Source organism: Lithobates pipiens, unplaced genomic scaffold, assembly GCF_037356315.1.
Source record: "Lithobates pipiens isolate NorthernLeopardFrog02 unplaced genomic scaffold, aLitPip1_a1.2 Scaffold_25, whole genome shotgun sequence".
In the NCBI taxonomy this organism is placed as follows: domain Eukaryota; kingdom Metazoa; phylum Chordata; class Amphibia; order Anura; family Ranidae; genus Lithobates; species Lithobates pipiens.
Window position 1 is genome coordinate 2,765,592 of NW_027507787.1, and position 144,179 is coordinate 2,909,770.

Sequence of the window (144,179 nt, forward strand, 5' to 3'; positions counted from 1 at the left end):
CACTTTTGGGCTAAAAGGGCTGGGGTGCAATTTTGGACCATTTTTTGGCTAAAAGGGCCAGAGATGCAATTTTGGTAATTTTGACCCACTTTTGGGCTAAAAGGTCCGGGGGTGCAATTCTGTACCATTTTTTGACTAAAATGCCGGGAGTGCAATTTTGGACCATTTTTTGGCTAAAAGGGCCGGAGATGCAATTTTGGTAATTTTGACCCACTTTTGGGCTAAAAGGGCAAGGAGTGCAATTTTGGACCATTTTTCGGCTAAAAGGGCTGGGGTGCAATTTTGGTCATTTTGACCCTTTTTTGGGCTGAAAGGGCCAGGGATGCAATTTTGGACCATTTTTTGGCTAAAAGGGCCCGGGTGCAATTTTGGACCGTTTTGGGGATAAAAGGGCCGGGGTGCAATTTTGGTCATTTTGACCCACTTTTGGGCTAAAAGGGCCGGGGGTGCAATTTTGACCCACTTTTGGGCTAAAAGGGCCGGGGTGCAATTTAGGACATTTTGACCCACTTTTGGGCTAAAAGGGCCGGGGGTGCAATTTTGTACCATTTTTTGGCTAAAATGGCCCGGGGGGTGCAATTTTGGTCATTTTGACCCATTCGTGTTCTAAAAGGGCTGGGGTGCAATTTTGGTCATTTTAATCCACTTTTGGGCTAAAAGGGCCGGGGTGCAATTTTGGACCATTTTTTGGCTAAAATGCCGGGGGTGCAATTATGGTAATTTTGACCCACTTTGGGCTAAAAGCACTGGGGGTGCAATTTTGTTAAATTTTTGGGCTAAATGGGCCGGGGGTGCAATTTTGGACCATTTTGGGGATAAAAGGGCCTGGGGGGCAATTTTGGTCATTTTGACCCACTTTTGGGCTAAAAGGGCTGGGGTGCAATTTTGGACCATTTTATGGCTAAATGGCCCGGGGGTGCAATTTTGGTCATTTTGACCCATTCGTGTTCTAAAAGGGCTGGGGTGCAATTTTGGTCATTTTGATCCACTTTTGGGCTAAAAGGGCCGGGGTGCAATTTTGGACCATTTTTTGGCTAAAAGGGCCGGGGGTGCAATTTTGGACCATTTTTTGGCTAAAAGAGCCGGGGTGCAATTTTGGACCTTTTTTTGGCTAGAAGGGCCGGGGGTGCAATTTTGGACCATTTTGGGGATAAAAGGGCCACGGGTGCAATTTTGGTCATTTTGACCCACTTTTGGGCTAAAAGGGCTGGGGTGCAATTTTGGACCATTTTTTGGCTAAAAGGGCCGGGGTTGCAATTATGGACTGTTTTGGGGATAAAAGGGCCGGGGTGCTATTTTGGTCATTTTGACCCACTTTTGGGCTAAAAGGGCCGGGGTGCAATTTTGGACCATTTTTTGGCTAAAAGGGCCGGAGATGCAATTTTTGTCATTTTGACCCACTTTTGGGCTAAAAGGGCCGGGGTGCAATTTTGCACATTTTGACCCACTTTTGGGCTAAAAGGGCCGGGGGTGCAATTTTGTACCATTTTGTGGCTAAAATGCCGGGGGTGCAATTTTGGTCATTTTGACCCATTTCTGGGGTAAAAGGGCCGGGGATGCAATTTTGGTCCATTTTGAGGATGAAAGGGCCGGGGAGCAATTTTGGTCCATTTTTGGGCTAAAAGGGCTGGGGTGCAATTTTGGACCATTTTTTGGCTAAAAGGGCTGGGGTGCAATTTTGGTCATTTTGACCCTTTTTTGGGCTAAAAGGGCCGGGATGCAATTTTGGTCCATTTTGAGGATGAAAGGGCCGGGGAGCAATTTTGGTCCATTTTGGGGATAAAAGGGCTACGTGTGCAATTTTGGTCATTTTGACCCACTTTTGGGCTACAAGGGCTGGGGGTGCAATTTTGGACCATTTTTTGGCTAAAATGCCAGGGGTGCAATTTTGGTCATTTTGACCCATTTCTGGGGTAAAAGGGCTGGGGATGCAATTTTGGACCATTTTTTGGCTAAAAGAGTCGGGGGTGCAATTTTGGACCATTTTTTGGCTAGAAGGGCTGGGGGTGCAATTTTGGACCATTTTGGGGATAAAAGGGCCCGGGGGGTGCAATTTTGGTCATTTTGACTCACTTTTGGGCTAAAAGGGCCAGGTGTGCAATTTTGGACCATTTTTTGGCTAAAAGGGCTGGGGTGCAATTTTGGTCATTTTGACCTTTTTTGGGCTAAAAGGGCTGGGGGTGCAATTTTGGACCATTTTTTGGCTAAAATGCCGGGGGTGCAATTTTGGTAATTTTGACCCATTTCTGGGGTAAAAGGGCCGGGGATGTGATTTTGGCCCATTTTTGGGATAAAAGGGCCGGGAAGCAGTTTTGGTCCATTTATGGGCTAAAAGGTCTGGGGTGCAATTTTGGACCATTTTTTAGCTAAAAAGGCTGAGGGTGCAATTTTGGTCATTTTGACCCATTTTTTGGTAAAAGGGCCGGGGTGCAATTTTGGACCATTTTTTGGCTAAAAGGGCCGGGGTGCAATTTTGGACCGTTTTGGGGATAAAAGGGCCGGGGGTGCAATTTTGGTCATTTTGACCCATTTTTGGGCTAAAAGGGCCGGGGGTGCAATTTTGGACCATTTTGGGGATAAAAGGGCCACGGGTGCAATTTTGGTCATTTTGACCCACTTTTGGGCTAAAAGGGCTGGGGTGCAATTTTGGACCATTTTTTGGCTAAAAGGGCCAGAGATGCAATTTTGGTAATTTTGACCCACTTTTGGGCTAAAAGGTCCTGGGGTGCAATTCTGTACCATTTTTTGACTAAAATGCCGGGAGTGCAATTTTGGACCATTTTTTGGCTAAAAGGGCCGGAGATGCAATTTTGGTAATTTTGACCCACTTTTGGGCTAAAAGGGCAAGGAGTGCAATTTTGGACCATTTTTCGGCTAAAAGGGCTGGGGTGCAATTTTGGTCATTTTGACCCTTTTTTGGGCTAAAAGGGCCGGGGGTGCAATTTTGGACCATTTTGGGGATAAAAGGGCTACGTGTGCAATTTTGGTCATTTTGACCCACTTTTGGGCTACAAGGGCTGGGGGTGCAATTTTGGACCATTTTTTGGCTAAAATGCCAGGGGTACAATTTTGGTCATTTTGACCCATTTCTGGGGTAAAAGGGCTGGGGATGTGATTTTAGCCCATTTTGAGGATATAAGGGCCGGGGAGCAATTTTGGTCCATTTTTGGGCTGAAAGGGCCAGGGATGCAATTTTGGACCATTTTTTGGCTAAAAGGGCCCGGGTGCAATTTTGGACCGTTTTGGGGATAAAAGGGCCGGGGTGCAATTTTGGTCATTTTGACCCACTTTTGGGCTAAAAGGGCCGGGGGTGCAATTTTGACCCACTTTTGGGCTAAAAGGGCCGGGGTGCAATTTAGGACATTTTGACCCACTTTTGGGCTAAAAGGGCCGGGGGTGCAATTTTGTACCATTTTTTGGCTAAAATGGCCCGGGGGGTGCAATTTTGGTCATTTTGACCCATTCGTGTTCTAAAAGGGCTGGGGTGCAATTTTGGTCATTTTAATCCACTTTTGGGCTAAAAGGGCCGGGGTGCAATTTTGGACCATTTTTTGGCTAAAATGCCGGGGGTGCAATTATGGTAATTTTGACCCACTTTGGGCTAAAAGCACTGGGGGTGCAATTTTGTTAAATTTTTGGGCTAAATGGGCCGGGGGTGCAATTTTGGACCATTTTGGGGATAAAAGGGCCTGGGGGGCAATTTTGGTCATTTTGACCCACTTTTGGGCTAAAAGGGCTGGGGTGCAATTTTGGACCATTTTATGGCTAAATGGCCCGGGGGTGCAATTTTGGTCATTTTGACCCATTCGTGTTCTAAAAGGGCTGGGGTGCAATTTTGGTCATTTTGATCCACTTTTGGGCTAAAAGGGCCGGGGTGCAATTTTGGACCATTTTTTGGCTAAAAGGGCCGGAGATGCAATTTTGGTAATTTTGACCCACTTTTGGGCTAAAAGGGCCGGCGTGCAATTTAGGACATTTTGATCCACTTTTGGGCTAAACGGGCCGGGGTGCAATTTTGTACCATTTTGTGGCTAAAATGCCGGGGTGCAATTTTGGTCATTTTGACCCATTTCTGGGTTAAAAGGGCCAGGGATGCAATTTTGACCCATTTTGGGGATAAAAGGGCCGGGGAGTAATTTGGTCAATTTTTTGGGCTAAAAGGGCTGGGGTGCAATTTTGGACCATTTTTTGGCTAAAAGGGCTGGGGGTGCAATTTTGGTCATTTTGACCCATTTTTTGGCTAAAAGGGCCAGGGGTGTAATTTTGGACCAATTTTTGGCTAAAAGGGCCGGGGTGCAATTTTGGACCGTTTTGGGGATAAAAGGGCCGGGGGTGCAATTTTGGTCATTTTGACAAATTTTTTGGCTAAAAGGGCTGGGGGTGCAATTTTGGACCATTTTTTGGCTAAAAGGGCCGGGGTTGCAATTTTGGACTGTTTTGGGGATAAAAGGGCCGGGGTGCTATTTTGGTCATTTTGACCCACTTTTGGGCTAAAAGGGCCGGGGGTGCAATTTTGGACCATTTTTTGGCTAAAAGAGCCGGGGGTGCAATTTTGGACCTTTTTTTGGCTAGAAGGGCCGGGGGTGCAATTTTGGACCATTTTGGGGATAAAAGGGCCACGGGTGCAATTTTGGTCATTTTGACCCACTTTTGGGCTAAAAGGGCTGGGGTGAAATTTTGGACCATTTTTTGGCTAAAAGGGCCGGGGTTGCAATTATGGACTGTTTTGGGGATAAAAGGGCCCGGGGTGCTATTTTGGTCATTTTGACCCACTTTTGGGCTAAAAGGGCCGGGGTGCAATTTTGGACCATTTTTTGGCTAAAAGGGCCGGAGATGCAATTTTGGTCATTTTGACCCACTTTTGGGCTAAAAGGGCCGGGGGTGCAATTTTGCACATTTTGACCCACTTTTGGGCTAAAAGGGCCGGGGGTGCAATTTTGTACCATTTTGTGGCTAAAATGCCGGGGGGTGCAATTTTGGTCATTTTGACCCATTTCTGGGGTAAAAGGGCCGGGGATGCAATTTTGGTCCATTTTTGGGCTAAAAGGGCTGGGGTGCAATTTTGGACCATTTTTTGGCTAAAAGGGCTGGGGTGCAATTTTGGTCATTTTGACCCATTTTTTGGCTAAAAGGGCCAGGGGTGCAATTTTGGAACATTTTTTGGCTAAAAGGACCGGGGTGCGGGGGTGCGTGGCTTGCCTTGAGAGGAGATGGCCGCCTAAATCTTTCACTCCGTCAGACCGTCGCCTCATTTTACCTTATAGGGGGTTTTAACCGAACGCAAAGTATCTTCGATTATGGGGACTGCCTCCCGGAATACTTCGGCATCACGTTCCAGATCACCGAGGGGTAGCAGAGGTCAAAATATTCGTCAATTACCGGAATTATCGAGGTCTCTCAGGCCTAATACGACCGCTTCCACCGCGGCCTCCTCACATTCTCCTCACGACATCGTTCTCGCGCCCACTGAAGTCAATATGGCAACTAGTCAGTCAGCGACACAACAACCAACTATACAGGATCTCCGAGCGGTTGCAACGGACATTAAGGATACACTTACCGCGGCCATAACGGATCTCAGACAAGAATTACAGGCAATTACGAACAGAGTGCTGAAGATAGAACAGCAATCCCACAGACAGCACGACTCGATCGTTCGGATATCCCGCACGGTTGATACTCATACTGCTCAGCTGAGGGAGACTCAAAGACACGTTGAAGATTTAGATAACCGTGGCAGAAGACATAATCTTCGGGTGAGAGGAATTCCAGAGAGTGTAGAAAATGCACAGCTTACTGTTACAGTGTCCTCTTTATTTAACAAATTACTAGACAGGCCTGAAACTGAACTTATTACAATGGACAGAATTCATAGGGCACTTAAACCTAAAGGAAGGGATTCTGAACTACCCAGAGATATCATTTGCTATGTCAATGATTACCAAATAAAGGAGTCCATTCTTAAGCAAGCCAGACTTAAAGGTAAAGTAGATTTTGAAGGAAAGACAATTTCAATATATCAAGATTTATCGGCAATTACACTTAAGAACAGAAGAGACCTGCGCCCTTTATTAGGGATATTACAAGCCAGAAATATACCTTATCGCTGGAAGTTTCCATTTGCACTTTCAGCAACTAACCATGGACACACTACGTTGCTACGGGTACCAGAAGATTTAGATTCATTTTGTAGAATCCTTGATATCCCATATACTGAAGTTCCTAACTGGTATGCTGAATTTAATAGACAATACATACAGGGACAACCATATATGGAAGATCATATGGAGACCCAACCGACGCACTTTAGATGCCAAAGATCACCATCCATAGTTCGAATGGGAACAAATCCGACTCAACAACATAATTCCTATAGTCCAACATCTGCCCCTCTGCCACGGAGAGCACGCAGAGATCGCCAGTGAAACTATAATGGATAACTACTATAGATCATCAGATTTCGTTGTTATACCTTTACCTAATATTCTGAAATGACAAATAGAGGTTTACCCGGAACTCAATTGATATATTTAAATACCCGAAGTATTGTTTGATTTAAAGGAAAAACCATATAAGTTATCTTCTCTTATATCTAGCTATCCCAGTATATATACCCGAATAATATTTCACAAACCTCAACTACTCTTCATATTCCCCAAGTATTTTTTGCTTTTACATCCTTCTCAAAATGACTAACTATCTAAATTGCCATTAGGAAAATCAACTATGAGTATCTGCTAGAACAGCCGATTTACTGTAATGTGCAAATACAGGATCTTGCAGATGAAAAAATCCTATGGATTACAGGTCTTCAACAGAATATGGGAACTTATTATTGAAGATTTTTGACTTTCACAATACACATTACATATAAATTTTATTAAACACGGCCTTCTGGTGACAAGATACTTCAGCAAACTGTAGAAGGTTTCTAGCAACAAAGTCCCCCATAAGATACTTTTGTTCTCAAGACCTTACCCCCAATGCTATACCACACACCTGAGTAGTTGAGAATATATTACCTTACTTATTTATGATGCCCTGATATTTATTTATTTATTTTATTTTTTTATTTTTTATTTTTCAGGTGTATTGTTAGGCATGTTGCCTTTAAGTGATTTTCTCTTAATGATAGATAACATATATAGTTGTATTAACCATTGTTTAATTAATTAACTCTTTATTAGTTATTGAACAGATTTTCTTTGAACATACTCCGATGAATACAATCGGAAATGAATACAGTAGATATTATTTTAGGGTATTTTTGCTCTCTTATATATAGGTAAACTCTAAACCTATAGAGACTCCTAATTAATCTATATGATTTACATAGTCTTATTTTAGCTGATAATATTTTTCTTTTCTTTTTTCTTTTATTTTTTTCTTCTCAGACTCTCATTTATTGACAACTTACGTAGATATTCATTTTTATCTATTGTCATAGACAGTCATTTTTTCATGGTTAACCAATATGCGTCTTTATTATATAATGGTAGACAGATATATAATGGTTATGGTCTTACACCTCTCTCTTTTCATGATTAATTTAGATATATATCCCCTAATACGGATTATATACCCCCAATACACAATATAATTTGCCATTTTGAGGCTCATGGTTTGATGGTACCCCCTGATTCATTAATCTCGAAAGGTAATCACGTACCCCACAAAGTGGATTAGTTTTACATACTTTATTATTTCAATTCCAACTGTGAATATCCACTACCTTTCCCCGGCAAATAGCTATCCCTCTTGTAAATAGGTGAGCGGGATCTCACCTATAGCCGGATTTCCATACAATCCCCTATACTCTAAGCTAATCTCAATATAACTTGTAACAATAGTTGTATAATAATAGATTTCTGTCACTCAAACTCAAGATCGACTCAGGTCTATATACTCATTCATTGTCATAATTAACATATCACCTTCAGTAGAATTTTTCTCGTTCAATACTACAATTTTCTAAACTGTGTCTGATTTTTCTCTGCTATACTTTATTACAAACGAAGCAGAAATGATACCTACCTATTCTTCGTCTACCCCCACTTGCCTTAAATTAATTTCTTTAAATGCAAAAGGTTTAAATTTACTGGAAAAAAGAAGCCAATTACTCTACACTATGAAACATGACAAAGCGAATATCATCCTATTACAAGAAACTCACTTCCGTACAGGATCGGTACCTAAACTTGAAAACCTAAATTATCCAGAGGTTTATCATTCCACGACACCTGAATCTAAAACCAAAGGTGTATTGATCTTATTGGCCAAAAATTGTCCTCTACAAATAATAGATAAACTGATTGATGAAAATGGTAGATTTATTTTTCTGAAAGGAACATGCAATGGGCGAAAAATAACGATAGCAAATATTTATGCACCAAATAATAAGCAAGTACCCTTCTTTAAGACTCTCATTCAAGATCTCACTTCCTTCCAAGAGGGAACCCTAATTCTGGGTGGTGATTTTAATGTTCCCCTACACCCCCTTTTGGATACCTCAAATGGGACTTCGTCCCTCACATATTCTGCTCTGAAAAGCATTAAAAGTGAAATTCAATCCCTATTATTACATGATACCTGGAGATCCTTATACCCTGATTGTAAAGATTATACGTTTTATTCTAAACCACATGATAAATATTCCAGGATAGATTACTTTTTCCTATCTCAGAATGATCTAACTTTCCTTCAAAAAGCATCTATTGGTCCCATGTATCTTTCAGATCACCATCCAATAATTATTGAATTATCCTTCCCTGAAATCTATCCGCGCTCTCCCATTTGGAGACTTGATCAATCGCTTTTGACTGACACCGATACTATCAAACATGTAAAACTTAGATTGCAACAATACTTCAAGGAAAATGAGGTAGAAGATACCTCACCCCCTATAATATGGGAGGCACATAAATGTGTCATAAGGGGTATATTCATTGCAGCAGCGGCTAAACGGAAAAAATAAAAATTAAAACATTTCCAAGAGTTAACTAGCCGGATTCATCAACTAGAGAAAGCCCATAAACATTCGCAAGCTGTAACAGTAATGAATTCATTAATTGAGACTAGAAAGCAACTTCTTACCTTACTAGATAAACAAACTAAGCGAAAATTTATATTGACACAAAAAACATACTACGAATTTGGTAATAAAGCTAGCAAAACTCTGGCAAGGGCTTTACAATCAAAAACAGCCAAAACGACAGTTCATGCCCTTTCAGATACCCAAGGTCGTAAATTACTTAATACTAATGATATAGCTGATCAGTTCAAAAATTACTATTCTCAACTGTACAATCTTTCTACCCCGAATTCGCCTTCGAAAGCTATGCCGAGATCACAAATGATTGCGGATTTTCTTTCAAAATTTGGACCCACTCCCATCACAGCTACCCAAAACCAAGAATTAGATAGACCACTAGATATGGAAGAAGCAAAATATGCACTATCCATGATGAAACCTGGAAAAAGCCCAGGTCCAGATGGATTGAATGTTGGTTATTATAGAGCCTTTAGTGACCTTCTCACACCTATCTTTCTCAAAACTTTTAATACTTATGACACACCCATCACTCCTCCCAGAGACTTAACATCTGCCCATATAACGGTTATCCCGAAACCTGGGAAAGATACTCTGCTCACTTCTAGCTACAGACCCATATCTCTATTGAATGTAGACCTCAAATGGTATGCAAAAATTCTAGCTAATAGACTTCTCCCATTAATTCCCCAACTAATACACCTAGATCAGGTGGGTTTTGTACCTGGTAGGGAGGCCAGGGATAATACCCTTAAGGCTCTTAACATTCAACACTATTTATCCACTTCTAAGGAGAGGGGATTCCTCTTATCATTGGACGCGGAGAAGGCGTTCGATAGAGTGGCCTGGGATTATATGACGCAAGCTTTACAAGCAATCGATCTCCCGCAGCGAATGCTTAACTTTATACACATGCTTTATTCTAATCCCACTGCAGCGGTAAGGATAAATGGCCACCTATCGAGCGCCTTCTCTATTTCAAATGGAACGAGGCAAGGTTGCCCTCTATCCCCCTTGATTTATATTCTTACATTAGAACCTATGTTGAGATGTATTAGGGAAAACCCGGACATTAAAGGAATAAATATAAAAGGTCGTTCATACAAATTAGCAGCTTTTGCCGATGACATCCTTTTATTCCTTTCTGCACCTCGTATAACACTACCAAATCTCCTTAAATCACTTACACACTTCCAACAACTATCCAACCTCCAAATCAACTTTGCAAAGTCTACTGCTCTGAATATTTCTCTTACATCAACACAATGCAAACACTGCCAAAAAAATTTCCCTTTAAATGGAATACACACTCTATTACATATCTGGGTATCAACTTAACCTCCAAAATCTCAGATTTATATATAGCAAATTATATACCCATACTTCACTCCATAATTTCTGACTTCAAAAAATGGTCAAATAATTTATTCTCCTGGTTTGGTAGAGCGGCCATAGTCAAAATGAATATTTTACCTAGATTGCTATATCTCTTTCAAACGGCTCCGATTCAAATCCCCAACACATTTTTCACATCATTTCGCACAGCATGTACAAAATTTATTTGGGGGTCTATACGCCCACGAATAAACTTTATGAAACTCACTTGTCCGAAATTAAAAGGAGGTATAGGTTTACCTGATATTAAAAAATATCAACAAGCATGTCAGTTGACAAGAATTATTGACTGGAATTTACACTCTCCCAATAAAGAATGGGTCCAGTTGGAAAATTCTTTAGATTCCATTCCAATTGCTCAAACTCCATGGTTACCAGATAAGCATATTCCTAAAGTATATAAGCTCCATCCTTTAATTGGTCCGTCACTTACCGCTTTCAAACAAACATGTTCCAAATACCGTCTCTCATCAAATACGGGGCTTATGACACCAATAAAAATGAATCCAGCATTTTTACCTGGAATGTGTTCTACATTTTTAAACGATATCTGGCCACAGTCAACGGTCAGATCCATGCTTTTCTTTGAAGGAGATAAAATTATCACCTATTCCAAATTACAAGCTTCTATACATCCTCAGTCTTTTCCTCAGGAGACATATTTACAAGTTAAACAATTCCTAGATATAGCATCTAAACGTCCCGATTGGGCCCGAGTTCTTACACCTTTCGAAAAGATGTGTCTTAAAAAAGAACCACAAAAACATCGAATCTCTTTTTCATATACGTTACTTTTCTCCGACTTGGAGTCCACGATAGATGGTAGAGCTGCCCAATGGTGTAGAGATTTATCCCAAAATATCACAAGCAAAGATTGGGAAACGATTCATAAAATCGCACACAAGGGCTCTCTGAATGTATCGGCACAGGAAAATGCTTATAAAATTATATCGAGATGGTATAATACACCAGTAAAATTAAATCGTATATTCCCAACAGTTTCCCCATTATGCTGGAGATGTGGTACAGAACCTGGTTCTCTCCTTCATATTTGGTGGTCTTGTCACAAAATACAACCTTTCTGGAATGATGTACATAAATTTATCTATCGTATTACTACATTCAAACTGGAGTACACACCTGCTCAATTTATGCTACATCACTCCACTAAGCATTCCAGCAATTATATGAGATCTCTGCCCATGTACTTAATTTCAGCAGCAAACATGTGCATACCATGTAAATGGCGCTCTCCTGACCCACCTACCATAAAAGATTGGTTTCTTCGAATCCAAAAAATCGCAGAAATGGAGAATCTCATTCACCAATTCAAAGATACTCCTTCCAAATACACTAAAACATGGTCAAGCTGGATATGTTTCTCGTCAACTGACACTTTTAAAGATCTGATCAAGTAACCATTATATACACTTCAGATTGACATTAGACCTTATTATTCTGGGACATTCAGGAAGCTGGCTTCCGTTATTACAAACTCAATTTAAGTGTATATTATAAATTCTTGATTCACTTCAGAAAATATTTAATATTTACCCAAAGGTAGCAAAAATATTTTCCTCCTGTGCTTACAATTTTTGCTTGTAACTTAACTAATGAGTGACAGGCTAGATGACTTTGATGGTAGTCTTTCTTGAAATTACAGATTATATCTTTCTTCATTAAGAGTTAGGGGATTTTCTTTCCCTTTTTTTTTTTTTTTCCTTCCTATCCACCTATCCCAATGTTTTCCCCCTTTATGGTGACTCTTATGGTCACATTATGGTGATAGCATACGGTTCTTAGACATTAAATATAATCTATATATTGGATTTTTTTCTTTTATCAAGATCATTTTGCAATGTTTATATAATTTTTCTTAATTTTTTTGTTTCATGATTGAATGTCTGATTGTATAAACTCAATAAAAATATTTGAAAAAAAAAAAAGGACCGGGGTGCAATTTTGGACCGTTTTTGGGGATAAAAGGGTCGGGGTGCAATTTTGGTCATTTTGACCCATTTTTGGGCTAAAAGGGCCGGGGGTGCAATTTTGGACCATGTTGGGGATAAAAGGGCCACGGGTGGAATTTTGGTCATTTTGACCCACTTTTGGGCTAAAAGGGCTGGGGGTGCAATTTTGGACAATTTTTTGGCTAAAAGGCCCAGGGTTGCAATTTTGGACTGTTTTGGGGATAAAAGGGCCGGGGTGCTATTTTGGTCATTTTAACCCACTTTTGGGCTAAAAGGGCCGGGGGTGCAATTTTGGACCATTTTTTGGCTAAAAGGGCTGGGGTGCAATTTTGGTCATTTTGACCCACTTTTTGGCTAAAAGGGCCGTGGGTGCAATTTTGGACCATTTTTTGGCTAAAAGGGCTGGGGGTGAAATTTTGGACCATTTTTTGGCTAAAAGGGCCGAGGGTGCAATATTGGACCATTTTTTGGCTAAAAGGGCTGGGGTGCAATTTTGGTCATTTTGACCCACTTTGGGGCTAAAAGGGCCGGGGTGCAATTTTGGACCATTTTTTGGCTAAAAGGGCCGGAGATGCAATTTTGGTAATTTTGACCCACTTTTGGGCTAAAAGGGCTGGGGGTGCAATTTTGGACCATTTTTTGGCTAAAAGGCCCGGGATTGCAATTTTGGACTGTTTTGGGGATAAAAGGGCCGGGGTGCTATTTTGGTCATTTTGACCCACTTTTGGGTTAAAAGGGCCGGGGGGGCAATTTTTGACCATTTTTTGGCTAAAAGAGCTGGGGGTGCAATTTTTTAACCATTTTTTGGCTAAAAGGGCCGGGGGTGCAATTTTGGACCATTTTTTTGGCTAAAAGGGCTGGGGTGCAATTTTGGTCATTTTGACCCATTCGTGTTCTAAAAGGGCTGGGTTGCAATTTTGGTCATTTTGACCCACTTTTGGGCTAAAAGGGCCGGGGGTGCAATTTTGGACCATTTTTTGGCTAAAAGGGCTGGGGTGCAATTTTGGTCATTTTGACCCAATTTTGGGCTAAAAGGGCCGGGGTGCAATTTTGGACCATTTTTGGGCTAAAAGGGCCGGAGATGCAATTTTGGTAATTTTGACCCACTTTAGGGCTAAAAGGGCCGGGGTACAATTTTGGACATTTTGACCCACTTTTGGCTAAAAGGGCCGGGGGTGCAATTTTGGACCATTTTTTGGCTAAAATGCCGGGGGGTGCAATTTTGGTAATTTTGACCCACTTTTGGGCTAAAAGCACCGGGTGTGCAATTTTGTTAAATTTTTGGGCTAAATGGGCCAGGGGTTCAATTTTGGACCATTTTGGGGATAAAAGGGCCGGGGGTGCAATTGTGGTCATTTTTACCCACTTTTGGGCTAAAAGGGCTGAGGGTGCAATTTTGGACCATTTTATGGCTAAATGGCCCGGGGGTGCAATTTTGGTCAATTTGACCCATTCGTGTTCTAAAAGGGCTGGGGTGCAATTTTGGTCAATTTGATCCACTCTTGGGCTAAAAGGGCCGGGGTGCAATTTTGGACCATTTTTTGGCTAATAGGGCCGGAGATGTAATTTTGGTCATTTTGACCCACTTTTGGGCTAAAGGGGCCGGGGTGCAATTTTGGAAATTTTGACCCACTTTTGGGCTAAAAGAGCCGGGGTGCAATTTTGTACCATTTCTGGCTAAAATGCCAGGGGTGCAATTTTGGTCATTTTGACCCATTTCTGGGGTAAAAGGGCCGGGGATGCAATTTTGGGCCATTTTGGGGATAAAAGGGCCGGGGAGCAATTTTGGTCCATTTTTGGGCTATAAAAGGGCTGGGGTGCAATTTTGGACCATTTTTTGGCTAAAAGGGCTGGGGGTGCAATTTTGGTCATTTTGACCCACTTTTGGGCTAAAAGGGCCGGGGTGCAATTTTGGACATTTTGACCCACTTTTGGGCTAAAAGGGATGATGACTGGTGATTATCACACATCCTGGTGCTAATTTAGATCCCCAGAGCCAAGTTCTAGTGATCTACATTCGGTGTAAAAGCTTCATTGTGTCTCAGTAAGGGACATCTCTCAGCTGCAATTTAACTAGTACTATTTTTGTTCAAAACAAGAATTAAATGTTCCCTCAAGTGGAAAAGTTAGGATCTACGTAAGTCCTCCTCACCTTACTAAGATGACTCCCCGCAGAGTGTGATTACACAGAGGAATGTTTGTATTGTGTCAGAAATAGAGAACTTTCCGGGGGTGCAATTTTTTGGCTAAAATGCCAGGGGTGCAATTTTTGTCATTTTGACCCATTTCTGGGGTAAAAGGGCCGGGGATGCCATTTTGGGCCATTTTGGGGATAAAAGGGCCGGGGAGCAATTTTGGTCCATTTTTGGGCTAAAAGGGCTGGGGTGCAATTTTGGACCATTTTTGGGCTAAAAGGGCTGGGGGTGCAATTTTGGTCATTTTGACCCATTTTTTGGATAAAAGGGCCAGGGGTGCAATTTTGGACCATTTTTTGGCTAAAAGGGTCGGGGTGCAATTTTGGACCGTTTTGGGGATATAAGGGCCGGGGGTGCAATTTAGGTCATTTTGACCCATTTTTGGGCTAAAAGGGCCACGGGTGCAATTTTGGACCATTTTGGGGATAAAAGGGCCATGGGTGCAATTTTGGTCATTTTGATCCACTTTTTGGCTAAAAGGGCTGTGGGTGCAATTTTGGACCATTTTTTGGCTAAAAGGGCCAGGGTTGCAATTTTGGACTGTTTTGGGGATAAAAGGTCCAGGGGTGCAATTTTGGTCATTTTGACCCACTTTTGGGCTAAAAGTGCCAGGGGTGCAATTTTGGACCATTTTTTGACTAAAAGGGCTGGGGGTGCAATTTTGGTCATTTTGACCCATTTCTGGGGTAAAAGGGCCGGGGTACAATTTTGGACATTTTGACCCACTTTTGGCTAAAAGGGCCGGGGGTGCAATTTTGGACCATTTTTTGGCTAAAATGCCGGGGGGTGCAATTTTGGTAATTTTGACCCACTTTTGGGCTAAAAGCACCGGGTGTGCAATTTTGTTAAATTTTTGGGCTAAATGGGCCAGGGGTTCAATTTTGGACCATTTTGGGGATAAAAGGGCCGGGGGTGCAATTGTGGTCATTTTTACCCACTTTTGGGCTAAAAGGGCTGAGGGTGCAATTTTGGACCATTTTATGGCTAAATGGCCCGGGGGTGCAATTTTGGTCAATTTGACCCATTCGTGTTCTAAAAGGGCTGGGGTGCAATTTTGGTCAATTTGATCCACTCTTGGGCTAAAAGGGCCGGGGTGCAATTTTGGACCATTTTTTGGCTAATAGGGCCGGAGATGTAATTTTGGTCATTTTGACCCACTTTTGGGCTAAAGGGGCCGGGGTGCAATTTTGGAAATTTTGACCCACTTTTGGGCTAAAAGAGCCGGGGTGCAATTTTGTACCATTTCTGGCTAAAATGCCAGGGGTGCAATTTTGGTCATTTTGACCCATTTCTGGGGTAAAAGGGCCGGGGATGCAATTTTGGGCCATTTTGGGGATAAAAGGGCCGGGGAGCAATTTTGGTCCATTTTTGGGCTATAAAAGGGCTGGGGTGCAATTTTGGACCATTTTTTGGCTAAAAGGGCTGGGGGTGCAATTTTGGTCATTTTGACCCACTTTTGGGCTAAAAGGGCCGGGGTGCAATTTTGGACATTTTGACCCACTTTTGGGCTAAAAGGGATGATGACTGGTGATTATCACACATCCTGGTGCTAATTTAGATCCCCAGAGCCAAGTTCTAGTGATCTACATTCGGTGTAAAAGCTTCATTGTGTCTCAGTAAGGGACATCTCTCAGCTGCAATTTAACTAGTACTATTTTTGTTCAAAACAAGAATTAAATGTTCCCTCAAGTGGAAAAGTTAGGATCTACGTAAGTCCTCCTCACCTTACTAAGATGACTCCCCGCAGAGTGTGATTACACAGAGGAATGTGTGTATTGTGTCAGAAATAGAGAACTTTCCGGGGGTGCAATTTTTTGGCTAAAATGCCAGGGGTGCAATTTTTGTCATTTTGACCCATTTCTGGGGTAAAAGGGCCGGGGATGCCATTTTGGGCCATTTTGGGGATAAAAGGGCCGGGGAGCAATTTTGGTCCATTTTTGGGCTAAAAGGGCTGGGGTGCAATTTTGGACCATTTTTGGGCTAAAAGGGCTGGGGGTGCAATTTTGGTCATTTTGACCCATTTTTTGGATAAAAGGGCCAGGGGTGCAATTTTGGACCATTTTTTGGCTAAAAGGGTCGGGGTGCAATTTTGGACCGTTTTGGGGATATAAGGGCCGGGGGTGCAATTTAGGTCATTTTGACCCATTTTTGGGCTAAAAGGGCCACGGGTGCAATTTTGGACCATTTTGGGGATAAAAGGGCCATGGGTGCAATTTTGGTCATTTTGATCCACTTTTTGGCTAAAAGGGCTGTGGGTGCAATTTTGGACCATTTTTTGGCTAAAAGGGCCAGGGTTGCAATTTTGGACTGTTTTGGGGATAAAAGGTCCAGGGGTGCAATTTTGGTCATTTTGACCCACTTTTGGGCTAAAAGTGCCAGGGGTGCAATTTTGGACCATTTTTTGACTAAAAGGGCTGGGGGTGCAATTTTGGTCATTTTGACCCATTTCTGGGGTAAAAGGGCCGGGGGGCAATTTTGCTCATTTTGACCCATTTTTTGGCTAAAAGGGCCGGGGGTGCAATTTTGAACCATTTTTGGGATAAAGGGGCCGGGTGAAATTTTGGTGATTTTGACCCACTTTTGGGCTAAAAGGGCCGGGGTGCAATTTTGGACATTTTGACCCATTTTTTGGCTAAAAGGGCCGGGGGTGCAATTTTGAACCATTTTTGGGATAAAGGGGCCGGGGTGAAATTTTGGTGGTTTCGACCAACTTTTTGGCTAAAAGGGTCGGGGGTGCAATTTTGGCCAATTTTTTGGCTAAAAGGGCCTCGGGATGCAATATTGGTAATTTTGGACCCAATTCAGTATAAAAGGGTTGGGAGGGCAATTTTTTTTACATATTTCGGGCTAAAAGGGCCAGAGGACAGGAGAGCCAGAGAAAATCATGGAAGACATTAGGTGGGGGGGACGTTCCTAATTAGCCACTAGGATGGCTTTTACATGAAAGCCGACCGCTGACTGAAAAGAACGATGCCAAGATGATACCTAAACCTGTAGGCATTACTCTGGTATAACCACTCAAAGTCCAACAACATACCAGTACATTACTGGTCCTTGTTGGGAATATATTGTAATGGTTTTTTTTCTTGCAGCCTGTGGGCTGAACATAAAAAGATTGATCAGTGGTTATGCCCACCATTAGAATACTGCCCTGCATCCACCCACTTCTTATGATGGGTATACATGCACTGTTTTTTTTTTTTTCAAGTATGGCGGTGAAATCACCTCCTACAGGGCTGGAGTCACTGATTTACGTATCGTGAGTGCAAACGCTGTTGCTGTCAAGATAGATAAAAGATTGCTGCAGGTGAATGGCACACCTAAAAAGAAAATAATGGTTGACAATAAAACACAGTAAAGTATAAAAGTATTACATACCTGAAAAGCAAACATGATAAAACATAGTAACAATAAAACATGTAGTAGTTATAAAATACAGTAAAACAGATCAGAACAATAGAAAGTGAATAGAAAAAGACGAACAAGAAAACAACATCTATTTTTGGCTTTTTTATTTTATATATTTTTTGTATTTTTTTTTTTTACACTTTTATTTGTAACTTTAACTGTAATGGTTCCAGGTTTAGGTCTCTCAAAATGCGATGGCATCTTTGGAAAACCTGTGAAAATGTGTCCTATCAATGTGCTCCCTATGCGGTTTGGGCAATTCTCCGGCTCCACATGACTATCTTTTCCCTCGTAAACCATAAAACTCTATGTATGGCCTGTTGCCCTGTCACAGAGCTTATAGATCTTGACCCTATATCTGGCACGCTTGCTGGGTAGACACTGTTTGAAAGACAAGCGACCAGAAAACTTAAGCAGGGACTCATCAACGCAGACAACTTGATCGGGAGAAAACAAGGCTGCAAACTGTTGGCTGAGGAAGTTCACAAGGGGGTGAATTTTGTGGAGCCGATCATATTTAGGGTCACCCCGAGGACGACACAGTTCGTTGTCATTAAAATGCATGAGCAAGATCTGCTCGTATCGTGTCCTGGTCATGCAAGCAGAGAACACGGGCATATGGTAAATTGGGTCAGTGGACCAATATAACCGCAAATCACTTTTTTGAGGAGAGATAGGCCCAGAAAGATCTTAAAAGATCTTAAAATCGGAAACCGTAATAGGTTTCCATTCTCTGACAAGGGTCAAATGGGAATTAGCGGCAATGAATTGACCAGCATATAAATTACTTTGGTCCACAATAGATCTATAGAGATCTTCCGTGAAAAACAGCAAATAAAAATCAAGTGGCGTAAAATCAACTGTTTCCACCGGAATTCCAGGTTGGCCTGTGAATGGAGGAAAAGGGGTGCTGCAGAAGTGGTGGGCTCCCAAATAGGATTGGCATATTCTGCAGGAAGGGCAATATGGGCTCGACGGCCTGTGTTTGTCTTTGTGGTGGCTGAGGGACACTACTTCTGATAGCCCCCGCACCAGCTTTAACTCCACTTATGGGACTCGCAACGTCACCACGTTCTACTGCAGTGCTGGATGTACGACCAGGATGTACTAGGCCTCTGGTGCTTGCCAGTTAACCAGAAGGATGAGCAACACTAGCACTGGCTCTCTGCTCCATACGAGAGCCCTGCGGTTCTTGCACCTCAACAACAAAAGAAGAAAGAGGTCAGGTAAGCCTGACCTTAGCAGGGACCACTACTCCGTCGTCAGAGCTATCTGTCTAGCGGTTCATATTCTGGGCCTGAATCTGACAGATGGGTGACTTCTTCTTCACTCTCATCATGCTCAGAAACATGTAGGCCACTTCACTAGTGTATCTTCGATTGGACATCAAATTTACTGGCACAACTAGTGAAACTCACAGGAATAAAGAGCACCTGATTGTCAGTGACTGCTTCAAATCATACAAAAAAAACCTGTTAGCATTCACAGGGATCAGGCCTGACTCTGCAAATCCTGCAGTTATGTGTTTTGTAAGTGACAGTGATCGATTAATACTCCACTTGGGTGGGCTGGGCGGAGGGGCTAAATGCAGGTGCTAGCAGGTATCTGGGCTGATCCTGCTTCCACTGCATTTTTGGGAACCCTAAACTACTGGGGACGCTAATATAGTTCTGTTTAGATCAAAGATATCGATCCGTTCAGACACTATACTACTAAGGGAGGTGTATGATGTGTGCGTGGGTGTTAGCACTACTGGCACTAATCTGATGCTGCCTGGGGGGACGCAGACCCTAACTGGTGCTAAAACCGAACTGATGTCATCCGTCAGGTGATCAGGGGGTTAAATATTTATTCAGTAATATACATCAGGTACCCTGACGCTATGTAAAACAAACTAACTAACCAGCGTCACCCGTGACACTAATACAGTGATCACTGGTGACAGGGGGTGATCAAGGGGTTAAACCATTATTGGGGGGTCGAGGCGCACCCTAAAGCTACCTGGGCCTACCACTAAGTACCCTAACGCTGATTAGTGTCACAAATGACACAAGTACAGTGATCAGTGAAAAATTTGAAAACTGCACTTGACGACAGGGGGTGAAGGGGTTAACTTGGGGGGAGAGGGCGATCGGGGGGGTGACAAGTGTACCTACGTGTACTGGTGTTAGTGCAGTGTTGATGTAACTCACATTTAGATGTCCTCTCTCCTCTCTCTGGAACTGAAAAGAATTCCACGAGGGGAGATGACATCACTTCCCCTGCCTGTGTTTACACTTACAGGCAGGGGAAGCATCGTACGGGTGCCATTCTGCTGCCGTATATCGGCGTGAGCCAGTCGGGAACCGGTCAATACTCAAGCGATTGCCTCGCCTAAATGCATTACATGCATTTACAAGAATCAAGCATTTTTTTATGCCAAAACACCGCTATCAGGAGGAAAGGCGTCTAGGAGAGATTGTCAAAATGTCCAGTGTCCGTGAGGCCTAAAACTGTAACCCCACCCAAGAATACTTTAACATACTCACCTAGGTAGTCTAAGCTAAATAAGTATGTATATGTAAAGTATGAGAACGGTATATATGGATGGTATATGAGGGGGTGAGGACTGTATGGATGGTGTATGGGGGGGGTGAGAACTGTATATGTGGATAGTGTATGTTGTGGGGGTGAGGACTGTATGGATGGATGATGTATGCGGGGGTGAGAACTGTATATGTTTAATTCCTGACATATACAATACCCAAAACGCTTACTGTACAAATCTCCCAGTGTGATCTCCGCACAGTTTTCAAGAGAGCAGCAGGTAACATGGAGGCTCCACCTGCAACCCCACCCTGTGCACCTCCTGCAGGCAGCCAGAGACCACAGCAAGATGGAGGCTCCACCTCCGTGTCCCATCTGTAGCACACTAAGTGGATGGAGGTGCCGAGTGCAGGAGCAGAAATCGCTGCAGATATGGCGGCACAGTGAGCCACAGGAGGGTCGGGTCGGGTGAGGCACTATCGGGGGTTAGAGACGGGCAGTGACCCAGACACATCTCAAAAACTGGAGAGGTGGCAACAATAAGTCAGCCCCTGCAATCTGGGGACAAAACCGGGGACGTCTGGTCACCCTAATTTAGATAGCAAAATGATTATCTCTGGTTGTGTTTCAAGACCTCCACCAGATAATCATTGAAGATATGTCATACTTCTTGGACCAGCAACAGAAATGGCCAGCACAAATTATGGGAGCAACTACTATTAAAGTGGAAATCGCTCCAACTTTATTGTACTGTTTCAGATCTTTGTATGACTGATTTCCAAGCTCACATCGGAAAAAGGTCAGTCATAGATCTGAGATGTCGCATTAATGTTCAAACAGTTCCTGCTGTACCAGTGTACACTGCTCTAATTTCTTTTTTTTTTCTTATAAAATGTTTCCTCTAACCAGTGATGTTGCTCTTGTGATGGCTGAATTGGATTGCATTCTAGTGCTACAAATAGACCTCTTGTGTTGTCCATTTTATGTTTCTGTTTGATCCAATCTCTGGGACTCTAAGGGGTGACCACAGCATAGGGAATTTTATAGTGAAAATAAAGCCACCCTAGTCTGTGCTATAGACCCTTTGATGTCTGTACCATTATAGTAGTTTAGTATAGTAGAGTAAATGTACACTGAAGACCATCTGTGATGATGCCAGGGATTGGGACCATGTGGAGACTGGGGGGGAAGGAGGAGGGCAGACGACTCATGAGGCATCCTCTCCATTACACTCCACTCCCCCACACATGAGGTCCAGGATCCCGGCTCGTGCGACATGCTGTCCGTCCACTTAGCCTGCCCCACAGCCTGGACTTCCAACCTCTCCTGAGTCCTACCTGTTCCTGCTAGGGGGCACTGGAGGAAATCGGGGCCAGGAGGAAGAGGATGAGGCATCACCCATACAGACAGAAGCCCCTCCTTACCGGTCACTGCATGGACATCGCGAGTATTCCTCTACAGAGGAAAGCTCTGTACGGGATGATGGTAGCCGGGGGGTGGCTGAGCTCTGAACTACAATCTGTGGAAAAGAGAGCTATGTATTTGGGGGGAAAGATTTACCCTCCTCAACCCTGCACGCCACACACAGTGCACCCCCTCAACCCTGTGCGCTACACACAGCGCACCCCCCTCAACCCTGCACGCCATACACAGCGCAACCCCCTCAACCCTACACTCCATACATAGCCCACCTCTAAACCCTGCATTCCGTACACAGCACACCTCTAAACCCTGCATTCCATACACAGCGCACCTCTCAACCCTGCACTCCATACACAGCGCACCTCTCAACCCTGCATTTCGTACAAATCGCATCGCTAAACCTTACACCCTACACACAGAGCACCCCTCAACGCTTATTGCTAATAATTAGTTCTAGTTCTTCTTTTTCATCTATTGGTGAGTCCCATCACTTCCGCAGTCTGTGGTGTACAGGCAGTGAGATGATGTACTGTAATCTTAAGCAACAAATCAGTGGGTTGCAATGATGTGCTGTAACCGCTAATAACCAATCAGTGAGCCGTAATGATGTACTGCAATGTCTAGCAATCAATTAGGGAGCATTAATAATGTGCAGTAACCTCTAGCAACCAATCAGTGAACAGCAATGATGTGCAATAAACTCTATCAAACAATGGGTAAGCGGTAATTATGTGCAGTATCGTCTAGCAACCAATCAGTGAGCATTAATAATGTGTGTCATGGTCAGTGTAGGAATCAGTCGGGTCAGTATAGGAATCAGGTAGGTTAGTATAGTGGTCGGTGTAGGAATCAGGTTGGTAGGTACTACTGTACTAGCGGAAGAGACTCAGGCCGCGTACACACGGGCGGACTGTTCGCCCAACTTAGTCCGCTGAACAGTGTTTCAGCGGACAGTCCGCTCGTGTGTGGGCTTCAGCGGACTGTTTCAGCGGACAGTCTGACGAACAAAGTCTTACGGAATTTCCGTAAGACAGGCCGTTCAAACTTGGTTTTGTCCGTCCAAACTTGGTTTCAGCGGAGAGTCCGCTCGTGTGTAGGCAAGTTGGACGGACTAAGTATCGCGCATGCTCAGAAAGGGTTTACACGGCCGAAGGTTGCATTGCAGTGTATAGGACGTCGTTTTTCTAGTCCCGTCGTACGTGCTGTAGACGTCATCGCGCACGCTTTCAGCGGACTGTTCGTTCATCGTGTGTGGTCAAGTCCGTTCATGCAAATTTTGAGCAGACTGTTTGTCGGATTGTTTGACGAACTTAGTTGGGCAAACAGTCCGCCCGTGTGTACGCGGCCTCAGAGAGTGCTAAAAATCCATGGGTTAGGGGGCGCAAATCTCTTGCCCTGTCGGGGCGCTGACAACCCACACTATGCCACTGCCTTCTGCTCCCTTGTGACAGTGCTGGGCTACTTAAGCCTATACCCAGACATACTGGCATTTTGTAAATTAAGGAGGAATCAGAATAGTAAGGTAAGTATAAGCACCAGAGAGTACTTGGCTCAGGATGAGGGCGATGGGTGAGGGTATTTTTCTTTTTTGACACATTTATTTTAATTGAGAGGCCTGATAGTTTTGATTATTGGACTTTTTAGTGGAAACAACACACTAGAACTCAGCAATCCAGTTTTGAACAATGATGAGCAATTATCACTATTATATAGTAGAAAATATATTACAGGTATAATACTAAGCAATGTCTTTTGTTTATTTTAGTGTCTTATGAATACCAGAGAACGTATAACCGAGAGCTGAAGAAGAGGATCTGCTGGGAAATGTCTGGGGATCTTGAGAGGGGAATGATTGTAAGTGGCTTGACCTAATTCTATACATTGCCACTTGACGTTCTGAATACTCTGCAGAGCAGTGGAATGCCAGTCAAGCTTAGCTTGTGCCCATATGTCTGGAATGTGTGTCTCTTTATGACTACAATGTCCTGTGTGCACCTTTTATACAATTCTTATTGTGGACTGTTACCTTCTGTATAATATCAGCATTATATTGTGCGTTCTGGATACTTCTATTGGTGCTGATGCTGATTTCTTTGTAGCTTTTGTTCATGCTAATGTGGATTGTTTCTCCTTATTCCATAATTGTTTATAAGCTTCCTGAAGATATCTGGTAATTCTGAGCTCATCCATCCACTACATATCCTGTATTCCACTTGCTTCCTCCCATAGTGTCCGGAGTATACAGCCCCAGAACCACAGGACAGAGTATACAGCCCCAGAACCACAGAACAGAGTATACAGCCCCAGAACCACAGAACAGAGTATATAGCCACAGCACCACAGGACAGAGTATACAGCCACAGCATCATAGGACAGAGTATACAGCCCCAGCACCACAGGACATAGTATACAGCCACAGCACCACAGGACATAGTATACAGCCCCAGCACCACAGGACATAGTATACAGCCCCAGCACCACAGGACAGAGTATACAGCCACAGCATCACAGGACACAGTCTACAGCCCCAGCATCACAGGACAGAGTATACAGCCCCAGCATCACAGGACAGAGTATACAGCCCAGACTCACAGCATACTGATCATCACTGTTCACATCATCAATGAACATCACATTGCTGGAACACAGTGTGTCCCCTAGAGTCCATGAGGTTATAACTATACAGGCTCTTATGTGACAGCCCAATGACCTGTAGTACATAGACAGGACTGTACTCACCACCTGCACTGTCTGCCCAGACACCCCCTGATCAGAGGACTTGTCTGCTGTTGCTGGGCTGAGGAGCCAGTTGCTGGGACAAGGACTTTGGGGGAGTCCTGAGTCTGGACAGTCCAGCACCCTGTCCCCCTTCTTCTTCATGTCCAACAGCCACAGCATCATAGGACAGAGTATACAGCCCCAGCACCACAGGACATAGTATACAGCCACAGCACCACAGGACATAGTATACAGCCCCAGCACCACAGGACATAGTATACAGCCCCAGCACCACAGGACAGAGTATACAGCCACAGCATCACAGGACAGAGTATACAGCCCCAGCACCACAGGACAGAGTATACAGCCACAGCACCACAGGACATAGTATACAGCCACAGCACCACAGGGCAGAGTATACAGCCACAGCACCACAGGGCAGAGTATACAGCCATAGCACCATAGGACATAGTATACAGCCACAGCACCACAGGACAGAGTATACAGCCCCAGCACCACAGGACAGAGTATACAGCCCCAGCACCACAGGACAGAGTATACAGCCCCAGCACCACAGGACAGAGTATACAACCCCAGCACCACAGGACAGAGTATACAGCCCCAGCACCACAGGACAGAGTATATAGCCCCAGCATCACAGGACAGAGTATACAGCCCCAGCATCACAGGACAGAGTATACAGCCCAGACTCACAGCATACTGATCATCACTGTTCACATCATCAATGAACATCACATTGCTGGAACACAGTGTGTCCCCTAGAGTCCATGAGGTTATAACTATACAGGCTCTTATGTGACAGCCCAATCACCTGTAGTAAATAGACAGGACTGTACTCACCACCTGCACTGTCTGCCCAGACACCCCCTGATCAGAGGACTTGTCTGCTGTTGCTGGGCTAAGGAGCCAGTTGCTGGGACAAGGACTTTGGGGGAGTCCTGAGTCTGGACAGTCCAGCACCCTGTCCCCCTTCTTCTTCATGTCCAACAGCTCAGGGACATCCTACAAGGCTAGCCTGACAACCATAGCTGCTCGTGCTCTGGGCTGAGATGGAAGTGTCCATTTAAAGAGGAGGGAGCTGTTGACATCACTTCCGGTTTATCCCTGGCACAGGGAAATCAGAAGTGACTTTGCAACTCGGAGGGAAAGCAGCGCCCATGTCCTAGGGCACTGCCAATCGAAAACAAAGCACCCGTAGTGATACTACAGGGCAGAAGTATTCCGGCGCATTGCATTGCGCTACAAGGCAGGTCAAAACCCTGTAAATTAAGCATCTCATCTGCAATCACGTGATTGCATAGATGTCACGCTTCCTATAGTACACTGTGCCCGGCGCCTGAACAGAGTGCACTTTTAGTTTTTATATATTTTTTTTTAAAGGGCATTTTTTTTCTTTTGTGACTGCCTAGGGTAGCGGTGCCCATGCGCCCCCTTTGGGTAGGCAGCCACTGCCTGCTGTCCAAGTTGTTATAGTGGGAGATCCCTGCTCTGTGTGATCAAGCCAGCTCTCCTCTCTTTTTCCCACAGTTTCCTGCCTGGGAGGAGAATGGCTCCTGTTAAACCCTGCCCATTCCCCTCCCCCCTCCTCCAAGGCAGACTCACACTCGCCCTCAGGTAATTTACACTAACCAAACGCTAGCAGACATTTTTAGGGCTGACCTATAAGTCCTATAATAAATACAAATAAGTCCTATTTGTAAAATAGGAGGATATGGTGGGCCATGAAAGTGGAGAGAAGTTGCCCAGATTCTAGGATAGGTTAGGTAGTGAATGCAAATTTCTGCTCCGTCTTCAGTAATAACTCTCCATGTGTTCTGACGATCAGTGGCAGTGACTATAATGTATAGACAAGAATAGAGAGCTGTTCAGTCCCAGAATTCAACAAATCCTGAGTGGAAGATGTATTCTTGTCACCAAAATCCTTTTTAAGTCACCATGTAATGCTTTTTTATTGGATTATAATGTTTCTGTACACACTGCATCTCTTTATTTACAATAGGATTGGTATTTTCAGACAAACCTGTATTAAAAGCTATAAAGAAATGGCTATTTTTATTATTATTAAATATGTGTTTTTATACTGTTAGTTTCTAAAATAGCAATCCGCTATTTGTATGTTTTACATTGTTTGCAGACATGTTAATGCCCATGTCCTGCTGTAGATAATCTGTTAAAAATATTTTATTTTGTGTTGCAGCAAAAAAAAAAAAATATTGTGATGTGCCTTTATTGTGGTGGAAATGTTGTATTCATTTTACATGTTAAAATATGATGTACAATTAAATCAGTTTACAGTCTAAGGCCGAGGCTATTTATTCATCTTGTGCCAAATGCAGCCTATGTATAATTTCTTCCTAGGCAGTATCTCGTGAAATGAGAAGCACAAAACCAGATACACATTTAACATTTTTTATAAAACAAAAAAGTTCTTGGGAACGTCTCTCTGTTTCTGTTTGCTGTTAATTGTAAATCGTTATACTATATAAAGTGATGTAAATTATAAAAAATAAATAAAAATCGGTGAACATAATTTCTTGCAAAACACCAGAACACATGCTCTTGGTTTATTAAAATATACTTTTATGTATCACAAAGTGCACATTAAAAGAAAAGCTGTATTGATAAAATGTTGGCTTCTCAAGGGTAGTAAGTTGGGATAATCTTCATCTAGAGTCTGCAAGACAAAAAAGATCTGATAAATAATAGCACAATGTATAGCTTATGTTTACCTAATATGCTGGACACTAAACACTTGACTGCTGAAAAGCACATGCCCCGTACACAGGGTCGGAAATTCCGACAGAAAAGGTCCGATCGGATTATATTATCGGAAAATCCAATCGTGTGTGGGCTCTATCTGACTTTTTCTGTCGGTAACTCCGACGGAAAAATTGGAGAGCAGGATCTCAAATTTTCCGAAACAAAATCCGATCTGACTTTTGCAGATCGTTTGTAGAGAATTCCGATCGGACAAAGTGCCACGCATGCTCAGATCAAAGTACAAGAGCAAAGCTATTGGCTACTAGCCTGAACGTAGTCCCGTCATAATGAATAAACGTCATCACGTTCCAAACGATCGGATTTTCCGACAACTTTGTCCGACTGTATGTAAGCAACACCAGTTTTGGAAAAAATCAGACAGATTTTGTGGTCAAAATTTCCGACCGTATGTACGGGGCTTAGTCTTGTCTTACCCCTCACTTATTTAAACCACAACAAAACCCTTGCCCCCCAAAAAGACACATAGGCCACTTTAAGTTGGAAGTTGGGCAAGGCCACAGCTTTATTGAACTTCTTAGTATAACAACCTTCAAAATACAAATACCATGCGGGCCACGGTTACACCGTGAGCATCTATAACCAAACTGTATAATCTTTGAGTCTTGTCTCCACCATCAGTGCTAGGCAGGCATTAAACTGACCCCGTAATTAACTTGAGGGCATAGCCCATAAAGTAATGCAAATTGCTGACAGGTAAAACCACCAAGAAAGTTGTGACGAAAACACAACGGGCGGGTGGGTGGGCTACTCTTATGACGTCAACTTCTCTCAAAAGTAGTGGGACGTGCCTCTGCGTAGACTTTTCTAGAGTTCCGGCTTCACCCAGTCACCTCGTGCCATTGTAACCAGTCCCAACGGAGCCACTCCAACTCCCTGATTAGGTTGACGCCCCGCTTGCCAAGCATCCAGCAGTCAAGGCTCCCTTTCCTTAGGGCAGGGCGGGTCAAGGGGCCAATTTCAAAATGGTGCACTCTTTAAGCATATAACTGGGAAGGCGGAGGGATTGGTCTGATATACAATACTTATGGAAGTGGAAAAGTATAGCAGCTTGCTGCCAGTTTTTTGCCAATTTAGGCTGGCAATTCCTCCTGTAATGTTTACCATTGAAATGTATTTCCAGTGATTTAAATGACAAGATTCCACTGTTAAATGCACATAGCTTTTTTTTCTTTTTTTCTGTACATTTGCTTTAATACATGTATATGGCACATACTGTTTACATCATGAAAATGAACTGTATATAACATACTATAGATCTTTTGTCTGTCATTAAACACAAGTCTCAATTATAATGGCTGTAACAAACTATACTGTAGCCCAGTGATTCTCAACCAGGGTTCCGTGGAACCCTAGGGTTCCTCCAGAAGTTGCTAGGAGTTCCTTCAGCATTGGGCAATTTCTGCCTCTCAGATAATTTCCCACCGACACCATTGATCTTTTTAGCTATCTGTAAGAAGGTAATTCTTCCCAATGGCCACAGGTGTAAGGCCACAATAATTTATCATGAGTTGTAGATTTCTAAATTTTAGCAGGGGTTCCCCGAGACCAGAGAACTATTTCAAGGGTTCCTCTGTGTTGAAAAGATTGAGAAAGGCTGTTGTAGCCTATTTTAGGTACAGTGAGCTGGTACCTCAAGGCACAGAACCTCTACTACCTGGGGTGTGACTCCAGACATTCAGACTCTCAGCTCAGGTCTTATTTAGGCTAGGAGAATGGACTGTGACAGGATGAATACTTTTTATGATTTGTGTTTATTTCTTTTAATGCGTTTCAGTTTATTACAGTAAATAGGGATTTGCATGAGCTATATAGTAGACCCAAAAGATGTAAAAATGCTGCTATTTTAATGCCCTAATTTTATTAGTTGTTTACTTAGCCACTGCAGAATCATATGTGTATATATTTGAAATGCCTGCTATGTTGTGTGTATGTATATATTAAATACACACACGGCCAGTTACACATTTTAGAACACCTCCATTATAACTAGCTTCCCATTTAATGTCTCTATGTACCCTGTATTCTAAATTTTGCTCTGTGCTTGTATTTTATTCTAAATGGTTGAACTACCGTTAACTATGACTAAGCACTGTTGAGACTGTGAAACGCGTCAGATTTTTTATGCTGTACCCTGCTGTGGTTTGCACTTTTGTCATTTTGCCCAATAAAGGCGTTTTTATTGGAGTGCGGCTGTCCAGACATTCCCTCTTTTAATAATTACCGTTTACAGTGAAGAACCCTCTATGTAGTTTAAGGTTAAACCTCTTTTCTCATTTGTTCATTGACAGACACAGCCTTCTTTATTCAGAAACATAGGGTTATACCGCCCCCCTACAGGGGTAAGACACTAGGCAGAAAAAAGACTTGGCTATGCCCATGGGCAGTCCTAGGTGATATACACCCCCCTCTCTGCTATAGGCCTTCAGTTTTTTTCTGCCTAGTCAGGAGTAAGTACCTAGTTCCCTGCTGGGATCTCTAGTCCTGGCAATTTTTATTTTTGTTTATTGTTTCTTCTCCACTATGTGTATTCTTGTGTTCTAGCTTAGCTGCCCTAATTGCACCCTTACATTTCTTGTTGCATTCTTTATAAAGTCTGAATGCTGATAACCTTGTATTTTTTGAAGGAATACTCTTTTGCTTTTATATGCATTTTTACATTGGTGTTAAGCCATCCAGGACTTTTGTTTTGCTTTTTTAACTGTATTACCCAATGTGATGCACTGGCTAATGCCCTTATTTAATATGCTCTTAAAGCAAACCCATCTCTCCTCAGTGTTCTTTGTTCCTAAGATTTTATCCCAAATTATATCTTCTAGCAAGCTTTGTAGTTGTTAGGACCTGGGCTTGAACCTGGGACCTCTGGTGTGTCTGGCAGTGACTCTGCTTGCTGAGCCACCTGGAATACTGGACAGCTCCTTGGACAATTCCTTGAATGATCTTGTCTTGAATCTTGTTTGCCTTGAACCTTGAACCCTTTGCTCCTCCCATGAACTTCCTGATTTAAGCCATGTCTGTGCACTTCCTGGTTGCCAGAATATTGTGCCTTCACCAGCCAATATCTTGCTCCTATCTCTCCTGCTGTCGACCGTATACTCGCTACAATTCGTTACTGACATTTGGCTTGTTCCTGGACTACGCTTCTGCTGAATCCCAACCTGCAACTATTTGTTACCGACTTTTGGCTTGTTTCTCAACTACGCTTCTGCTTGATCCCTACCTGCTATATCTGCTACCAGACCCCCGGCTTGCTTACCTCCTGGTGGGGCTATCCTGAGGACGGCGACCTGGCACTAACACGCAGCCAAGCCCATCTCCACCTTTGGGAGCTCTGGTGAATACCGGTTAGTGCTTAGACCCTGCACCTCAGGTGAACCCGTGTCATCAGCCAGGGTGACCTGTGTGAATATCTGCTCTGCTGCTATAGCTACTAGCCTCTGAGCCTGACTCCAGATCGTGACAGAATATTCTGGCAAAAAACATGGAGGCCGTTGTAGCAGCTGCCGTGGCTCCTCTCAGGGTTCAAATCGCTGAGTTACAGGCATTTGGTGTTGACTACCAGGAAAACATTTCTGAGTTACAAATTGAAGTGAAAGGTCTACAAGAGGAAATCCTTGATCTACACAAACAATTGCGGGATTTTCATGCCCGAGATACTGCTGCTATAGAAACTAATGCACGAATGCCCCTACCACTCAAGTTTAGCGGAGACCGCCGCCATTATAGAGGATTCCTTAATCAATGTTGTATATACTTTCAGATGCAACCTGCTGCATTCACTTTTGACAGGAAAAGGGTGCTGTTTATTATCAACCTCCTGACTGAGGAAGCCTTAGCCTGGGCCTCCCCTTATGTGGAGAAAGATGATGTCATCCTGAATAATTTTGATTTTTTTTTTGTGACTGCGATGAACCAAGTTTTCGATGATCCTAACCGCTGTGCTACTGCTGAGGCAAAATTGCACAATTTACGGCAGGAAAGACGCTCTGTTGCAGAGTACACAACTGAATTCCGACGTTGGATCTCAGATATCAATTGGAATCCAGCAGCACAAAAGAGTCAGTTCCGTCAAGGACTCTCGGAACAAGCAAAAGATTAGCTTGCCAGAGTAGAAAGTCCTGATGGCCTTGAAGCTTTTATTAAATAATTTTCTCGAATTGATCAGAGACTTACTGAAAGGAGAGACTGGGAATCCTAGGCAGTAATGGTGGCATGCGTTTTTCTACTACTCAGTATCCTCCTAAGGGTCCAAGAGTTTTTCCTGATTCTGACACTCCTGAACCTATGCAGGTGGATGCTATTAAAAGATCTATTACTACTTAGGAGAAAGAAAGACGTCGTTCAGAAAACGTATGTCTTTATTGTGGAGACTCTGGACATTACGCAGTTAATTGTCCCAATAAATTTAAAAGAGCAATTGCAGCAATGGATGTTACAGTATCTGAGCAAATAAACTCAATTTCTCAGTCCATCTCTCCTTTGATTCAGGAAGCAAATAAAGTTAATTCTTTATCAACTCATTTTGTCATCCCTATAAAGCTTATTGTTGAAAGCAATGAAATACCTTGCTCTGCTATGCTGGACTCAGGGGCTGGGGGAAACTTCATCGACTTCAAATTTGCCCAAAGTAATAACATTCAAATAAGAAATAAACTCGCCCCAATTGATATGGAAACTGTGGATGGCTCACCTTTGACTTCAGGCCCTGTTACCCACGAGACAATCCCACTTAAACTCCTAATTGAAACTGACCATCAGGAGACTATCAGTTTTGAGCTGATTACATCACCCAAGTTCCCTATTATCCTGGGCATTCCTTGGTTCTCTATCCATAATCCCTCCATCAACTGGGAGACACGTTCTTTAACCACTTTCAGACCGGACCATTTTGCTGGTAAATGACCAGAGGTCTTTTTACAATTTGGCACTGCGCTGCTTTAACTGGTAATTGCGCGGTCATGCAATGTTGTACCCAAACAAAATTTGCGTCCTTTTCTTCCCACAAATAGAGCTTTCTTTTGATGGTATTTGATTGCCTCTGCGATTTTTATTTTTTGCGATATAAACGTAAAAAGACCGCAAATTTTGAAAAAAATCATATTTTCTACTTTTTGTTATTAGAAAAATCCAATAAACTCAATTTTAGTCATACATTTAGGCCAAAATGTATTCAGCCACATGTCTTTGGTAAAAAAAAAAGTCAATAATTGTATATTTATTGGTTTGCGCAAAAGTTGTCACATCTACAAACTAAGGTACGTTTTCTGGAATTTACGCAGCTTTTAGTTTACGACTGCCTATCTCATTTCTTGAGGTGCTAAAATGGCAGGGAAGTACAAAACCCCCCCAAATTACCCCATTTTGGAAAGTAGACACCCTAAGGAAATTGATAAGTGGCATGTTGAGCCCATTGAATATTTTATTTTTTTGCCTCAAGCGATTGAATAATGACAAAAAAAAATTATTTTTTTTTTTTTTACACAAAGTTGTCACTAAATGATATATTGCTCACACATGCTATGGGCATATGTGAAATGACACCCCAAAATAAATTCTGCTGCTTCTCCTGAGTACGGGGATACCACATATGTGGGACTTTTTGGGAGCCTAGCCGCGTACGGGGCCCCGAAACCAAGCACCGCCTTCAGGCTTTCTAAGGGCGTAAATTTTTGATTTCACTTCTCACTACCTATTACAGTTTTGAAGGCCATAAAATGCCAAGATGGCACAAAATCCCCACAAATGACCCCATTTTAGAAAGTAGACACCCCAAGCTATTTGCTGAGAGGCATTTTGAGTCCATGGAATATTTTATATTTTGCCACAAGTTGCGGGAAAATTACAAACTTTAATTTTTTTATTTTTTTTTTCACAAAGTTGTCACTAAATGATATATTGCTCACGCATGCCATGGGCATATGTGAAATGACACCCCAAAATAAATTCTGCTGCTTCTCCTGAGTACGGTGATACCACATATGTGGGACTTTTTGGGAGCCTAGCCGCGTACGGGGCCCTGAAAACCAAGCACCGCCTTCAGGCTTTCTAAGGGCGTTACAGTTTTGAAGGCCATAAAATGCCAAGATGGCACAAACCCCCCCCCAAATGACCCCATTTTGGAAAGTAGACACCCCTAAATTTAGGGGTACACTAGTGAGACTAGGTAATAAATGGCGGGTGCCCTGAAACTATAAAAAAATAACTAACCAACCAGCGTCACCTGTAACAGTTATATGGTGATCACTGGTGAAAGGGTTAACTAGGGGGCAATCAGGGGGCTTTATGCGGTAGTATATGGGGGTCCCTGGCGCTATAAAAAGCTGCGGCGAACCTAAATACCTACCTGCCTAGCTAGCGTCACCTGTGACACTAATACAGCGATCAGAAAAACGATCGCTTATTAGGCTGGGTTCACACTGGAGCGATGCGGGAACGCCACGAATCCACGGCGGGTTCCCGCATCGCATGCCTCCCGGCGGCAGTTCACACTGCCCTATGCGAACTGCTGGGAGTGTCAGTGAAATGTTAATGACACCCCCAGATCAGTTCGCATATCGCAGTGCGATCTGCAAACTCAGATCGCATGGTGTGAACACCCATGCGATCCGATTCTGCAGCGGGCCAAAAAAAGGGTCCCGTGCGAATTTGCGGCGGGTGCGGCGGGTGCGATGCGAATTCAGCCATACTATCTGTATGGCTGAACTCGAATCGCACAGAGATCGGATGTGATTTGCACTGCAGTGCGGTGCGAATCACATTCGTTCTCATAAACCGCTGCAATGTGAACCCAGCCTTAGTGACACTGGCGACGGGGGGTGATCACGGGGTTAAACCTTTATTGGGGGGGTTAGGGGGGTACATTAGAACTAAAGGGGGCTAACCCTAACTGCCCTAACAGTTATTACAGTCACAAATGACACCAATGCAAAAAAAAAAAAAAAAAATGACATTGGTGTCACTGTGACTGGGGGGCAGGGGTAATTGGGGGGGTGATCGGGGGGTGTGAGTGTGCCTGGCATGTTCTACTGTGTAGTGTCGTGTTGGTGCAACTCACCGATCCTCTCTCCTCGGTGTCGGAACGAAAAATACCGACACGGAGGAGAGAATACATCACTTCCTCTCCTGTGTTTACATTACAGGAGAGGAAGTGATGTCACGGAGCATTTTCATTCGTCGGGAGCGATCGCGAGGGGGTGGCCATGAATGAATGGCCGTCCCCTCGTCCGGGATCGCTCCCGAATGAATACCGATCGCCGCAGGCACTGGGCGGAGGCCCGATCGGGCCCCCGACCCGCGGGCAGGCAAGGACGTACATGTAAGCCCTTATGCCTGCCCGTGCCATTCTGTCGACGTACATCGTCGTGCGGCGGTCGGGAAGTGGTTAAGCTTTACATCTGAACATTGCAAGAAACATTGCAAAGAATCTTATCAAATAAGCCCTCCACCAACTCAAGATTTACAAGCAGTTTTGGCAACTATCCAGTCATACGACAAGCTACCTCCACAATATCTTGAGTTTCGGGACGTTTGTGATAAAAAGAACGCAGATCAGCTGCTTCCTCATCGCTCTTATGATTGTCCCATTGAATTGCTTCCAGGGGCAGAAATACCATTTGGTCGCCTTTATTCTTTATCAGAACCTGAACTGAAAGTGCTCAGGGAGTGGATTAATGAGAATCTTGAGAAGGGTTTTATCAGACACTCAACCTCTCCTGCTGACGCAGCCTTATTCTTTGTGACGAAAAAGGACTCCACCCTGCGTCCATGTATTGACTACAGAGATTTAAATAAGATCACAATTAAGAATTGCTATCCACTCCCACTGATTCCAGAAATGCTTGAGAGACTCCGCTTTGCCAAGCTCTTTACCAAATTAGATTTACGGGGGGCATACAACCTTGTCCGCATTCGTCCCGGAGATGAATGGAAAACTGCTTTCAGAACCAGATATGGACATTTTGAGTCTTTGGTCATGCCCTTTGGGCTTTGCAATGCTCCTGCAACTTTTCAACATTTTATTAATGATGCTTTTCGAGATTTGCTTGATCAGTTTGTAATAGCATATTTGGATGACATTCTCATTTTCTCTGATACTTTGGAAGAACACCGCAAGCATGTCTGTATTGTTTTCGAGAGGTTAAGGCAAAATCAACTTTACATAAAACTAGAGAAATGCGAGTTTGAACAAACTCAGATCCAGTTCTTGGGATACATAATCTCTTCTGAAGGGGTAAGCATGGATCCTGATAAGATCAAGGCTGTGGTGGATTGGCCCGCCCCTAAGAATGTTAAAGAGATACAGCGATTTGTTGGATTTGCCAACTTTTACAGAAGATTTATAAGGAATTTCTCTAAGGTAATTGCTCCAATCACACAGTTGACAAAGAAAGGGGTGCCCTTTTTGTGGTCACCTGAGGCACAGGCTGCCTTTAGTAAACTGAAAACTCTCTTCACTTCTGCACCAATACTGGTACATCCAGATCCAGAACTACCTTTCATCGTAGAAGTTGATGCTTCTAATTCTGCTGTGGGAGAATTTTCCTTTCTCAGCGAATGGGAGAAAAAATGCAGCTTCATCCTTGTGCTTATTTCTCTCGACTGATGTCTTCAGCCGAGATGAATTATGACATTGGAAACAAGGAGCTGCTGGCAATTAAGGAAGCATTTTCTGAGTGGAGGCATCTGCTGGAAGGAGCTAAGCACCCTGTAACCGTTCTCACCGATCATAAAAATTTAGAATTTATTAGGTCTGCTAAAAGGTTGTCATCTAGACAAGCACGTTGGACCCTTTTCTTTTCCAGGTTTAATTTTGTTATTTCATACCGCCCTGGGTCAAGGAAATGTAAGGCTGATGCCCTATCACGGATGTTGTCTGGGCCTCTCCAGGAAAGCACCTCTGAATGTACAATCCTGCCTCAAAAGAACTTTCTAGGGGCCATGAGTTTGAAGACATTTCTTAATCTTCTCAAGGAGGGGTATGAGAATGACCCACTTCTTAATAATCCTCCTAAGGACATTAACCTCAAGTACAACAATGGTTTTTGGACTCAAGCGCATTGCCTCTATGTACCTGAATCAGTTCGGGTAGAAGCCCTCAGGTTGGTACATGACTCTAAGCTTGCTGGTCATTTTGGGTTTCTAAGACAGAAGAACTCTTATCACGTTCCTTTTGGTGGCCTGGGTACAAGAAAGATGTTAAGAGTTATGTGGCTTCATGTCTAACCTGTGCTCGCAATAAGACACCTCGATCTTCTCCTCTGGGGTTACTTCTACCTCTACCTGTTCCATCAAGACTATGGGGGTCAATTTCTATGGACTTTGTGGTTGACCTTCCTCTTTCAAAAGGGATGACCACCATTCTGGTAGTCGTTGACCGTCTCACTAAGCTCATTTTATTCCAGTTAAAGGGGTACCCTCCGCCGAACATACTGCTGAGGTAATGGTTAGAGAAGTTTTTAAACTTCATGGAATTCCTGATGATGTGGTGTCTGACAGAGGGGTACAGTTTACCTCAAAATTTTGGAGAAGCTTTTGCTCAGCTTTGGGTGTAACAGTTAATCTGTCCTCGGCTTTTCATCCGCAGTCTAATGGTCAGACCGAGAGGACCAATCAAACTCTGGAGCAATACCTTCGATGTTTCGTGAGTTATCTTCAGGATGACTGGGTGGACTACCTTCCTACGGCAGAGTTTGCTTATAATAACTCTAAACATAGTTCCACATCCCAAAGCCCATTTTTCTTAAACACCGGGTATCATCCAGTTTTTATTCCTGATCTCCCCATCTCAACTTCAATTCCTGCTGTTACCAACAGACTAACTTCATTACATGAGATCCAGGAGAAATTGACTGATACATTGAAGGAGGCGCAGGAATATTACAAGAAGGCTGCTGACAGACATCGTAGGTCTATTCCCACTTTTCAAGTAGGTGAGAAAGTTTGGTTATCTACCAAAAATTTTAAAGTTCAAGTTCCATGTGCTAAGTTGGGTCAAAAGTTTATGGGACCTTTTGAGATTTCTGCTCAAATCAACCCAGTCACTTTTCGCCTAAAACTTCCTGACAATATGAAGATTCACCCTGTGTTTCATATATCACTACTCAAACCATTTCATGAAAATACTTTTTCTGGAAGAATTCATCCTCCTCCTCCACCTGTTGAGGTACAGGGTGAAGAAGAATTTGTGGTGGGAAAAATTCTTGACTCCAGAATCTCTAGGAACAAATTGTAATATTTGGTTCAATGGGAAGGTTATGGGCCAGAAGAAAATTCTTGGGAGCCTGAAAAGAATGTTCATGCCCCTAAATTAACAAGGGAATTCCACCAGAGGTTTCCTCAGAAACCTGGCCCTAAGACGTCCAGGGGACATCCTGGGAGGAGGGGAGTACTGTTATTACCTGGGCTTGAACCTGGGACCTCTGGTGTGTCTGGCAGTGACTCTGCTTGCTGAGCCACCTGGAATGCTGGACAGCTCCTTGGACAATTCCTTGAATGATCTTGTCTTGAATCTTGTTTGCCTTGAACCTTGAACCCTTTGCTCCTCCCATGAACTTCCTGATTTAAGCCATGTCTCTGCACTTCCTGGTTGCCAGAATATTGTGCCTTCACCAGCCAATATCTTGCTCCTATCTCTCCTGCTGCCGACCGTATCCTCGCTACAATTCGTTACCGACTACGCTTCTGCTGAATCCCAACCTGCAACTATTTGTTACTGACTTTTGGCTTGTTTCTCAACTACGCTTCTGCTTGATCCCTACCTGTTATATCTGCTACCAGACCCCCGGCTTGCTCACCTCCTGATGGGGCTATCCTGAGGACCGCGACCTGGCACTAACAAGCAGCCAAGCCCATCTCCACCTTTGGGAGCTCTGGTGAATACCGGTTAGTGCTTAGACCCCCGCACCTCAGGTGAACCCGTGTCATCAGCCAGGGTGACCTGTGTGAATATCTGCTCTGCTGCTATAGCTACTGGCCTCTGAGCCTGACTCCAGATCGTGACAGTAGTTTAGGGAAGTTGGCTCTTTTGAAATTCAGTGTCTTTGTATTTCCCTTATATTTCCTATTGGTGTGATTTATACTGAAGCCAATTGACCTGTGATCGCTGTTTCCTAAATTGCCCCGTAATTCCACAGCCGTGATCAGCTCTGTATTGTTGGTAATCAGTAGATCCAGTAACAATTTATAACTAGTTGGTGTGTCTACCATCTGACCCATGAAATTGTCCTGCAAGACACTTAGGAAGTGGTGAGCCTTATGCCGCGTACACACGGTCGGAGAATCCGTCGGAATGCGTCTTATCGGACCGTGTCATCAGATAATCCAACTGTGTGTGGTATGCATTGGACTGATTCCGTCCGAATCTCCATCGGACCCAATTTTCCAACATGTTGGAAATATTTCCCGACCAACTGGGCCGGTCGGACGTAATCCGATCATGTGTAGAGAATTTTGATCGGACCAAGTGCCACGCATGCTCAGATCAAATTCCTACATCAAAGCTATTGGCTACTAGCCTGAATCTAGTCCCATCGTAATGAAATTACGTCATCACGTTCTGAAAGATCGGATTTTTCGACAACTTAGTCCGACCGTGTGTATGCAACAGTTTCGGACACAATCCGTCAGACTAAATCTGACGGACAAAATCCGACGGATTTGGTTGTGGAAATCTCCGACCGTGTGTACAGGGGCTTAGACGAATCCGCCCAGTCTATATCTGGATAATTAAAATCCCCCATTATGATAACAGTTCCCATCATTGCTGCTAAGCCAAATTGTGATAGGAGGTCCGCATCCCCCTCCTCCCTCTGGTTAGGGGGCCTATAGCATATGCCCAGTATTATTTTCCCTTTAGCTTCATCCCTTTGGAGCTCTAGCCATAAGGATTCCACCTCCTCCCTAGCTCCGTTAGTGATGTCATCTCTCACGTTCACTTGTACATTATTCTTGATATACAGGCAAACCCCTCCCCCTTTTTTACTCTCTCTATCCCTGCGATAAAGGGTATATCCTTGAATTGTTGCCAGCCAATCATGAGAGCTGTTGAGCCAAGTCTCTGAAATACCCACAAAATCCAAATCCTCCTCGTACAACAGTATCACTTGTGGCTTTTTTTTTTTTTTTTTAGTTAAGTTAGAGATGTATCCACAAATGCATTCCACTTTTAGGTTGCTTTGCTCACCCTTCTATCTAGGTTCTCTGTGTAGTTTAACATATAAGTTCAACTTTTGACAAAAAATAATAAATGCACAGATTTTTTGTTTGTTTTGGAAGCCTGTAAAGCATTGCACCAGCAATTAGGAGATCACTGGTGCCATGCAGGTTTCCTGCACACTGTCAGTGTATTGACAGTGCTGTGATAGTTCATTACAAGCCGACAGCCGCAAAGGCTGCTGGAACTTGTAGTATTCCATTCACAGAGCACTGTGAATGAGTGACGTGGCCAGGTGGGTGGAGCCCTGCAGTGCCACATATTTTTTAAATTGTGGCAGCAGACACAGAGAGAAGATCTCCTGTCTGCTGTCACATTGGGGATAGAGTGGGGGTGGGGGGGGGGGGTTGTTGTGGCATTCATAACATGTTACACCCTGAATATGGATGTAACATGTTATGAAAACTGAAATGATCCTTTAAAGCCTAGTACACACGGGCCAAATGTCAGGTGGCATCAGCCAGTTCGATAGAAAGCCGAAAGAAGCCGGCAGTTCGACCAGCTTCTGTCAAAGGGGCATGACCAAAAAAGTTCTGCTGACCAGAGTGTTTTGGCAGGAGATGGGTCGCTCCGCTGTCGGAACACAATAGTACAGCAGGGAAGATCTCTGTACTAACATCGCAGAGTTAGCACAGCGGCTCCTCCTGAGCTGTCAGGTTTTTTTTTTTTTTACGTTCAGCTCTGCTGGGTTGAACAAAAAAAAAACGACCATAAGTTCAGCAGTAAATTCAGCAGTAACCCAAGGAGAGAAAACCAACTATAGTGTAATATTGCTTCACTCGGTAATTGTTGTATAAAAACTATATTGCTCTGGCCCCATGCAGTACTGCATAGACAAGCTGTGGAACAGATTATCTGAGTTTCCATTATTTCCTATGGGGAAACTTGCTTTGATATACGAGTGCTTTGGATTACAAGCATTCTTCTGGAACAGATTATGCTCGCAATCCAAAGTATTACTGTACAAGGAGTGTTGTAAATGTTGGAGAAGACAAGGATGGGAGGGTATCTTATGGGACTTCTTCAATGGTAAACCCGAGTTAACCCCTGCAGGGCCAGAACTGAAGTGGTTTAACTGAAGCTGTACCCACTATATATATATATATATATATATATATATATATATATATATATATATATATATATATAGCTAAACTTCAGCTTTAACAGTGGTTGAAGTAACCAAGTTTCTTTACAGTGAGGAGAAGACTAAAATGGCAGTAAATCATATAAAATAATAAAATGGGGAAAACAGGTTTGCCCAGGCCTGGAAGCAAACAAAATTTGAGTAAATGTAAAATATGTGGGTGGTCCCGCCCTTATGGCAATAGATATAGTTGAAAATGAACTGCTGCCCCTACCTGTTCAACCACCTAAGTGGAATGTATATGCAAGTGTAAATGGGGAAAAAGGTATGTGTGGCACTGTTCTGGGGTTTTCATGACATGCACTTTGAACTCTAGCCCTTTTATTGCAGGTTGATCTCTATGTAATAAAATAATCTTTAAAAAAAAAGGAAATGTTCAAAAGTAAATATACCAGAATGTTAACTTGTCCAGCACCAAATTGTGTGTTGATGTTACACTAAGTCAGTGTTGTTCTTTAAGGGGCACACAGATTGCAATTATTTTCCATCCACTAACCTTCCTCAAATATATCCAAGAGAGGACCGCTAGGCGCGACTGAGAGGGCCCAGGAAGATCCAGAAATTGCATCCAGAACAGAGTTCACTTCAGAGTACAGGTACTCCACCGTTTTTTCTACTCGCTGTGCAGATAAAAATAAAAAGTATAATGAGTACTGGAATAGCTTTATATAATAGTGACTTATAGCATACCTTTGTATCAAGCATTTACACCAATATAACAAAACAGACTTTTTATACTTTTTTTGACCAGTGGGCCCTAGATATCGAAGTAATATATGATGAATAGCACGTAGTGGCGTTGCGTCCATAAGGATGCATGGGCGCCGCCCCTATCTCAGCCACCCCCTCTATGACAAATGGATAGCATGGGCGCCTGAATTACAGCGGCGAGGGTGTTTTGCAAGTACCTGATTAGAGCCACAGGCTCTAATAGGCGTCAAAAATGGTGACCTGCGAGCACCATGCTTGGTGCTCACAGTTTACCAGGTGTGTTAGAACAACGAATGAATATACGCTTTTCTAACACTGAACCACCTCTCCGCCAATCAGGTACTCGGGTCTGTTACCCGTCACCTGATTGGCTGAAATCACAGGTGCTGTGATTAGATGCCTATCAGACATCCAATTGCCTATAGGAGAGGACAGAGGAGAAGAGGGGAGAAGATCCATGGAGGACATCGCTCACCGTCACCTACTGCCCCACCGAGACAGGGTAAGTACAGGGCAGAAGGTGGGCAGGCATGGGGGGGATCACAGTGGCGGCATTCGATGGACACAGTGGCAGCATTCGATGGGCACAGTGGCTGCATTAGGTGGACACTTTGGTAGCATCCGATGGGCACAGTGGGAGCGATTGGTGGGCACAGTGACTGTGTTTGATGGGCACAGTGGCTGCGTTTGATGGGCACAGTGGCTGCGTTTGATGGGCACAGTGGCTGCGTTTGATGACACAGTGAGGCTGCAATTGATAGGTTTTATTTCTGAATTTTTCAGTTTGTTTGCGCCCCCCCCCCCCAAAAAAATGTTTAGAACCAGCCACCACTGAACAATAAAGCTGAACTCCAGGGATGATTTTTATTGCACAATTACATTGGTCAAGCTTGGAGCAATGTAAGTTTGCATATGTCATACTGAGGGGCTGCTGAGAATAACTGTAGTAGTCACTGAACAGTGATAGTTGTAACTTTCAGCGTCCTGTGCAGAACGGCATCCCCTCTGCCCCCTGAATGCAGGCTTGTTCGGCCCTATCACCATTCACAGATCACCATGTATTTTTATTTTTATTTTTGTGTATTTACTGAAAAATCTAAGGCGTTCTCTGTTCAAATGAGGTGGAGATTGTGACGTTCCACTCTCTCTCCCTTTCACCTCCTCCAGTCAGAGAAAAGTGATGTTTTTATTTTTATTTTCAAATGCAAGAAATTCTGTGACTGGAGAGTGTTGAGCACCCAGGGCCCGTGTTAGACTATTTTGCGCCCAAGGCAAGACCAGCTACTTGCATCTCCCTAAAAATAAAATGTGAGAAATAGGGTCATCGTGCCCTAGGGATGAGTCCCTGTGTCCAGTATGACATATATTATCCAGTATAAAATATATAATACACTACCAATAATAGTGATACTATCTGCCACATGCACACCCAGCATACATTAGACATGACACATTCAGAGGCAAGTAGGGGCAATTGAAGCAATTAGTGTCCTGGCAGATGATGTTTGTATACACTGGGACTCTTAGTTTTCCAGCAGGTCACACACGTGACATTACCTGTGTGAGGCTCACCAGCCATCCAGGGTCCTTCATCAATATGATGCCACCAGAGATGGGGGAGCACACGCTGTGACATCACTGACAGCTCCAGTCACCTAGCACCACACCACTGAGGTCAGCGAGGTGGTCAGCCTGCCCTGAAAGTGATATGTCAGGTAGAGTAGCGAGTCCGGGAGGTGGCTGCAGTGAATTATGTGTTTGGCAGGTGAGGGGGAGCTATGTACTGGGGAGGGGACAAGGTGCCTACCTCCTCGAACCCGCCCAAAATGTCCATGAACTCCCAGTGTCGCCGTCCTCGCATGCCATGCTGCAGTTGACCTCCTCTGCAACCCTCATCCCCCCAGTTGTATTGGCCACCCGTGGAGGTTGCTGCTTTCTCCGGATTGGCCAGCAGAGAGTCAGTCAGCTCTCCAGCCCCGTGTAAGATGCTGGCCTTCAGCCCCTCGTGTTCCCCGGCCAGGCTAGTAAGGAAACCAGCAGCCGTAGCTTCTCCCTGAGCGTCTGCCTAGTTCACCTAGCGGTAGCGCTGGCACTGCATACATAGCTACAAACATGTACACTTGTATAGAACTAAAGACAGAAATATCTGATGGCAAGTGACAGTGTGTGACAGGCCCAATCTTAGAATCATTATTGTTACATGTTACATGGCCAATACACGCTACCACTGTTGGAAGGCAACATGGTCTAATGTCATATTTCTGAAGTTTCTACATATCTGTTTCCTATTCCCAGAGAAGCAAGCCATCATTAGGCTGAAAAAACAAAACAAACCCATCAAAGAGATAGCAAAAACATTAGGTGTGGCCAAATCAACTGTTTTAACAGAAAGAACGCACCGGTGAGCTCAGCAACACCAAAAAACCCAGAAAGACCACGGGAAACAACTATGGTGGATGACCAAAGAATTCTTTCCCTGATGAAGAAAACACCCTTCACAACAGTTGGCCAGATCAGGAACACTCTCCAGGAGGTAGGTGTATATGTGTCAAAGTCAACAATCAAGAGAAGACTTCACCAGACTGACTACAGAGGGTTTGGCACAAGATGTAAACCATTGGTGGGCCCCAAAAACAGGAAGGCCAGTTTGCCAAACATCTAAAAAAGCCTTCACAGTTCTGGAACAACATCCTATGGACAGATGAGACCAAGATCAACTTGTACCAGAGTGATGGGAAGAGAAGAGTGTGGAGAAGGAAAGGAACTGCTCATGATCCAAAGCATACCACCTCATCAGTGAAGCATGGTGGTGGTAGTGTCATGGTGTGGGCATGTATGGCTGCCAATGGAACTGGTTTTCTTGCATTTATTGATGATGTGACTTCTGACAAAAGCAGCAGGATGAATTATGAAGTGTTTCGGGCAATATTATCTGCTCATATTCAGCAAAATGCTTCAGAACTCATTGGACGGCGCTTCACAGTGCAGATGGACAATGACCCAAAGCATACTGCGAAAGCAACCAGAGATTTTTTTTTAAGGGAAAGAAATGGAATGTTATGCAATGGCCAAGTCAATCACCTGACCTGAATCCGATCGAGCTTGCATTTCACTTGCTGAAGACAAAACTGAAGGGAAAATGCCCAAAGAAAACACAGGAACTGAAGACAGTTGCAGTAGAGGCCTGGTAGAGCATCACCAGGGATTAAACCCAGTGTCTGGTGAAGTCTATGCGTTCCAGACGGCAGGCTGTAATTGACTGCAAAGGATTTGCAACCAAGTATTAAAAAGTGAAAGTTTGATGGATGATTGTTAATCTGTCCCATTACTTTTGGTCCTTTAAAGAGTGTGAGGCACATATATAAACTGTTGTAATTCCTACACCGTTCACCTGATTTGGATGTAAATACCCTTAAATTCAAGCTGAAAGTCTATATATATTTAGCCATGTGGAGATATTTACATTCTGTTATTTCTTAAACTTATTGCAGTCTATTACATTTAGAGACACTAGGTGGTGCTGTGCGTCTGTAGAAAGATATTGTGACTTTAGCTGTGCAAGCAAGTTTCTTCTTCTTACATACATCTGAAATATAAGTTTGTACCAATCTAACAAGATATGGTGAAGCAGAATATTTCATATATAGAAGTATAACAAGAGGAAGTATCAATTAGGTGGTTTTAGTGTTGCGCAAATGGGAAAATTCAAGAGAAGAGGGGAGAGAGTGGGGAGTGGGTAGAGAGGGAAAAACAAGGGGGGGGGGGGGGGGAGGGGAAGAGAAGGAAGGGGGAGGGAGGGGGAAAGAGAACAGATGAGTATACAGGTAAAGGATAGAAGGGTCAAGATCAAAGAGTGCTAATGCGAAATTGGAAGTGTCTTGGTTGGCGCAGAGGTACTTTATACAATAACAAGAGGAAGTAAATAAGACAAGTTATTTTGGCCCAGTGGGCCAAAAGCAATCAAAAGAAGCCCCACTGAACCAGAAGGATTTTACATTGGCAAAACATTTTGCTAACGCATGTAATGTGCGTTAGCATGCACTATGTTTAACTGTGAGTCACTAAAATGGAACGTTTAGACAAGTGTAAAGTGCCTATGAAATAACAGAAAAATACCCACTGATCTGTCGTAAATGCACCCAGAAACGATTTTCCTATTGTGCTTCACTGTGAATGGCACTCCAATGCATTCTACAGTAGAGCCCCCATCAGCATGACATCTGCACACAAGCAAACATTTTTGGAGCCTTTTTGAAATGCTTCCTTAAAGTGTATCTGTGGTCAAAATATCAAACCATATATTCATATCCACGTTGTATTTTCATTGTTTCTAGCCTTGCTCTATTAATCTGAATGATTTTGACACATCTACTTGCTTGAATTCTGTGACACGTATTCACTATGCTCTGTGAGAAGGCACTGCTGCGTCACACATTTCACAGAGCCTGCCTCCTGAACTAGAGAAGAGTTGTCTCTGGTGGTGGAGCCAGTAGGGAAATCACTGCTTGCAGGCAGTAAGGTACCATGGGATATCCATAGCTCCTGACTGTCCTCCTCATTTGTCCTTCATTTTGGTCTGATCTCTATAGCTGTATATAAAATGCACTTTTAATCTTTCAAAGAGTGTTCCCCAGTGCTAAACCTTTCATCCAATTTCTAATATGCTGCATTTGTAAATGTCAAAAGCCAGTGTAGCGGCGGGCTCCTGAAGAGCACGAGCTATGTTTTAAAAGTTAAAGCTTTACCCAAACTACAGTTTGGTTTTGGCCTATTTGACTAAATTTGGCTTCGGTGTCAGTCTGACTAGACTGTGAGATGTTCAGCCTGGCCACAGGGGGCACTGTCTCTGGTGGCGGGCGTGGAACTATGGTCAGGTTAGGTGCTTGAATTATTCCCTCTTGGAGTCAGGTCAGTGGGAGTGGCCCTCCCGCTGTGCTCTCTGGGAGAGGGTATTTAAGACACGGATGTCACCTGGTTCGGGGTTACAGTCCAGTATGCTGTGCTGGGTATATGGTCCTGGTCCTCCTGACCAGCCCCCGGGAAGCCTATGGCCTGGGGTGTGGTTCCACCCGACTTTGATGCCTCTGGGCTGGCTAGCCCAAGGCAAAGGAACTAAGGAAGGATTCTGAGGTGGATGGGTGCCGTCTCCAGTCCGGGAGAGACCCAGTGTACTTCGAGCATTCCAGAGGAGGACTCTTTAGAAGAACACCACGCGAGGTTGGTTTTCTTAACAAGAGCCGGGAAGGGCTGAAGTAACCGAGAGAATCCGGTCTTGGGGATATCACCAAGTGGGCTGAAAGATCCAGGTATCCTACAAGTGTTCTACCGCTTAGTTTCCCTACATGTTCTGCAACAACGTCGGTGATAAAGACTTTGTTCCTGAGTAAGCACCTTGTTGGCTGCTAGGCCTTGTGAGAGAGCGACTGACCAATCTGAGTGTGCATCCAGCTGCGAATGGCTATTCTCTGGATGCAGTCAAAGTAAGCAAGTTCCTTAAAGTTTATAGACTTTGACATTGAGAGTACCTGAACTTTCCTTCCCAACCCTCTGATCCCAAGTTAAAAGACTGTTCAATGATTGACGTTTGCAAATAAAATCCATTCAACTGGATCTATTGTCAGTCTCAAGTTGCTAGGCCATCTACCACGGGACATCCTCTAGAGGTGTCACAAGGAGAACGGAAGGTAACGGTAAGCCCAAAAATAACCAGCAGCTCCTTCAGAGGTTAGTACTACACCAGTATAAAGGAATAATAATGGTTAAAGAAAAGCACTTGTGGATTTAACTAGTTTATTTTGTATAATTTTCCTTTAAGGGGGTGTGTCCTATGTCTACATACTTTTGCTAATAGGTGTCCCTCATTCCCATTTTAAAAAGTTGGAAGGTATGGATATCATGGATATTTTACCATGGGTGCAATTGTGCACATTGCTACACCTGAACGGCCTTTGTTACATTAATATTTAAAGGGATTCTAAAGATTTTCTTGAATAACAAACATGTTATACTTACCTGCTCTGTACAATGGTTTTGTGCAGAGGAGCCCTTTTTTGGATCCCCTGCCAGCGGTCCTGCCGAGTGCCCCCATTAGCAAGCCCCCCCCTTTTTGTCCTTATTGGCTCACCGGTGCTGTGAGAGACACAGGAGATGGGTTATGACTAAGACCTTATAGGCTGAAATGCGTCAACTGTCTTAATCTGCGTTTGTTCACTGTGGCTAATCATATTGCTGGATTGGGATGGGGCTCAGGTAAAATGGGGTGGGGGGGGGGGGGGAGAGGGGAACGGGGAGGGAGCTGCACCTAGAAGTTTTTTTTTAACATGAATGCAAAGAATGCCTTTAGAGCCTCTTTAAGTTAGAAAATAACATACAGTACCTAAGTATTTATACTCTAATGATAGTATCCCTTTCAAGCAGCCACATAATAAATTCAAGATCAAGAGCATACATGACATCAAACTAGCAGGAAGAGGAGCATCATTCGTCACAGTAAAAAGAGCTTTGAAATAAGCCATCCCTGACCATTCTAGCTGCTTGTACTGTGAGGTCATTCATTCTAAAATATCACAAAAACCGTTCTAAAATCAGGTAGGTTTCTAATAGCTTAGAAGCAACTGTTGTGTGTTTACATTTGGAGGCTGCGTGGATTCTGGTGCAAATCAAAGTAAGAAAAAAAGCTCTTTTCCCTGCACTGCAAAGGTTAAAGGGATTGTAAAGCTTTGTTTTTTATTTTCTAAATAGGTTCCTTTAAGCTAGTGCATTGTTGGTTCACCTTTTCCTTCGATTTCCCTTCTAAATGTTTTTTTTTCATTGTCTGAATTTCTCACTTCCTGTTTCTCCTCAGTAAACTTCACACCATCATCCGAGCGGTGTTTAGTCAGCCAGAACAGTTTACTGAACAGCTTACTGAGGAGGAACAGGAAGTGAGAAATTCAGACAAAGAAAACAAAGAAAAAAAAACATTTAGAAGGGGAATCGAAGGAAAAGGTAAGTGAACCAACAATGCACTAGCTTAAAGGAACCTATTTAGAAAATAAAAAACAACCCCTTTAAACGCACGTATATTATAAAACAAATTGCCCTGTTAGGAAAAAGCTGCTAACACATCAACCGATAGAGATTGACAGATAAAGTAAAATATTAGATACAGTGCAGCGCTAATAATGTGTATAAACACCCATCACCATATATACATAAGTGAGTCCAATAAGGTAATATATATCACTACAAAATTCCCAAATGGAAGAAAGGGACTCAAATATTATCTTCATTCAAACGGTACCGTTCTTCCACTTTAAAATAAGCACACCTCTGTGCTCCATCACCACCTGCTCTACAGAACACGCTTGCCATTGTGTCTTACCTCTCTTGATTAGAGGATTCATTATACGCATGTGTATAGGATCCCAAATTAAGCAGAATAATCATTCTCCTGTATGGATAATTATTTTGCCCGGCTCCAAGATTCCACCATACCTGCAATTTTTTTCTTACTTTTGGGTCGAAGTCTCCTTAACGTTGCAGCACTTGTATTTTTTCATAAATGCTCATATATGCCTGTGATAGCCCCTGCTGCCTCTTCTCTAAGGTGATCCAGTGGTTGCAGATATCATCCAGTACAATTGCCATCAATGCCATAATTTACAGGCAAACAATTATATTCATAACTGCCCGGAGTTCTGCTTTAACATATTCACAGAGCATTTTTATAAGTCTTGCATAGCTATCATTAGCTTCCACATAAGACAACATTTTTTATTTTTATTTTTTAAAGGGACATTACCTCCTGTACTACATCCAGGCGGCTGTGGAACTTGCGGTGCTCAGTACACCAATCTCCTCTGTCTGTATGGAAAGGGCTTGCAGGCTCAGCAGCTAAGAATGAAAAACGAAAGGTACACTTATTACAAATCCATTATTCTATTATCCATGTATTCTAAAGTTTAGTGATTTTAAAATCCAAGCGATTACATAATTTTACACAGCTTTCCTGTTTATCCCAGCACAAAGAAGTGTTCTGCAGTGTAAACCACAATGACAACAGATTTGCACATAAGGAGTGATTTTGGGCCACTCTTCTTTTTCTCTAAGGTTTCTTGCCTGTCTCTTGGCAATTTGAAGTTTCAGCTCCCTCCATAAATTTGAAATAGGATTAAGGTCTGGAGACTGACTAGGCCACTCCATGACCTTCATGTGCTTCTTCTTGAGCCAGTCCTTTGTTGCCTTGGTGGTATGTTTTGGGTCATTGTCATTCATTGTCATTCAGCATGACAATGACCCAAAACATACTGCTAAGGCAACAAAGGAGTGGCTCAAGAAAAAGAACATTAAGGTCATGGAGTGGTCTAGCCAGTCCCCAGATCTTAATCCAATTGAAAATTTATGGAGGGAGATGAAACTTCAAGTTGCCAAGTGACAGCCAAGAAACCTTAAGGATTTAGAGAAGATCTGTAAAGAAGAGTGGACCAAAATCTCTCCAGAGATATGTGCAAACCTTGCCACCAACTACAAGAAACGTCTTACCTCTGTGCTTGACAACAGGGGTCTTTCCTCCAAGTACTAATTATTTTGCTTGGGGATCAAATACTTACTTATGCACTGAACTGCAACTCAATTTATAACATTTGAATCATGAGTTTTTTCTGGATTTTTAGTTGATATTCTGTCTCTATCATTTAAAATACACCTATGATCAAAATGATTAACCCTTCATTTCTTTTTACATGGCCAAACTTACAAAACCTGCAGGGGATCAAATAATTATTTTCCCCGCTGTATATAGCGCCAACAGTTTACGCAGGGCTTTACAATATAAAAGGGAGACAATATAGGTACAGTACAATAAAATACAAGAGGGTTAAGAGGGCCCTGCTCAGAAGAGCTTACAATCTAATAGGGTGGGGCAAGTGGTACAGAAGGTTATAATTGTGGCAGTCGAGCTGATGGAAGTAATAAAACATTCATTGGAGGCGTGATAGGCTTCCCTGAAGAGATGCGCTTTCAAGGATAACCTGAAGGCAGCCAGAGTAGGAGATAGCCAGACAGGTTGAGGTAGAAAGTTTGAGAGGATGGAAGAGGCTCAGGAGAAGTCCTAGAGCATGGGAGGAGGAGACAAGGGAGCTTAAGAGTAGGTGGTCTTAAAAGGTGCAGAGAGGATGGTTTGGGTGATATTTGGAGATAAGATTGGTGATGTAGCTCCAGGCAGAGTTTTGAATAGTTGTTTATGTTGTAGTTAGTATTTTGAATTTAATTCGCTGGGCAATTGGAAGCCAGTGGAGGGATTGGCGGGGGGGGGGGGGGGGGGCAGACACTGAGTGGTTTGTAAGGTACGTAAGTCTGGCAGCAGTATTCGGTATCATTAAAAAGATAGTCCAGACACTTTATAAATCTCTGGTTTGGCCTCATCTGGGGTATTCTGTCCAATTCTGGTCACCAGTCGTCAGAAAGGGTATGCCGAAGCTGGAGAGAGTCCAAAGAAGGGCAACAAAACTAATAAGTGGACTGGAGGACCTCAATTACGAGGAACAACTGCAAACACTAAATGTATAAACCGCTTGAGAGGGGGCACAATATCTATCTACAAATACCTCAATGGGGATTCCAACATAGGAAAAAAACGATTCAGTTTCAGGGAGTGTAATGCTGCATACACACGACCAGACCTTCTGGCAGACTAGATCTGACTGTCTTCTCGGCGGACTTCTGACGGACTTTCCGAACGAACGGACTTGGACACACACAATCACACCAAAGTCCGACAGATTCGACCGTGATAACGTATGACCGGACTAGAATAAGGAAGTTCATAGCCAGTAGCCAACAGCTGCCCTAGTATTGGCTTTCATCCCTCAGACCAGCATGCAGATGAGCTAATTCTTAGACCGGACTCAAGTCCATCGAAAAAAATTTGAAACGTGTTCTAAATCTAAAGTCTGTCTGATTTTTCTACAGAAAAGGTCAGATGAAGCCCATACATGATCGAATTGTCCGCCAGATTCGTTCCATCAGTCCGGCCCTGTGTACACTGCATTAGAGGACATGGCACCACACATTAAGACTGGAGGAGAAGTGGTTTAGCCTTAAACTGCACAGGGGGGGTTTCACTGTAATGGCAATAAGGATGTGGAACTCTCTTCCGCAATGGGTGGTGGCTGCAGGGAGTATGAATATTTTTTAAAAGACTCTTGAATGTATATTTTAAAGAACACAATTTACAGGATTATGGGAAATAATTATAGACGCTTACACACTACACCAACACAGGTTGAACTGGATGGGCTATTGTCTTTTTTCAGGAGGGAGTTGCAATAGATAAGGCGAGAGATAAGTTGTTACATTTGCTACATTTTTATTAATAATTTCATTTTTTTTTAAATGGCAGCGATCAGCGATTTTTATCATTACTGCGACATTATGTCGGACACATCAGACATTTTTGACACATTTTTGGGATCATTATCATTTATACAGCAATCAGTGCTATACAAATGCACTGATTCCTGTGTAAATGACACTGGCAGTGAAGGGGTTAACCACTAGGTGGCAGTGTAAGGGTTAAGTGTGTCCTGGGGGTGTGTTTCTAACTGTGGGGGGGTGTGGCTGTGTGTGACACATCACTGATCTCTGCTCCCAATCACAGGGAGCAGAGATCAGTGACACTGTTACTAAGCAGAACGGGGAAATGCTTGTTTAGGATCTCCCTGTTCTTCCTCCCCATCAGGCGATCGTGGGTATCCCCGTGGCGATCGAGTCCCCAGGACACGTGACCCGACTCACGGAGCTTGCTGCTGGTGCTTGCCCGCTGGCCTCCTCTTGAAGGGCCACGTACAGGTACATGATTCTGCCTGTACGAGCCCTTCTGCCAACGTATATCGGCATGAGGCAGTCGGCAAGCAGTTAAGGTGTCTTTATCTCCCCTTTGGCGTCTCTCCAGGATCTTTAAGCTCCCAATAGTAAACTCCTGCAAGCGTGATCTCTCATATATGATGGCAACGGAAAGGTAAAAAAGGAACTAGCAGAGTGTAATACTGTAAAACGAAATTTATTTAAAACACAAGCAACTGTTCCACTCACAGGAATGCACTATCCTGGTGCATACAGGTGATGAACTTGAAAATATTCAGATCCGTCCCTGGGGTCACAAAATCGTCTGCAAGTCCTCGGCCCTGCTGCCCTCATTGGTGATCGTGTACTTCCTACAAACGATGCGATGATGTCACAAGCCCCGCCCTGACGTGTTTCTTTGCTCACATGTGACTTTATCAAAGGATATGGTACCCTTTGATAAAGTTGCATGTGAGTGAAGAAACAATTGGCTGACAGGAGAAGCAATGTTATTGGGCTAGGGGGAGGAGGAGAGAGGAGACCTGCGACCGGGGCAAAAGCAGGAGAAGACTGGTGGACCCACCAGTCGCCACTCCAGGGATGGCTCACCATCCGGTTCAGCCACCCAGCACACCCCAGCTCAAGGATGGGATGGGCAGGATAGAGGTAAGGAGGTCATCCGTCTCTCATGGTGTTCCCGTTGCTTGTCTCCCATGGGGGAGGGAGTTTATATGGTGTTCCCTGTGTTCGTCTCCCGCTTCTCATGGAGTCATGGGCTCCAGGCACAGGAAACCTGAGAAAACAGTGGCTCCTTCAGCAGTAAGTGCTACACTTGTATTGCCATGACTTAACAGGTAAGGAGTGTTAGGACATGCTTATCCTGCTGCCATCTTTTAGATTGTAAGCTCTAATGAGCAGGGCCCTCTGATTCATCTTGTACCAACTTGTAATATAACTGTAATGTCTGCCCTTATGTTGTAAAGTGTTGCGCAAACAGTTGGCGCTATATAAAACCTGTATAATAATAATAATAATAATAATAATAATAATATTCCCAGCAGTCAGGACAGTTTTATGATTTAATGTGTCTTTCAGTCCAACTGAGTAAACTTGGCCGTATGAACTACAAACAGGGGCAGACTGACCATTCTGGCACTCGGGCACTGCCTGAGGGCCCCATGCCACTAAGGGGCCCCATCAGAGTTGCCACCCTCAATAAAACCAGGGACAGTATGTAAAAATCTGTGTTTTTAAAAAAATCCCAAGATTATAGCTGCCCCACCTCTCCAGTACTTTTTCAGTGTGTGTATGTGTATTCTGTGTGTGCATACTGTGTGTTTATACTGTGTGTCTGTGTGTGTATACTGTATGTGTGTGTGTGTGTATGCTGTGTGGCCCCATAATATATTGCCTGGGGGCCCCATAATCTCCTATTGCCCGGGGGCCCCATAATCTCCTATTACCCGGGGGCCCCATGAGTTGTCAGTCCGCCCCTGACTACACATATACAAAGAGTATATAACAAGAGACAAAGAGCATACAAAGACTTTACTGACTACCTGTAATAAGTTAATAAGATAATTATTTTGTGGCAGCACATCTCTAATTACTTTAGTACAGTGTCCATAACAATGGAGCATGGATAGTAGACCCCAGAGCATTTGTAAAATCTGTCCTTGTCTGCTTAAGTTTATGCTATCACATAGCTTCCAGCTGGCCAGAGACACTGTAAAACCATTTGTTACTGTCAAGTGATGGGTCCAACATGTTATTTTCTAGTGCTCTGTGTATTAACTATGATTTTAATGTCTCAGCTAACTGAGGTTTATGATTATATCAGGGGGAAACATTCAGCCAACGAGTGCTTGTTATTTAAATTGTTCTGTTCCTTCCAGCTCTTCATTCCCATTAACACCAGAATATCGAGATGTTCTGTCTAAATTGCCTGAAAAATATTATAAAGAGCTTAGAAGAGTGTATAGCTTATTTGAGCACTCCAGCTGTTACCAAACGCCTTTTCCCATAGTCATTAGTCTGCTTTATTCAAGAACAGATGAAGTCTTACAGGTGGTCAAAACTAATCATATACAGCTTCGAGTGCTTTGTGGCTAGGTTTTAAAAAATGAGCTATGATTGTTAATAATCATTTTTGCACCAGTTAGAAAATAAATAGGTATAATTCTTACATATGCTAGGATTCAAATGTTCCTTCAGTCAGCGGTTCGCGGCAAATTTTGAGTGTTCGCGATTCGCCAAACCGGCTGACTTCTGGCGCTGTTCATGCGGCAGCCATTTTTGTTTACATTGTGAATAATTTTGACCCATGACACATCCATCATGGGGACAGCCAATTGAGACATTTCAGCACATGGACAATTGGACATTCCCCCTACCTTATAAATAGACCTGATCTGGCGGCCATTTTACATTCTGTCTTTTGTCAGTGTAGGGAGAGGTTGCTGTGTGGAGCAGGGACAGACTTTAGTGACACAAATCACTAGCTATTAGGTCCACAAAAGTCATTTTAAGGACTGGTATAGGTGTACAGTATATAGGGTTCTGGTGCACTGCTGCTGACTGCTGTGCTGCTGATTGCATAGTGCACTGCTGACCGATTCTGCAGCTATCTTTTGTCAGTGTAGGGACAGGAGGCTGTGTGGAGCAGGGACAGTCAGTTTAATCACTAGCTATTACTATTAGGTCCACAAAAGTCATTTTAAGGACTGGTATAGGTGTACAGTATATAGGGTTCTACACGTATAATATACTTTCTTTCAAATATAGAAAGCCTATTATACTTGACTGCTGACAGATTCTGCAGCTGTCTTTTATCAGTGTAGCGACTGAGGGACAGTCTGCAAATCACTAGCTACTAGGTCCACAAAGGTCCTTTTAAGGACTGGTATAGGTGTACTATTTGGTGTGCAGTATATAGGGGTGTAATACACGTATAAAATACTTGCACATATATAAAGCATAGTATAGTGCATTTACACTGTACAGCATTGTGACTGCTGAGCGGTTCTGCAGCTATACTACAAAGAGGGCTGGTGTCAGTGCTCTCTATCTCGGTGCTGGTGTCAGTGCTCTCTATCACGGTGCTGGTGTCAGTGCTCTCTATCACGGTGTTGGTGTGGTGTCAGTGCTCTCTATCTCGGTGCTGGTGTCAGTGCTCTCTATCTCGGTGCTGGTGTCAGTGCTCTCTATCTTGGTGCTGGTGTCAGTGCTCTCTATCACAGTGCTGGTGTCAGTGCTCTCTATCACAGTGCTGGTGTCAGTGTTCTCTATCACAGTGCTGGTGTCAGTGCTCTCTATCACGGTGCTGGTGTGGTGTCAGTGCTCTCTATCTCGGTGCTGGTATCAGTGCTCTCTATCTCGGTGCTGGTGTCAGTCCTCTCTATCTCGGTGCTGGTGTCAGTCCTCTCCATCTCGGTGCTGGTGACAGTCCTCTCCATCTCGGTGCTGGTGTCAGTCCTCTCCATCTCGGTGCTGGTGTCAGTCCTCTCCATCTCGGTGCTGGTGTCCGTACTCTCTATTACGGTGCTGGTGTCAGTGCTCTCTATCATGGTGCTGGTGTCAGTGCTCTCTATCACGGTGCTGGTGTCAGTGCTCTCTATCATGGTGCTGGTGTGGTGTCAGTGCTCTCTATCTCGGTGCTGGTGTCAGTGCCCTCTATCACGGTGCTGATGTCAGTGCTCTCTATCATGGTGCTGGTGTCAGTGCTCTCTATCACGGTGCTGGTGTCAGTGCTCTCTATCACGGTGCTGGTGTCAGTGCTCTCTATCACGGTGCTGGTGTCAGTGCTCTCTATCACGGTGCTGGTGTCAGTGCTCTCTATCACGGTGCTGGTGTCAGTGCTCTCTACCACGGTGCTGGTGTCAGTGCTCTCTACCACGGTGCTGGTGTCAGTGCTCTCTATCACGGTGCTGGTGTCAGTGCTCTCTATCACGGTGCTGGTGTCAGTGCTCTCTATCTTGGTGCTGGTGTCAGTGCTCTCTATCTTGGTGCTGGTGTCAGTGCTCTCTATCTCGGTGCTGGTGTTAGTGCTCTCTATTTCGGTGCTGGTGTCAATGCTCTCTATCTCGGAGCTGGTTTGGTGTCAGTGCTCTCTATCTGGGCGCTGGTGTCAGTGCTCTCTATCACGGTGCTGGTGTCAGTGCTCAGTCTCTATCATGGTGCTGGTTTCAGACAGTGAGGGAGATAGCAGCAGAGAAGCCAATCAGCAGGCAGTGCCAGCACCATGGCTGAGGATCAGCACTGGACTGGCACCTTCGGACCACCGCAGTGGAGCCCTGCATAGGTGGGGGTAAGGGCCGGGCAGAGGGAGGGGATCAAGCACAGGTTGGCACACTGGGACACTGGCACAGGACTGCGCTGCCCTGACTGTAGCACTGATCATCTCTTGCACCCCCTTCATAGCCTGCCCTGACCTTGCCTCTCCTCCATAGCCTTCATGCTCTCCTGAATTGTCAAAATTTCACAAATAAAAAAAGAATGCTTGTCGTTGTTGATCCCAGATTCACTTAATACTTTTGTTATGTCAGTGTCCATATTATGGGACTATGTGTGCACAGCTAGTAAGAATTTTGTGGCTGAAAATATGACCTGTAGGTTTTTAAGGTTTGCCTGCCATTAAAGTCAATGGGGTCCGCCGCGAACTTTGCGGTTCGCAAACTTTTGGCCGCGTTCACGAAACATCCCGTTGGAAGTTCGTCCATCACTAATTACAACCAAAAACATATATGTATGTATTTTATTGTGATTTTATGTGATAGACCAACACAAAGTGCCATATAATTGTGAAGTGGAAGGAAAATGATAAATGGTTTTTAAATATTTTTTTACAAAAAAATATCTGAAAAGTGTGGCGTACATTTGTATTCAGCCCCCCTGAGTCAATACTTTGGAGAACCACCTTTCACTGCAATTACAGCTGCAAGTCTTTTTGAGGATGTCTCTGCCAGCTTTGCACATCTAGAGAGTGATATTTTGCCCATTCTTCTTTGCAGAAAAGCTCTGTCAGATTGGATGGAGAGCGTGTGTACAGAAATTTTCTGTTTTGCCACATATTCCCACTTGGATTAAAGGTCTGGACTTTGACTGGGCCATTCTAACGCATAAATATATACTTTGATCTAAACTATTCCATTGCAGCTCTGGCTGTATGTTTAGGGTCATTATCCTGCTGGAAGGTGAACCTCTGCCCCAGTCTCTTTAGTCTTTTTTTTGTGTAGAGAATTCCGATCGGACAAAGTGCCACGCATGCTCAGATCAAATTCCTACACCAAAGCTATTGGCTATTTTCCGACAACTTGGTCCGACCGTGTGTATGCAACAGTCCGTCGGACAAAATCCGTTGGACAAAATCCAATGGATTTGGTTGGCAGAGTGTCCGACCGTGTGTACGGGGGCTAATAGTTTCTCCCACCTGAGCTGTGGATCTCTGCAGCTCCTCCAGCGTTACCGTGGCCCTCTTGCCTGCTTCTCTGTTTAATGCTCTCCTTGCCCGGCCTGTCAATTTAGGCAAACGGCCATGTCTTGGTAGGTATGCAGTTGTGCCATACTCTTTCCATTTTCAGATGATGGATTTAACAGTACTCCATGGAATGTCCAAAGCTTGGGATATTTTTTTTATAACCTAACCCTGCTTTAAACTTCTTTACAACTTTATCCCTGACTTGTCTGGTGTGTTCCTTGGCCTTCATAATGCAGTTTGTTTACTAATGTTCTCTAACAAACCTCTGAGGACTTCACAGAACAGCTGTATTTATACTGAGATTCAATTACATACAGGTAGACTGTATTTACTAACTAGATGACTTCTGAAGGAAATTGGTTTCACTATATTTTAGTTAGGGGTATCGGAGTAAAGGGGGCTGAATACAAATGCATGCCACACTTTTCAAATATTTATTTGTAAAAAATTTTGAAAATTATTTCTAATTTTCCTTCCACTGCACAATTATGTGTTACTTTGTGTTGGTCTATCGCATAAAGTCCCAATAAAATACACTTACGTTTTTGGTTTAACATGACAAAATGTGGAAACTCTCAAGCGGTATGAATACTTTTTCAAGGCACTGTATGTATATATTTTATTTTATGTAATATATATATATTCTCTAAAAATTAAATGTATATTACATGTAATAGTCTAGCCAATCGAGCTATATACAGATAGCTCCTGTCAACCTCCCTTTTAGAGTGGCTTTAAAGTGTATTCACAGTAAACTTCTCTAGTTTACTTCCCTTTGGTCGATATATATACACAGTGGTGTGAAAAAGTGTTTGCCCCCTTCCTCATTTCCCGTTCCTTTGCATGTTTGTCACACTTAAGTGTTTCGGAACATCAAACCAATTTAAACAATAGTCAAGGACAACACAAGTAAACACAAAATGCAATTTGTAAATGAAGGTGTTTATTATTAAAGGTGAAAAAAAATCCAAACCATCATGGCCCTGTGTGAAAAAGTGATTGCCCCCCTTGTTAAAACCTACTATAACTGTGGTTGTCCACACCTGAGTTCAATTTCTCTAGCCACACCCAGGCCTGATTATTGCCACACCTGTTCACAATCAAGGCATCACTTAAATAGGAGCTGCTTGACACAGTAAGGTCCACCATAAGATCCTTAAAAGCTACACATCATGCCGAGACCCAAAGAAATTCAGGAACAATTGAGAAAGAAAGTAATTGAGATCTATCAGTCTGGAAAGGGTTATAAAGCCATTTCCAAAGCTTTGGGAATCCAGCGAACCACAGTGAGAGCCATTATCCACAAATGGCGAAGACATGGAACAGTGGTGAACCTTCCCAGGAGTAGCCGGCCGCCCAAAATTACCCCAAGAGCGCAGCGACGACTCATCCAAGAGGTCACAAAAGACCCCACAACAACGTCCAAGGAACTGCAGGCCTCACTTGCCTCAGTTAAGGTCAGCGTTCATGCCTCCACCATCAGGAAAAGACTGGGCAAAAATGGCCTGCATAGCAGAGTTCCAAGGAGAAAACCACTGCTGAGCAAAAAGAACATCAAAGCTCGTCTCAATTTCTCCACAACACATCTTGATGATCCCCAAGACTTTTGGGACAACATTCTGTGGACCGATGAGACAAAAGTGGAACTCTTTGGAATGTGTGTGTCCAAGTATATCTGGCGTAGAAGGAACACTGCATTTCATAAAAAGAACATTATACCAACAGTAAAATATGGTGGTGGTAGTGTGATGGTCTGGGGCTGTTTTGCTGCTTCAGGACCTAGAAGACTTGCCGTGATAAAAGGAACTATGAATTCTGCTGTCTACCAAGAGATCCTGAAGGAGAATGTCCGACCATCTGTTCGTGTACTCAAGCTGAAACGAACTTGGGTTCTGCAGCAGGACAATGATCCTAAACACACCAGCAAGTCTACCACCGAATGGCTGAAGAAAAACAAAATGAAGACTTTGGAGTGGCCTAGCCAAAGTCCTGACCTGAATCCTATTGAGATGTTGTGGTATGACCTTAAAAAGGCCGTTCATGCTCGAAAACCCTCTAATGTAACTGAATTAGGACAATTCTGCAAAGATGAGTGGGCCAAAATTCCTCCAGGACGCTGTAAAAGCCTCATTGCACGTTATCGCAAACGCTTGGTTGCAGTTGTTGCTGCTAAGGGTGGCCCAACCAGTTATTAGGTTTAGGGGGCAATCACTTTTTCACACAGGGCCATGATGGTTTGGATTTTTTTTCACCTTTAATAATAAACACCTTCATTTACAAATTGCATTTTGTGTTTACTTGTGTTGTCCTTGACTATTGTTTAAATTGGTTTGATGTTCCGAAACACTTAAGTGTGACAAACATGCAAAGGAACAGGAAATGAGGAAGGGGGCAAACACTTTTTCACACCACTGTACACACAGTAATTCTGCTTGTTAAGTGCACACACAAAAATACATACTGATAACTTCCTGTGCTCTCTGACTGTGCTGCATTATAGACTTTTTTTGAACAAAAGAACACCCCCAGGGTATGGAGATGAGGGGAGGAATTCTGTCTTTTGGTCGCTACACACGGGCAAATATTGGGCGGCATCAGATGGTTCAATAGAAACTGCCCAAAATTTGGTCCATGTGTATGGCAGCCGGTTCGACAGAAGCTGGCCTTTCTGCCGGCTTCTATTGAAGGGGTATGCCCAAAAAAGACAATGGCTGAGAACGCTGGCTGCTGTACTAACATCAGACAGTAGAGCTGCTCCTCCCGAGCGCCTCTGTTTTCTTTGTTTTATTTTACCATTCAACCCAATGGGTTGTACTAAGCTAGGCTTTAGTCTTAAATTAATTCTTGTCCTAGGGCGACAATGCTTATCCTTCATATAATACAGTGCGTGAGCATTGTCACCTCAGGATTACCCGGTGCAAATTTAAAGGATTTAAAAGAGAAAAACGAATGTAGCCACCATATATAAGGACTTCTAGGCTGCAATATATATTTTTTTTCTTGGGTTTAAATGCACTAAAAGAGGAGAGAATGTTCACCCGATAATATGAATGTTCACTGAGCTTAGAAAAATAGCCAAAGCTGCATTAATTTCCATCAACGAATCATTTGCTGGCAAATTTATTTATTTTTCTTTGTTTTTGCTTTCTTCTAATTTTCCTTTTACGTTATTGAGTATACAAAATGAACATAGCTGCAGCTTATTTACGAACATTCTCTTTGCTTCATGAACAGCCTCTACTTTAGTAATTCAGCATTCCATATACAGGTCTCTACACTTCCCAACCGTTTTCTGCAAGACTTTCTCATAATGTGTACTAAAGCCCAGCATCACACAGACCCACCCCATGTCCGGACACCAGGTGATAGAATGCTCACTTCGGCACCCAGCGTTGATATAAAATCTACCACCTAGTACTCCACAAGCCACTCCCCCATCATCACTGATCTCCAACCACCACCCAACATCACTTTCTAAGCCACTCCCCTTCACATAGTCATTGATCACCCTCATTAATTTACTGTTGTGTATACACCAGGTCATACCAGGTTTGTGTAATCAGCCTGTCAGGTCCCCTGAGACCAGGTGACAGATGCACTCCGTAGGAGTCGGAAGTGCACCGCTAGATAGTGGACCTTAGGACTGACTGCTGCAGATAGTACCCAGGGAGATTCAGGACACAGGTCTACAGGATCACTAACACAGATCCAAATGGGAGCTGGAGCATAGATTCCCCAGGGTGCGGAGTCTAAGAGCCAGCGGGTGTTCGCCAGAGCCTCCAGTGGTGAGGATGGACTTCGCTGCAGTCTGGCTCCAGGTCGTGGCCCCTAGGGTCTCACAGCTCACGCTCCCAGTAGACTACAGGAGAAGGAAGCAGCAGGCTGGAACGACAAGGATAGTAAGGGGATACGGGAGAGGTCAGGGCAACTAGCAGACAGGAACAACAGAGTACACGCCAAAGGTTTAGGGTCACAGGCAGACAGGGATGGTCAGGGACATGCAAAAGGTCAAGGTCACAAGCAGACAGGAATCGTAAAGAACACGCCAAGGTCGGTAACAGAGTCAAACATAGAGCACACGGTAAGCAGGACTTGCAGTGCACAGGTTAATATAGGGTTCCCTGATAGGGCCTGGAGTGGAGCCATGCTTAGAGGAGAGGTTATAAAAACCACCAGGTGGAAGTGGCTGGCCTCTTAGTCAGAACACATGAGGGGAGGTAAGCAACAAGAGGAAGATCACTGCATAACCATGACACAGCCTCTTAGCCCTTGTACACCAGGTCAGAAATTCCGACCACAAAATCCATCAGTTTTTTTCCGACAGATTTTGTCCAAAACTGATGTTGCATACACACGGTCAGACAAAGTTGTCGGAAAATCTGATAGTTCGGAACGTGATGACGTTCGTATGCAACGACGGACTATGTTTAGGCTAGTAGCCAATAGCTTTGGTCTCGTAATTTGATCTGAGCATGCGTGGCACTTTGTCCAATCCGGATTTCTCTACAAACTATCGGACAAAGTCTGATCGGATCATGTTGTCGGAAAATTTTATATCCAGCTCTCAAATTTTGTTGGTCAGACATTCCGACGTAAAAATTCCAATGAAGCCCACACACGGTCGGATTATCCGACAACACGGTTCGATCGGACATTTTCCATCAGAATGTCCGACCGTGTGTACAAGGGCTTACAGCTCTTCATCCACTTCTCACCCCGACACACAGTATCCTCCATCCACTCACAGCAATTCATTTTGCATGCATCATTTTCATACGGCCCCACCTTCTCAGCTTCCTGTAGTGTTATATCTACTCCTAGTCATATCCCTTTATAGCTCTCTAGTGTACAGGGGGACAGGAAGGGTAAAGCGAATTAGTGTGTACAGGAAGTGTGGGGTTAATGTGGAGGGTAAAGGGGTGCAGTGTGTACAGGAAGTGTCGGGTTAATGTGAAGGGTAAAGGGGTGCAGTGTGTACTGGAAGTGCGAGGTTAATGTGAAGAGTATAGCAAATTAGTGTGTACAGGAAGTGTGGGGTTAATGTGAAGGATAAAGGGGGGCAGTGTGTACAGGAAGCGTGGGGTTAATGTGAAGGGTAAAGGGGGGCAGTGTGTACAGGAAGTGTTGGGTTAATGTGAAGGGTATAGGAAATTAGTGTGTACAGGAAGTGTGGGGTTAAAGTGGAGGGTAAAGGGGGGCAGTGTGTACAGGAAGTGTGGGATTAGTGTGAAGGGTAAAGGGGGGCAGTGTGTACAGGAAGTGTGGGGTTAGTGTGAAGGGTATAGGGAATTAGTGTGTACAGGAAGTGCGGGGTTAGTGTGAAGAGTAAAGGGGGGCAGTGTCTACAGGAAGTGTGGGGTCAATGTGAAGGGTGAAAGGGCACAGTTTGTACAGGAAGTGAGGGGTTAATGTGAAGGGTAAAGGGGGCAGTGTGTACAGGAAGTGTGGGGTTAATGTGAAGGGTATAGGGAATTCGTGTGTACAGGAAGTGTGGGGTTAGTGTGAAGGGTAAAGGGGGGCAGTGTGTACAGGAAGTGTGGGGTTAATGTGAAGGGTAAAGGGGGCAGTGTGTACAGGAAGTGTGAGGTTAATGTGAAGGGTAAAGGGGTGCAGTGTGTACAGGAAGTGTTGGGTTAAAGTGAAGGGTAAAGGGGGGCAGTGTGTACAGGAAGTGTGGGGATAGTGTGAAGGGTAAAGGGGGGCAGTTTGTACAGGAAGTGTGGGGTCAATGTGAAGGGGTGCAGTGTGTACAGGAAATGTTGGGTTAATGTGAAGGGGAAAGGGGAGCAGTGTGTACAGGAAGCGTGGAGTTAATGTGAAGGGTAAAGGGGGGCAGTGTGTATAGGAAGTGTTGGGTTAATGTGAAGGGTATAGGAAATTAGTGAGTACAGGAAGTGTGGGGTTAAAGTGAAGGGTAAAGGGGGGCAGTGTGTACAGGAAGTGTGGGGTTAATGTGAAGGGTGAAGGGGGCAGTGTGTACAGGAAATGCGAGGTTATTGTGAAGGGTAAAGGGGTACAGTGTGTACAGGAAGTGTGGGGTTAATGTGAAGGGTAAAGGGGTGCAGTGTGTACAGGAAACGCATGGTTAATGTGAATGGTAAAGGGGCGCAGTGTGTACAGAATAGGGTCACCACATGTCCCGGATTGCCCTGGACAGTCCCGTAATTGGCAGCTCTATCCTGGGTCCCGGGCACCCTCATTCCGGGACAATACAGTGTTCCGGAAATTCCCCCTGGCTCTGGGCCAATCTGATACCCCCTAAAATAGCCCGCGCATCACCACTGTCACTCACTGTCAGCCTGTGGTGGACCCCTGGTTAGCATAGACCCCTTTTACTTTGTTCACCAAGGCCGCTGGCTCACTGCCCAAACTGGTTGCTAGCCACCGCCGCCTGCCTGGCGTCTAGCAACCAGTGATGTCACAAGGAGGAGAGAGGCAGAGGCTCCAGCGTTCACAGCAGAGGAGGATTTAACTTCCTCCTCCTCCCCACTCACTGCTTAGCTCCACCCACCTCCTCCCTGCATCTTCTCAAGTCCAGCCAGGCAGCGGCATGCAGAAGAAATATCTGAGGCACTGACTGCAGTGCACAAACAGAGAGATGCGTTTAGGTAGGAAGGCGAGTAAATCCCAAAGCACTCACCTACAGATGTTAGGTTAAAATCCTGTCAGCTCTTGCCAAGCAGCTGGTGTTCTGTGCTAAATTGTCAGCATTTCACAGCAGTGCAGAGTATGAGTCAGCCTAGAGCTAGCAAGCCTATCGGTGCACTGTGCAGAGAGTACAGTCGGCAGCTAAGGGACAGGACACTGACAGATGACACGACACCCTCGGAGGGATGGAAGGAGGACACATCCTTAGTTATCAGGGCAGGGTTCATGCTGGGACTTGTAGTCCTTCACCTTTGGGGGATGTGACTCCTCAAAAGTGAAGAACTACAGGTCCCAGCATGAGCCTGTGAAATCTATTTATTCTCAAGGTGTTCATGCTGGGACTTGTAGTCTTTCAATTTTGGGGGGAGTGACATCCTTGGATATCAGGGGTTCATGCTGGGACTTGTAGTCCTTCAATTTTGGGGTGGAGTCACATCTTTAGATATCAGGGGTTCATGCTGGGACTTGTAGTCCTTCACTTTTGGGGGATGTGGCCCCTCAAAAGTGAAGGACTACAAGTCCCAGCATGAACCCCTCAGAGATAAAGATGTGACCCCCCCAGGCCGCCGCATGGGAGGAGTCACATCAGCAGCGAGAAGGGCGTTCACTTTCCTGGGGCTCCGGTGCGTCGTACTGGTGGCAGGCTGCGGGGAGCAAGTGACACTGAATCTGGTGGCAGGCTGTGGGTGAAAAGTGGCCCACTGCATCTGGTGGCAGGCTATGAATGGAAAGTGGCACACGTTATCTGGTGGCAGCCTATGGGTGGAAAGTGGCGCACTGCATCTGGTGGAAGGCTATAAGTGGCCCACTGCATCTGGTGGAAGGCTAGGGGTGGCAACTTGCAAGTGGCACACTGCATCTGGTAGCAGGCAATGGTGGCAAGTGACACGCTGCATCTAGTGGCAGGCTATGGGTGGCAAGTGATACACTGCATCTGGTAGTAGGCAATGGTGGCAAGTGACACGCTGCATCTGGCGGCAGGCAACGGTGTCAAGTGACAAGATGCATCTTGTTGCAAGCGACGGTGGCAAGTAACAAGCTGCATCTGGGGGCAGGCGACGGTGACAATTGGCACGCTGCATCTGGTGGCAAGTGACAAGCTCAGGGTTCCTACTGATTCTGCGTTATGGTGAGTTGAACTATTTCATTATTTGTAATCGGAGTCTTCAAGTGGGAAATGCGATATTACTTAAGAAACAAGGCCTGAGGTGTGCCATGGCCTGGATGGTCAGTACGCCTGAAAAGAGGGCATACCCTGAATGTAAGAATAAGAAAAAATACTATGAGTATGAGTGACAAAACTGGGGAAAACGGGTGGGTGGGCACCTAGAAAACACCAACCCTGGCCCTGACAGAGGAGGAGGGTTAAATAGTCTCTCAGACTCCCCCCACAAATACAGGCTGGCCGTAGGCCAGCCTTCCCACTTGTAATCGGAGTCTTCAAGTGGGAAATGCGATATTACTTAAGAAACAAGGCCTGAGGTGTGCCATGGCCTGGATGGTCAGTACGCCTGAAAAGAGGGCAAAAAGACACAAGTTTAGGTGGGAAAGGGAAGGTAAAGATCCCATCCATAAAATGACGTATGCCCAAACGCCAACCGTAAGTAACCGGTAAGTATCCGTGTGAGAGAAGAACCCACCGACTCCTGACCTGGAGATGAGAAGGAACCCCCTTAGAGACTGCAAGCTACGCAAACCCAATTGAACGTCCCGCTAAGGATAGGATGAGCCTGATGCCCAAGGTAACCCAGACATGAAAATGAACTGCTTGTGAATGAGAGGATACGTGGGGAAAAGGGGGCAAGGGCTGACCCGAGGAACCCCTGCAAGAAAATGGCTGAGCAGCCTGAAAAAACCTACAACGGACACCATTAGAAGCACCGTGAAACACCCCCCCCCCCCCCCCGGCCTACCCATACCTGGTAAGAGGAAGTGAGAGGGTGAGTGCCAAAAATACAAGTGATAGGAGAAGAAAAGCTGGCTGTCCGATGGATGTGATGGAGTAGGTGCCATGGAAATGAGCATCATCAACATGGAGACACCAAGACAGACTGGTCCCACCGGATGCGGACAGGTCATGCTTCAGCCTAAGACCTATCAACCAAACCGAATCCTTACCAGAGGAAGGAGAGTCAGACTCCAACCCATGGAAATAAGTCCCATGGCATGTTACAGCCATGCCCAAGTGACTGAAGCCCCCCCCCCCACCTGGAACAGACCGGGGATCAGCAAAGATGACTGGACCGATGTCCCTGAGCAGTACACCAGGCAACCTCCTAGACACAAGCTCGGAGCTGAGAGTGGAATCCAGAATCATGACGACGTCGCCCAAAAAAACCTACCACCTAAGGACCGTGGCTAGGACACACCCTGACTATACATCCATGGCCTCAACACAACAGGACGTCAACTGAAGAAAATTGACGACTGCTTCTGACCCAAGGGTGAACCCAGTGGCGAAACGATATCAGCACCAATCCGCTAGCCCCCAAAACAATGGCCGAGCTGAAGGAAGTGAGTGCAAGCACGGTCGATATTGGTATGGATGCCCAACCTAAAACACAAACTAGACAAATTACAGACAATCAGACATGAGAACAACAACGCTCCTCTGCCTACCTAAGAATGAAACATGAGCAGAAATGTCAAGACCACTGCGCGTACATGAACCTGATGACAGACCCCCCCCCTTGTGTAAGTGGCAAGTGAGCCCGAGTAACCTGCAGCGCAGAGACAGGTAATTAACTGGAAACTCAGGGCTAGTGTACCCACAGGCTGTGGTGGGTAGTCGTAAAGATGTGGGGAATGAACATGCATCGTATGACGTATGGTATACGGGCGAGAAGACTGTGGACAACAATCAATTAACAAACGAAACCTCAGCCCGTATGGATCTGTAGACGTGACAGATCCCGATGTGCGAGCCCTAGCTAACTGACCCCGGTACAAACATGAACACAGATACGATGAGACATGACAATCAATGAAGACAAACCTACCAGAGTATGTCATAAGTGAACAACACCCTTCTGAGAACTCTGAGGCCAGGTTGAAACCCTATGACAGAAATGCTGGGCAGAAACGCTATGACAGAAATACTGACAGAAAAAATATGTCACGACAACGCCATGACAGAAATGCTAAAAGTTAACCTGGATAGAATGATGACTGAAATCCCGGGGCAGAACGCTATGACAGACATGCTGGCAGAACGCCATGACAGAACTCCAGGGGCAGAACACTGTGACAGAATACCTGGGGCGGGAACGCTATGACAGAATACCTGGGGCGGGAACGCTATGACAGATAACCTGGGGCGGGAACGCTATGACAGATAACCTGGGGCGGGAACGCTATGACAGATAACCTAGGGCGGAAACGCTATGACAGATAACCTGGGGCGGAAAGGCTATGACAGATAACCTGGGGCGGAAACGCTATGACAAATAACCTGGGGCGGAAACGCTATGACAGATAACCTGGAGCGGAAACGCTATGACAGATAACCTGGAGCGGAAACGCTATGACAGATAACCTGGGGCGGAAACGCTATGACAGATAACCTGGGGCGGAAACGCTATGACAGATAACCTGGGACGGAAACGCTATGACAGACATGCCGGGCAGAATGCTATGACAGGAACCCAGGGGCAAAACACTATGACCGCCATGCTGGACAGAGGACTATGATGAAATACTGGACCGAACACTATGACGGAAATACTGGACCCAACGCTATGACAGAAAAACTGGCCTAAATGCTATGACCGAAACCTGGGCAAAACGCTATGACAGAAATGCTGGACAGAACGCTATGACAGGAAAGCTAGATAGCATGCTAAGACCGAGAATGCTGGACCAAACGCTATGACAGAAATGCTGGGCCGAACGTTGTGACAGAAAATGCTGGGCCGAATCACCCCCACCGACTAATTCCCAGTCAAACCCCCTCCTCATCAATTTTTGGAAAGGAGGGGAGGGGATGTCCCTTAATGGCAGTTTGGAAATGTGGTCACCCTAGTACAGAAAGTGTGGGGTTAATGTGAAGGGTGAAGATATACAGTGTGTAGAGAGGGAAGGATAGTGTGTACAGGTGGCGCATTTATAATTTCCAGGTTTTTTTATTTCTTGATTTTAGGAAGACTATTAAGCCACAGCCAATATTTAAAGTAATATAACCACGCCCATTTTTTGTCACATTTCGGATAACAGGTCAGCTTCTCCTTAACGTGTCCCTCATTCTCAAAGTTGTCAGGTATGGGTCTCCTCGCTGTATGCAGACCGTATGGCACAGGCTGCAGCAATAGGACTTGCACACACACAGTTTTAGCGGCAGACTGCTTAGTCTGCAGCTCATTTCTCCACCCTTTGTGTCTTTTCCAATATTATTGCTCTGCTGGTGGGGGGGGTACAGACTGTACATTCTTAGGCAGAACATCTAAATATACACAGCGCTATGTCTGTGTGTGCTAAGCTATAAATTCCCAGTGGATTTACGCAATGCCATGCAGTCATAGCATTACAGCATACAAACAAAAACTACTGAAAAGCGGTATGCATCATGTAATAGAATAATCCTTTACAGATTGGGAACTTTCTAAATGGATGGCAGATGATAGATGAGGAGTCTTGCAGAACACTTGACATTTTCAACATATTGTCTCTCCTGTCCGTAGAGTGAAGTACCCTATTAGCTACATATAGGCATCCCTAAAATAAAAGAGTTTTGTATGCACGTAACACTAACAAATATCTAACTTTCTCCGTAACAGAATTTCATAAAATGTCAATTTAGTGGAATAATATTAATAAAAATGTTTGTAGCTGTAGCTTAAATATTTGCCTGTTGATGGCAAAAGTGTTATGTACAACATTGAACTATGAATAAAGCTTATGAAATGTTGCACTTTACTAAGAAACAAGGCGATTTCCAATCAGTATCTTGCCTGCTATCACTTAGCCCCAGTTCACATATACAGGTGATACTCGAAAAATTTGAATATCGTGCAAAAGCTAATTTATTTCACTAATGCAACTTAAAAGGTGAAACAAATATATACGATAGACTCATTACATGCAAAGCAAGATAGTTCAATCCGTGATTTGTCATCATTGTAATGATTATGGCTTACAGCTCATGGCAACCTCAAACAGGACAGCCATCAGAAATTTTGGTAATAAACAATGGTGTTGCACTCCCAGCGTGAAAGTGTCACAGGTGATAAATAAATAAATAACTAAAAAACAATAATTCATGTGATAAACAAAAGCAAAATCTCAAATATATGGTAGATTGTGCTATATGAAAAAAAGATACTATGCTAATGATAGCCCCAATAAATAAAGTGCTTATGTGCGAGACTCATCACCGTGATCCACAAACATATGGTAAATAAATATACATGAAGAAAAATAAAAAAAAATCAATAAAAATTGCTGATATATAAATAGCATAAATTACATAAATAAATAAATACCCATAAAAAAATATAAATAATCAGAAAAAGTGCTAATATATAAATTGCATATAGCCCAATAAACGGTGAAACAGTGTCACTTAAGTGAAAGTCTATATAAATGGTGAATTAAATCCTCCAAACGGCAGTGAAAGAAACATCACACATATGTGGCAAATGGTATCCAGCAATGATAGTGATATCCAGGTGTCACCAAACCCGTGAGGGCACTAGGTAATTACCTAACAGCTGTAAGGTGAACAGCACAAACGTAAACTCCTGAACAGATGGAAAGAGGAAGGGAGAGGGGGCTTCGGTGTCACAATTTTCCTCCTGTCCAACCACTTTTTAATAGATGTATCGAGGGTAACTTTAAAAGATATGAGTCCGTGTTTTCTTCCGTGTTCATGGGTGCTGCAGCTTGATCACCAACTGGAGCTGGGGCTTCAAAACAGCATTGGAACCCAACGGGACATCAATCTGTCTGTCAAGGGATCCAAAGAGTGTTGGCGAACCAAACCCGAACCTTGCCAAGTTCACACTTTCCTAATTCTTTACTTCAGTGGGTCGGTTGGCATCTGTTGTTCCACTGGTGGGTGTTCAGCTCTGTGCACTCTGCAGCTATGGGTCCCATCAGCGGCCCCTTACATCAGAGTCCCATCAGCGGCCCCTTACATCAGAGTCCCATCAGCGGCCCCTTACATCAGAGTCCCATCAGCGGCCCCTTACATCAGAGTCCCATCAGCAGCCCCCTTACATCAGAGTCCCATCAGCAGCCCCCTTAAATCAGAGTCCCATCAGCAGCCCCCTTAAATCAGAGTCCCATCAGCAGCCCCCTTAAATCAGAGTCCCATCAGCAGCCCCTTACATCAGAGTCCCATCAGCAGCCCCCTTACATCAGAGTGTCCCCCTCCCACGTGTACTCACAGTTCTGAAGGCAACTTCTCTTCTTCCTCTCTCTAGTTATGTGATAACAAGTGATGGGGGAGAGAGGAAGGAAAGTCTGCCGCCCGTCTATCTCCCCCTGCAGGCTGGAGGGAGCTGCTCCTCCTGACAGGAGTGAAATAGCGATCAATCACTGTCAGAGAGGAGCGGCTCCAGGACTGCACCAAACTGGCCCACTGAGCCATCGGGCCACCGGGAATCTCCCATTAGTCCTGATGGCCAGTACATGCCTGTTTGCTGCCTAGGCCCCCTGTTTGCTCCCCTGCTCTTCATTTCAGGGGTGTGCAGTGCCAGCAGAAATTCCTCCATCTGCTAGTGTGACGGCTCATGTTTTCACAAGCAGTGTGCCCTTTTGCTTTCCCATTTGGTCGCCAGCTTTGGGTGTCTCACTCTCCCCCCCATCCCATTTCCCCACTTATGTTGTGGACAGTGTTGGATTCACATTCAGTACCCTCAGAACACAAGCTGCTGAAATCAGGAGACCACTGCATCGTTTCAACCTGAGGATTCCATCCTTCAAAGAGTCTGGTTGCTGCTAGAATATATGAGATGCTGTTACTTGTCCACATGACATGTGAGTGCTATGGTTGTTACTTTTCTTCTGTAATAAAGGTTTAAGTGCATTATGGATCACTCTTCTTGTTTCTTTTTGTCCTTATTCCCTAAGAAGTTTGGAAAGGCTGCAGTCCTTGTTCAGCGGTGCCTTGACTGGATCAATCCCATACACTGACAGATAATAACTGCCTAAACTATCTGCTTTAAGATTCTGCTACTCCATCACAGTGGGATTGATCCTTATACAGTGGTGTGAAAAAGTGTTTGCCCCCTTCCTCATTTCCTGTTCCTTTGCATGTTTGTCACACTTAAGTGTTTCGGAACATCAAACCAATTTAAACAATAGTCAAGGACAACACAAGTAAACACAAAATGCAATTTGTAAATGAAGGTGTTTATTATTAAAGGTGAAAAAAAATCCAAACCATCATGGCCCTGTGTGAAAAAGTGATTGCCCCCTAAACCTAATAACTGGTTGGGCCACCCTTAGCAGCAACAACTGCAACCAAGCGTTTGCGATAACGTGCAATGAGGCTTTTACAGCATCCTGGAGGAATTTTGGCCCACTCATCTTTGCAGAATTGTCCTAATTCAGTTACATTAGATTTTCGAGCATGAACGGCCTTTTTAAGGTCATACCACAACATCTCAATAGGATTCAGGTCAGGACTTTGGCTAGGCCACTCCAAAGTCTTCATTTTGTTTTTCTTCAGCCATTCGGTGGTGGACTTGCTGGTGTGTTTAGGATCATTGTCCTGCTGCAGAACCCAAGTTCGTTTCAGCTTGAGTACACGAACAGATGGTCGGACATTCTCCTTCAGGATCTCTTGGTAGACAGCAGAATTCATAGTTCCTTTTATCACGACAAGTCTTCCAGGTCCTGAAGCAGCAAAACAGCCCCAGACCATCACACTACCACCACCATATTTTACTGTTGGTATAATGTTCTTTTTATGAAATGCAGTGTTCCTTCTACGCCAGATATACTTGGACACACACCTTCCAAAGAGTTCCACTTTTGTCTCATCGGTCCACGGAATGTTGTCCCAAAAGTCTTGGGGATCATCAAGATGTGTTGTGGAGAAATTGAGACGAGCTTTGATGTTCTTTTTGCTCAGCAGTGGTTTTCTCCTTGGAACTCTGCCATGCAGGCCATTTTTGCCCAGTCTTTTCCTGATGGTGGAGGCATGAACGCTGACCTTAACTGAGGCAAGTGAGGCCTGCAGTTCCTTGGACGTTGTTGTGGGGTCTTTTGTGACCTCTTGGATGAGTCGTCGCTGCGCTCTTGGGGTAATTTTGGGCGGCCGGCCACTCCTGGGAAGGTTCACCACTGTTCCATGTCTTCACCATTTGTGGATAATGGCTCTCACTGTGGTTCGCTGGATTCCCAAAGCTTTGGAAATGGCTTTATAACCCTTTCCAGACTGATAGATCTCAATTACTTTCTTTCTCAATTGTTCCTGAATTTCTTTGGGTCTCGGCATGATGTGTAGCTTTTAAGGATCTTCTGGTGGGCCTTACTGTGTCAAACAGCTCCTATTTAAGTGATGCCTTGATTGTGAACAGGTGTGGCAATAATCAGGCCTGGGTGTGGCTAGAGAAATTGAACTCAGGTGTGGACAACCACAGTTATAGTATGTTTTAACAAGGGGGGCAATCACTTTTTCACACAGGGCCATGATGGTTTGGATTTTTTTTCACCTTTAATAATAAACACCTTCATTTACAAATTGCATTTTGTGTTTACTTGTGTTGTCCTTGACTATTGTTTAAATTGGTTTGATGTTCCGAAACACTTAAGTGTGACAAACATGCAAAGGAACAGGAAATGAGGAAGGGGGCAAACACTTTTTCACACCACTGTATGCATATAGTTGGTCTTACCTTCCATCAAGGGTATAACTTCTCCGCAGGATTTGGAAACCTTGCAAAAAGACCTGAACAAATTAATGGGCAGCCGCACCTAGAGTATGCTGTCCAGTTCTGGGCACCAGTCCTCAGGAAGGATGTATTGGAAATGGAGCGAGTACAAAGAAGGGCGACAAAGCTAATAAAGGGTCTGGAGGATATTAGTTATGAGGAAAGGTTGAGAGCGCTGAACCTATTCTCTCTGGAGAAGAGACACTTGAGAGAGGATATGATTTCAATTTACCAAATACCATACTGGTGACCCCACAATAGGGATAAAACTTTTTGCAGAAGGGAGTTTAACAAGACACGTGGCCACTCATTAAAATTAGAAGAAAAGTGGTTTAATGTTAAACTACATAGAGGGTTCTTTACTGTAAGACCAGCAAGGATGTGGAATTCCCTTCCACAGGCAGGGGGTCTCAGCGTGGGGCATTAATGGTTTCAAGAAACTATTAGATAAGCACCTGATCGAACACAAGATACAGGGATATACAAGGTAATACTGACATATAATTACACACATAGGTTGGACTATATAATTATGTACATCAAGATTTTTTTGCTTTTGATTCACTGTCCAGTGCAGCTGAGGCTGTAAAGAAAGGGACTGGGGAATTTCTGTCCTCAGTCCCTTTCTCTATCTCTTTAGACCCCTGATATTTCTCCAAAGCCCCAACAGGGCTGCTAAAAAATAATTATAAAAAAATTATAAAAAGTAAAATTGTAAACAATAATAAAAAAGTACTGTGTCCAGTTCTGGTCACCAGTCCGTAGAAGGGATGTGCTGGCACTGGAAAGAGTCCAAAGAAGGGCAACAAAACTAATAAGGGGGACAGGAAGACCTCAATTGCGAGGAATGACTGCAAGCACTAAATGTATTCTCACTGGAAAAACTACGCTTGAGAGGAGATATAATAGCAATGTACAAATACCTCAATGGTGATCCCAACATTGGAAAGAAAATATTCAGTCGAAAGTAGTTTAAGAGGACACAAGGCCGCACAATGAGGTTGGAGGAGAAGCAGTTTAACTTGAAACTGTGCAGGGAGTTTTTCACTGTCAGGGCAATAAGAATGTGGAACTCTCTTCCACAATTGTGGTGCCAGCGTGGAATATGGATACTTTTAAGAGACTCCTAAAGAACACAACATACAGGGATATGGGAAATAAGTATAGACATTGACACCTGTGCACCTACACAGGTTGAACTGGATGGACTATTGTCTTTATTCAACCTTACCTACTATGTAACTATGACTAACACCAACCTCTGCTCTACTGACACCATCCACTGCCTTGCTGGCACCATCCACTGTTCTACTGACTGTGACTGACTTTTAAAATAATGTAAGTTTATATTTTTTAATTTGTTTAATTATATTGTTCTAAGTTTTCCTAAATACCGTATTTAGTTAGGTCTTGCTAGTTAATTTAGGACACAGAACCCCAGTAATCTTTGATCTCTTTCATGTTGTTCAAGTGGATCTCCACTTCTCAAAGGTTGCCTAACTCTGTTTTACACGCATGCTGCATTACGCTGCATAGGTAATTCATTAAATTTAGAGGGCCCAGGCCAGCCAGAGAGGGGCCCATCCAGGCCTGCCTGGGCCCTCTGAGTTTCCTGTTTCACATACACAGGGTGATGGGGCAAGAATGCAGTGGAAGCGGCGGGTGGTAGAGGGGGGGACCTGAGTCACCTTTTGCGTCGGGCCCACAAGCTTCAAGCTACGCCTCTGGAACCAAGGTATGTTAGAATCCAATTTACATTTTTAAATCTTGTTCAATTCATTATTCTATTTCTGCATTTAGTTTAATTGTACATTTTATGTAAAGCATCTACTATATGTAATGGAAGAAGTGTTACACACAAGACTTTCCTTTATTCAGTCCCAGAAACTAAAGGCTCCACAGAAAGTATTTTTTTAAAAGGAAAGCTAGCAGAAAAACAATTTAGCTTATACTGAATATGTAATTTTTAAATTTTTAACTTTCACCTTTTTTTTTAAGCACTAGCAATCGCATTTAAAAGTTGTATATTTGTATCTGTCTGTAATTATCATGTAAAGGAGGTAATTGTCCTAAAACAGAAAGAAAGCCTTCTCATGTGACAACTATGCTATGGTAGAGAATCATTTTCTGGATGCTTCTCCATGAACACTTAATGCTGAAGCTCTAAATGGTTCTCACAAGCTCTTGAGTAGTGGTGGATGGTGCTTGGGGGGGGGGGGGGGGCGCAAACGAACTCCTGCAGGTCCGCACTCACCAGAGTACTCCGTAAGACTTACAAAGCAGAGCCCTCCAACAGTCATGGCTCACCTGATACCTGGCAGCTTCCATGTTAACCCAGACTTCTTTCCGGGTTCCAAATCTTCAGCCTCCTGATTGGCCAGGACAAGAAGCTGGAAACTGGAAGTGATTCACTAAATTCGGGTTAGGGGCGCAGTGCTCTGTGCCCCGAGGACAACCTAAAACAAGCCAATTAGTGTCTCAGCCTCTAATCACATACTTGTAAAAAAATTGCGGACCTAATAGAAACCCATTAGTCTGGCGCCCCACACACTGCACAAACACGGAACGATTGATTTTTAAATAAATGATATGACTCACATTTTGTAACTTTAAGATGTTAAAAAAGTAATATTTTGTTAGTAATATTATCAGTTATTTAAAAATAAATTATTCTATGATTAGCTTTTTTATTTGCAAACTAACTTTGGGAACTTTGGGGGAGCGGCCTTCCTATTTAATGTGCCTAATTCTACACATGAATAGGACTTTACTAGGCCTTTGTATCATTACTCCTTTACTAGTTCCTCTTCAGCTTATCTTGTTACAGAACAGCACTGGGACATGGGTTTGTCATTGTCTTTTCCATTAAATCAGCAGATCACTCATCTATCTCTGGGCCTCCGCTGGTGGAAAGCCTCCTATACCCAATGCAAAAACAGTCCAATGTGGTCAATGCTTTTTAGGTTTTATGGACTCTTGTTTCCTAATAACAAACATCTCTGCACTACCTACCTCTGTCTTTACCAGGAAAACCCACCAATCATAGAGAAGGCAGGCCACATCTGGAAACTCCTAAAGAGAGATTACCATCATCCTCTGAAGGACAATTCATTTTAAACTATTTTAATTTCCCTCTTAAATTAAAATAGAAAAATGTATTTCTTAATATACCATGAACATATTTCACTTGCTAATACAGGATAACTGGATTCAGTATATTTTTCCCTGCCCTGTGGGACATACTGTACTGCCCCTACAACAACACGCACACAAGGGTCAGAGTAAGCTAAAGTCCATTAAAGAGGATGTATACTGTGGAATTTGTGCCCACAAAAATCAAGCAGAGGGCCATAGACACCAGTAGGTTTCTTGCAGTGGGTCTTTTCTTCAGGACATATTTACTATTGCCTGCTCCACAAGGTGAAAAGGGAGAGAGAGATTTAATAAAACTGGTGCACACAGAATTGGGTGCAGCTGTGCATAGTACCCAATCAGCTTCTAGGTTTTATGGTCAAATCCTAATTGAACAAGATGAAATTAGAAGCTGATTGGATACGATGCATAGCTGCACCAGTTTTAGTAATTCTCCCCCAAGGTTTCGGTGTGGAGGCACCCATCTTTCTCAGGCAGCATTCAACATAAAGCATAAAACAAAGTGCAGGTTGTCTATGGTACTATTTTGGCATGAATAACCATATTCAAAATTCCTTATAACACAGAAAGTCCTAATTTTGGCTATAGGAGTACCTAACATAAGAGATTGTTTTGCAACTGAGGGAGAAATCCAACACAAATTGGGAGATAGTGTACACATCCTATCAAGCCCCTGGTATAACTAAGCTCTGAATCCTAAAGAGTTGAGCAATAATTCCAAGCACAAGACCACCTTGCTTTTTTATTCTAAATACAAGTAATAATACACTAGTGAGAAGCTACTGAAGCTATGCCTACATTATCATACACAATACAATTTTTACTGAGTGGTTACCCCCAGTTAACTGCTTGTAATGCCCTGTACACACATTCGGACTTTCCGAAAGAAAATGTGCGATCGGGCTGTGTTGTCGGAAATTCCGATCGTGTGTGGGCTCCATCTGACTTTTTCCGTCAGAATTTCCGACACACAAAGTTTGAGATCTGGATCTAAAATTCTCCGACAACAAAATCGATTGTTTAAATTCCGATCATGCGTAGACAATTCCGACGCACAAAGTGCCACACATGCTCAGAATAAATTACGAGACGAAAGCTATTGGCCTCTTTATAGTCCCGTCGTACGTGGTTTACGTCACCTCGTTCTGAACGATCGGATTTTCCGACAACTTTGTGCGACCGTGTGTATGCAAGACAAGTTTGGGCCAAAATCCATGGGAAAAAATCTGACAGATTTTGTCGTCGGAAAGTCTGACCATGTGTACAGGGCATAAGAATGGTTTACACCACAAATACAACTATGTACAAATTACAGAGCTCTGTTTCGCCATGCATGTTGTCTCTTGATTATAAATCAGCAGGATGAAGAAGAAGAAGATGCCTTAAATCCCTGAGATGGGGTTGTGACTTGTAGACATCTGGAATACTACAGCTTTCAAGAGAAAGGTCTCAATTTTCACCTAATAAAAAGGCATGTTTAAAAATCAGGCTAATGGGAAAATAACAATTGAAACAGAGCAACGACATAAAACAGCTGGTTAACCAGCTGATTTATCCGTTTTTTTAGCAGTGAAACTGCTTATTACATAACAAAGCAGAGTTGTTGTGCAGCCAGGCTATAAAATAGCAGCATGTAGTAAAATTCCTCTTACTACATGGACAGTTGGACTTGCTTGTTCATATCAGGCCATAAATTAGAGCTGAACTCCAGGTTACATAGTACGTTTGAAAAAAAGATGCCATGAGTTCAGTCAAAGGCCAAAATTAAATAAAAATAGGAACGCATTGTATTCTCCAAATTATAAACCTCCAACTAATCCAAAGAAAGGCAAAAAACCCTTATAAGCATGGTCCAGTTTGTTCTCACAGGGAAAAATTCTTCTTGTTCCTCAAAAGGCAAATTGATATTCCCTGGAGTTTTTAAAGGAATCAACATAATTGGCTAGATCCAGCTCATGTGGAACACAAATTCATAATTTCTCAGATCCTACTGTGAAGAACCCTTTGCAAATGATGAATGAGGATGTGAACTTCCTTTGGCATCTTATCTTTGGTAAGGATTCTAAAGTGAACAACTTTCCACAAATTTTTGTCTTAATAAAATGTTTCTAAAAGCCCCCCCAACCCTCAAAAAAAGAATCATAAAGCTAAATTCCAAAAGTACAATCACACTATCATGGACATGTTTACAGATACTACTCAGCAGGTAGGCCTTATAAAATTTAGGTTGCATTCACACTTGAGCGTATCGTTTTCAGGTGGAAAGTCACACGATTTTACCGCGATTTTGCACAGGTCAAAAGGTCACCAATGTAAAAAGCAGAAAACAGCCTGTAATCTGTTCAAAAAGAAGCTCATGTACTTTTTGGAGCTTCAGGCGATGTGAACAGGGGCCATTTAAATGAATGGGATTTTGTTTCTTGGGCGTTTTGGAACTTTTGAGATGAGCATTTTACAAGCTAAAAACGCTCAGATGTGAATGCAGCCTAAAGCTAAATCTGAGATCTCAAAAACTGATACCTCAAAAAACAAAAATAGCATTCCTAACTTTTTTCCTAAAGCCTGTCTTTGTGGAAAACATAAAACCTCTCTCATATCTCCTTTCCTCTTTCGGATCCTTAAATGTATTGCACCGCTGGACAGCCAACAGAAGAGTCCATGTTCTGGACACCCAAAGGAGGACTCTGCCTCCTGTACACAAAAGAAGACAGAAAAGACCTGGAACTGGAGTGTCACATTTGGGATTTAGGTAAGCAAATGGGCATTTCGTTTTTTGTTTTAGGATTTTTTTTTTTTTTTATGGCAGCAATTAGTTAGAGGTGTGCAGAAATTTATAAGTGTGTTGTGGGCTGCAGGCTGGAAAGGGGGCTTTAAAGGCATTTTACTCTTTCAAATGTAATATTTTTAACTAGGTATTGGTGTAGTGGTATTCCATGGTATTCCATGTATTTGCCTTACCTGGTAATGATGGCCTCACATGTTGGGGCTGCAGTTTATAGTGTCATGGCTGGACAAAAAAAATACTGTAGATGCTGACTTTTAATATAATGACACTTGCCAGCCCAGGGATCCAGTAATGTTGGAACCCTAAGCCAATTCCTCAGTCAGCTTTGGGTGCAGGCGCCGACATCTTCACTAAGGTTTCCTACTGTGTATGCACGAGTCACACCGCACTTTCTGAAGGTCCTGCTGTCTTCTTGGACTTGTGTGTGTCCCAGAAGGCAGCGAGGTGAAGCAGGAAGGGGCAAAAATACTCGGAGATCGCAGCAATGATCTTACCCAGAAGTGGGAGCAGGTATCTGTCAAAACTAGGTACCTGATACCCCATCCCCACAAAAAGTGCCAAATGTGGCAGTGGAGAGGGAGATGGTGCGAACAAGTGGAGCTTCCCTTTTTGTAGTTTACTATGATTGCATTTGTAGGTTACTATGGTTGAATTTGTAGGTTAGTAGGTTATTATGTTTGTAATTTCCTTCTGAACCTTTTAATGCTGATCCAAAGTCTTCAATGTGTTCAAGTCAATGACTTAAAGTATAAAATACAGAGTTCTGGTATTCCCATTCCTTCACTTGCTCCATGCTTGATCCAGGTTCAGCAACCACAGAGGCCCATTTTCCTTATAATGAAGTCCAAATAGAAACACTAGGGATGAGCCGAACACCCCCCTGTTCGGTTCGCACCAGAACCTGCGAACAGACCTAAACTTCGTGTGAACTTTATAACCCTATTAAAGTCTATGGGACTCGAACGTTCACAATCTAAAGTGCTCATTTTAAAGGGTAATATGCAAGTTACTGTCCTAAAAAGTGTTTGGGGACCCGGGTCCTGCCCCAGGGGACATGGATCAATGCAAAAAAAAGTTTTAAAAACGGCAGTTTTTTCAGGAGCACTGATTTTAATAATGATTGAAGTGAAACAATAAAAGTGTAATATTCCTTTAAATGTGGTACCTGGGGGGTATCTATAGTATGCCTGTGAAGGGGCGCATGTTTCCCGTGCTTAGAACTGTCCCTGCACAAATGCACAAAAAGTCTTTTAAAATCACTTGCGGCTATATTGTCGGCTCCCCGTAATACAGAGAACACTCTGTGAGTGTTCTCTGTATTAGCCGACAATTCATTCATTCATTGATGAAAAAAAAAGAAAAAAATTGACGTGGGGGTCCCCCTAAATATCCATACCAGATCCTTCAGGTCTGATATGGATATTAAGGGGAACCCCGCATCAAATTAAAAAAAAATTGACGTGGGGGTCCCCCTAAAAATCCATACCAGACCCTTTATCCGAGCACGCAACCTGGCAGGCCGCAGAAAAAGCGGGGGGACGAGAGAGCGCCCCCCCCTCCCTCCTGAACGGTACCAGGCCACATACCCTCAACATTGGGAGGATGCTTTGGGGGTCTGTGACCCCTCAAAGCACCTTGTCCCCATGTTGATGAGGACAAGGGCCTCATCCTCACAACCCTGGCCGGTGGTTGTGAGGGTCTGCGGGCGGGGGGCTTATCAGAATCTGGAAGCCCCCTTTAACAAGGGGACCCCCAGATCCCGCCCCCCCTGTTTGAAATGGTAAGGGGGTACAAAAGTACCCCTACCATTTCACAAAGAAAGTGTAAAAATGGTTAAATAAGACAAACACACTTTTAAAAAATTCCTTTATTAAAAATAAAAAAAAATAAAAAAAGATTCCAACGGTGCTAATCCACTCTTGCTATCCAGCGACGAATCTCCAGGGTCCAGCGATTGATGATCATATCCAGCGACGGGGGATCTCTCAGTCCAGCGCTGTCCATACATCCGTCTTCTGTCTCCACTGCGGAGATCCCAGCGCTGACGTTTCTTATATTAGAAGGGCGGGGCCACCCGTCACCTGGCCCACCCCCTCTGACGCTGGTGAGGGAAGCCAGGGGTTCCCCAGTGACATATGGGTGACCCCGCCCCCTCTGATGTAACGCAGGTTTCCGTTACATCAGAGGGGGCGGGGTCACCCATACGTCACTGGGGAACCCCTGGCTCCCCTCACCAGCGTCAGAGGGGGCGGGGTCAGGTGACGGGTGGCCCCGCCCTCCTAATATAAGAAACGTCAGCGCTGGGATCTCCGCAGTGTCTCCGCAGTGGAGACAGAAGACGGATGTATGGACAGCGCTGGACTGAGAGATCCCCCGTCGCTGGATATGATCATCCATCGCTGGATAGCAAGAGTGGATTAGCACCGCTGGAATCTTTTTTTTATTTTTTTTATTTTTAATAAAGGAATTTTTCAAAAGTGTGTTTGTCTTATTTAACCATTTTTACACTTTCTTTGTGAAATGGTAGGGGTACTTTTGTACCCCCCTTACCATTTCAAACAGGGGGGGGGGGCCGGGATCTGGGGGTCCCCTTGTTAAAGGGGGCTTCCAGATTCTGATAAGCCCCCCACCCGCAGACCCTCACAACCACCGGCCAGGGTTGTGAGGATGAGGCCCTTGTCCTCATCAACATGGGGACAAGGTGCTTTGAGGGGTCACAGACCCCCAAAGCATCCTCCCAATGTTGAGGGTATGTGGCCTGGTACCGTTCAGGAGGGAGGGGGGGCGCTCTCTCGTCCCCCCCTCTTTTCCTGCGGCGTGCTCGGATAAAGGGTCTGGTATGGATTTTTAGGGGGACCCCCACGTCAATTTTTTTTATTTGATGCGGAGTTCCCCTTAATATCCATATCAGACCTGAAGGGTCTGGTATGGATATTTAGGGGGACCCCCACATCAATTTTTTTTTTTAATTTGACACGGGGTTCCCCTTAATATCCATGTCAGACCTGAAGGGTCTGGTAATTGAATTTAGGGGAACCCCCACGCTTTTTTTTTTCTTTTTTTTTCATCAATGAATGAATGAATTGTCGGCTAATACAGAGAACACTCATTGAGTGTTCTCTGTATTACGGGAAGCCGACAATATAGCCGCAAGTGATTTAAAAAGACTTTTTTTCCTGCACAAATGACACTTTGTGCAGGGACAGTTCTAAGCACAGGAAACATGCGCCCCTTCACAGGCATACTATAGATACCCCCAGCTACGAAATTTAAAGGAATATTACACTTTTATTGTTTCACTTTAATCATTATTAAAATCACTGCTCCTGAAAAAACGGCCATTTTTAAAACTTTTTTTGCATTGATCCATGTCCCCTGGGGCAGGACCCGGGTCCCCAAACACTTTTTAGGAAAGTAACCTGCATATTACCCTTTAAAATTAGCACTTTAGATTTCTCCCATAGACTTGTATAGGGTGTTCCGGCTTTTCGAATTTGCCGCGAACAGCCCAAATTGTTCACTGTTCGCTGAACAGGCGAACAGGCAATGTTCGAGTCGAACATGAGTTCGACTTGAACTCGAAGCTCATCCCTACGAAACACAAGCTGTCAGCTGTAAATAGTGCAGACCACACAGATGGTGCTCCCATTTATTATACACAGGACAGTACTTATAAAATGCTTGTTGTAACTACAGTGATTTAAAAGAAAGAGATTTTTGTGCATGTGGCGAATGCATGCTGAAAGTGGAAGGTCTGGGTCACAGTGGACAGCAGGAGAGGTCATTAGTATGAATGAGGATTGTTAGAGCTGACAGCCTGTAAGTGGAGGACATTGCTTACAAACATTACAGTGCCTTTATCACCTCCTAATTTCTTCCATATCCTATCCCATATACAACCCTACAAAAAGTATGGAATCAGGATTCTTGGAAAATGTTCATTCAATTGTTTAGTTGTGTAGAAAAAAAAAGTAATCACAGACATGTCTCAAAACTATTTAATTTAATATTCCAACCTACTGGCTTTAAGTTAAAAAAAAAAAAGTAAAAAAGAAAGAAAACTGTAGTCGGGTGAAACAGTGTTTGCAGATCAATCAGAGGAAATAATATGAAATCTCTCAATTCTGAGGAAAATATTATGGAATCACCATGTACTGTACTTTTCAGTTCTAAAACAAACATCTGCATCAGATTACATCCTGAAAAATTGTGTCATTGTCACCAAACATCCTTTCAATTGATGGAATAAGAAAAGTGTCCAATAGAAACTTGTGCATTTATTGAAGATTTAATGAGTGTCATCTCCCCCCCCCTCGTACCTTTTACCTGACATAAAACCCCATATCATCAATGATTGTGGAAATTTTGCATGTTTTCTTCAGGCAGTCGTTTTCATACATTACATTGGAATGGCACCCAATAACCCCCTGTAACCTTGTTTTTTTTTTCTGTTTAGGTGTTAATGATAGTTTTCATTAGTACAAATCAAATGGGAAGGTTGTTAAAGGGAAGCGTACTGGTAGACCAAGGAAGACATGAAAGTGTCAAGTTAGAAAACTTAAAGTAATATGCCTTGAAAACAGAAAATGCACAACAAAACAAATGATATACAACACTGAATGTTGCAAGGTGTCTAATGCATTCCACTTTAGGATGTATTAGATGTGACTATGACATTTTGTTAACCACTTCCCGCCCAGTCAATAGCAGATTGACGTCCGGGAAGTGGTTCTGTTATCCTGACTGGGGGTCATATGACGTCCAGCAGGATAACATGCCTGCGCCTGCCTGTGGGGGCACGCATCGCAGCGATCGCAAGTGTGGCGTGTCAGTCTGACATGCCACATCTCCGATCGTGATAAGAAGCCTCTGACAGAGGCTTCTTACCTTGTGATCAGCTGTAACCAATCACAGCTGATCACAGCGTGAACTAGGAAGTGCCGGTAAACTGTATTTCTTGGGTCATGCTGACAGGGAGAGCCAATCGGCGGCTCTCCCTGTCAGATGGGGGTCTGTGCTGATAATCAGCACATTGATTATTAGCACAGCCCCATCAGATGTAATTAAAAGCTGGCAATCAGTGCCCAGTCAGTGCCCCATCATAACTCCCTGCCAGTGCCCAATAAAGTGCCAATCAGTACCCACCATAGTGCCAATCAGAGCCCACCACAGTGCCAGTGCCCATCAGTAACACCTGTCAGTAACTAGTCAGTGCCACCTATCAGTGTCACCTGTCAGTGCCAATCGGTACCACCTATCAGTGCCAATCACAGCCACCTGTCAGTGCCCATCAGTGCCACCTGTCAGTGCCCATCAGTGCTCATCAGTGCCGCCTATCAGAGCCCATCAGTGCCGTTTATCAGTGCACATCAGTGCCCATCAATTCTATGTATCAGTGCCTCCTCATCAGTGCCCATCAGTGCCGCCTCATCAGTGCCCGTCAGTGAAAGAGAAAACAGAATTTAATAACCGAAACAAAGAAAAAAAACAAAAATTCTGTTTTTTTTTTTACTTTGTTTAGCAAAAAATAAAAACCCCATTGAGGATCAAATACCCCCAAAAGAAAGCTCTATTTGTGGGAAGAAAATTATAAAAATTTAGTTTGGGTACAGTGTTGTATGACCTCGTTATTGTCATTGAAATTGCGACAGCGCTGAAAGCTGAAAATTGTCCTGGGCAGGAAGGGGCGAAAGTGCCTGGTATTGAAGTGGTTAATGTTTCTAGGGCTAGGCTGAAAAGTAACAGCTATAGCTTGGCCAAAAAAAAGAATGATATATTGTAAGTTCTGATCAAATAATTAAATTTTATAATAATTACTATACTTTACTTACAAAAACTAAACAAATGATAAACTAGCAAATGTCAAACAGTGTGACTTTCTAACATGATAGACAAGTCACTTCCGATTTTGTCATTGTAATCGATCTCATGGAGTCATGAACAGTAGAATCCCTGTGACATCTGTGTAAAATATGCTAATTCCCTTTGCACATATTACTGTAACAACAAGCAATGCCTGGGAAATTGTACAGTTAAAAAATAGCAATCGCTTGCAATTTTCAGCATGCTTTTACGATCATCTGCATCTTGTTAAAGTTAAAGCACAGGTAATACTGATGACTTGTTCTTGCCTTTTTTGGGCTCAGCTTCCAAAATGTAGTTCCTCTTTTTAGTGCACCATTTAGTACCCATTTAGCACCCTTTCCTTTTGGGGACAATAGTCTTCAAGTATCTATCTATGGCAGTTACATTTCTACCAATGTCATCACACACAAAAAAAAAAAAAAAAAAAAAAGCTAGTTGCCTGGCTGTCTCTGGTCTCTCTTGGAGTAACTGACCAGGAATTAAATGAAGCTACTAAAGTCAGAGGAAAGTAAAAACTTCTGATCTGCACACTTGCTCCAGGTCAGGCACTTAAAGTATTGAAGCTTTTAGATGAATGTAATAGCAAGGCAACAGGGGCGGACTGACCATTTGGCCACTCGGGCACTGCCCGAGGGCCCTGGGCCACTAGGGGGCCCCATCAGGGTTGCCAGCCTCAGTAAAACCAGGGACAGTATGTAAAAATCTGTGTGTTTTTTTTTTAAATCTTACTCTGAAATGTCCCTTACCGACATCCTTTTGGTCCAAAAATCCTGAGATTATAGCTGCCCCATCTCTCCAGTACCTTCTCAGCCAATAGAAACATGTCTGCGTATACTGTGTGTACATGTATGTGTATACTGTGTGATTGTATTCTGTGTGTTTATACTGTGTGGCCCCATAATCTCTGATTGCCTGGGGGCCCCATAATCTCCTATTGCCCAGAGGCCCCATGAGTTGTCAGTCCGCCCCTGCAAGGCAGCAAGTGTTTTCAAATTTCAGTAATGGCAGACTATGGATTTCTTCTGTACCAGTTTGCCATGAGTAAGGCAAATTGCTTTAAAACATACTATTTACCATGAGTGCAGTAGTATTAGTCATCAAAAGTATCATGGGTGGGGGATCTTTAGCCAATTGTCCCCATTCACATCTGAGAGTTCAGGTGCCTGTACCTCAATGCCTGAAGCTCAAAAAGGTACGTGAGCTACTTTTGCTGTAGAATGTAGTGTTTTTGGCTACACGGAATTCAAAGGGAGTGCGGGAAAAAAAAAGTGCAAAAAACACATGATATGAACAATGTGGACAGACGGTGGGGAAAGCGAAAAGAATCCTAGGACGCATCATGAGAGGGTTCGCCAGCAGGAGGAAGGAGGTGATTCACCTATATAGATCTTTAGTGAGACCTCATTTAGAATACTCTATCCAGTTCTGGAGACCACACTAACAGAAAGATATTGATAAGATAGAGCGAGTCCAGAGACAGGCAACAACAATGGCGAAAGGTCAGGGGGATAAAACATATCGAGAACGACTTCAGGAACTTAATATGTACAGTCTGCAGAAAAGAAGGGGAAGGGGAGACATGATTGAAACCTTTAAATACATCAAGGGGGTGAACAAGGTTCAGGGGGTCAGTTTTTTCAATATGAAACCAAAATCAAGAACACAGGGACATGACCCCAAACTAACTGGAGGAAGCAGCCTGAACGTAGTCCTGTCGTAACGAAATAACGTCATCACGTTCTGAACGATCGGATTTTACGACATCTTGGTCCGACCGTGTGTATGCAACAGTTTCGGACACAATCCGTCAGACAAAATCCAACGGATTTGGTTGGCAGAATGTCCGACCGTGTGTACAAGGGCTAACATGGTTAGTAAGGTTGAATAAAGACACCAGTCCATCCTGAGTGCCTATAATTGTCCCTATCCCTGTACATTGCACACTCACATCAGTCCCTACCTTCAAGGAGCCCACAATCCAAGGTCCCCATTCATACACTAGGGCCAATTTTGGACAGAAGCCAATTAACCTACCTGCATGTCTTTTGGAGTGTGGGAGGAAACCGGAGTACATGGAGAAAACCCATGCAGGCACAGGGAGCACATGCAAACTCCAGGCAGTAAGTGTCATGGTTGGGATTTGAACTGGCGACCCTTCTTACTGCTAGGTGGGAGTACTAACCACTACACCACTGTGCTGCCCATGTAAGGGAAATGAGAGGACAGACTGCCTTTATTGACAGAGACATAGGTGCACGGAGGTGTTGGGGGTGGGTAGGGAAAATTGGGTGTTTGAATAAAGATTGTTTGTAATTTTAACTGTGGTATATATTTTTTGTATGGTGAAAAACTATAAAAATTAAGTAAAGAATTAAAAAAACAAAAAAAAACAAATGGTTTCAAACATGCTTGGGACAAACCTAGATCTATACTCGGACAAAAAAGAAAAATACAAAACACGTGTAAAGGAAAAAATAAATAAAAGGGCAGACTCGATGGACTACTTTGTCTTTTTTCTGCAGTCACTTTTCTTTGTTTCTATGTTTCTTATTTTTATATGTTCCCGTAATATAAGTTTATGGGCCAAAAACATGCAATCCTGTCCCAAAGAAGCTCCTGTACGACACTTCACATGCTAAAACGTACAAAAAAAACTGCCTCGAAATTGCCTACCTGCGCTACGCTCAAAAGCGACTGGGGGGCTTAGAAAAAAAGCTTTCACTGCATTGAGAGGCAAGCCCTGCTAAGACAGGATGAGCCTATGTTTGTATGCACAGATCTGTCACACTGAGTTATTTCAGGAAACACTATAATTACCTGTCAGGCTTCCACTCAACACCATCAGCAACAGCAATACAAGAGGAGCGATGTACATGTTGCCACTACGGACGCAGTCCATCGAGCAGATCGGAGTCAGCAGGCTGTAGTCTCCAGTGTGCTGTAATCCTATGGCCGGTGTCACTGTACTGTGAGAGAAGCACAATCTGACTGGGGTTTAGAGGGAAGGAAATTACTTCAGAACTGGTGAGATTTTTTTTTTTTCACATTCTCTCCATAACAGCAGAGCCAGTTATCCAGCAAGCTGGCAGAATTCCAGAGAGACTCCCAGGCCCCCCCCCCTCTGTATTTATACACACAGGGCGTGCATGGAATTCAAAGGCCAGTGTTTAACCTTACAGGAAAAGTGTGTGAAAAAAAATACCCATGGCCTTAACCCTGTCCACGCCTCAGGTATTATGGGAAAAGGACATGCGGAGTCAGGGCTTCAGATCTTTCAGCATTTTATGCTCATACGGTCATGCCTGGTGCTCTGTAACAGCTGGAAAACCACATGCTACTTGTTTAACTGAAAGCAGATATTCTTAAAACCATTGGGTCATTATTATTTACATATTTAATCTGACATGAAAATACACATTTATTTTTAGAGTAGGAATTAATCACCTAGAGTAAACCTGTCATGAATGAAATACGGGGGGTCGGCTCCATTTTTTACCTGCTTTTAACCACTTCAATGCAGGGCATTTTGACCCCCTTCCTACCCGAATCTCCTGCCCCAGATTCCTGGGTGTCACGTACCTTACAGTGGAGTCAGACTGCTGAGGGTGGCCTCTCGCACGGTTCCGGTCTCCACGCCCCTGAGGATGGGGACAGGGAGCGTGAGGACACGAAAGGGTGCAGGTGCCTGAAGGTGGAAGTAGCAGACCTTGGAGATGCTGGGTCCTCACGGTAGAAGAGATGTTGACTGGTCACGTAGGTAGGCACCGGAAGATCAGCAGGTGTGCAGGAAGCACTGCGTGTCTGTAACAGGCAAGGTCGGCAACTGGCAGGCAGTGCGGTACAATAACAGGAGGCAGGTGCGTAATCAGGAACAAGCAAGGGTCTGGCAACGTGCAAGCAAACAAGGTACAGATTCAGGAGACAAGCCAAAGTCGAAGTCCAAGCAGGGGTCAAAGGTAGTCCAGGAGATAGTAGCACAGGGTATCCAAAGGGCGGGTGTCAGGAACGGGTCACAGGAACAAGGATCACGGGAGCAAGGTCACAGGAGCAAGGTCACAGGAGCAACGATCAGGTCTTACAGGAGTAGCTGAAGACGATCCAGCACTGATGTCAGGTCAGGATCCTGTTTATATAGAGGGGAGTGAGCCAGGATTGGTGGAAGTGGCCGTCCGTGCGTGAATACGTACATCCGTTCAGTTGGCGCGGGTGTGTTCGGATTGGCGTACGTCCACGTGTTCGGATTAGCATACGTCCGTTCGTCCTGGAATGCGTACGCCTCTGACGGGGACACCGCGCATGACGCCTGGAACGAAGGGAAACTGTCGCTATACGGGGACGGGCATACGTATGGTGAGTTCCCTGACACTGGGTAAGACTCTGGATTGGAGCTCTCCAGTTTGCTGGTATGCAACAGGGCAAGTGCTTTCCAACCCCAGAGCAACGGATCAGTGACCAGTGGGCATTGCGGATGGCATTCCTGGGAGAGCAACCCCAGGAGCAATGGGTGACTGAGTTGGACTGGCAGGTCCAGCAGGAGATAGAGCTGGACAATCGTTCTCGGTCTCTGCAATGGCACGCAGAGCAGGAATATTTAGGGAAGACAACAGAATGCTATCCAGAGGGATATGACTTTGGCAGCCCTGGATTGCTGTGGGAGAGCCCTACAGATCGTTTTGTGTTTGGCAATAAAGGAGAACCTATCCTTGAGGACCCGCGAGAATAGAGAGAGGCTATGTTCGGTCTTTCAGGGGTCTCAGAGCTTAAACCTGATATGGACCATTTGCTAAGGAAGGAGCAGCATCTGGAAAGGGCATACAGGAAACTGCTATAACACGTTCAGCAGCATGCCAGAGAATTGGCAGTGGAAACTCCGGAGATTGCTGTCCCAAAAGCTGAAGTGCTGACAACAGGGCAGAGCTCTGCTTACCTCTGCCCAGCACCGATAATATCTTCTGGGTTTCACAGACAGGAGATGGTGAACCTCTATCCCCAGACACCAGTTCCAGAGACTGGGGATTTAATACACTTATCTGCTGAGGAAGAACAACCTGGTGAGCCTCCAGCAGAATAGTTGGCATCAGGGTCAAACATCACTGAGCTCCACCCAGCACCAACAGCAGCATCTGTGCAGTTACAAGGAAGTTCTCCCGCCGAAGCGCTGGCCACTGGACAGAGTGTTCAAGACCTCTGCCCCATAGTCACTCCTCAGCAGCATATCAGGATCCAGGGGCAGAAGGTATAGGGGATGTTCATCATCCCTCCCTAACAGTCGGCCAGGGTGAAGGAAGCGGTCTTTCCTCCCCAGCAAAGATCTGTGCACCTGGGAGACAGTACCAGAGACATATCACCCCAGTAGCCAGATGAGTGTATGGGAGATGGAGCAGCTGACTCCCCTTCTCAGCAGCAGATGACACCCCTGAATGATGCCACCAACCCAACAGAAAAGCTGGCAAAAGAGTAGAAAGAATACAAACCCCTGCCTATCACCAACAACTGCAGAGTTCCAGGGAGCCTTGGCAGTCGGCCCCTCTTCCCAGTAACAAACGGATCTAGTGAAATTTCTACTCCAAGCTGTATCACTGGCAACAGGGCAGAGTGCCGCCGGTCTCTGCCTAGCACCTACAGGGGCACATTCACCACTGGCTTTTCATTGCAACCCTGACCCACAGCCCAGACCACAGCAGCCGCCACCCCAGGCAGAAAGGCATGAAGATCTGAGAGCTTAGTGAGAGCCCTTTGCCATCAGGCTCCACCCTCGCCCCCATCACTCCTACCTAATTACATTTGGGAAGTACTAGCCGCTCCCCCGGTGGAAGAAAGGGGAGCCAGTGTTCTCTCCCGAAAAACTGACCAGAGCTAGAGCTGCCACAATCCAGGCCAGAAGGCCAGGGACCTGAGCCTTCAGCGCCGACCCAGTGGTTCTCCATCCCCATCAGAAGGCTTCCCTTTCGGCTACAAACCGCTCCAGGTTACCTTCACGCCAGCAGGTTTTGCATAGCAACCGCCACCCCTGATCCACCTCGCTGTAGAGCAGGGACGGAAGCAAGCGCCACCTCCTGGCAACTGATGAGAACAGATACTACACTTGATCTTAGCCGAGAAGCAAGTGTCTGCGGTAACTACAGCTGGTAAGGCTTTGGACGACAATGTGGCTGATAAAGGAGTCACCGGTCATGTTTGTTTTGAAGGGCCTTTGGGTGCGCATATAAAACTGGAAGTGGAGGAGCATATATGGAAGGGTGAGTATGTGGAATTTCTTATTCTTACTTTGTTGCCATTGGAGAAATTGAACTTTAACGTTAGACCAGATGAGAGTAAGAAGGGGGAGGAAACGGCGGTTTCAGTTGATTTGCGTACGTTCTCAAACTGGTTGCAGGTGTATGCAATTTTAGCTAGTGTCATTGGGAAAAGGGCCCCTGAGACTTGTTCCCCCCTTTTTTATTTTGTTATCTGGACTCTATCGGCGAAGCCCAGAGAGTTTATGGTGGGTTTGCTTGATTTCGCTTTGACAAGCAATTTCATCAGTGCAAGGCAGTCCGGCCCTCTTTACGGTGGGACCACAAAAACATAATTCTCTGGATGAAACTGTAGTCTCCACAGAGTTTGGTTTCTCCCTTTCAGGGTGGGGCCGAGGGTGCAGCAGCCTCTTCACAACTGGTCGCAAATCACAGGGGGTTATGATGGCAATTCAATGCCAGATCTTGCAAATTTGGCACTGCGTGCTGTTTCTGTCATAACTGTTCTAGGTGTGGAGGGTCTTGTGCACTGTCCAGATGCTTCAGGCAAGGAAAACGTAAAGGAGGTGATGCTAGAAAGAGGGAAGACACCAGTGAAGGTAGAAAAGATGGCACCTTTCCTAAAACGTTATTCTAACAGGGAGGCAGCTCGTGTGTTGCAGCTGGGTTTTTCGTAGGGTTTTTCTGATATCCTGCCAGTTGCTTGTTGTTCCTCCTATGGCAGATAGATTACAGTCTTCTCGTTTACATCCAGCGGTCGTTTTCAGGAAAACCTGAAAGTAGTTGCTTTGGGTCGCATGACTGGTCCTTTTGATTCACCACCAGTATTTTTCCTTTGGGTATTAGCCCCAAAAAAGAACCAAATAAGTTACACCTCATTCATCACTTATCGCATCCTAAAGGGGGTTCACTGAATGATGCCATTGATCCTGAGCTTTGCATGGTGTTCTATATTTCTTTTGATATGGCAGTTTCGTGGGATCCTAGGTATAGTAAAGGTACTTTGTTGGCCAAGATTGATATTGAGGCAGCCTTTGTTTGTTGCTAGTACATTCTAGTTGTTGCCATCTGCTGGGGTTCAAATGGCTGGGGCAGAATTTTGTTGATAGATGTTTACCAATGGGCTGTGCCATTTCTTGTTCATTGTTTGAAATGTTTATTTCCTTTTTGGAATGGGTGGTTTGGGATGCTTCCTGGATTAATTCAGTCATCCATGACTTAGATGATTTCTTGTGTATAGATGCTGCTTAAAGTACTATCTATGCCTCACTTTTGGCCACAGTCCAACATGTTTTCCATTTTTTTGGCGTGCCATTATCCTGACAAGATGGAGGGCCCAGCCACTGAGTTGTGGTTTCTGGGTATTGTCATCAACACCGTGTGATAGAATGTTGTTTGCCTTTGGACAAACTTGAAGATTTGAAAGGGATGGTTTCTGCCACCAGGCAACACAAAAAAATTCAACTTCGTGCTTTGCAATGTCTCTTGGGCAAGTTGAATTTTGCTTGTTGCAGTATTCCCATGGTCCACGTTTTTGTAGACGACTGGTGGCTGCTACAGATGCTACAGCTGGAACTAAGGCGCCACATCCTTATATTCGGCTGGGTCGGGATCATTGTGAGGACTTGCGAGTGTGGGATTATTTTCTGGTTTCTTACAATGGTCTCTCTCTTTGGCTGGAGCAGGTGATTTCCAATTTTGATCTAGAACTGTTCACTTATGCGACGGGCCTTGCTGGTTATGAAATCTACTGTCAGGGTCTTTGAAGTGCTAAGAGTTGGTTGGCAGTGGAATGGAGGGAGGTTAGTTTAGTGAGTAATTTAGCTGTTCGGGAACTGTTTTCTGATTGTGTTGTAAATGGAATTGTGCATGTTCCAGGAGTTGATAACTCAGTGACTGATGTTTGGTCTTGTTTCAAGTGGGACAGATTCAGTCAGTAGGCACTAGAAACCGAGCAGCGTGAAACTCTACGCCCCAAGCATCTGTAAAGCATTGCTTTGCCAATTCCAGGTTCTCAATTCAACATTCAGTATGTGCGTCAACTTGGTCCTCATACTGCAGAGTGTGGCTGGAATGGAGCGATCTGGTGAATGAAGATGGGGGGTGTTCTTGTGAGGACGATGATGTACACGTGTTGCTTCATTTTATTGGCAGGAATTTGCCAATAAAGGGTCTTAGCAGTTGGCCAGTAAGCTTTCATGTTTAAGGTGTCAGGTCAGAGAGATGATACAAAGGTTTTGTTCTGGCCAAGCAGGCTATACAGGATTAAGGGAAGGGTTGCTCTGTGGCAGATGCTCGAAGCCCAGTTTCATTTTAGGTTCTTGGAGCTGTAGTGGGTCACTTGGATAAGGTTTGTTCTTCTGCCTATGAGGTTACCTTGTTCTGGGCCATCTTTGTGCTGGTCTTTTTTGGGGCTTTTCGGGTGGGGGAATTGGTAAGCCTGAACAAACGTGGGGAGGGTGGTTTGAGCATACAGGATGTGTGGTTACGGGACGCTACATTGGGTATTCTGTTAAAAAATCTAACACTGATCAGTTGGGGAGGGTTTTTTGGATTGAGTTGTGTATGTGGTTCCCTCTTCTCCAGTTTGCCCTGTCCGGGCTGTGGGTTTTTTTTCACGGTTTCAGACAAATCTTCTGAGAGTTTTCTTTATGCATGCGGATGGGAGAGCAATGTCTCGATTCCAGTTTAGGGCAGTGTTCAGGAAATGCCTGTTGTCAGCTGGTTGGAGTGCAGACAACTATTATTTGCACTACTACTGTGGCGGCAATGGTAGAGGTCCGATGGGGACTTACTGACCAGATTGTTCTTTGGGCGGTGGGAATTAGTCAGGTTTTGGCAATATATGCGCCCTCATTTATTGTAAACATACAAGGTTCGCTATCTGTTGGTTCGGGCTCAGTTGTGTGATCCGATATAATTGCCAGGTCTGAGTGGCATATGTTTTGTTCTATTGAAAAGATTATCAAAGCCAGGAAAAAGGTAAACTAGGGATAGCATTTTTTTTCCCCCGAAATGGGTATCTGGCAATACATCATTGAGAGCTACAGGATAAGACCTGGCCATTCGACTCCAAAAAAAAAAGTGTCAGGTCAGAGAGATGATACAAAGGTTTTTTTCTGGCCAAGCAGGCTATACAGGATTAAGGGAAGGGTTGCTCTGTGGCAGATGCTCGAAGCCCAGTTTCATTTTAGGTTCTTGGAGCTGTAGTGGGTCACTTGGATAAGGTTTGTTCTTCTGCCTATGAGGTTACCTTGTTCTGGGCCATCTTTGTGCTGGCCTTTTTTGGGGCTTTTCGGGTGGGGGAATTGGTAAGCCTGAACAAACGTAGTGAGGGTGGTTTGAGCATACTGGATGTGTGGTTATGGGATGCTACATTGGGTATTCTGTTAAAAAATCTAACACTGATCAGTTGGGGAGGGTTTTTTGGATTGAGTTGTGTATGTGGTTCCCTCTTCTCCAGTTTGCCCTGTCCGGGCTGTGGGTTTTTTTCACAGTTTCAGACAAATCTTCTGGGAGTTTTCTTTATGCATGCGGATGGGACAGCAATGTCTCGATTCCAGTTTAGGGCAGTGTTCAGGAAATGCCTGTTGTCAGCTGGTTGGAGTGCAGACAACTATTCTTTGCACTACTACTGGGGCGGCAATGGTAGAGGTCCGATGGGGACTTACTGACCAGATTGTTCTTTGGGCGGTGGGAATTAGTCAGGTTTTGGCAATATATGCGCCCCCATTTATTGTAACATACAAGGTTCGCTATATGTTAGTTTGGGCTCAGTTGTGTGGTCCGATATAATTGCCAGGTCTGAGTGGCATATGTTTTGTTCTATTGAAAAGATTATCAAAGCCAGGAAAAAGGTAAACTAGGGGATATCATTTTTTTTCCCGGCAATACATCATTGAGAGCTACAGGATAAGACCTGGTGATATCTGAAAAGAGATGGTGTGTATCTGAATGCCATCTGCATTTATGACATCTGGGATTGCAGGAGGGTATTCAGCGGGCCTTCTGGTTTGGGGGGGAAACACGTGCATTAGGTGTCACGCTCATGTGCTGTGGCAGGGGGTCTATTGGGTCTTTGAAGGCAGTGCTGCTTAACTAATTGTGAAAAATTGTGGGTTGGGCTCTTCTGAGGTATGGGTGTCCCTTCCTAACAATACAGTGTTAACAACAGGGTATTAATTAGGTTGTATCTAAGTAGTATGTAAGTGGTTATTTGTCCCTGAGCCAGTGTAGTCGCAGCTGGAGGCCTTTCATTTTGTGGCAGATACAACCGGTTAAATATGAGTATATAATTATAGGATTTTAGATCAAAGATCTTAGACCGGACAGAAGCTGAGATTGGTTAATTTGTTATGCATTGACTGTATTATATGCATTAAACTTGTTTTCCTGTGAATGTTTTATTTATGGTTTGTAATAAACGGCTGCTATGGCCATTCGACTCCAAAAAAAAAAAGTGTTGTCTGGTCATTTTGGAAGGGGGGATTGGTTAATCGTTTTAATGTTTTATAGATAATCAGAGGCTCTGTATTCTGCAGGTCCCTCAGTCAAGTTCCAACACACACAAAAGTGTTGGATTCTAAAGATCCTAGTGATGACTCTAGCTCTACAAGGTGAAGACTGGATTTGCAAGCAGGAGGACACCTGCTTTATTGTATACCAATACAATAAACAGGTCATTTAAAGAGGCTCTGTTCTTAGGAGGCATACATCCTTATAACACTGCCTTTAAGGCGGAGGTCAGGATGTACAGGGTTGCTGGAAAATAAATCTGAATAGGTGTAAGCCAGGCATGTCCAAAGTCCAGCCCGCGGGCCAATCGCGGCCCACGGTCCGATTTTGGACGGCCCGCCTGGTTGTTTAAACATATATATCTTTTGTGGCCCCCGGCGATCTCCCAGCACTGGGGCCACAAAAGATATATAGCTTGGCTGTGTCGGAGGGAGGAGGCGGGACGAGTGCCGTGCACACAGGAGGGGAATTTCCTGTTTACATGGCAGCCTCTGTAATAGGAAGTCCCGTCTCTGCCATTGAACGACTGCTGTTCATCAAAGGAGGCGGGACTTTCTCTTAAAGAGGCCGTTGTGTAAACAGGAGATTCTCCTGTAAAATGTCTTTGGCACTCGCCCTGCCCTCCATGGCTGCACTGATGGTAATGGTGGCTGCATTCCTGGCAATTGCAATTGTGGAGCTGCATTCCTGGCAATGGTGGCTGCATTCCTGGCAATGGTGAGTGAATTCCTAGCAATGGTGGCGGCATTCCTAACAATGGTGGCTGCATTCCTAGCAATGGTGGCTGCATTCCTAGCAATGGTGGCTGCATTCCTGGCAATGGTGGGTGAAATTCCTGGCAATGGTGGGTGAAATTCCTGGCAATGGTGGGTGAAATTCCCGGCAATGGTGGCTGCATTCCTGGGCAATGGTGGGTGAAATTCCTGGCAATGGTGGGTGAAATTCCTGGCAATGGTGGGTGAAATTCCCGGCAATGGTGGCTGCATTCCTGGCAATGGTGGCAATGGTGACTGCATTCCCGGCAATGGTGGGTGAATTCCCGGCAATGGTGGGTGAATTCCCGGCAATGGTGGGTGCATTCCTAGCAATGGTAGGCGCTGCATTCCTGGCAATTGTGGGTCTACAGATGGACACTGACCCTTATTTTGCTTCACAGTTCTTTATTTAAAATTTGAATTTTTTTTTTTTCCTGAAGCTTCCCTCTTAAAGTGAAGGTGCGTGTTATACACCAATAAATACGATGTATCGAAATAATACACTTGAGTTCATCTATTCACCACACACAGCCACAAAGGCAAGAGAATTCTTGTTGGGCTGTGTATTAGTGCTTGGACGAACACACTTAGACCGAATTTTGATGGTTCAAAGAATGTGAGGCAAAATGGTCGGCCCTCACGCATGTTCACTTCATCAAATCTGGCCCTCTTTGAAAAAAGTTTGGACATCCCTGGTGTAAACGGTCAAATCAATCTGAAAAAATTGCATTCCTGTGGGTTAGGTTCTCGGTCTCTGTACAGCCTCTAAGTCCGTATTGTCCAACTTGCATCCCTTTGGTATATGACGTGCGGCCCTCAGACTTTAACGGTCTTTAGTGAGAATATTGATTAGGGTAATAGCACTGATCTCTTCTAGCATCATGTAACACATTCCCAGTTTCGTTATGTCTTCTGCAGCATATCCACAGACAATAATGTGGCATTTCTCAATCTCTGACCCTCATTTCATTTCCTCTATGACCGTGTTTCCACGAAAATAAGCCCGGGTCTTATATTAATTTTGGCAACAATAGACACAGTAGGGCTTATTTTCAGGGTAGGTCTTAACATGTAATGTGCTGTCTTCTCAGCCCCTCTCTCTCCCTGCCTGACAGGAATCCCCAGTTTTAACCAAGTTAAAATGCTTGTAAAATCCTATAATCCACTCTATAACAGTAGTATCTAATGTATATGTGTGTTTCTGTAATATAATTGTGCCAAATACCTTTGTTATAGCACCGTTCTGCGCTTCTGTGACCCGCCAGAGCTCTCTTTTCCGCAATTATATTACAGAAAACACACATATTGTACATTACTGTATATACTGCTGTAATAGAGTGGATTATAGGATGTTACAAACATTTTAAAGGAGGGCTTATTTTGAGGGTAGGGTTTATATTGCAGCCCTCCTGGAAAATAACGCTAGGTCTTATTTTCAGGGAAACACGGTAGATCTGCAGTTTCTGTCAGTTCTCTTAAGCATTACATATATTGGACATTACATGCAGCCTTTTGGTGATATCAGGGGCATCATTTGAGGCCCCCCTTTAGCTCATAATTTTACAAACACTGTTCTAAGTCCTACATAGGTGTAGCGGCCATAATCCTTTGTAGGGTGGCCTTGACTTATTGGGCTTACCAGTTACCTCCAGTTGGCTTGTTCTTCCACGTCTAGGGGTTGCCAGGGTTGATACCCAACAACTTGGACACTGACACCAATAAAGTCCTTTTGAAAGGTTTTATTTTGCAGGGGTAACATCCAACAATACAGTCACATATAGGAACAGAGGGCAATGGTGAAGAACTCGTGGTACCTTGAACTGCAGACATAACAAAGTCTCTAATACCACCCAGAGAGCCACTCGCCAGACACTTCTCAGGATGCCAATTGTCGGCCCTCCTCCGAAGAGTCCTCCCCCGGTCACTTTCACGAGCTGTGGTGCCCCTCCAAGCCGAGAGCACACCCGGACACCTTGAATCCTCCCTCAGTTACTGTGCCTCGGACCAGCTGGGTTCCGAGACTCGGGAACAGACGGATACATACCCTAGACCAGACAGGTTTATTGGGGGTAACCGACAGAAGCATGTCGCGGGACGTTGAACACCCCATGACCGGGAACCCTCGCGGGGCTACCCCGGTCCTGGAGACAAGAAAAGACCGCTCGGACCTCAAAAACTCCCCTGAACACGTGACCTCAACATCTTAAGTACCTTCCCAGACTCCTCAGCGGGGCCCGGCACACCCACTGATTGGTTCCACGAAAGCTGATACCCAAAACGTCCAACAAGGCCTGGTTCTGGCTTGTCATGTGTACCTCACTATACACATGACCAAGCAGAACTCTAAAACAGCCCAGCCAGACTGATGTCAAAGTTAACCTACATAATTAACCCTCAGAACCCCACTACTGTCCCTCAGAACCCCACTACTGTTCTGAGGCAAAAACTAATTTTACACATGAATGACACTTTGTCCAAAATGTCATCCGCTACATAGGCAAAAGCTTTGAACTTTAATTCCTGGTTTACCTGGAGTCCATTCATGCTATGTGTACATTTCAAGAATGTATACATGTAGAGAAATAAACTTTTCATTGTGATTATCTTGATGGAGGTTTTCAAAAATAGCGCTGTAAATGTCTCTGAAAACATGTCATAGCTGTATCTGTTTACACTTTTGTTTATTAAAAATCTTACATACATACAACATAATTAAAACATATTTACATATATACAAAATAAATTAAAAATGTATATATAAATAAACAAAAATAGCTTACATCAGCATAGAAATGGAAAAACATATAGAAAACTAAATATACAAACCAAGACATATTTTAGTATTACTATCATCATGATGCCTTTTAAAGTGGTTGTAAACCCTTACAAACCACTTTGACCTACAGGGAAGCCTAGATTAAGGCTTACCTGTAGGTCCCAGAAAGATCTCCTAAACCTATACAGTTTTATTATATTTACAAAAAGACATCCATCGCTGTCTACGGCGCATGCGTCGTAGACAGCGGTGCGCAGGCACGCTGGGCAGGCCGCAGGTCACGGCGATATGCCGCTCGTGTCAGCTCCCGGAACAGCGAGACCCGGAAAGTCACTCCGGGATACATGGCAGCGGCGAACATGAGGACCGATTTGGGGGCTTCGTTCTCAGGCAAGTTATTCATAATGAGCTAGTATGCTATGCATACTAGCTCATTATGCCTTTGCCTTGCAAGTTGCATTTTTTTTTTTAAATAGCCTTTACTTCCTCTTTAACTAAAGGCTAACCTCCACCTAAAGGCACCCTCCGGCTAAGAAACGAGTAAACATTTAACCCATGCATGCTGCCTTTTTCCAAAAATCGTATCATAACAAAATCTAGGTGACATGAAAGGACTGAAAGAAAAGCCGCTCACCCAGAGACTGATAGACAGCAGCCACGTGGACCTGACATTCCTCCACATCTTTGTCCAGGCCTCTGGTCGCCACCGTCCTTTTCAAGATCCCAAATCTTCCCAACCTCATCCAGAATGTTGTGCACCACCACCTCAACAGGAAGGACTTTTTTCTGAATGGAAACCTGACACCCTGCATTCCATGTGAAGTAACAAACTACTAAACTAACTAGAAATAGTGTCTCAAAATCCAGATGAGTCTCAAAAGCCCCGTACGACCACTCTGTGTAACTAAATACCCAGAGCCCCACCCACCCACTTATAGACCCCACCACACTCCACTCTTGGACAACCACGGTTCTCCTCAGAGCGATGCTTCAGGTAGCCCTTCACATAGAGTCTGCCATGGAACAAACGCCAGGCCAAATCCCAAAACATTAAAGAGGACGTAAACCCTTTAAAGGGATTCTCTCTAGATTCAGGAAACTCAGACCATCTCTCATAACAGGGCATGGGCAATCTCTCAAGGCCCATGGCTCGCTAAAGGCAGATTCAATAACTCTCCTCTCCAGGGCCTTCCTAGGAAGAGACTTAATTTCCTCCACTGTCACTCGCCACTGCTAGGGAGGTAACGTTTTCATTGTGATTAACTGGCTGGAGAGTTTCAATAATTGCACTGTAAATGTCTCTGAAAACATGTCATAGCAGTATCTGTGTATCCTCCACATCTGGTAATGTTGTGCCCTATCATACACAGCATCAGATGATTTAATGGTTTCCTGGAGCAGGAAGGATGCAAATGGATAAGGGAATAAAATCTGACACCACTAAGAACACGAGTCTGATGCCATTGTATATGGAAGTGATATATACCAGTGGGAATGTACGGTATACTTCATTGTTCTTTTTGTATTCTAAATCAGCTATGTAGCAGAGAGCAGCAGTCTCCCAAACATGGAATTTGTGTGGTCTTGTAAAATAACCCAGTACAGAATATGTAAGCTATCGGCTACTAAACTACCAATGTTTTAAATCTATGCATATAATTACATTCCATTAGAAAATCACTCATTATCAGACTTTTATCCAAGCTCAATTATCTGTTAAAACTCAGATTCTCAGAAGATCAAAAGTGAAGTGTGGCTTTAAAAAACAACAACATTATATTCACCTACAGTAGGTAGATCGATGCTGCATGTGTCCCCCACCACCTCTGTAGTGAGATCTGAGCGATTAAACACCACTGATCACTCAGTTATCCACCTGCGCTGAGCAGAGGGCCAGGACTGTAGGTCACCGACTCTCTGTTCTCCTCTCCATTGCTCACTGGAGTGCTGGGCTGTGGAGGGGCAGGAGGTGCTGGCTTAGGCTCTTGGCCGGTCCCTGAGAGGCTGAGCCAGGTGCCAGTACAGGATTCTGGGTGGATATTTTTCAGAGCCTGGACCAGCTCTACGATATAAACTGACAGCGGAATTCAGCCCGATGTTGGCTGAAAATGGGCCACAGGAGTGCAGTTTCTGTAAACACAGTGGTACAAGGCCTACAGCCCACAGAGAACACCTGTAAGTTAAAGCTGAACTCCAGGCAGGTTTTTTTATATGCAGTGGGGCTGTGCCCACACAACATAGGTTAACTGCTCGTTTTTGTGTAGGGGATTGAAAAGCTGACATACAGTGCCTTGCAAAAGTATTCACCCTCGGCTTTTTACCTATTTTGTTACATCACAGCCTTTTAAGTGGTTGTAAACCCTTACAACACACTTTCACCTACAGGTAAGCCTAGATTAAGGCTTACTGGTAGGTGCTGTAAATATCTCCTAAACCTACATGGTTTAGGAGATATTTACAATTCCCTGTACGAGGATTCGTTCTGCACATGTGCCGATGTATTCGGCGTATGCGCACTTTAGAAGGGTCCCGGCGTGCCCCTTTCATTAAAGGACATGCCGTGACTGGCGGCTCCCACACGCACGCGCATGAGTGACATCAAACGACTCCGGCCAGTCACAGAGCCGGAGTCTGCGACCCCGAAAGGAAGATGGACGCTTTCAGCCAGCGAGGAAATCGGGGACATTGCAGGCTCCTGTGTCAGGTAAGGGACATATAATGAGCTACTATGCGATGCATAGTAGCCCACTATGCTTTGCCTTTGCAGGTAAACAAAGAGGAAGTAAACCCATCAGGGTTTACTTCCTTTTTTAGTTCAATGTTTTTTTTTAATCTGAATTATATGTGAGGGATCAGAACACAATAGTCTACGTTGGTGAATTAAAATGAGAAAAATATATACATAAAACAATTTTTCAGACATAAAAAAAATGATAAATTGGCATGTGCGTATGTATTCACCCCCTTTGTTATGAAGCCCATAAAAAGCTCTGGTACAACTAATTACCTTCAGAAGTCACATAATTAGTGAAATGATGTCCACCTGTGTGAAATCTAATAGGGAAGGGAGAACGGTTCGGCCCAAACTTTGGTTGTTTAGATGTTCTAGCCAACACCGAACAATATGTTGTGTTCGGGGCAAATTCAAAAGCCGCCGGAACACCGTTAAAGTCTATGGGACATTAACATGAAAAATCAAAAGTGTTCATTTTAAAGGCTTATATGCAAGTTATTGTCATAAAAAGTGTTTGGGGACCTGGGTCCTGCCCCAGGGGAAATGTATCAATGAAATTTCTTTTTTTAAAACCGACATTTTTTCAGGAGCAGTGATTTTAATAATGCTTAAACCGGGGTGGGGTCTATAGTATGCCTATAAAGTGGCACATGTTTCCTGTGTATAGAACAGTCCCTGCACAAAATGACATTTCTAAAGGAAAAAAGTAATTTAAAAGTAATAGCGGCTATAGTAAATTGTCTATGGGAGAAATCAAAAGTGCTAATTTTAAGGGTTAATATGCAAGTTACTGTTATAAAAAGTGATTGGGGACCCGGGTCCTGCCCAAGGGGACATGTATCAATGCAAAATTTTTTTTTAAAAACGTCCATTTTTTTGGGAGCAGTGATTTTAATAATGCTTAAAGTGAAACAATAAAAGTGAAATATTCCTTTAAATTTCATACCTGGGGGGTGTCTATAGTATGCCTGTAAAGTGGCCCATTTTTACCGTGTTTAGAACAGTCCTTGCACAAATGACATTTCTAAAGTAAAAAAAAGTCATTTAAAAGTAATAGTGGCTATAGTGAATTGTCGGTCTCGGAATGGGATCCCCCCAGTCCATTACCCAGCCCTTTGGGTCTGCTATGAATATTAAGGGGAACCCCGAACCAAAATTAAAAAATAAAAATGCGTGGGCGCCCCCCCCCCCCAATTCCATACCAGGCCCTTCAGGTCTGGTATGGATATTAAGGGGAACCCTGTGCCAATTTTTTTTAAAACTGGCGTAGGGGTCCTCCTCAAAATCCATACCAGACCCATGCAGACCCTTATCCGAGCATGCAACCTGGCAGGCCACAGGAAAAGAGGGGGGACGAGAGAGCACCCCCCTACTGAACCGTACCAGGCCACATGCCCTCAACATGGGGAGGGTGCTTTGGGGTAGCCCCCAAAGCACCTTGTCCCCATGTTGATGGGGACAAGGGCCTCATCCTTACAACCCTTGCCCAGTGGTTGTGGGGCTCTACAGCGGGAGGCTTATCGGAATCTGGAAGCCCCCTTTAAAAAGGGGACCCTCAGATCCCTGACTCCCCCCTGTTTGAAATGGTAACGGGTACATTGTACCCGTACCATTTCACAAAAAAAGTGTAAAATTTTTAAAAAACCACAAGACACATTTTGAGGCAAGTCCTTTATTAAATTATCACACAAAGTCCATTCATCTTCTTCTCTCGCTGTGCCTCCATGGGAGGCACCCGCCGTAATGACCGTCCTCTCAGGTGACAGTTCTTTTAAAACTGAGGGTGGGGCCACACAGTGACGTACCTGGGTGACCTCGCACCCCTCTGACGCATGGGGACTTCCATGCGCCCCTTAAAATTAGCACTTTTGATTTCTCCCATACACAATTCACTATAGCCGCTATTACTTTTTAAATGATTTAAATTAATTTTTTTCCTTTAGAAATTTAATTTTGTGCAGGGACTGTTCTAAACACAGGAAAAATGCGCCACTTTACAGGTATACTATAGACCCCCAGGTACGAAATTGAAAGGAATATTTCACTTTTATTGATTCACTTTAAGCATTATTAAAAACACTGCTCCCGAAAAATCTGCCTGCAGCCCAAGAGGCGATTAGAGCCTGTATCTCGATGAACGACTCAGCCCAAGAAAGGGTGATCGAAACCAAGGGCTTATCCTTCTGGATAACTGGGGATGAAACAATGCCACCTAAGGTCTGTCCATGACAGGACCTCAAGGTTCGGGCATTCACTGGACGGGTAGGACAAGGCTTCAAAAAGTGACCTGCCTGGACACAATAAAGACACAATCTCCCCCTCCTCCTAAAGGCTCTCTCATCCGCAGAGAGATGAGTGAAGTCCAAGTGCATGGGTTCATCTTCACTGACCGACTCGGTACCAGGCATGGGAGGTGAGGGAGGCAAGGGTGGGACTGTAAAGCTCAGAGGCAAACACACAGGAGGCTTCTGCAAGCGCTCCTTAACAGAGAGTCTTTCTCTGAGTCTGGAGTCAATGAGGATGGCAAACGTGATCAACCTCTCCAGCTCAGTAGGTATATCTCGGGCTGCTATCACATCCTTGATGGAATCTGAGAAACCATGACAAAAATTGTTCCAAGCAACCTCTGCTGCCAGAGTATGGAATTCAAGGGCGTAGTTGGCAACAGTTCTCGTACTGTTTGATGGACATGAGGCACTTGCCAGCAGAAGTGGAGCATGTGGGAACGTCAAATACCTTTTTAAAGGAGGCCACAAAGTCAGGGTATCTCAAGACAACAAGTTTTTAGCGTCTCCCATAGAGGGTTTGCCCAGGCCAAGGCTCTCTCAGAAAGCAAAGATATGATGAAACCTACTTTGCTTCTGTCCGTGGGAAACGCCTGAGGCAGCATCTCAAAGTAAATCTCAACCTGGTTGAGAAACCCTCTGCATTGAACTGGATCGCCCCCAAATCGCTGGGGAAGCGGAGCAGAACCAGATATACCTCTTATTGAGGTAATACTCGAGGCGGGCGCCTGCACAGAGACTGGCGCAGCAGCAGGGATGGCCTGCAACTCAGGTTGTACCAGAGCAGCCACAGGGGGAGTTTCCAGTTGAGCCATGTGACTCAGGAGCGTTTGTAACGCTATGGCAAACTGATCCATGCGGTGATCTTGCTCATCCAATCTGGAAATATATTACCAACAAGTGGATTGACTGTATCTTCTGAGTTCATGGCCTTCGCCTACTATCAGGAACCATGACTCAGACCAAGACAGAAGTATAGTTAAATTACACTTGTTTAATAAAAATAATAAGGTAAACAGAGTAAGCATAGTCAAAACAAGCCAGAGTTCAGTAACCAGATCGGGTAGTCAGCCAAGCAAATTTCAGAGAACCAGGGATAAACGTAGTAGTACAGCAAGCAGGATCAGGAGCCAGAAGGAACGTCAGCTGAGCAAGTCTTCAACAGGAACGCAGGAGAAAGTCTCTGTGATGTTGACGAAGGCGAAGGCAGAGATCAAGTGAGCTGGACTGCTTTAAGTAGGCAGGACTAAGCAGAATCAACAACAGCTGGGTAACTGTGGAGAGAGATGGGAACTGGCAATTAGCCGACAGCTGAGCAGCCAGCTCAGAGAAGGAAAGGCTGAGCCCAGCCCTGACAGCGATTTTGCAGTGTTTTTATAGTTGCACGCACTGTGCCATCTGGATGGCTTATAGGAGTGCTTCCACACTTCCCGATGACAGGGGACGCTCTCTGCGCTCACACGCCAGTCATCCACACATGACGTTGGGGGCGGAGCCTCTTGAGCCTTTCCTGGATATAACTTGGAGCTTTAGCACTGCATGGATTCATTTGTAGCTCTCTTTTTCAGTGAAAACACATGCTTGTGGATGCCTCTTGTTGGAACCTAATACCCATGCACTTATACATGTATTTCACTCAGGTATATTCATTTGTTCTTTCCACATGGTTCCTCTCAAGTGCTCACCTGCAGGCTGTCTCTAATCACACAGGCTTTTTCCCATACTTGCACTTCATTTCTTTCTTATCCTTTTTTCCTCCCTCTTCCTGTTCACCTTTTGATTTTCACTCATGCTAGTATCTGGTATCTCCTTACCACATTTCCCTGCAGTCCATTTGTCCATGCCATCCCTGACTCTAGTCTTATATTTACATATAGATTTGTCTATGTCATTACTCTTGTATTCTACCTACTACTTCAGATTATCTGACATACACCTTTATGTTTACAGCCAATGCTTACCTTGGACATAATGAGACCAATAGGGATACACATTTTCCATCCACATGATGCTTTCCCTCCAATCTGCCCTGTGTGGGGTTCCTTCTGGCTCTGCCTCCTCAGCTCCCTGGTGAGACACCTGCTGCCGCTGTTTGGAGGCTGCACACCCATTGGTTTGGTTATGTGTAGTGGTAAGTATGGGGCCTTTACTCATTAGGCCTCTCTACATTCTGCCTTAGAATACCAATATCATGCCATATACCCAATCTGTATCCTTTCACCTTAGGTACAATTCATACACATCTACCCCTGAAGAGCGAGCTTGGACTCGTGAAACATGTCGGATACAACTGATGTTTGTATGCTATGGGATCCTTCATACACAAATGTACTATTATTACTATTATTATTTTTATTGTACCTATTTATATGCACTCTGTATGAATTGGCTTTCTCTAATGATATTAATGCCTGTATTACTTTTACTGAATAAATATTTACTGTATTTACTGTTGTTACTTTTATTGGCTTAGAGGTGCCCACCTCATTTAGGCCCATTTCACACTGGGGCGTTTTTCTGGCACTACAGCGCCTGTATAGCTCTTGAAAAAATCCAGCCCCTTTCACTCCAGTGTGAAAGCCGGAGAGCTTTTACCCTGGAGTGGTGCGCTAGCAGGACGGTGAAAAAAGTCCTACTAGCCACATCTTTGGAGTGGTGAAAGAGCAGGGTATTCACCGCTCCTAAACCGCTCCTACCCATTGAAATAAATGGGGCTGTGCGGCTATACCACCGGCTGCAGCGGCGCTTTGCGGGCGGTTTTAACCCTTTTTCAGTTAAAACCGCCCCGCTAGTGGCCGAATACCGCCGCAAAAACTACGGTAAAGCGGCACTAAAAGTAGCCCCAGTGTAAAAGGAGCCTAAAAGTCCCAGGGCGAGATTTCTATAAGAGGCAAAGTGTGTATTTTGAAGATGTAATTTTCCTAACACCCATATTTGGAAAATGTATGTATTTATTTTTTTACACAAAGTTGTCATTTTAATAAGATATTTTTCCGTTTCAAATATTTAATTGAATTTTATAATTATCAACAAAATGACATTAACAGAGGATATACAATAATATAATATAAATAGATATTCCATTAACAGAACATGTAAAATAGTATAAAGGAAAAGGCCGTAATCATTCAGGAAAGTAACTATTATAAATGTAAATGAAAATAGATAACCTAACAGATTGTAGGATAATATTATGTAACATGAAGTGTCATAATCATAGCTTCATGGCAGCTATTTGACGACAAGTAATTAAGAAATTAAGTTATATGAAATAATATAATTATGTCATCTATGAAGAGAATAGAATTGAGTGAATCCATAAGGAAATATAAAAAGTTAATGTGTTGTAGAATATCTGGTGCGAAGGACAAAAATCCCAACCATTCAAAGCATCTTCTATTACAGTTAGTATATCAGATAATTAACAATAATAAACCTAGTAGAGGGGATAGGGCACAGAGGAGTGAGAGAAAGAAATGTCCAGGGGGACCGATGGTTAGAGAATCAGGTGAAGGTAATAATAGTAGCGGGGTGGATATTATAATCTATCGGGGAGAAATTAGTGAACAGTCCAAACCAGGGGGTAAATAGTTTTTAAAATAAGGTCTCCATGAGAATTCAAAATTAGAAACTTTATCTAGCAGTATAGCTTCAGTTTTAGCATGTATCATAGATTGTGTGACTCTTTGTTTGACTGACTCTATGCAGAGAGAGTTTGATTTCCACACTTTTGCTACAGTTTGTTTAGCTACCGTGGTTATAAAAATAAGTAATTTGAATTGTGTTATGATTTGTGGTTTTCTGTTCAGAAGTTCTACTGAAGGATCGGGTTTAAGGGTTATATTGAACATAGTAGAAAGAATTTTGAAGATTTCTGACCAAAAGGAGCTTACTATGGGACATTCCCACCATATATGTACATGTGAACCCAGAGTAGTACAGCCTCAAACAATGAGAGGGATATTGGGGGGGGGGGGGATTTGCATATTCTGGATGGGGCCAGATACCATCTTGTTAGCACCTTATAATTTGTTTTTCGAGAGCCAGTATATTTGGTGTGGCTGATTTAGTTGTTTGTCAAATTTGAGACCAGTCTAGTTCATTTGGTTGACGATGAAGATCAGTTTCCCATTTGGTTGTGTATGTTGGAGGAGAAGTGGTTACAATGCGAGAGTAATTGTTCATATATGGCAGAAATAAGTCCACGTCTATGGGGGTGCGATTTTCAAGCATTTTCAAAGACCATGAAGTCAAGAGTTTGTGTGTCAGTGGGTTTGTTGTGTTCCAAAAATGTTTTAATTTGGAGATATCGTAAGGTTTCTGTGAAAGGGGAGGAAATATGTTTTGCATAAGTCTGGAAATGATATGATAGTTTGAGAATTAAAGAAATTATGAACTCTAATTAAACCTACATGCTGAAAAATAATTTGGGAAGGACCAGCTGGGTAGAAGGAAGGGCTACGTAAGAATGAGAGCAGGGGATTATGTTTGGATATGAGTCCAAATCTGGTTTTCAATCTGTCCCAAATGAAAAGACAGTGTGTGATAATAGGAGTTGTGCTTTTCTTCTGATGTGTAGGAGTTAACCATAGTAAATTTGCAATAGAGAGAGGATCACAGTCGATTGACTCCAATGATACCCATAATAGAATTTCCTTTGCAGCGTGATATTTGGGTAATTGTGCTAGTGGTGCTGCGTAATAATATTTGGTGAAATCTGGCACACTAAGACCACCTCTAATACGGGGGGAATATACGTTTAATTCGGGTAAACAAGGTTTGAGCGAGCCCCAAATGAATTGGTTGGTTTTTCATTGTAAAATACGTAGAAAATGTGAAGGAATTGTTATGGGTAGTATTACTAAAGAGGTATAAAAGTTTAGGGGGAATAGACATTTTGATCACTGTTATTCTACCCATCCATGCCAACGGTAGAGAAGACCAATTAGCTAGGAGTTTAGTAAGTTGTGTAAGCATAGGTGGGTAGTTGACTGTGTAGAGGTCAGATGGATTTGCTGTAAAATTTATGCATAGATAAGAAATATGTGAGGTCGACCAGACAAGCGGAATAGAGAGTGATGAAGAAATGTTTAGGGCTGTGGATTTGTGGAAGTTTATTCTTAGGCCTGATCATTTTCCGACTTTGGAAAGAATGTCCATGAGAGGCGGTGCTGATAACCGGGGCGAAGTAAGAAATATCAGGACATCATCTGCAAACAGGAATAATTTGTGGTGATGACCCCCAAATTCCAATCCTTTGACGTTTAGATTAGATCGATTGAGCTATGCTAGGGGTTCAATGGCTAGGGCAAAGTGGAGAGGGGATAATGGCTGGTACCTCTCTCGATATTAAAGGGGTTGGAATGGTATCCTGAATAAGAAATATAAGCTTTTGGGTTTTGATATAAGGTATCAATCCAACGCAAGAAATTTGCTCCGAATCCCCAACTCTGGAGAATTGTATGAAGATAAGGCCAAGATAGCGAGTCAAAAGGTTTCCATATATCTATTGAGAGGAAACAGGCAGGGATATGACAAGAGCGGGCTGTATGTGCCAGAAGTGTAGCTCAGCGAATATTGTCAGCAGTTTGTCTGAAAGGGATAAAGCCAGTTTTGGTCCTTGTGGATCACAGTACCTAATATGGGATTAAGTCGGGTTGCAAGAATTTTGGCCAATATCTTTATATCTAGGTTAAGAATGGAAATCGGTCTGTAATTTGACCACGAGGTATCATCGGTATTTGGTTTAGGTATCATGGAGATGGAAGCTGTGAGAGATTCGGTACGACAGGATTGTCCATTAACCACTTTCAGACCGGACCATTTTGCTGGCTTAAGACCAGACCACTTTTTGCGATTCGGCACAGCGTCGCTTTAACTGACTATTGCGCGGTTGTGTGACGTGGCTCCCAAACAAAATTGACATCCTTTTTTTCCCACAAATAGAGCTTTCTTTTGATGGTATTTGATCACCCCTGCGGTTTTTATTTTTTGTGCTATAAACAAAAATAGAGCGACAATTTTGAAAAAAAACACATTATTTTTTACTTTTTGCTATAATAAATATCCCCCAAAAATATATAAAAAACATTTTTTTCCTCAGTTTAGGCTGATACGTATTCTTCTACATATTTTTGGTAAAAAAAAAAAAAAAATCGCAATAATCGCATTATTGATTGGTTTGCACCAAATTTATAGCGTTTACAAAATAGGGGATAGTTTTATGGCATTTTTATTAATTTTTTTTTTACTAGCAATGGCGGCGATCAACAATTTTTATTGTGACTGCGACATTATGGCGGACACATCGGACATTTTTCACACATTTTTGGGACCATTGTCATTTATACAGCAATCAGTGCTATACAAATGCACTGATTCCTGTGTAAATGACACTGGCAGTGAAGGGGTTAACCAGGGGGTGGCAGCGTAGGGGTTAAGTGTGTCCTAGGGGCGTGTTACTAACTGTGGGGGGCTGGGCTGTGTGTTAGTGAACACTGATCTCTGTTCCAATCACAGGGAGCAGAGATCAGTGTCACTTGTTGCTAGGCAGAAGGAGGAGATGCTGTTTACATCGGCATCTCCCTGTTCAGCCTCCCTGTGAGGCGATCGCTGGTATCCCCGTGGTGATCGAGTCCGTGGGACCCACGACTGGACTCACGGGGGTCCCGACTGGCACGCACACGATGGCAGGGCGGCAAATACAAATGGACGTACCTGTACGCCAATCTGCCTGCCCGTGCCATTCTGCCGACGTACATTGTCATGTGCCGGTCGGGAACTGGTTAAGCAGAGAGTTGAAGGCCTCAACCATAAGTGGTGATAAAATTGTGGAAAACTGTTTATAATAGGCAGATGAGAAACCATCTAAACCAGGGCGTTTACGGGTTTTCAATGTTTTTATTGCTGTCTGAATTTCTGTTAGTGTGATAGGTTTGTCTATATTTTCCTGATGTGATAGGGAGAGGGAATGAAGATTAATAGAGGATAAGGGTGTGGTCAAATGAGATTGATCAAATTTATTTGTACTTTTGTATAGTGTGGTAAGTTTTCTACCAAATTTGTTCAAAATTTTGAGTGGGTTGCTGGTATAGTCTTCTTTTGTTAGTTTTAATCGAATCGTTTTGAAGTACGATCAAGTTTTCGGAGTGCTAAGGCTAAAAATGTGTCTGGTTTGTTTGCCTTCATATAAAAGAAATTCTTTGGATTTGCAAAGAATATTTTCTGCTGATTCTGTCAATAAAAGACCTAGTTCTAAAAGTGCTTTGTCATAGTTTAATTTGTATGATGGAGATAGTGTTGTTTGGAAATCCTCAGAAGTTTTATTGAAAGCCTCTTCTAATTGTTTGTGGAGTAGTAGTACTGTTATTCATAAGATAATCTTGTTTGGCTGTTTCTATTTCTAATTGATATATGGGTTTTGTCAATAAACTATCGTTTATGTATCAGGCGTGGAGGTTGGATCTGGGAACCAAAAAAGAAAGAGTTGTTATAACTGCATTATGATCTGACTAGGTATAAGGCATAATAATTCAGTTAAGAATAAGGCATAATAATTTAGTTAAGCATAAGTGTTGAGGTACTAATAATCACCAAAAGATGGTCTATTCTGGAAAACTGTTTGTTGGGATGGGAACAATATGTATATTGCCCTGGAAGGATTGTGTTCTCTTCATGTATCTGAGATTGGTGAAGGAGTCTTTGATAAAAGAGTCGAGGGGCCATAGTTGGGGTTATCTGAGGTATTCGGTAAAGCTCTATGGAGAATCCTTTCAAATTGATTTATTAAATCAGAGCTATTTATAACAATCTGTATATCTGTGGGGGTCACCCCAAGGTCAGAGAGGGGCTCCCCCTTTTGACAGGGAAGAAGGGGACTGGAGCTGCAGCTGTGAGTGTGAGCGTGCTGTATGAGGGGATGCTGATGCTGCCATTTTAGCTGCAGTTTTAGTCAGCGCTTCCTGAGCCTTCTTTGGTTTAAGCTTTGTTTTCTTCACATTGTTTATCCTGTCAGAATGTGCCCGGGAGTCACAGGTATGGACTTCGATAATATCTGGTCGTCGGGTCCCGGTTGGTGCGGAGCGCTAAGCGGACATGTCCTGGTCAGTCAGCTTCACGCATGTGCCTCAATAAGATATTTTTCCCGCACAACATAGGCATACTTAGAATGATAACCCCACACACATTCTGCTACTCCTCCCAAGTATGGGCATACCACATAGGACACTTTCACAGCCTAGTGGCAAAGAGTCATTCAAAATCCAGGGGTTACCTTTAAGTTTTCAAGGGGCACAATTTATGAATTTAATTTCCTGAATACCAATCACATTTTTGGTGGCCCTGGAGCACCAGGACAATGGAAACACTCACAAAATGTCAACATTCTGGGGAGTAAACAACACAATGTATTTTTAAGAGGCATGGTGAGTCTTTTGAAGATTTTTTTTTTTGGCAACTTCAAGTTGCCTTGTAAATTGCTTCAAGTCGTACTGTGATTCATACTCAAGTCATGTCCAAGTTGCCTCCCAAAGTCTCGCTGGAAGTCGTGTTGTGTGTGAATGGACTCTTACCGACCAGCCGCCGTCATACTGCGGCAGGTCATCAAGATCCCATGAACAGTCGTAGCTGTACATCGGTCCCTTTAAGCAGGGTAGCAGACACGTGCGCGCACCCTCTGCATTGCGGGTGTGCCGAAGCTTGTGACCGACGGTCGCGATGACCGGCGGCCGTGAACAATCGTGGGCACGAGAGGCAGAACAGGGACGTGTGTGTGTGGGTAAACACACACATCCCAGTTCTGTGAGAGACAGTTCATGAGTTCCTAATTGCTAGGAACCACGATCTGTCATTTCTTCTGGTCAGTCTCCCCCCCCCCCCCCACAGTTAGAACACACAGTCAGAGAACACAGTTAACCCCTTGATCGGCCCCTGGTGTTAACCCCGTCACTGGCAGTGACATTTTTACAGTAATCAGTGCATTTTTATAGTACTGATCGCTGTATAAATGCCAATGGTCCCAAAAATGTGTCAAAAGTATCCACTGTGTCTGCCATAATGTTGCAGTCCCAATAAAAATCACAGATCACCGCCATTACTAGTAAAAAAATAAAATAATAATAATAATAAAAATGCCATAAATCTATCCCCTAATTTATAGACGCTATAACTTTTGTGCAAACCAATCAATGTACGCTTATTGTGATTTTTATTACCAAAAATATGTAGAAGAATACGTATCGGCCTAAACTGAGAAAGAATTTGCTTTTTTTTAAAAAAAAATTGGAATATTTATTATAGCAAAAAGTACAAAATTTTCAGTTTTTTCATAATTGTCGCTCTTTTTTTATTTATATCGCAAAAAATAAAAATCACAGAAATGATCAAATGCCACCAAAAAAAAAGCTCTATTTGTGGGGAAAAAAAGGACATCAAATTTGTTTGGGTGCAGCGTCGCACAACCGTGCAATTGTTGGTTAAAGTGGCGCAGTACCGAAATCCCCAAAAATGGCTCGGTCATTGAGCAGCCAATTCTTTAGGGGCTGAAGTGGTTAAACTAAGTTGCCAATTCAATAGGATATTTCTCACACACAGCATTGTGATACTTTTAATTACATACTAAAACACACCCTTCTCCTCCTGAGTATAGGAAAGCCATGTGTGAGGCTTTTGTAAATGTTTGGATTGATTACCCACTGGACATTATATCTTGTATATTACATAAATCATACTGTAATGGTTGCCTCTGTATGAGTGGTCAGGGAACATAGCTTAGCGTAGCATAATCTATAGCAGTCCCTGCTCCTATAAGCCAAGCATGCCTAGCAGTGGCGGTGCGTCCATAGAGGGCACAGGAGCGCCGCCCCCTCTCTCCTGCACCCGTCAATCTTCAATAGATAGAGTCATGTATTGCATGACTCTTTCTATTGTCGCCGATGCCGATACCCCTATTCAGGTGTCCGGCCCCTTGTCGGGCGCCTGGCATCTGAATTACAGCCGCGGGGGTGTTTTTGGAAGTGCCTGATTAGAGCTGTTGGCTCTAATAGGCATCCTGATTAGAGCATTGGGCTCTAATAGGCATCCTGATTAGAGCAGTGGGCTCTAATAGGCTTCCAAATTGGAAAACAGCAGGTGCACTGCTGTGCGTTCGCTGCTTACGTAGTGCTGTGTTAGGGAATCAAATAAATCGCTCCCCTAACACTGACTCGCCTCTCAGCCAATCAGGTGCACCGGGTCTGGTTACCTGCCTATCGTGCATCCAATCATAGCAGAAGAGGACGGGAGAAGATATTGAGGACTCGGAGGGAGCGTGGAGGAATGCGCTGACCCGAGACAGCTAAGTGCCGGGTGGGGGGGACACTGGCAGCATTTGATGGGGCAAACTGGTGGCAATTGATGGGGCAAGCCGGTGGCAATTGATGGGGCACACCGGTGGCAATTGATGGGGCACACCGGTGGCAATTGATGGGGCACACTGGTGGCAATTGATGGGGCACAATGGTGGCAATTGATCGGGTACACTGGTGGCAACTGATGGGGCACACTGGTGGCAACTGATGGGGCAGACTTGCGGAAATTGATGGGAAAAACTTGCAGCAATTGATGGTTACAGTGGCTACGCTTGATGGCACAATGGTAGCAATTTATGGGTACAGTGGCTGCATTTGATGGGCACAGTGGTGGCAATTTATGGGTACAGTGGCTGCGCTTGATGGCATAGTGGCTGCATTTGATGGGCACAGTTGTGGCAATTTATGGGTACAGTGGCTGTGTTTGATGGCACAGTGGCTGCATTTGATGGCACAGTGGATGCATTTGATGGGCACAGTGGAGGCAATTTTGGGTACAGTGGCTACATTTGATGGGCACAGTGGCTGCATTTGATGGGCACAGTGGCTGCATTTGATGGGCACAGTGGTGGCAATTTTGGGTACAGTGGCTGCATTTGATGGGCACAGTGGCTGCATTTGATGGCACAGTGGCTGCATTTGATGGGCACAGTGGTGGCAATTTATGGGTACAGTGGCTGCGCTTGATGGCATAGTGGCTGCATTTGATGGGCACAGTTGTGGCAATTTATGGGTACAGTGGCTGCGTTTGATGGCACAGTGGCTGCATTTGATGGCACAGTGGATGCATTTGATGGGCACAGTGGAGGCAATTTTGGGTACAGTGGCTGCATTTGATGGGCACAGTGGCTGCATTTGATGGGCACAGTGGTGGCAATTTTGGGTACAGTGGCTGCATTTGATGGGCACAGTGGCTGCATTTGATGGCACAGTGGCTGCATTTGATGGGCACAGTGGTGGCAATGTATGGGTACAGTGGCTGCATTTGATGGGCACAGTGGCTGCATTTGATGGGCACAGTGGTAGCAATTGATGGGCACAGTGGCAGCAATTGATGGGCAGAGTAGCTGCATTTGATGGGCACAGTGAGGCTGCAATTGATTTTTTTTTTTCAGTATGCGCATCCCCCACAAAAAAAATTTGCGCACCAGCCGCCATTGATGCCTAGACTACTAGTACATGGCTGCCCCCAGTAATATTATATTCACTGGCTAAGTACAGGAGACTGAACAAAGGGTGAACAATAGAGTTCCTGTGTTTCCAGAACTGCAGTTGTTCACAGGGGACTCGTATCTCACAAGAACATAGTCAGTGGGATGTGCACATGCGTCAATTCAGGCAGCAGATGTGGTCAGCAAACAGGCAAAATATTGGTCTAGGCCACAAGCAGAAAAAGGGTCAATAAACAGACTAGGGTCGGTACAGGCAGCAGGCATAGGCAACGTTGCACTGGTGTGGCAGTGATCAGGAAGGTTGTTGCTGGCTGCCCTGGCTCTGATAACAATGTACTGATGTGGCTGTAATCAGGAACACCGTTGCTGGCTGCACTGGTCTTGTGTGACAATGACCAGGAATACTCTTACTGGCTGCACTGATATGGTGACACTATTTTGGTGTGGTGGCAATCAGGGACACTGTGGCTGGCTGCACTGATGTGATGATATTGTACTGGGGTGGCTAGTGACTAGTGACACTGGCTGCACTAGTGACAGTGTGTTAAAAAAAACACACATGATCATAGAGTGTTTCCTTCATAGAAACAGCAGTGGCTGCAGCATATAGCCTTTGTTTACATATGTGATCACTGTGATTGACCACAGCAATCGCATTGGAGATGGCCAATTACAGTTGCCCTGTACCCCACTCTGTAACTGAAGGATGCAGCAATCGTAGGTGGTGGAAGTGGGAGCGCATTTATTCTGTGTATTTAGGAATGTTTTCAGCTCTTTTTTAAAACAATCTATTGAGCTGGCCAGAACTACATCTTGTGGGAGTCTGTTCCATATTTTCACAGCTCTTATTGTGAAGAAGTCTTTCTATATGTGGAGGTTAAATCTCTTTTGTGTTGTGCACTTGCAGAGTGGCAGCGGTACACAGGGTTCTGAGATACTCCCAACTGGCATTGAAATAAAGCCAGTATTTACAGGTAGAGTGATCTTTGCCTGACAGTGCAAGCAAAATCCTGGCCAAATGTCAGCATGGAAAAAGCAGTGTAGAAAATCTTGTAAACAATGGAAGGCACTGAAGCACATTGTGAGTGGTATGAGGGTAAAAAGCAACGGCACTAACCAGCAATGCAGGTGGGGGCATTTTACCAGTACTGCCACTAACCACCATTGCAGAGGCTTTAAAGGGGTGGGGGGGTAGCAGCTATGCCATGAAGGATCAATGCGAAGTGAGAGGGGGGGAAGGTTGGGGTTCGAAGCACTACCACTGATCATTAATGCCAGAAAAGGTTAAGCAGGGTAAACAGCACTGCCACTAAACGCCAATGAGAGCGAATTAAAGAGGTGAGAATTAGAACTGCTTCTGACCATCAATTGGGGGGGGGGGGGGGTAGAGTGGTTGTAAACCTCAGGCATGAAATAAGAACAAAGCATATTCCTTTATACTGTCTACTTGTCTCAATTAAGACAAGTTTTGCTGACACCAAAAAGGTGAAAGGAGGAGGGAGCTCCAGCTGGTAGAAAGCCTAAGCTATGTTCCTGTGTAAAGGGGTGTGTCTCTTCCTTCCTATCCTCTCTCAGAGCTCTTTGCACTCAGCAAATTAGGAGTAGTGAGGAAATCTTCCAACGCGGACATCAGTTTCTGTGACAAACTGGGAATTTCTTCTTAATTGTAGAAATATTAGAATATGACTATACATAATTCCATAATTACTTTTAAAATACATTCTTGAGGGGCAATGCATGTCATTTGAGTGCATCTAAAGGCATGTTTTTAGATTTGAACAGAATGAGGTGTAAGAACCTGTCAGGTTTTTACTGATGTGCCCCCACTGGGGAGATTCTCCCTTTCTATTTGCCCTGGTGAGCTTCGTGTTCGAGTCGGCATTGGCTGTTCGTCCGTTCGGCGAAATCCGAACATTTTGGTCCGTTCGCGTCAAATTCGCGTGGCGCTCACGGCCCACAATGCACTGCGATTGCGCAGTGCATTGCTGGCTCATGATTGGCCAAGCATGCACTGTGACCCCGCATGCTTGGCCAATCGCAGCGCCAGCAGCAAGGAGAGCCATGATTGGCCACAGGCATAGCTCAGGCTGTGTAGTGCACGCCCCACACTATATAAGGCCGCCATCGCGGCGGCCTCGTGTAGTGTGTTGGCGTCTGAAGCAGTGGGTGTTCTGTGTACCTTCGACACAGTACACACCGATCGTTTTCGGCCGATTTTCTATCTTGCTGTTGTGTAGTGGTTATTGTCTGCGTGCCCTGACCGCAGTATACACCGCTATATTCACCTCACCTATATAGCTAGTGATCTATCTTTTATAATAGAGCTTGCAGTCAGTAGTGTTAGTGCGTGCTGTCTGCATGCTCTGTACCCAGTACATACCGCTATATCCACCTACATAGCTGTTCTCTATTTGAGCCCACTTGCCATCTGCAGGAGTTATTGGAAGTTGTGTGTGCCTCCAGCACAGCACAGTATACATCTGTATATACCCCTTTATCTCTGGTGTTCTCTGGTTAATGTCTGCATGCCCTGACCGCAGTATACACCGCTATATTCACCTCACCTATATAGCTAGTAGTAGTGATCTATCTTTTATAATAGAGCTTGCAGTCAGTAGTGTTAGGAGATAGTGCGTGCTGTCTGCGTGCTCTGTACCCAGTAGTGTTAGGAGATAGTGCGTGCTGTCTGCGTGCTCTGTACCCAGTACATACCGCTATATCCACCTACATAGCTGTTCTCTATTTGAGCCCACTTGCCATCTGCAGGAGTTATTGGAAGTTGTGTGTGCCTCCAGCACAGCACAGTATACATCTGTATATACCCCTTTATCTCTGGTGTTCTATAATAAAGGCATCTGCAGGAGTTAGTGGGTGTTGTGTGCCTCCAGCACAATATACACTACCCAACTGCTGTTTTACCCAACTCCCTTCAGGCCATTACCATGTCTGGAAGGCCAGCAAGGAGAGGCAGACAGGCGCGAGCCGATAAAAGAGGGCAAGCAGGCTCTGTGTCTAGAGACAACAGTGCTGGTCGTGGACGCGGTGCATTGTCATCAGCACGTGGCCATGGGACATGCTTGTCCTTCTTTTCGGCAGCTGGACATGTTGAACCGCAACATGCCAACGACTTGGTAGAGTGGATGACCAAGCCCTCTTCATCCTCCTCATCCTCTCTCACCCAGTCTCAGGGTAGTAGCAAAGCAGCTGCCAACGCATCGTCTTCCCCCCTCTCAATGTCATCATCAGTGACTCCTTCCCTAGACCCACCACGTCCTCCTGAGGAGTCTCCTGAACTCTTTGAGCACAGTGTTGGGTACATGCTCCAGGAGGATGCCCAGTGTTTTGTGGGCTCTGATGATGACACTCAGCTAGAGGAAGGCAGTAGCGTGAGCGCAGACAGAGGGGATGCTCAAGAAGGACAGCAATCTGGCAGTCATGTTCCACAAGCTGCAGCATACTACCAGGTTTGCTACAGCGATGAAGAGGGAGGGGATGATGAGGGCACTGACTCCACGTGGGTGCCTGGAAGGAGGGAGGAGGAGGAGGAGGAGGAGGCACATGTCCAACGAGGCAGGATGCCCTCCGGGGGCCAGCTTAGGGGCAGCACAGCGACTGAATCACACCGCAGAGCTCCGCCTGTGCAGAGCGCTGCCTCTGCGCGTTATTCTAAAAGTTCTTTGGTGTGGGCCTTTTTTGAGACGAGTGCATCAGATCGCACCGCTGCTATTTGCAACATATGTCTCAAGCGTATCTCACGTGGCCAAAACATCAGCCGCTTGGGCACCACATGCTTGACCAGACATATGTTGACCTGCCATGCAGCTCATTGGCAAGCGTACCTCAAAGACCCACACCAAAGAACAAAGCGGACCTCTCCTTGCTCCTCATCAGCTGGCATCTCCAACCCCACTAGACCTTCAGTCCTCTCTGAAACCTGCTCTGAGAGGAATGAAGGTGTAGAATTAGGTGTGTCACAGCCAAGTGCTTCCGGGAACTCTGCTAGCGGTACACCCACGTCCGATTATAGCAGGCAAATGTCCCTGCCCCAGCTGCTGGACCGGCGGAAGAAGTTCACTCCCAGCCATCCACATGCCCAGCGGTTGAATGCTAGCTTGGCTAAATTGCTAGCACTTCAACTGCTGCCTTTTCAGTTGGTAGACTCGGCCCCCTTCCGTGAGTTTGTACAATGTGCGGTTCCTCAGTGGCAGGTCCCCAAACGCCACTTTTTCTCACGGAAGGCGATTCCGGCTCTCTACCGGCATGTGGAAGGCAATGTCCTTGCCTCGCTGGACAGGGCGGTCAGCGGTAAGGTGCATATTACCGCTGACTCATGGTCCAGCAGGCATGGACAGGGACGTTACCTGTCTTTCACGGCCCATTGGGTCACTCTTCTGGCAGCTGGGAAGGATGCAGGACAAGGTGCAGTAGTGTTGGAGGTTGTTCCGCCACCACGCCTCCAAAATGCTACTATTGGTTGTGACACACCTCTCTCCTCCACCCCCTCCTCTTCTTCTTCCTCCATGGCCTCTTCCAGTGCTCTGTCCTCAGAACCAGCGGTGCTCCGTAGGCGTTCCAGGGGCTACGCAAGTACGCAGGCAAAACGATGCCATGCCGTGCTTGCGCTGGTTTGTTTGGGGGACAGGAGCCACACTGGGGCGGATGTTTTGTCAGCTCTGCAGGGGCAGGCCGAGAGGTGGTTGACGCCACACCAGCTTAAGCCAGGAATGGTGGTTTGCGACAATGGCACCAACCTCCTCTCCGCCCTCCGACAGGGACAACTGACCCATGTGCCCTGTGTAGCTCCAGTCCTTAACCTGGTGGTGCAGCGGTTCTTGGGCAGGTACCCCGGCTTACAGGATGTCCTGAAGCAGGCCAGGAAAGTCTGTGTGCATTTCCGCCGATCATTTAATGCCGGTGCTCGGCTGGCTGAGCTCCAAAAGGAGTTGAACCTGCCCAAGAACCGCCTTATATGTGACATGCCCACCAGATGGAACTCAACATTGGCCATGCTGCAGCGGCTGCACACGCAGCAGAGGGCCATCAATGAGTACCTGTGCGACTACGGCACCAGGACAGGGTCAGGGGAGCTTGGTTTTTTCTCACCACGCCAGTGGGGCATGATCAGGGATGCATGCACTGTCCTGTCACCATTTGAGGAGGCCACAAGGATGGTGAGCAGTGACAGTGCATGCATCAGTGACACTGTACCTCTTGTCCACCTCTTGGAGCATACGCTGCGTGGAATAATGGACAAGGCAGAACAGAGGCAGGAAGAGGAGGACTTCCTTGCCTCTCAAGGCCCCCTTTATCCAGACAGTGTTCCTGCTGTGCCACCCATCACACAGGAAGAGGATGAGGAGAAGGAAGAGGAGGAGGAGGATGATTGTGTCAGCATGGAGGTGGAGGCTGGCACTCAGCATCAGCAGCAGCAGCAGCAGTCCTGTAGGGATGATTTACAGTCCCAAGAAACACGTGGACTTGTACGTGGCTGGGAGGAGGTAGCTGCGGATCATGTTGTCCTTAGTGACCCAGAGGACTCCGGACCGAATGCCTCAGCTAACCTACGCTGCATGGCCTCCCTGATCCTGCAAAGCCTGCGGAAGGATCCTCGTATTCTTCGGATCAAGGAGAGGGACCATTACTGGCTGGCCACTCTCCTTGATCCACGGTACAAGGGTAAGGTTGCCGACCTTATCTTGCCATCGCAGAGGGAGCAGAGGATGAGACATCTCCGGGAGGCCTTGCAGAAAGGTCTGTGCAACGCGTTCCCAGAGACTGGGAGGTTACAAACTCCTGGTCCTGGACAACGTGTTGCTGAGGCATCGGTCAAAAGGAGCGGTGGAGAAGGTGGCCGTCTGACTGATGCTTTCAGACAATTTTTTAGTCCGCAGCCCCAAGGTATGATCGGTTCCAGCACCCATCGCCAGCGTCTGATTTACATGGTGCAGGAATACCTAGGGGCAAGGTCAGACTTGGACACCTTTCCCACCGAAAATCCTCTGGCTTACTGGGTCTTGAGGATGGATCACTGGCCAGAGCTTGCACAGTATGCAATTGAGCTACTGGCCTGTCCTGCATTCAGTGTTCTTTCAGAACGCACCTTCAGTGCTGCTGATGGCTTTGTTACCGATCACAGGGTGCGCCTGTCCACCGAATCAGTTGATCGACTGACCTTCATCAAGATGAATCAGTCTTGGATCACCCACAGCTACCAAGCACCTGAAGCTGATGTAACCGAATAATTTTTTTTTGAAATACCACATCCCTTCAAGACTGCCTATGCTGATGCTGAGTGACTGTCCTGTTATGTTGATTGTCTATCCTCTTCCTCCTCCGCTGATATGTTGGAAGAACATTTCTGGTTCTGGTTGATGCCATCAGCCCAATTTTTCTGCCCCTGTTTAACAGGGGCATTTAATTACAATTTTTGATGCAATGCTTTGCAGCAGGGCTAATTCCTGCAATAAAACTAGAGTATATGGCAGAGGTTGCAGTGTGGTGGCACCAGCACCAGTGCCTAAGGCCCAATTTTTCTGCCCCTGTTTAACAGGGGCGTTTAAGTACAATTTTTGATGCAATGCTTTGCAGCAGGGCTAATTCCTGCAATAAAACTAGAGTATATGGCAGAGGTTGCAGTGTGGTGGCACCAGCAGCAGTGCCTAAGGCCCAATTTTTCTGCCCCTGTTTAACAGGGGCGTTTAAGTACAATTTTTGATGCAATGCTTTGCAGCAGGGCTAATTCCTGCAATAAAACTAGAGTATATGGCAGAGGTTGCAGTGTGGTGGCACCAGCAGCAGTGCCTAAGGCCACATTTTTCTGCCCCTGTTTAACAGGGACATGTAATTACAATTCTTGATATAATATTTCACAGGAGGGCCCCTTCCTGTGCCCACCCAGAGTAACGGTGAGGACTTATAGTGTTGTGGCACCAGCACCACAACCACCAAAGGTCAATTTTTCTACCACTGTTCAACAATGGCATGTAATTACAATTCTTGATATAATCGTTCACAGCAGGGCGCTCCAGCGCCCACCAAGAGTCACTTTCAGGGCTTACAATGTTGTGGCAAAACCAACACCTTGTTCCGCCATTTCTGCAGAGCATATAGGGCAGGCCCCTACTTTCAAACATCCAATTTACAAACATCTCCTACTTGCAAACGGAAGGAGACAACAGCAAGTGAGATGAAAAAAGATGGACGACAAAACAAATTATACAGGGGTGATAACCCTTCCCTATGTTTTCCAAAAAGCTTTAAAATAGTTTTTTTGACTGGAGCTACACTTTAAAAATGTACCAGTTGAAAATTACAAACAGATTCAACTTAACACAACAAACCTACACAGTCCCTGTCTTGTTTGCACCGCCTGTATACTGCTGTTCTGAGTATATAGGGCCTGGGGGCCACACGCATTTCCTTTTTTTAATATGGGTACGGGGTTCCCCTTAATATGCGTACAAGACCCAAATAGGCTGGTAATGGGCAGGGAGGGCTACCCATGCCATTTTTCTCAATGATTTTCAACCATATTGCAGGAACCAGATATAACATTAAAACCGCAAGCAGTTTTAAATGGTGTTATTTCCGTTTAATGTCATTTTGTGCAGGGACTGTTCTAAACACGGGAAACACGTGGCACTTCACAGGCATACTACAGACACCCCCCAGGCACCATATTTAAAGGAATATTTCACTTTTTTTTTCACTTTAATCGTCATTAAAATCAGTGCTCCCCCCAAAACGGCCATTTTAAAAAACATTTTAGGCATTGACCCATGTCCCCTGGGGCAGGAGCCAGGTCCCCAAACCCTTTTTAGGACAGTATCTTGCATATTAGCCGTTAAAATTAGCACTTTTCATTTCGAACGTTCGAGTCCCATAGACTTCAATGGGGTTCTAACGTTCGTTCGAATTTGGGGTCCGTTCGAAAGTTCTGGTGCGAACCGAACCGGGGGGTGTTCGGCTCATCCCTACTGGTGACCATCAACAGGACAGCAAATTATGGAAATTGCTACATTTTGAATTGTCACCGGAACGTGAATAACAAAATGTTTAAGGATGAAATGTGCTTCAGTGGCAACTAAGGCCGCGTACACACGGGCGGACTGTTCGCTCAACTTTGTCCGCTGAACAGTGTTTCAGCGGACAGTCCGCCCGTGTGTGGGCTTTCAGCGGACAGTTTCAGCGGACAGTTTGACGGACAAAGTCTTTCGGAAATTCCGAAAAACTGTCCGCTGAAACTTTGTTTGAGCGAACAGTCCGCCCGTGTGTAGGCTACTTTCGAAATGAGCAAACTGTTCCCGCTCGGAGGAAAGTCTGCTCATTACGAGCGCGTGTGAAGGTAGGCGGGGCCCGCGATGGAGACGTCGCGGGCTCCGCCGCCTGGAATGGACTTAAAGGGGAACCCCAACGCCGAAAAAAATCGGCGTGGGGGTCCCCCCAAAGTCCACAACAGACCCTTGTCCGAGCACGCTACCCGGCCGGCCAGGAAAGGGGGGCGAGCGAGCGCGCCCCCCCTCCTGAGCCGTACCAGCCCGCGTGCCCTCAACATGGGGGGTGCCTTGGGGAAGGGGGGGCCGCGCGGCCCCCCCACCCCAAAGCACCTTGTCCCCATGTTGATGAGGACAAGGGCCTCTTCCCGACAACCCTGGCCGTTGGTTGTCGGGGTCTGCGGGCGGGGGGCTTATCGGAATCCGGGAGCCCCCTTTAAGAAGGGGGCCCCCGGATACCGGCCCCCCACCCTATGTGAATGAGTATGGGGTACAATGTACCCCTACCCATTCACCTGTGAAAAAAAGTACAAAAAAAACACAACACAGGGTTAAAATATTTTATTGCACAGCTCCGGGGGTCTTCCGTCTTTGGGGGTCTTCTCGCCGGACTCCTCCGCTATCTTCTTGTAGCTCTTTTGCTAGCGGAGGAGTCCGGCTTTCTTCCTCCCCGCCGCCGGCCTCTTCTTCCGACTTCGGGGGTCTTGTCCCCCTCTTCGGTTCTTCTGCCGGTCTTCTGTCGTCGCTGTCACCGTCGCCGCCTTCCGTTCTTCTTCTTCTTCTTGTTCTTCTTCTTCTTCTCCAAGAGATGTTGACACGACGCTCTCTCCGGCCGGAATGCCAGAGCCGCCCTGCGCTGCCACTTATATAGTGACAATGGGGCGGTGTCACATGGTATATGTCACATGGGTTGGTCACATGGGTTGATGTCACATGGGGACTATGACATCGTAAGGGGGCGGGGTCACCATGTGACATCAACCCATGTGACCAACCCATGTGACATATACCATGTGACACCGCCCCATTGGCACTATATAAGTGGCAGCACAGCGCGGCTCTGGCATTCCGGCCGGAGAGAGCGACGTGTCAACATCTCCTGGAGAAGAAGAAGAACAAGAAGAAGAAGAAGAACGGAAGGCGGCGACGGCGACAGCGACAGCGGCGACAGAAGACCGGGCCACCGCCTGCAAAAGAGCTACAAGAAGGCGCGGTGGCCCGGCAGAAGAACCGAAGAGGGGGACAAGACCCCCAAAGTCGGAAGAAGAGGCCGGCGGCGGGGAGGAAGAAAGCCGGACTCCTCCGCTAGCAAAAGAGCTACAAGAAGATAGCGGAGGAGTCCGGCGAGAAGACCCCCGAAGACGGAAGACCCCCGGAGCTGTGCAATAAAATATTTTAACCCTGTGTTGTGTTTTTTTTTGTACTTTTTTTCACATGTGAATGGGTAGGGGTACATTGTACCCCATACTCATTCACATAGGGTGGGGGGCCGGTATCCGGGGGCTTCTTAAAGGGGGCTCCCGGATTCCGATAAGCCCCCCGCCCGCAGACCCCGACAACCAACGGCCAGGGTTGTCGGGAAGAGGCCCTTGTCCTCATCAACATGGGGGCAAGGTGCTTTGGGGTGGGGGGGCCGCGCGGCCCCCCCTTCCCCAAGGCACCCCCCATGTTGAGGGCACGCGGCCTGGTACGGCTCAGGGGGGGGGCGCGCTCGCTCGCCCCCCCTTTCCTGGCCGGCCGGGTAGCGTGCTCGGACAAGGGTCTGTTGTGGACTTTGGGGGAACCCCCACGCCGATTTTTTTCGGCGTTTGGTGTCCCTTTAAGTCCATTCCAGGCGGCGGTGCCCGCGACGTCTCCTTCGCGGGCCCCGCCTACCTGTACACGCGCTCGAAATGGGCGGACTTGCCTCCGCCTTACGTGGGCGAGTCCGTTCATTTCAAAAGTTGAGCGAACTGTTTGGCAAACAGTTCGCTGAAACAGTCCGCTCATAAAGTGCCGTGTGTGGCCATGTCCGTCCATGCTAATTTTGAGCGGACTGTTTGCCGAAACTGTTTGACGGACAAAGTTGGGCGAACAGTCCCCGCGTGTGTACGCGGCCTAAGAAGGGATTTCTCCTCACCTGTAAACACAAGTAAGAGATTTAAGTTAAATCTCCCCATTGTTATGCAGTGTACCAATACCTACTCTGTGCAAAATGTTTTAAAATTCTCTGGGTTTACCCAATATATACTAGGAAAAAATGGGCATGGGACATGGGGAGATCAGCAGTAAGGTAGAATATCTACAAACTGTACAAAAATGTACCAAAATCAGGAATAAAAGCTAACAGCAGTTATAAATTTGTGAATAAGACATATTACACTCATTTTTTGTAAACCAACCTATGTAGCTTGGCATATAGAAAACTTTGCACAAGTTCCCGGCTACGATGTTGACCAAAAAGCTCTATTTTCCCATAGAAAGTGGCTGGTTTCCATTCCTTCACAGAGATGCTGGAATCCATCCCAGCCTTTTGACTTTAGTGCTGGATGCAGCGCTTGTTATGAAATCACAATACTGTCTTTCAAGACCCTAAAGGGCTGTTTCTCATTAATCCTTGCTATACAAGTCTCCTGCCACTTGTGTAGTTACTCACTTCACTCCAACATAACAAGCGCATGATGTATAGATGTTAGGGGTCAGATATGAAAAAAATGCCAGGAAAGGTATCTGCAAAAACATGATTCTCAACTGATGCCGACTGTGCTGCAGAATTAGGCTGTGGAAAAAGCTGGCAATATTTTATATAGCCCTCAAATTTATGTGGGCATCAGATGTAAAAACACCAGAGATACACTTGTAGCACCATGATGGATTCTGGACCCACTCAGTCTACACTGTGCCTAGAGGAAAATTAAGTCTTGTGGCCCACACACTTTGGGATCCGTGCCTCAAAGAATTTTCAGAACAAGTTGTGTTTTGAAGACTGCTGACATTTTAACCCTTGGTTTGTGTACATTTCAGAATATTATTGTAATGCTGTTGCAAATTCCTACCTTTTTGTTACTGTTCTGAACAACTTTTTCATTATGTCCTGATTCCTGGCAGGGCAAGGTTTAGCTTATTAACAACCTGGTGAATCAGTGCTGTAGATGTCAGTCTCCTTCTAGTAGTGGTTAACCCATTGATAGACTGGGACAAAAATTTGGCCCTGAACTTTATCCAGACCGGCTCACTGTCATTTTGAGTGCCCCCCATCAGAGTGTCCCCCATCTGAGTCCCCCCTTGTATCAGAGTGTCCACCATCAGATTCCCCCTTGCATCAGTGTCCCCGTCAGAGTTCTCCCTACATCAGAATGTCCCCCTTGTATCAGTGTCCACAATCAGAGTCCCCCTTGCATTAGAATGTCCCCCTTGTATCAGAGTGTCCCCTATCAGAGACCCCCTTGCTTCAGTGTCCTCCATCAGAGTCTCCCTTGCATCAGAGTGTCCCTCATCAGAGAGTTCCCCTTGCATCAGAGAGTTCCCTTGTATCAGAGTGCCCCCCCTGCAGAGAGTCCCCCTTGCATCAGAGTGTCCCCCATCAGAATGTCCCCTTTGCATCAGAGTGTCCCCCATCAGAGTGTCCCCCCTTGCATTAGAGAGTCCCCCTTGCATCAGAGAGTCCCCCATCAGAGTATTCCCCCTTGCATCAGAGAGTCCCCTTTGCATCAGTGTCCCCTTGCATCAGTGTCCCCCATCAGAGTTCTCCTTGCATCAGAGTGTCCCCCATCAGTGTCCCCCTTGCATCAAAGAGTCCCCCTTGTATATGGTCACAGCAGGATGTCAAAGTTATGCCCTTTTGAACTGAAAGATGTCCAGGGGTTGGGATCACCCCTCTGGTCAGTGTGTGTCCCTTGTGGGATTGACCATATACATGACCTTACTATCAGAAGATGACAAACGCTATCAGTGCTTTTTTCTTGATCGTAGAAGGTCAAGCCTAAAATTGAATAATGGTCAGTTTGGCTTCCTATATCAAGATGAATGTCTGCTGAGTTAAAGAAGACTGAAAAACTCAAGATTCAGTTTTCACGCTCACTCTCACGCTAGAGAGCTTAGCTTGCATTTCTGGCTGGGAGGTCAGGAAAAACTGGGAAGCCAACGAATAAACCAAGAAGTCTGTAAAGAGTTCCATGTCAGGATGGTTTCTGTTATTTTGAGATTGTGCCATCCATACATGCCTTAGGGGCACTATGTGGCTACTCTGTGGACATAGGTACGGCTTTGGTGATTGACACGTAGTCACTTAAGGCAAGTATTTTAGGCCTTATTTGGAGATCTTTCATCCTTCACGTTTTAGATTGAGCCATAGAAATCGCCTTGCTCCAGCAGCTCAGGTACACTCAGTTTAACTCTCGCTCCCGTTCAAGTTGGGTTTCTGGACCAGTGGTATAAACTTGTGGATGGAGAAATTAAATCATCTGCAATGTCATTCCCTTCTGACGACCTAGTGGCTGGTGGTGCAGTCATACACCAGCAAAGTAGTAGGGGAGCCCTACTTTAAGAGCAATGGGCTCAGGGCCAATGGTCTTTTTCAAGGGTCCAAGATGGTGTCCAATGTCCTGGAGTTTAGAGCAGCATTTCAGGCTATTAGCCTTCAGTCACCTCATCCGGTGTAAGCCTGTCCTGGTAAAGTTGGACAGCGCAATGACTGTGGCCTACATCTGGAGACTAGGCTCAGTCTCTCCCTTCTAAAGGAGGTTTCTCTAATTCTAGAATCCACCCAAGTCAATGTTCTGCGGCCTATATGCCTGGTCAGAAGAATCTTTAGGCAAACTATTTGTCCAGGACAAGTCTGGACGACAGACTACTGCGAGTCTATCGAGAACTAACAAAGCTTGGTATTTTTCTTGCAGAGGTATACCGCTCACATCCCCAGTCAACACCAAGTTGCTGAAGTTCCATTGCAGGGCCCAGAATCCGCAAGCAATCTGGGTGGAGGTGGACAGTGTATGTCTTTCGGCTGCTCCCTCTGATTCTCAGTTTCCAGCTAAGGCTGTGGCGGGGGAAGGTGGCAGCTCTGGTGATGATCCCAGATCAGCTGAAGGGGCCTTGGTACCCTCTGCTCATCCTTATGAGTGTCAAGGATTGACTCCCTCTGCCTGTAAAATCAAATCTTCTACAACTTTCCATTTATCCAGCAGCCAACAGGCTCAGGCTGATGGCCTGGGTCTGGAGAGGCAGAGGCTAATGGATTTTAAATGTTCTGTGAAGATTGTGAATACTCTTATGATGACAAGAAAGAACAGCACTAACCGTGCCTATAGTAGAATATGACATAAGTTCCCAGTATTATTGAGAGTAAAAGTATTCTCGCGCCTACCAATGTGTCCTAAAACTAGTGGGGTTGCAGCAAAACACCGGCAGGGGTATACACCCTCCCCAGATTAAGTAATAATGGTTAAGAAATGGTGTTGCGCTCCGACTACATAAATCTAATTAAATTAACATGTACTCAAATGACAACCAAAACAGTAATAAACTAAAGTGTGGAACTGTATGTTTAAATAAACTCAGAAAATGTGCATAAATATTAAAGTGCAATACACCAGGTCACATTGTGCGCTTGATAAAAAACTTGATATGAGAAATCCTCTATAGATAACAGTGAGATAATATTAAGTATATATCCGAATATATAGATGATATGACAAAAAAAAAAAAAAAAAAACCTGAGTGTCGTTATAAAAGTGCAAAACAGATCAAAGAATACACAAAATACTAATAATCCATGTGTAGTGTGTCACGTGTCTGAACAAAATACTAATAGTCCATAAGCAGTGAAATGTGTGTTTGAGCAAAAATTCCAAAAACAAAAATAAAGTGAACTATAGTTATATAGAGAGCATATCCATTTAATGATAAAATGCGTCCATTTGGTGATCAACAAAGCAGTATCCTGCGTGCTCCAAAGGCAGGGGGTGGATTCCACCAGTGCTCCTATCCGTATAATATCCTCACACTAGGTGCAGTAATTACCTTACCTTACTGCTGTAAGGTAAACAGCATTTCCAAAGTGACGCTTGTTGTCCAATGTAGGTTCAGTAGGTGATGTAATCCTGGACTCTCATTCACCGTGGGCACGTTGTAACATGCAGAGAAAGCAAGGGGAACACTCCAATAGTGAAGTACGTATTCACAATTTATTGGGTATAAAACGAAGGTAAGGTACTCACATTTAAAACAATAATAAAAGCACAACTTAAACGAACGCGTGTCACGTTCGCGCTTCCGGACGTCACTTCCGGTGTCCTTACTGGCCAACTGGACACCGGAAGTGACGTCCGGAAGCGCGAACGTGACACGCGTTCGTTTAAGTTGTGCTTTTATTATTGTTTTAAATGTGAGTACCTTACCTTCGTTTTATACCCAATAAATTGTGAATACGTACTTCACTATTGGAGTGTTCCCCTTGCTTTCTCTGCATGTTACAACGTGCCCACGGTGAATGAGAGTCCAGGATTACATCACCTACTGAACCTACATTGGACAACAAGCGTCACTTTGGAAATGCTGTTTACCTTACAGCAGTAAGGTAAGGTAATTACTGCACCTAGTGTGAGGATATTATACGGATAGGAGCACTGGTGGAATCCACCCCCTGCCTTTGGAGCACGCAGGATACTGCTTTGTTGATCACCAAATGGACGCATTTTATCATTAAATGGATATGCTCTCTATATAACTATAGTTCACTTTATTTTTGTTTTTGGAATTTTTGCTCAAACACACATTTCACTGCTTATGGACTATTAGTATTTTGTTCAGACACGTGACACACTACACATGGATTATTAGTATTTTGTGTATTCTTTGATCTGTTTTGCACTTTTATAACGACACTCAGGTTTTTTTTTTTTTTTTTTTTTTTTTTTTTTTTTTTTGTCATATCATCTATATATTCGGATATATACTTAATATTATCTCACTGTTATCTATAGAGGATTTCTCATATCAAGTTTTTTGTCAAGCGCACAATGTGACCTGGTGTATTGCACTTTAATATTTATGCACATTTTCCCAGTATTATTGCTGATCAAGATTTTACGCTGGACTCTTCAGGAGTCTGTTCTGAAATGTCTGCAGGCATGGCTTGATTTGGTCTATGCGTAAGTATGCTATAGGCACACATTTTGGGTATCTCTGCCTTCACCAGCATACAGTGGGCATCCAATACTTATCTATACTGTTTTTCAAGATGCAATTTGGTAGAAACCTCAAATTGTTTCTGAAATTAGATTTCCCATTGCTGTTGGAAGTTATTGCATCAGATGCCTTTAATCACCCTGTGGCACCTCTCACTGAAAACTGCTTTACTGGTGGCAATTACATCAGCCAGAAGAAAGTCAGCATTGGTGACCTTGGGGTTTAAAGAACCCATAATTTTGTACTTCCCAGACAGGGTGGTACTCATGCCAATGTTCAAATCTATGCCTGAACCGACCTTCAGAGTCCAAAACCACACAAGAGATTGTCCTCCAACGTTCCTTTTGGGGAGTACTCAAGAAATTAGCCCATCAGATATGGACCAAGCTTTCAAATGTTTGATGAAAGCAACTTCTGCCATCAGTAAGTCAGAGCATCTGTTTGTCATTCCAGGTGGAACACATAAGGATTTTACAGCCTCCAAAAAGATTATTGTCTCTTTGGTTGGTAAAGCTCATCTCCTTGGCCTACAAGTTGAATAGGTTGGCTGTGCCAGGAGAATCACGGCACTCTTCACTAGAAGAGTCTCGACCTTGAGGGTAACAGCAGGCTGAGTGTCTGAAACAATTTGCAATGCAGCTACATGGGCACCAAAATATTTATATTCATGGCTTAATGACAGTTGAGTTTGGCAGAGGTATCCAGGCTTCTGTTTTTTCAGTCTGAATCGAGGAGTGTGTAGCATTATCCCTCCCCTGTTTTGGCTAGTTAGTTCACAACGGTACTGACATGGAGCCGTCAGGAAAACGGAATATGTAATTCAAATACTTACCGTAATTTTCCTTTCCTGATGAGCTCCATGGCAGCACAGATCCCACCTAGCTCGGTAGGACTAGTTACAGAACACTGAGGCTGTAGGTGGGCTCAAATGTATGAGTTAAAGTGGATGTAAACCCAATTCATGAAATGTGAGCTGGGCACATATATCTACAGTATTTTGTTATCTCTCTTCAAAGAGCTATGTCCGGTAGCTCTCTCCTGAACTGTTCCTCTGTTATCAGCCTGGTAACTCCTGACAAATTCTCTGACACTTTAGATAAAGGCAGCCTGAAATGTGTGGTTTGAACACCGTTTTCTTATGCGGGCGTTGCTCACGTATGTGTTCGTTTCTGTGCGCGAGCTCGTCGGGACGGGGCGCTTTAAAATAATTTTTTTGGTTTTTCTTATTTATTTTACTTTCATTTTTTAATTTTTACACTGTTTTTAAAAAAAAATAAAAAAATGGGGTCACTTTTATTCCTATTACAAGGAATGTAAACATCCCATGTAATAGAAAAAAGCATTACAGGTCCTCTTTCACATGAGATCTGGGGTCAAAAAGACCTCAGATCTCATATTTGGACTAAAATGCAATAAAATAAAAAAAAGTCCCTTTAAGAGCATTGGGCGTAAGTGATGTTAATGCCGCGTACACACGGTCGAACTGTTTGACGTACTTAGTCCGTCATACAATCCGATGGACAATCCGTCGTACTTTCCACTGAACGGACTTGACCACACACGAATGCACAAACAGTCCATCGAAAGCTTGCGCGATGACGTGTACAACACGTACGAAATAGGAAGTCCAAGACACAGCAAAGCACCCTTCCGCCGTGTAAATCCTTTCTGGGCATGCGCCATTCTTAGTCCGTCGAACTAGCATACTGACGACCGTATTGTCCGCTGAAACCAAAGTACGACGGACAGATTTTTGGAAAATCCGAAATTCTTAGTACTCCGGACTGCACGCTGAAAAAGTCAGCTGAAGCCCACACACGAGCGGATTGCCCGCTGAAATCTGTTTCAACGGACTAAGTACGTCAAACAGTTCGACCGTGTGTACGCGGCATTAGACATCGCTCCCACCCTGCAATGGTATGGAGACGGGTGAGTTCTTCCCCTCACTCGTTTCCATATCCAGGCAGGGAACAGACCAGATCACCTCCACCTCTAAGCAGCGGAGGGCACCGCAGAGATTACTTTTATCTGAAAGAGTACTGCCCACTGAAGAAGAGAATACCAGGGTTATGGTAGCTGGCTGCTACCATAACAACGTTATTACTCTTTAAAATACAGACGTATTACCGTAAGTGGGGCCGTGGCAGGGGGTTATGCTATGCCTAAATACTTTCGCCAATAAGTGTTCCTCGTTCCCATCTCAAAAAGTTGGGAGGTATGGCTCTGTACTAGGTAATCTTGTATTATATTTATTTATGTGCAAATTTCTGAAGGGGCTGGTAAATGTTCCACCCATTAGCTCTGGGCTAGGTAAGTATTCTACTGCATTGTTAGAGGTGTTTTCTGAAAGAAGTGGGCCTGTGTGCAAGATCAGTTGGGCCCTCCTGCCCAGTGCACCACTGCAAAATGTGGGTGTGGTTTTTAATATAATTTAGAATACTAAAATGATACAGTAGTAAGGGGTATATGATGCAAAAAGTGTTGTTTGTACATAAATGTCTATGCAGAGCAGCAAAAAGTTCATAAAGAGTCCAATTGGAGAATTCAGGGTAACTTTCCGCTGATCTCAATGCCCCAAATGTAGCACCTCTGAAGAGACTGACGTATCTCTAGGCAAACAGATAAAAACAACACTGCACAATCTGAGTATAGTATAGTACCTTGAAAAAGTATTCATACCCGTTGAAATTTTCCACATTTTGACATGTTACAACCAAAAACGTAAATGTATTTTATTGGGATTTTATGTGATAGACTAAGTGGAAGAAAAATGATAAATGGTTTTCAAAATGATTTACAAATAAATATCAGAAAAGTGTGGAGAGCATCTGTATTCAGCCCCTTTACTCTTATACCCTAAATTAAAATATAGTGGAACCAATTGCCTTCAGAAGTCACCGAATTAGTATATATGTAATTTAATCTCAGCATAAATACAGCTGTTCTGTGAAGCGCTCAGAGGTTTGTTAGAGAACCTTAGTGAAAAAACAGCATCATGAAGGCCAAGGAACACACCAGACAGATCAAGGATAAAGTTGTGGAGAAGTTTAAAGCAGGGTTAGGTTATATAAATATCTCAAGCTTTGAACATCTCACGGAGCACTGTTCAATCCATCATTCAATCTGGAAAGAGCATGGCACAACTGCACACCTACCATAACATGGCCGTCCACCTAAATGGACAGGCCGGGCAAGGAAAGCAGTAATCAGAGAAGCAGCCAAGAGGGCCATGGTAACTCTAGAAGAGCTGCAGAGATCCACAGCTCAGGTGGGAGAATCTGTCCACAGGACAACTATTAGTCGTGCACTCCACAAATCTGGCCTTTATGGAAGAGTGGCAAAAAGAAAGCCATTGTTAAAAACAAGCAATAAGAAGTCCTGTTTGCAGTTTGCAAGAAACCTTTTGGGGGACACAGCACACATGTGGAAGAAGGTACTCTGGTCAGATGAGACCAAAATTTAACTTTTTGGTCTCAATGCAAAACACTATGTGTGGCAGAAAACGAACACTGCACATCACCCTGAACACACTATCCCCACCGTGAAACATGGTTGTGACAGCATCATGTTGTGGAGATGCTTTTCTTCAGCAGGCACAGGGAAGCTGGTCAGAGTTGATGAGAAGATGGATGGAGCCAAACACAGGGCAATTTTAGAAGAAGATCTGTTATGCCGCGTACACAGGAGCGGATTTTCAGTTGCAACATTTTTGAATGGTTTTTCCAACGGAATTCAGCTCAAGCTTGGCTTGCATACACACAGTCACACAAAAGTTCGGCTGAAGAAAGTTGACCGTCAAGAACGCGGTGACATACAACACTACGACAAGCCGAAAAAAGGAAGTTCAATGCTTCTGAGCATGCGTCGAATTGTTTCCGAGCATGTGTAGGAATTTTGTACGTCAAAATTGCTACAGACTAACGGAATTTCTGATCGGAACTTTTTTTCTCACCAAAAAATTGACAACCTGCTCTCAATCTTTTGCTGGCGGGAATTTTATTGTGTAGGAATTTTGCATCTCGGATTTGCTACAGACTATCGGAATTTCCGATCGGAACTTTTTCCGACCGAAAAATTGAGAACCTGCTCTCAATCTTTTGCTGGCGGGAATTTGGCCAGCAAAAGTCTGATGGAGCATACATACGGTATAATTTTCCGACCAAAAGCTCTAATCGGTCTTTTGCTGGCCGAATTTCAGATCATGTGAACGCGGCATTAGAGTCTGTAATAGACTTGAGACTGGGGATGAGGTTCACCTTCCAGCAGGACAATGACTCTAAACATACAGCCAGAGCTACAGTGGAATGGTTTCAAGGCCCTTTTTAATATTGATTGGACCCTGGGCAAAACTTTTCTTGGGCCCCCCCCCCATGCAGTTATGCTCTCCACCTGCTCTGAGACACACAATAAATAGCAGATAGACTCAAAATAAGATCAGGCAGCGATTGTGATTGGTTGCCAGAGGTTACAGTGTATCATTACTGCTCACTGACTGGTTGCTAGAGGCTACAGCACACATTACAGCTCACTGATTAGCTGCTAGAGGTTACAGCACATGATTTCTGCTTGTTGATTGGTTGCTAGAGATTACTGTGGATATGTCCTCAGGGGGGCATGATATGCATATGAATGCCGTCAGCTACCCCTATTTACATATGAATGCTGCCTCTATTTACATATGAATGCCGGCAATTTACATGTAAACACAGGGTCTGCAGGTGAGTCATCTTTACACAACAATAAGGCAGAGCTGGGAAGCATTAGTAGCAGCACTTCACACTGAGATATTGGGACACAGCACAGGACTAAAACCTCAAGGGACGAGGGAATTTAAACCAGGATAGTTGGCAAGTATGAGGCAGCTGCTTTGGGCCCCACAACCATTACAGGGCCCAGGGCAGCTTCCCCTTTTGCCCTGCCTTAAAAAGGCCCTGAATGGTTTAGATAAAAGCACATTCATGTGTTAGAATGGGACAGTCAAAGTCCAGACCTAAATCCAATTGAGAATCTGTGGCAAGACTTAAAAATTGCTGTTCGCAGACGGTCTGCATCCAATCTGACAGAGCTTGAGCTATTTTGCAAAGAAGAATGGGAAAAAAAGCAAAGCTGGTAGAGACATCCCCAAAAAGAATTGCAGCTGTAATTGCAGCGAAAGGTGGTTCTACAAAGTATTGACTCAGGGAGGCTGAATAAAAATGCACGGCACACTTTTCAGATATTTATTTGTAAAAAAACAAATATTGAAAAACATTTTTCTTTCTGGTACATCACGGGACACAGAGCACTACAGTAATTACTATATGGGTTATACGCCCACCTTCAGGTGATGGACACTGGCATAATCAAGACAGGAAGTCCCCTCTCTATATAACCCCTCCCATACAGGGAGTACCTCAGTTTTTTCGCCTGTGTCTAAGGTGTTGGTCGCAGTTAATGAGTGCTCCATAGTTGGCCTAAACAGGGTTAGGGAGCTACGCTATCGGATCCATTCAAAGAGCCAAAACAAAGGCTAAAGTGGATGGTACCCGAGCCTCGGAATCGAAGAACGAGGTTTTGCCTGTAATGCTTCTCTTGGGAGAGCTGGACCCTGGGATCCAGAACCTTGGTCACATTGCTATACCACAGGTTTGTTCTGACAGGGCGCTATACAAGGTCCAAGGCAGTGGATCCTACGTACAGAGGGGACCCCGTCCTTGAAGGTCTGGCATGACACCAACCTGCCGTGATGGGTGACTGTGATATTCCAGCAGTAAGGATGAGCTCAGGCGTGTTTGCATGGACCATGTGCAAAGCCCACCAGGAAGTCGGTGCAGCTATGCGCTAATCACAGGCAGTGAGTCATTGCCCCGATGCGCGGCTGCAGAGATCAGGCAATGTCTCACTGCCTGTGATTAGCGCAAGAGCTGCGCCGACCTCCTGGCGTGCTCAGCACGTGGAGCTCATGCCTATCCAGCAGTACCCTGCAGCGAAGAATGGTGAGTCTGCATTTTTTTGCAGTGTCTCTATTAAGAGGCTGATCTGACTGTCTTTTTTCCCAGTGACCACTGGGAGCAGTGTGCTCTTCTATCATGCTTGTACTCTTGCTCAGGCTGCTGTTTTTTATCCCATGTCACTAGAGGGCACAGTTTTGCACAAAGTCTAGCCTATTGTTTATTGTAGGCAGGAAGAGGAAGGGCAGCCATTACCATGTGCTGACAGGTCGGATAGGCCTTGGAGACAAAACAGTGAGTGTGAGTACCGGCTTGGGAACAGGTACAGACAAGTCATGATTACATGTTGCATATTTTCTGCCTATCCAAGGGGCATGTACAACTGTAAGTAGTAGATACATTTCACTTAAAAAGTGTCATTATCTGCTTGTGGGCAGGAACAGCATAATAATACGTGTTTACACATTTTAAATATATGTTTGAAAGGCATGAGTGCCTAAGGATGAGCTCCGGCGTGTTCGCAAGCCCACGTGCAGAGCCCGCCAGGAAGTCAGCACTGCGCTAATCACAGGCAGTGAGACATTGTCCCGATTGTGCGGCTGCAGAGATAGGGAAATGTCACACTGCCTGTGATTAACACAGTGCTGACTTCTGGCGGGCTCTGTACATGGGCTGTGCGAACACGCCAAAGCTCATCCTTAGTGCATATGTGCTTGGTATCCTACAGGTCTAAGGCCGCATACACACGCGGGGACTGTTCGCTCAACTTTGTCCGCTGAACAGTGTTTCGGCGGACAGTCCGCTCGTGTGTGGGCTTTCAGCGGACAGTTTCAGCGGACAGTCTGCTGAACAAAGTTTTTCGGAAATTCCGAAAAACTGTCCGCTGAAACTTTGTTTCAGCGAACAGTCCCCTCGTGTGTAGGCTTGTTCGTCAAACTAAGTTCCGCGCATGCTCAGAAAGGATTTACACGCCGAAGTTTGCATTGCAGTGTATAGGACGTCGTTTTCTAGTCCCGTCGTACGTGCCGTTCACGTCATCGCGCACGGTTTCAGCGGACTGTTCGTTCGTCGTGTGTGGGCAAGTCCGTCCATGCTAATTTTGAGCAGACTGTCCGCTGAAACTGTTTGACGGACAAAGTTGAGCGAACAGTCCCCGCGTGTGTACGCGGCCAAAGTATAGGACCAGCTGCAGTTGAGCAGGTGCTTGCTTACAGACTTGCTAAATTGCACAGTTGCTAAGCAAAGGCCCAGTATCCTGGTGGTTTGCGCTTAGGGTTGCCACCTTTTCTTCAAGTCAAACCCGAACACTTTAGCGCCGCACAGCAATGTTTTTTTTTATAGTATAAACTATATATATATATTTTGCTATTAAATAACATTTCTAATCATATGAAGTTAATAACAAGAGTCCCCCTTTACATCAGAGCCCACAGAGTTCCCCTTTTACATCTGAACTCGCAGAGTTCCCTTTCACTGTAAGGGGGGACTCTGCAGACTCTGATGTAAGGGAGAACTCTGGGGACTCTAACATAAGGCATGCTCTGGAAAACCTGATTTAAGGGGAAACACTGTGGCCTCTGGTGTAAAGGGGAACTCTGATGTAAGGAGTGCTCTGGGAACCCTGATTTACCTTTGTGTACTTACTCAGAGGCAGGAGAGAGAAGGGGGGTGAGACTTCAATCACAGACAGGGATGGATGGTGAGCTCACTCACCCTTTGGCAGCACCTCTCATCCAGATGTATTTGAGGCAGCTCAACTTTAAATTTCTGGCCCCAACTTTCCTTTTCTGAGGCACAGCGCCGGGGACTGGGGTGAGAGCAGACAAAGAGGGGTAGGGGTGGAGTAAGAGGTGCAGATTGAGCCCTCTCTCCTCTCTCATCTGTGTGTTTTTGGGGGGGGGGGGTGTTAGTGTTGGCTTTGGGCAGTGTGAAAGAGTGTAACAGACACTCAGCTGAGACAACTGCAGCCAGCAATCCTGCTGGGAAGCCATAGTCCAGTCTAAATAATGTGTCCGGGTCTCAGACAGTGTGAAACCCGGACACATGATTCCAAACCCGAACTGTCCGGGTGAATCCTGGACAGGTGGCAACCCTATTTGCGCTCCTACCTTGAAAAACTGAGGCCATGGGTTCAGATCCCACTTATGGTATCACCTACTTAAAGCTTGCATTGTACTGCTGAAATGCACAGTTGCTAAAATTGTACAGATGCTGATATGCACAGTTGCTGCTTAAACAAACAGGTTGTTGAAGATAACTGTTTTTACCAGTTCACATGTTGGCATAAAGATACATGGTCATGTGTATAAAATGCATGTTTGGACATGTTTGTGTAAAAAAAAAAAAACGTATTTTTGATTACATATGAACGCGTGATCGCATAAGGTGACAGGATCGCTTAAGGATACAGTCACATAAAGATGCATGCTTGTTTGTATAGATATGCATGTTTTTTTTCAGAGTCGCATGATCACGCAGAAAGGCTTGATCGCATAAAGGTGCTCGATCACATAAAAATGCTGGATCGCCTAAAAGTTGCATGATCACCTAAAGATGTATGGTTGCATAATGAGGCATGTTAATATATGTTTACTTAAATATACATGATTCCTCAGGATCACATAGGAATACATGTCTGTATAGATACGTGTTGCATAACACGTTTCATAAATGCATGCTTGCTTTGCATAGATGCTTGTTCCATGGAACATGTGTTACATGAATGCATGTGTACAGCACACACTTGTCATATTTTTCCTTAAAGCATATTTGTATGGTCACATGTTAAAACCATGAACGCACACTTCCATAGCGGCATATTGCTTTAACAAATGCTGCATACATTAAAGCTGTATATGTGTGTTTTTCTGGAACTATTTTCCTATGTGTTTGCATAGGACTGCAGAAGTGCCTGAGGGCAGAAACCTACAAAGCAGAATGCCAAGACTTCTGTGGTTTTCAAGGGCTATGGTAAGAAGTGATCCTTGATGGATGGGTCATCTCTGTGGTAGCCCTAGGCTACTCCCCAAAGACCTAATAAAAAGAAGGTCTTTATTTCTGGCACTGGACCGATTGATGTTTCACTGAATCATAGAGACCCCCTCAGAGGAGCAGGGTGTGTGGTTATTCAAATCTCTTCACGATACCGAAACCGATTCTACTCCCTACTAGTGATGGCCGAACGGTTCGCCCGGCGGTCGTTTCGCGGCGAATTTCCGACATTCGCGGTCCGCACGTTCGAACGCCTTTTTCCGTCGTTCGCCGCGGCGGACTTACGTGTTTAATGTATACAAGAACTTTAACCTTTGGTGACACGTTTATCATGTGATACAGGACAGCCAATTGAGACATGACAGCACATGGACACTTGTACATTCCCCCTAACCTATAAATACACCCGATCCGGTGGCCATTTTACATTCTTTCTTCTGTTAAGATAGGGACAGGTTCCTGTGTGGAGTAGGGAGAGATAAACCACTAGCTATTTGGTACACAAAAGTTCTTTTCAGGACTGGTATAGGTGTTAGGTGTTGATAGGTTTGCTGTGCTGCTGATTCTTGCAGCAGCCTGAGTGTCTTTTGTTAGTTTAGAGAAAGGGAAAGGACGGTGTATGCTACAGGGACAGCCAGATTAGTCTTTCATCATCATCATCATCATCATCATCATTAGCTGTTACTATCAAGGTCCACAAAAGAGCTGTTCCAGTAACCACTAATCGTTCTCTTTTTTTGCCAATTTGTATAGGGACAGGAAGGAAGCAGTGTTGTCAGGCAGTGAGGGTAATTTTAAAGACTTGCTGTTATTATTAGTTCCACAAAGGTTCTTTTCAGGACTGGTATCAGTGGTACAGTAATAGGCTTGTACATGTATAATATTCTTTCTTCCAAATATAGAAAGGATATTATACTTGACTGCTGCCCTTCTGCTGCAGTCTGCTAAACATTCACAACTCACTTGTTCCACAAAAGTTCTTATAAGGACTGGTAACTTGGTATAGGGTGCTACGGTACATAGGCTTGAGTGCGGTACAGTCTGCTGTTCTGTAAGGACCGCTATCGGTCCACAATAGATAGGGTTGACGTGCACCACTGCTGACCGCTGCCCTATACTGCAGCAGTCCTTCAGCGGTATAGGGACTGACGTACAGTCTGCTAATCACTAACACACAACCTGCTTGTTCCACAAAAGTTCTTATAAGGACTGGTAACTTGGTATAGGGTGCTACGGTACATAGGCTTGAGTGCGGTACAGTCTGCTGTTCTGTAAGGACCGCTATCGGTCCACAATAGATAGGGTTGACGTGCACCACTGCTGACCGCTGCCCTATACTGCAGCAGTCCTTCAGCGGTATAGGGACTGACGTACAGTCTGCTAAACACTAATACACAACCTGCTTGGTCCACAAAAGTTCTTATAAGGACTGGTAACTTGGTATAGGGTGCTACGGTACATAGGCTTGAGTGCGGTACAGTCTGCTGTTCTGTAAGGACCGCTATCGGTCCACAATAGATAGGGTTGACGTGCACCACTGCTGACCGCTGCCCTATACTGCAGCAGTCCTTCAGCGGTATAGGGACTGACGTACAGTCTGCTAAACACTAATACACAACCTGCTTGGTCCACAAAAGTTCTTATAAGGACTGGTAACTTGGTATAGGGTGCTACGGTACATAGGCTTGAGTGCGGTACAGTCTGCTGTTCTGTAAGGACCGCTATCGGTCCACAATAGATAGGGTTGACGTGCACCACTGCTGACCGCTCACCTATACTGCAGCAGTCCTTCAGCGGTATAGGGACTGACGTACAGTCTGCTAATCACTAACACACAACCTGCTTGTTCCACAAAAGTTCTTATAAGGACTGGTAACTTGGTATAGGGTGCTACGGTACATAGGCTTGAGTGCGGTACAGTCTGCTGTTCTGTAAGGACCGCTATCGGTCCACAATAGATAGGGTTGACGTGCACCACTGCTGACCGCTGCCCTATACTGCAGCAGTCCTTCAGCGGTATAGGGACTGACGTACAGTCTGCTAATCACTAACACACAACCTGCTTGTTCCACAAAAGTTCTTATAAGGACTGGTAACTTGGTATAGGGTGCTACGGTACATAGGCTTGAGTGCGGTACAGTCTGCTGTTCTGTAAGGACCGCTATCGGTCCACAATAGATAGGGTTGACGTGCACCACTGCTGACCGCTGCCCTATACTGCAGCAGTCCTTCAGCGGTATAGGGACTGACGTACAGTCTGCTAAACACTAATACACAACCTGCTTGGTCCACAAAAGTTCTTATAAGGACTGGTAACTTGGTATAGGGTGCTACGGTACATAGGCTTGAGTGCGGTACAGTCTGCTGTTCTGTAAGGACCGCTATCGGTCCACAATAGATAGGGTTGACGTGCACCACTGCTGACCGCTCACCTATACTGCAGCAGTCCTTCAGCGGTATAGGGACTGACGTACAGTCTGCTAATCACTAACACACAACCTGCTTGTTCCACAAAAGTTCTTATAAGGACTGGTAACTTGGTATAGGGTGCTACGGTACATAGGCTTGAGTGCGGTACAGTCTGCTGTTCTGTAAGGACCGCTATCGGTCCACAATAGATAGGGTTGACGTGCACCACTGCTGACCGCTGCCCTATACTGCAGCAGTCCTTCAGCGGTATAGGGACTGACGTACAGTCTGCTAATCACTAACACACAACCTGCTTGTTCCACAAAAGTTCTTATAAGGACTGGTAACTTGGTATAGGGTGCTACGGTACATAGGCTTGAGTGCGGTACAGTCTGCTGTTCTGTAAGGACCGCTATCGGTCCACAATAGATAGGGTTGACGTGCACCACTGCTGACCGCTGCCCTATACTGCAGCAGTCCTTCAGCGGTATAGGGACTGACGTACAGTCTGCTAAACACTAATACACAACCTGCTTGGTCCACAAAAGTTCTTATAAGGACTGGTAACTTGGTATAGGGTGCTACGGTACATAGGCTTGAGTGCGGTACAGTCTGCTGTTCTGTAAGGACCGCTATCGGTCCACAATAGATAGGGTTGACGTGCACCACTGCTGACCGCTCACCTATACTGCAGCAGTCCTTCAGCGGTATAGGGACTGACGTACAGTCTGCTAATCACTAACACACAACCTGCTTGTTCCACAAAAGTTCTTATAAGGACTGGTAACTTGGTATAGGGTGCTACGGTACATAGGCTTGAGTGCGGTACAGTCTGCTGTTCTGTAAGGACCGCTATCGGTCCACAATAGATAGGGTTGACGTGCACCACTGCTGACCGCTGCCCTATACTGCAGCAGTCCTTCAGCGGTATAGGGACTGACGTACAGTCTGCTAATCACTAACACACAACCTGCTTGTTCCACAAAAGTTCTTATAAGGACTGGTAACTTGGTATAGGGTGCTACGGTACATAGGCTTGAGTGCGGTACAGTCTGCTGTTCTGTAAGGACCGCTATCGGTCCACAATAGATAGGGTTGACGTGCACCACTGCTGACCGCTGCCCTATACTGCAGCAGTCCTTCAGCGGTATAGGGACTGACGTACAGTCTGCTAAACACTAATACACAACCTGCTTGGTCCACAAAAGTTCTTATAAGGACTGGTAACTTGGTATAGGGTGCTACGGTACATAGGCTTGAGTGCGGTACAGTCTGCTGTTCTGTAAGGACCGCTATCGGTCCACAATAGATAGGGTTGACGTGCACCACTGCTGACCGCTCACCTATACTGCAGCAGTCCTTCAGCGGTATAGGGACTGACGTACAGTCTGCTAATCACTAACACACAACCT

At 44.6% G+C, this 144,179-nt stretch overlaps 1 protein-coding gene and 1 long non-coding RNA gene across 4 annotated transcripts; one reads left to right on the forward strand and one right to left on the reverse strand.

Moving 5' to 3' along the window:
- Positions 1 to 27,234: 27,234 nt before the first annotated feature.
- PLAC9 (placenta associated 9) lies at positions 27,235 to 88,137 on the reverse strand. Of its 3 annotated transcripts, none has more exons than XM_077453959.1 (4): positions 87,996 to 88,137; positions 49,335 to 49,426; positions 41,337 to 41,460; positions 27,235 to 27,378 (listed from the first exon to the last, which is right to left on the reverse strand). In XM_077453959.1, the coding sequence occupies exons 1-4, from the start codon at positions 88,075 to 88,077 to the stop codon at positions 27,368 to 27,370; spliced, it is 309 nt and encodes a 102-aa protein (XP_077310085.1). In that variant the 5' UTR covers positions 88,078 to 88,137; the 3' UTR covers positions 27,235 to 27,367. The 3 variants fall into 3 exon arrangements, with proteins under 3 accessions (XP_077310085.1, XP_077310084.1, XP_077310087.1); XM_077453958.1 differs by lacking the exon at positions 87,996 to 88,137 and adding an exon at positions 87,213 to 87,267; XM_077453961.1 differs by lacking the exon at positions 41,337 to 41,460.
- Positions 88,068 to 106,926, forward strand: LOC143930059 (uncharacterized). Its single transcript, XR_013262694.1, has 3 exons — positions 88,068 to 88,202; positions 106,430 to 106,610; positions 106,706 to 106,926. It is a non-coding gene; the product is annotated as an uncharacterized LOC143930059 (long non-coding RNA).
- Positions 106,927 to 144,179: the final 37,253 nt, after the last annotated feature.

Excerpts from the sequence above, each read along its gene's own strand:
- PLAC9 (XM_077453959.1), bottom strand. The coding sequence starts at position 88,077 with ATGGACTGCGTCCGTAGTGGCAACATGTACATCGCTCCTCTTGTATTG. Across the intron at positions 49,427-87,995 it reads GTTGAGTGGAAGCCTGACAG|CTGCTGAGCCTGCAAGCCCT; the intron begins GTAATTATAGTG and ends TTTCATTCTTAG. Across the intron at positions 41,461-49,334 it reads GCCTGGATGTAGTACAGGAG|CGAGTAGAAAAAACGGTGGA; the intron begins GTAATGTCCCTT and ends TTATCTGCACAG.